Below are 121,896 nucleotides of genomic sequence, written 5' to 3' on the forward strand. Positions count from 1 at the left end.
TTATATTGTTATTAATGAATTATTATTTATTTAAAAAAAAATTACTATCAGAGATTAATAACTATTAATAAATCAATATTTTTAAATTAAAAAAAGTTAAAAAAAGAATGTATATGATGTCAGACTCACACTGGTGTCCAACCGCCATCAGCAGACTACCGACTAAAACCACCCCCCACCACCTTTCTACCAGATCACGATCCGGAACCGTTTAACACGTTACTTTAGTCCGAGTCCTCCTATACTAGTCTGAGAAGACCGCTACTTCATTTTCACGACCGTCCAAGTTACTCTTCTTGGTCCTGGGAATGCTGCCGACGAATAGGGCCACTCTCTGCCACATGCTCAGGTCACGGAGCATCATCGCAACCACGTTGTGGGGGCTGAGTGCTCCGCCTCTAGTGTTCTTCAATCTGCTGCCCGCTAAGCATATTTGAAAAAGGTGTGCTCGGCGTCGTCCCGTACACCGGAGAAATAGAGGCAATCGGGGGACGGCGCTTTCCCTATGACATGGAGATAACCGCGGAAGTACCTGTGACCCGTTAAAAACTGGGTCACGTAGTACTCTCCATGCCGCCTCTCTGCTCACGGTCTGACCAGAGGAAAAGCCTTGCGGTCCATCGTCCTCTGGTCTCATGGTCCCAGGTCTCTTGCAGTGCGGGAAACGTGCGTGTCCGTTCCTCCTTGGCGAGGGTCACCTGGTCTTTACCTGCCCGTCGCCTCCTGCAGGCCGCATTGCGCTCCCTTGCCAAAAGAGCAATGGATATGATGCCGATGACAACCAGTTCGGCAGGCTGGAAACCGTTCGCTACGCGGAAGCGACTTGCAGAGTCGCGGTGGATTGCAACTGCACGAGCCGCTGCCGGTTTCTTTCGAATATTAATGCCTTGATCCATACTTTCACTCAATACAATTGGACGGAATCCACTGTGAACATCAGCAGTCGTTGTTTGCTGATCTTCAGTCCTGCGATATTCGCCATGAGCCGGGTGAGAGTGGTTCTGTCTCTCGCAGCTTTGCCGACGGCTCTCCAAAGCTACTCAGCAAAGCTGAGTTAGCGGTCAGTCATCATACCGAGGTGTTTTACGGCAGGCTTGGTCTCGACGCGGCGTCCGCGTCACTCAGGCCATTCTGGAACTTAGAGGTCAAGGGGAAATTTGCCACTCACAAGCGGCGAGTTAATGTAGCGAGAGCCGCATTGTCGGACCGTGTGGGTGTTACTTGATGCGGTTGCTTTGTTCAACCGACATCAGTAGTTTACCTAAGGGAAAAGACTTCTACCGCACTGCTATAGGAAGCTAACCGAGAGATATGGCTGGCTACCAGAAAGATTAAGGCTCCAAGCGCTTTAATGGTGGACTGGTACTTGCTGGCATTCAGTTGACTATGCGTGGCAGCGATTTGCTGTCTTTGACGGGATAAATTTAATTATTGATAGTCACATATGTTTTAGTAGTTGATCGGGTGCGCTTACCCATTTTAGTAATATATAACAAGGACGGTGGACACGCAAGCGAGTGGTGTATGGTACCACGTTTATTCCGCTCACGTTTTTAGGTTAGCTTTAGGAGCTAGTTAGGACACTGGTCGCTAAACTGTTTCGAGGCTCAGTAGCCGTATGTGGCACAGATTCGGTCTTGTGCTTTAGGGCGATCAAATGGGCTGGTGGCTGGAGAAATACTAAGCAAACCAAAGGAGCCGAATCATATCGCTCCACCTTGCAGAGTTGAAAGCGTTTTTCACGTCCAACGTAACGAGAAGGACGACACGGCGCGAAAAATGATTGTAGTCCACTGCTCGCCGCACTGCCTGAACAACTTCTTGGACTGCATCTGGGGTCGACCGACCTCGCCAGTAACCGTAATGGTTGGGTGACAGGCCATCTGCCTAATTCAGTGCCGTAACCAATCTTTATAATTAGGATTGTTAGTTGGTAGCCCAAATATCTCTTTGTACATAGCCCAAGAACTTTTGAACGTATACAAATTCTTTTCCCCGCTTATATTCCGAGACTTTGGCCCTGTATAAAACTATCATCTTACAAATGGAATTGTGAAACATATATTATTTGTTTTTTTAACAATATTTTATATCTAAAAACATTGTTTAATAGCATTGTTTTACAGATTTTTTTTTGTAGTTAGGTTGCTTTTAAATACATTTGATTTATCTTTCTATACGACTATTGAATTATCACGAATTTGCGAAAAAATATTTTTTGGAACTGAAAATTACGGTTACAGATTCCGTTGTTATGGTCTAGGTGTATACGTACGAACCCAGCGGGTTGGTCTAGTGTTGAACGACTTCGTAAATCAGCTAATTTCGAAGTCGAGAGATCCAACCTTCAAATCCTAGTAAAGGCAATTGCTTTTATACGAATTTTAATACTAGATCGTGAATACCGGTGTTCTTTGGCGTTTGAGTTTCAAATACACATCACACATCTCAGAAATGGTCGACCTGAGACTGTACAAGACTACACTTCATTTACAATCATACATTTCATCCTCTGAAGTAATACCTAGTGGTGATTCCCGGACGCTAAACAGGAAAAAACGTGTTTACGTACGAGTAATATCTTGTGAAAAATATTATCCCACAGGTAATTACAAACCATAAAAAGACGGAAAAATTTTAGGGAATAATTTTAGAAAGTTTTTTACTTTGATTAAATTTTCCAAATTTTAGAGCATGTCTATTAAATTATTAAAATAAGTATAAGTTAGTAATACTGGAAGGAGAAATATATTAAAAAAATGTGTATGTGGTAGGGGGTATTATAAAAGTAAGCTGATAAGAACGAGGGTGCATGTGCAAGATTAGAACTGGACTAATGCAATGTAAGTGTGGATTATACATTCTCTATTCTCACTTTATAATACACTCTTCTTACTTCTTTCCGAACAATTTACAATTGCCTCCCCTCTATTCCTATTTGATCCTCCCATCAGCAGTTCTTACTCCATCACACTGTTCTATTGCTTTCCATAACCTTCTATATTTACCCTTCTTCTATCTTTCTCTTTATTTCTCTACCCTCACCCACGCGTGCATGCTCTTTATCAAAAACACTTGACGAACAAATTGAGCGTTTTAAGGGGACACAAAGGAACTGAAGGAATAAGGGACGGAACGATGCTTTATCATTACCATCATCATCGTTTCCATCGTTTGAAAAGGTTTCACTTTAGCAGCAGAACTTTATTAAATAATAAAGATACTAATTTGAAAATTACTTACCTTAATAATATTGTAAAAGAACAGAACAGGTTGTATCCGACATGGTCCTCTTTCCTTCTTCTACACCGTAGTCTGCCTTTTAACTGCCTTTGAATATTAAATTACATTCTGTAAAACTTTCAACCTTCTATGATTACAGGTTATTTAATTTTAACTGAATAAGTTAGTTACGATGAATTACAATAGAAATTCTTATAAATTATCAAATATATAATTTATTTACTTAGTTAAAATATTTCCTTTAAAAAAAACTTTTTCCCGTTTCATAATGGTAGAATTTATTGAAAAATATAATTTAAAGAAAATACAGTAAAAGTCTATATATTTTATTTTGAGAGTTCGCCCAACTATAATATATTAAATAAAAAAAGAAAATTCTAATTAAAGAAAACTTAATGAATTTTTTAACAGTAATACTTATTTGCCTTACCTTCAGTAGAAAGGTACACTGAGCGTCAGAAGTATGGAAACCCCTCAACAACTTTAAAAACGTTTCCGATAAAATCTGTAACTTTCAGGCGGTAAAGTATCGGTCAACTACTTTACCTTTTGAAGAAATAGAATTTCAACCCCTTCTTGATGGGTGGCCCGGGGGTTATAACTTAAATATTTTTAATGTAACACCCTTTGTCTGACACATAATTTTAAAGGTCTCTTTAAGACTAAAAAATGGTAAAATAAGACTTTGTTACAATGTTTGTACACAAAATTGTGGCGGTATAAAGTTTGGAGTTAGAAAATTACTAAATTTAAAAGAAATAAAATAAAATTTTAATCTAATTTGAATAAAATTGATTTTAAAAGTTAAATTTTAATTTAAAAAAATTAAAAAATTGTATTTTTTAATGCAAAAGATTATTTTTGTTCCAATTTAATGAATAAATAAATAAAAATATTGTCAACTAATAATGCCGAACAGCTGATCATTACTGGTCTCTTACCGTTGTTGCAAAAATGAAGCATACTTCATTGTTGTGTAATATTCCATTTACAGTGTTTATACATTATTACACTGTTAATTTCTTATGAAAATTTACTGTGATCGGATGGCTAATAGATTTTGTTTACCTTTTTACCGCATTTATAAGCCACTTTTGTTATTTCCATCTTTTTTACCTTATTTTGGTAATTGTTTCTTACTGAATTAATTTTGTTTGTGCTATCTGCTAACATTGCTATCAACATGTCACTTAGTGAACAAGAAAGGGTCACACTTTTAATGATGAGGAGCTATTGTGATAGGTCATGTAATGAAGTTTATGAATTGTTTAATGCAGCATTTAATAATCGTAACCTTATTTAAAAAGGTACAGTGCAAAAAAACCATCAAAACATTATGAAGAAACAGGGACCATTAATTTTAGGGAAAAACCAGGAAGGTCTGAATCTGCAACAATTAATAACAAATCGTTTGAGATTTTGCAATAATTTATTCAGAATCGTCTTTCCTCGCCTCAAACAGTAGCAAACGAACATAACACTAACCAAAGTTTAGTGATTCAAACGTTAAAATGTGAAAATTTTAAACCCTTCAAAATTCGTCTGGTGCAAGAAATTAACGAAGATGACTATGATCGAAGACTTTGAGTTCTACGAAATTATCATGAACAATATGTGCAGATCCTAATTTATTAAACAACATAGTTTATAGTGATGAGTCCACATTTCTTTAAACGGTAACGTAAACCACCATAGTTGTCGACACTGGATTGATATTAATCGATAGTGGTATCGTCAGGCATATACACAGAATCCAGTCAAAGTAAATGTTCGGGTGGGTATTGTTGGTGGACGATTGGTAGGGCCTATATTTGTTGATGGAAATTTAAACGCAGTGAAATATGAGACTTTGCTTCTCGACTATATCATTCAAAAACGTTGTTGGCCCCAACGTCCAAAACATTTGGTTTCAAAATTATGGTTCCCCGTCTTATTTTGGTCGTCAAATAGGTGAAATTTTAAATGGATTTATATCTGGAAGATGGATTGATCCAAGGGTAAAATAGAATGGCCAGCGAGATCACCCGACTTGTCACCATTGGATTACTTATGGGTTCACTTAAAAAATGTTGTTTATCATAATAAGCCCCGAAGTTATCAATGATTTACAAAGTAGAATTTGAGAATCAGCCCAAAATGTCACTAGGGAGTTATTGAATATTGCAGTATCATCCTTTTACAACCGACTGGCACACTGTCAAATAGCAGGAAGACATTTCGGACATTTATTAAAATGAAATGTAAGTAAATAAGCAAACGTTATGCTTAATAAATATATTTTTTTAAACAAATCTTTTCGATCCATTTAATTTAATCAATTTTTTTTTAATTTATTTATTTGCGATAACAGTTCCTTAAATTATTAATGTAATTTTTTTCAAAATCCATACTTTATCCCCCCCCCCACCCATTTTGGGTAGTTGACCGATACCTTATCCTGAAAGTTATTATAACATTCTATCTGGAACGGTTTCCATATACTATTGACTCGCTCTGCATTAGTTTTACATGTACTTAATTTGCCACTGTTGATAACCCTGTTAATACACAGAATGTATGCAACTTAAAAGTTATGTTTCCGATCAGGGACAAGATTTTTTTTTTAGGTTTTTTACAAATTAATTTTAATTTACACATGTAAAATTTTAATTAAATAAATAGAACTTATTTTTTTTTTAATCTTTACTCAAATTAAATATCATAATAATTATAAGATCTGCCTTAAAATGTATTAAATCTGCCAAAATCTTTGCTTTAAAACTATGTAGATTACAGTAGTTAAAAATAAAATATAACAGAGCAAAGAAAAGTGAATAACAATTACAATATAATACAGATTTAAAATTTGTTAACATTTTAAAGTTCTGCGCAGGAAGACCGATTTCTGGTTATTTATTTTGTATAATATTTTTGGTTAATTATTTTATATATATTTTTTTGTGCAAGTAATACACAAAAAATAAATGAGAAAACTAAAAGAGGTATAATTTTTATTTTTATTTAATGTTAAAGTTTATTTTCTGTTTATAAAAAAATTAAATTGTTATAACCGTAATTTGATAAAATAATTAAAAATCACGAGTAGACTTTACACACAAGCATCAACTTTAAACTCGCTCACCCCTGTGAATTACTGCATGATCACATATGAAAAATACACTAACACAAAGTCAATATAACCGCAAATTGAGATTATATTGTCTATTGATTATATTATATTGTCTGTTGTCGACCTTTTGAGCGTTGAAAAACTATTAAACTAATCTTCATCAAATTTTCATACGCACAACTTTAGATACACTAATACAATAATAAACACTAATAAAATTTAGATATACTATCTAAATTTTAATGAAATTGATCTAGTAGTAGTTTTTGAGATTTTCGAATTACAAAATTTTCAAATTTTTTGAACATTGAGCGTAACTCAAGAAAGACTCAACTAGCCTTCATAAAATTATTACATGCACAACTTCAGAGCCACTACTACAGTAAAACTAAATTTCAATGAAATTGATGTAATAGTTTTGAAAATTTCGAGCCACAGAATTTTTATACATGAATGGTACTTTCGTAATCCTCATAACTCAAAACGTAAAGAAAATTCATTTTCTCCTCCCAGTCTCTTCATGCGAACGAAATAAATACCTCAGACTGAAGTTATGTTGTTTGTTGTCGACCGTAAATTGAACGTAACTCGGAACGTCTAAACCAATTATCAAATTTTCAAATGCAAAACTTCAGATAAACTACTACTAATCTACTAATCTATCTAAATTTCAATGAAAATTTTCAAGTAGTTTTGGAGATTTTCGAGTCACAAATCTTATACATTGGCCACAACAATTTTATACATTAAAATTTTATTTTTTTATTTATAAAATTATTGGCCATCAAAATTGTATACATTGGTCAAAAATTTTATACATATATATATATATACACAAAACAAAGTACATTTTAAGTGAGTGGTAATTCGTAATCCTCATATCCAAAACGTAAAGAAAATTCACAAATCCCACGGTGCGACCGAAAGTAACTAATACCGTACTACTTCAAAAAGTTGGTAAAAAAATATTTCAAATTTGTATCAAAATATTGATTATATATTCCATCAATTACTTTATACAGTTAAGAGTTTTACTAAGAAATAAATTATTATTTATTCGATTCATAACGTTTTGCTAACCTATGTTGTTAATAGGTGTTTATCATACAAAATTGCCGCCTTATTCGTTCATATATCGCTAGTAAAATATAATAAATCGTGTACTTAATTCGAAAATACGGACACGATAAGTTGTGACTCAACTTGAATGTGTCAGAGACTGTACTTTATATTCTATTTCCAAATATAATTAAAGAAAATTAAAATAAAATGATATTTATTTTTTTAAATTCTTATTTATTCTACGTCTTACATAAATAAGACAAAAGTGAATAAAGAGAAGCAGATGTATGAGTAAAAAACTTATTTCATCAAACAGTGAATAAAATATAAATTTATTTTCTAAATTAATATTTACAAGTTTAAATATTCGTATCCTATTTCATTTAAGTTAGTTCGATATTGAAGTTAAAAGTTAGCAATGTTCATTTTATTTTAATATAAAAGTTATACGGCGATATGGTTATAAAAACGTTTCAAAGTACAAATTTAAAAACAATAAAAAATTAATAACGGTTTTAGTAATTCAGAAAAGAGATAAAATTAAATATATTACTATATAAACCATATTTCAATTAAAATATTTTATATGATAAACGAATATATTTACCTACAAATAACAGAATAATATTGAAAGAGAGAGAAAGATAGAAAGAATAAAAGAGATACTAATAGAAAAAAAGAAAATATGATCGGGGTTATTTTTATGAGAAAGCTTGATCTGCGGTCGGCGAAGAGGTGAGGAGAATGGTTGATTATTGTAGGTTTTCCTCATTCCCTATTCTAACCGCAGATGATTGCGTCCCATCCAATGTTTTTCAATACCACGGAACGGCGGTTTGATATAACCAATACGAAACAATTTTGTGGTTCGTTAAGGCCATTATAATAAGAGCTCATGCTGCGATATTTAAATGATACGTTTTACTTTGAACTTCAGTGTATACTAGAGCACGCAACATTTTATAGAAACATGAAAAAAAAATGAAATACATATTTTTTGTTATTGTTATATAAAAGGTAAATATCCATTCAATAGTAGTTCAATGACGTTTACTGGATAATAATTATTGGAAACCTTATAAAAATAATAATAGAGAAAGTAATAGGCTGTTTAAAATAACAAGAGACGTCAGTCATATCAAAGCTTACCTGTCAACGATATAAAATGGTATTGAAAGGCAAAAAAAAAAATACATCCGTTACTATTTGATTTTATGAACAAAATATATCTACAAAGTAGATATATAAATACAATAATAAAAAAAGTAAACCGTATGTTGGTTGTAAATAAAATTACGAATTATATTATTATTTATATAATATTATATAAATAATAACTATATTATTATATGCGCCAATTTGTTTTGTAAAATCTATTTTAAAGAAAATTGTACGCGAAAGTTTAGCAACTTTGTTTAGAAATAAAAAAGTAAAAAGATAGATGGAGTAAAAAAAACTTCAAAAGCATACTGTTACAAGCAAAAAGATGTTTTGTACAGAGGGATAGAGTAAATTAGTTTCAAAAATCAATTTCAGTATTAGAAGTCTATTTTTAAACTTATTTTTTATTGAGTTCAACTCTCTATTGCAGTGAAGAAGGATGGATAATAAAATAAGTCAAGAAATAGATTTTGATGAATGTAAAACGTGATGTTACAAGAAAATGATTAAAATAAAATTACATCTGTTGATAAAGTTTAAAATGATTTATTAAGATTTTTTTAACGGAAAAACACCCCCTCATAAGTGATTATCGCTTGAAAACATAAGAAACATTAAGGTTTTAGAAAATCAAATTTTACTTTTCCAAGATTTAGATTCAATAATATAATTTCTCAGTCGTATTAATACATTAAATTCAAAATCAGATGTCTAATAAACACAAAAAACATAAGGTAGATATTTAATAAAATTTGTCTAACAAGTCTTTAAAGAAATATTTTAGATATTTTTCTAACAAATCTTTAAAGAAATATTTTAGAAGAAATTCATGTCAAATAACTAGATAAAATCTAAGTAAAATTAACATTTGTAGACATATCAGTTGTAAACTACGAACATATCTAATCAAAGTACCCTGTGTTTCAAAAAAACCTTAAAAACGTGAAATAATTAAATATCTGAATTTTTACCTTATAATCCTTTGTGGCATTGTGATATTGGTTTGGAAGACAATAAAATTTAAGATTTTGATTAACCGTCGTGCGTGACTATAATGATAACTAAAGCTTATCTATATGAATGCAAATAAGCTTGACAGATCGGGACTCTGCCCTTTTGACACCCGGAAGTATCGGACCTCCGGCCTTTCATCCAGAGGTCTTGGGTTCGAATCCCGGTCAGGCATGGCATTTTTACACATGCTACAAATCATTCATATCTCATCCTCTGAAGCAATACCTAACGGTGGTCCCGGAGGTTAAACAAAACAAAAATAGCTTTTCTACGCAGTCTACGGGTCACGCACGACGGTTAATCAATTTCTTAAATTTCATTTTCTTAAAAATATCACAATGTCACAGAGGATTCTTCACGGTTTTTTTTAAGTTTTTTCGTCGTGGATTTAAAAAATTTTTAATTTAATTTTTAATTTATTACTTGATGAAGATTAGTAGGCCTGTGCCTAACAGTGGGGCGTTTAGACTGATGATGATGAAACACTTGCATACTTGACCAGCGCAAATTATTTAATAATCGACACAATAATGTAATCTTGCTGGAGTTGGAAAGACTTAGAAGCATTTAAAAGCCGTTTTTAAATCTACTATCCAGCGCTCCCTGGCGGCTTATAACTGTCAAACTAAACTAAGAACCTGCTCTGAAGTGATACCTATGTAATGAAAAAAACCGCATCGAAATCGGTCCAGTAGTTTTTGAGGAAAATGGTAACAGACACACACACACACACACACACACAACCACTTACATCAAACGCATATACAGTCTTCATTCTGTCGTGGGTAAAATACTTACTACTCAATCAACCGGAACCAAATGTTTACCCATGTTTCTTGGGATAATTGAGAAGTTTTTTTTAGATATATTTCATCTCGAAAAAACTGCATTAAAATCGGCCCAGCCGTTTTAGAGGACACATCTACTGCCTCGTACCCTGGTGGCCTAAAACTGTCAAACTTGTCTAAGAATCTACTCTTAAGTAATATCTATGCAATACAAAAAATCGTATCGAAATTGGTCCAGTAGTTTTTAAGAAAAATGGTACCAGATACATACACACACAACCTCTTACGTCAAACGCATATACCGTCTTCGTTCCATCGTGGGTAAAAATGAATATCGTCGTTTTAAAGTTACGTAATATTTATTATTTTACTTACATTGATAAATTATATATGAAATGAAAGAGCAACTTAAACAGTTATTCCTATAAGTGTTCAATGTGAGTACCATTTGTCATACAGCACACATCCAGACGATAGGAGAGTTCATCCCATACTTTAATCAGCAATTCTGGAGCAATTTATACGACATTTGCTTCAATCCTGTGGCTCAAGTCGGGTAGGTCAGTTAGTAATGGTGGTACATACACTTGATCTTTTTAAACCACAAAATAAAAGAATCGCACGGAATCAGATCGGGCGAACATGGAAGCAAACGGCAAACATGCCCTATCATCTGGTCCCTTACAACCGATCCAGCGGTCGGGGAGAATTTCATTCAGCCGATTGTCTTCAGTGTTATGCCACTGAGGAAGCGCACCATCTTGTTGCCAAATAAAATTCTGTCGTTTGTATTGCAGTTGAGGAAAGAGTCATAATCATAGCATATCAAGATAGTTCATTCCAGACACACTTTTCTTTCGCGAAAAATAACGGCCCTCGGGATACGGCACAAAAACATCCAGTTTTAGGGAGTCTCGTTCACACTGCAGTATTTCAAGTGAATTTTCTGATTTCCAGATACGCACATCATGAGTGTTTACTTTTCCATTAACATGAAATGTTGATTCGTTACTGAATACGACACCATAAAGAAAATCTTCATCTTCAAGGTGCATCATTTCATTTGCGAAGCTACCACGCAAACCGTAATCTGTAGGCTTTAGAGCTTGTAACAGCTGTAATAATTATGGAAGCAGTTGTAAGCGTTACCTTAAAACCCTCTACACAGACGTCATTGGAATCGCTAATTCGCGGCTAGCCTTCGTAACGGATTTTCTAGGACTACGCATAAAAGACTCTCTTGCACGTTCAACATTGTCTTCGAACACAATCGATCGTTCTGTATTCTTTCCTTTACAAATACAGCCAGTGGTTTCAAATTGTATATACCATCTACAAATGTTATTTTCACTTGAGGGATCACAACGAAACTTCAGGCGGAATACATTTGAACGGTAATTACACATTGACACTTTGCAAACTGCAAAATACGAACGTCTTCTGTTAGGGAGTCGGCATTAATGTATGATGATGTCGCCATCTTTGCTACTAGCGTTTTCAAGCGGAAGGTACAGGAAACAGTTTATGAGCTTGCTAGCAGCTAAAATCTGAGTTGCTAATTCATTTTATGTATAATTAATCAATGTGCGTGAAATTTGAGAAATATTAAATAACTTTAAAACCCCAATATTCTTTTTGAAACACTCATTACCATGAACTTACACCATTGAATGAGGCCATCACTACTTATCTATAAGAGATTAGAACATACTGCCCATACATCTAGATACCACTGGTCTGGTAGATCATGAAAATTCCTCTAAATGCATTATAATCGAAGAGCAACCTAGATGAATCGAAGAAAGAGAAGTTTAAAAGAATATCTCCTCTTTAAAGGAATAAAGAGACTTTATTGTTGGTAAAGAAGCTTGCTTACCTTCGAGAATCGAGTAATCATATCGTAGATGTAACAAAAACGCGTGAGTATGTGCCCAGAGGTCAGAATCAAGAATGGTTGCTGTAAGTGATTAACACTCTTTTCAAACTTTCCAGGAGTCAACAAATTAATAAATAGTGATGCGATTTCAACAAGAATTTAAAAGGGTTGGCACTTTTTTGAATACTTTAATGCTAAAATGACAAACTACAGTTGCAATCAAAGGAATCCTTCATTATTTTTCATTTTAATAAAATGATAATGGATCCATTTCAGGCAAATTCTTGAAGTAAAACAAAACCTAGAACTTGGGTAGGAATTACTCAGAAGTATCAGAATGTATAAAAATCATGATACCGTATTGAATCAGAACTTTAAATAAAACTTGTCAATTATACAACATAAAAAAGGAAACTGATTATTAACTTTAGAATAAAATGCAGGATTAGTGAGATAAGATGGAAAAAGAAGAATTTTTGGTCAGTGAATCGTATTAACGTAGGATTGGATAAAAAAAAAGTAGTAATAAATTGAATAATGAGTAATGCGATTGTAACTGTTATTATGACAGTAAATGATAAGTCATTACTGTCATTACTTATCAGTAATAAGTAAGTCACTACTTACTATACTGCAGTACTATGACTGTATAATAAGAGAATTATTTTGATCAGACTAGAATCAAACGTCGACTCGACCGAATTTAAGTTTAATAGATAAAAAAAAAAACAAATACCAAAATTAGAAACATTTAGATTGAAAAATTAGGAGATAAAGGACAAATCTGCGGAAAACAAACGAACAGGCTTATAATTAATCATACAAAAACAGTATTATAAAGATAAAATAATTAATTATAAAGAATAATTAAGCAAATTTTTAGAAAAAATAATTCAAAAGTAAGAAAATGGTAAGAAATATTGGATAAGAAAAATATATACCGGGTGATTCAAAAAGGACTTCACAACTTTAAAAGCATATAAAAATTTATTGAAGTAACAAAAAAATTCGATTGAGAATTCACTTCATAGAAAAACACATCAGGTTTGTCACCCAACATTTACTTTGGTTCAATATGGCTTCCATTTGCAAAGCAACATACATCCCACCTGAATTCTATTTCATTCCAGACTGTAGCTTGCAAGTCCGACGTTACCTCTGCAGCTGCAGGGTTAATTCAAAGTCTTAGTTCATCGAGATCAGCCGGCAAAGGTGGCACATAAACCCATCTTTAATGAAACCCCACAAGAAAAATCTGGCGGAGACAAATCTGGGGAGCGAGGTGGCCATGCAATTGGACTTTCACGATTGATCCACCGACCTGGGAATCGAGTATCAAAAAAATCATGGACTTCTAGGCAGTAGTGAAGTGGTGCCTCGACTTGCTGATGATAGTAAAGGCATTCATCTTGATCATCATCGTATAAGTGAGGAATTAAACATTTTTAATCATGTCTGTATAAACGGTAACATTTACGGTTGCCTCCTGGGAGAAGAATTGGCCGTACAGTCTTTGTTTGATTAGGGGGAAAAAACATTGACCTTGGGGTATCACGAATGTGCTACAAAGTTTCATGAGGTTTTCGCTACCCCATATTCGGCAGTTATATCTTTTCATCTTACCACAGATGTAAAACGTTGATTCTAAATATTGCATTTTCTAAAATTGTGTCATTGTAATTCTATCCATCATTTCCACACAAAACTACAGCCTTTATCGTCATCTGTAATGAGTTGAACCACAGTTAGTTTGTAGGGTTTCAAGTGCATTTATTTATCTAAATAAATTTTTATATTCTTTTAAGGTTGTGAAATCATTTTTAAATCTTCAGTATTATAATTAATATCTGAATGTAGAAGTTATAAAAGAAACAAAGAATGATAAAAGATTGTTTTTTTGAGAAATAATTTTTTTAAATTATAAAATAGAAAAATAAAATTGATTTGAAAAATTTATTTTTTATTGTATAAAATAAAACGAGTACTTGTATAGTGACAAGATTATATAGATGGATTCCATAAAGAGAAAATTAGATAAACAACAGAAAGAGAAAGAAGAAATTGATATATACCTCAGAAGATCAAAATATGATAGAGCTCAGAATGATTAAAACAAAGCAGTAAATATTTAACAATATATCAGTCAACCAGTAAATATATAAATACAAAATAATGATTTATGAATACAAAATTATGATTTATTTGACGAGTAAAAAGGAATTGCGTACTAAATGAACGCCCGAATACAGTTATCTACCGAAAGAAAAGCTCCACTCACTTTAAGTTTTGTGATCTATGGAAGTAATTAAAAGAAGTAGGACTTGATAATTAAAATTTTATCAAAATTTAAAAAAATTAAATCAAAATTTTTTTTATTTTTTTTTATCAAAATTTTTTAAAATTAATTTCTTTTTAATTTTAGTTGGGCTTTATAACTTCAAATTTTCTTAAGTTCAATGGTGCAATTTCTTGAGCTGAAGCTGCTGTAGAATCATCAAGTTGTAAGACACTGCAGTGTACTGTCATGCCAACTGTTGTACACGTTACATTACTGTTATCGATGTTATTTTATGATGATTAATATAATTATTTAATATACAACCAAGAACGTTTTTGAATTTGTATTTTTAGATAATATTGAATATTGTTTAATATTTATTTTTATTTATTCCAAAATTTCCATCTTTTGAATATATTGAATATATTTTGACTCCTAAATATACTAATATATTGCGTTAACTGTTCCTTAAATCCACTACCTAAATATCACTAACCTAATTAGATTTAAAATATAAGATTCTATATATATATAGAGAGAGAGAGAGAGAGAGAGAGCCGTAATAAGAAAGGGAGTTCGACAAGGATGTTCCCTATCCCATATACTTTTTAATCTTTACATAGAACTAGCAGTTAATGATGTTAAAGAACAATTTAGATTCGGAGTAATAGTACAAGGTGAAAAGATAAAGATGCTACGATTTGCGGATGATATAGTAATTCTAGCTGAGAGTAAAAAGGATTTAGAGGAAACAATGAATGGCATGGATGAAATCCTACGCAAGAACTACCGCATGAAAATAAACAAGAACAAAATGAAAGTAATGAAATGTAGTAGAAATAACGAAGATGGACCACTGAATGTGAAAATAGGAGGAGAAAAAATTATGGAGATAGAACAATTTTGTTATTTGGGAAGTAGAATTACTAAAGATGGACGAAACAGGAGCGACATAAAATTCCGAATAGCACCGGCAAAACGAGCCTTCAGTCAGAAATATAATTTGTTTATATCAAAAATTAATTTAAATGTCAGGAAAAGATTTTTGAAAGTATACGTTTGGAGTGTCGCTTTATATGGAAGTGAAACTTGGACGATCGGAGTATCTGAGAAGAAAAGATTAAAAGCTTTTGAAATGTGGTGCTATAGGAGAATGTTAAAATTCAGATGGGTGGATAAAATGACAAATGAAGTGTTGCGGGAAATAGATGAAGAAAGAAGCATTTGGAAAAATATAGCTAAAAGAAAAGACAGTCTTACAGGCCACATATTAAGGCATCTTGGAATTTTCGCTTTAATATTGAAGGGACAGGTAGAAGGAACAAATTGTGTAGGCAGGCAACGTTTGGAATATTTAAAACAAATTGTTAGGGATGTAGGATGTAGGGAGTAAACCGAAATGAAACGACTCGCACTAGATAGGGAATCTTGGAGAGCTGCATCAAACCAGTCAAATGACTGAAAATATATATATGTATATGTATATGTATATGTATATTATTATTATTATTATTATACATATAATTTATATATGTATAAATTATATTTATATTTTTTGAATTTCATTTATATATTCATAAGTCTTACTTATCCAAGCAGTGATTCTGAATTCGGTACATATCTACTTGAAATATAAACACGTTTAAGTGCTACACAATTTGTACGCTTTATACAAGTGTACTTGAATTAAACAAGTGCTACACTTCTTGTAGTATTCAAATAATTTGTTGATGCTAGTTTAAAGCTGAATATATCCTAAATTTATAGATTGCTTTCAAAATAATCACAATCATGCAAGTTCAGAGGCAGAACCCTTCCAATGTATCCATCACCATTTCCTGCTTTTCCAATTACTTTTGAGATCCTCCCAGCTTTCAGTTTCTTTTTACATTTTCTGTAGTTTCTATTATTGAATAAAAACTATACTTCTTTTCACCTTCTACTGATCCTTTTTCCATTATTTTAATCAAACCTCCTTTGTTATCCCAGCTAATTGGCTTTCCTATTATGAATTATTCTGTTTACAAGTCTTGTTATTTTTTTCTTATTACTTCATATTTTATCCTGTAAAATTTGTTATCAATAAATTTCCTTTAGATGAATTTTATATTGTAAAATCAATAAAAAAATGTTCAATTAAAAATATTCTATTTATAATAATAATAATAATAATAATAATAAAAAATAAAAATAAATAAAAAATAATGCACTGAGGTAGGTAATCCCCACGTCCGGAACACAACATCTACGTTCCACGTCCAGGGCGGCAACAGCTGTACTTACGTGCATTACATATAGCTGGCTAACGGGGTTCAGAGTATTGATCTCGGTAATTATCATTTTCGGCCGAATTACATCTACAGGCCGAGTTTAAGGACTGGGTTTCGTGGCCACCTGCAGGTACGAAATTTTTAACGATTATGGACATCGATTGATACCACCTTTAGAGCTGGCGATGTGGCGGCCACGGTCGAAGTTATTTGCAGGTATAACGGAAGCCTTTCGTTGTCCACATTCCCCCCGCGATGGCAAGCATGTAAATAAGGAGCCCATGTTTTTCGGGGCATGGGAGCCCTGAAAACCTCGGTGTGTAAGGGCCTGGAGTCAGTGCAGAGACTGCGCATCCGCTCTCTGCCAAGACATATGCCGGTTCCACCGGAGTACCGGAACGGACCTCCAGGGTTGGTAGCCCTGGAGTGGGATTGTACCCCGGCGGCTAGCCTTACTACAGAAGGGATCGTTCTTCAATGCAAGTTGAACAAACAAACGTGGCAGAGGGTTCACGTAAACACCCTCGTCTAGAACCGGCCGTTTCGCCTGAGGCAAAACCAAGAAAGAGCGCAGAATCAAGGAAAATTGAAGTTGAGGCTAGGAAAAGCTTGCAAAAAGCTTTCTTCAAAAGTAACGTTCCGAAGCCGAAATATTTAATAATTACAAAGGAAGACGATAATTTCTCGAGGGTGAGTCCCTTCCTCATCGCTCGAGAAATAAATAAATGTGCTAGAGGCTCTGTTAAGGAAATCAGAAAAACGTTCACGGGACTTCATGTAGAGAGTGTAAATGATACACAGTCTCAGAAGATCCTAGGGCTGAAAAAATAGGAAAATTGGCTGTACGTGTTGATCCCCATGGTACTCTCAACACCTCAAGGGGTGATGTGGTCTGTCGGGATCTCTTAAACTGTTCAGAGGAAGAAATTGTTGAAGAACTAGCAGCACAAGGAGTAATAGAGTGTCGCCGATTGAACATGAGAAGGAATGGCGAAGTCCTTCCTTCAGCATCTCATGTTCTCACATTTAACCGGCCTACTTTGCCGGAGAAAATTAGAGCGGGAATACACCGATTGGATGTGCGGGCATTTGTCCCACAGCCAATGAGATGCTTCAAGTGTCAACGTTTTGGCCATACCGCTGTAAGATGTGAGAGACCGCAAATATGCGTGTCCGGCGATGAGGTGCATGAGGGAGAGCCGTGTAAAGAGCCTCCTACATGTATCAATTGTAAAGGACAGCATTCCTGTAGATCCAGGAACTGTCCTATATATAAAGATGAAGTAGCTGTGCAGGAAGTAAAAACCCTGCAAAAGGTCAGCTACTTCGAAGCAAAGAAGATCATAAACACCCACAGACCTAGACCAACAACAACCTATTCTCAGGCTGCGGCTGCTACACCTGCTCCTGCTCCAGTGGCTATTGATGAGAATACAATCATCAACAAACTTGCACCTACCTTGGCTGGCTTAATTGAGAGGATCATTGAAAATAAAATGAAGCCTCTCATCACTAAAGAATCTGTTAACCCAAGAATAATTGCACAGCTTCCTGAAGACACATTTCCGAAACCGAAAGTTGCTCCAGTACAGAAGAAAACGGACGCTAAACCTGAAATCCAAGTCCGTCTTAGTGAGATTTTAGTTGATGAAAAGAAAGTAACAGCTACAGAGTCTGTTATGGAGGCTCCCAAGCCTCCTGTAACTGAAGTGGCCTCTAAGCCTCAGAGGCCACAAAAAATTTCACAGGGGGGACGAGTGTCCCCCTTCCACAGGCGGTGACCGGTGCGACCCCCGTGTCTGGGGTCGGCCAGGTTGCCGCCCCACAATCGGCACCTGTAACCGGTGCCGATCCATGCCCGTCGTCGTCGGCGGCTTCGGTGGTCTCCGATTAGGAGACCGGAAGCTTTACGGGCGACGACCTTCTCCACGATTACGATGCTGTTCGTTAGATGGAGAAAAAATGGAAAAAAGGGTGGCCGAAAGGCAAACCCAGACAATAATTTAATTAAAAATTAGCGAGTCGATTGTACAATGGTACATCAATGGATGTTTTTCAAACATCCATGAGCTCCAACGCTTGGTACATAATGTAGACCCGATTTGTATATGTCTGCAAGAAACGCATTTCCGCCGAAATGAAAATTTTAAATTAAAAGGATTCGATATATTTCGGCGAGATCAACCGCCAAATGTAAGAGTTAGAGGTGGAGTAGCCATAGTAACATCGACCAGAGCTACCACCGAAGCGGTTGTTCTAAACACATATCTACAAGCGGTCGCTGTTAGAATGAAGCGTCCGCTTCAGGTGCAGCATATAGGTGCTTCTGCAGCATATACTTGCCTAACTTTTATTGGAATAAGGATGATATAGCAAGACTAATTTCTCAGCTTCCCCCACCTGTTTTACTGGTGGGTGACTTTAATGCTCATAATTCTCTCTGGGGATCGGATCGAATAGATCCCCGAGGAAGAGAACTGGAAAGGTTCCTGATGAATTCTGAACTTATTCTTTTAAACGACGGGTCAGGAACCTTTTTCAGTGCCAGAGATGGATCGACGTCCTGTATTGATCTTGCACTTATAAGCGGATCGATAGCACCGAGGTACACCTTCCATGTTTTAGAAGATTTGCATGGATGCGATCATTTCCCGGGCAAATTGTTACTGATATTACAAGAAAAATATATCCCATCTCTAAAAGATGGTTGTTTGAAAAGGCAGATTGGACAAGCTTTACAGCTAGAACGATACTCCCTGAAACAACTGGAGTCATCGGAGACGATGTCGACGCTATAACAAATGCGATACTTAAGTCGGCATCGAGGTTTATTCCCAAAACATCTGGGAAACTTACAAAGAAACCCGTTCCATGGTGGAACGATGAAATTAATGAAACTATTAAAAGAAAGAAAAGAGCGTATAACGCCTTTAAGAAACGTCTGACCATAGAGAATCTTATTGCCTTTAAAAAATACAGGACGTATGCAAAACGTCTTATGATATATTCGAAGAAACGATCCTGGCAACAATACGTGTCATCCATTGATAGAGCTACTTCTGCATCAGATGTTTGGAGGAAAGTGAAGGCGATTTGTGGGCGTAAAAACTTTGCCCCCATAACTAGCCTTCAAGATGAAGATGATATTAAGGACGCGCCAAACGAAATCGCAGAGATATTATCCAATCAGAGAAGGCCAGCAAAACGGCCAACTACGAAGAAGATTTTCAAATGAAAAAGGAAGTACTTGAAGGTCTACTAAACTTCAGAACTGAGTATAATTACTCTTATAATGTACCATTTAAAATGTAAGAATTCGCGAAAGCGTTGTAGAAAGCAGGCAACACAGCTGCTGGTCCGGATGAAATCCATTATAATATGATCAGGCAGCTGAATACCACTGCAAAACGCAGATTATTAGAACTTTGTAATCAAATATGGTGGGATGGAATGTACCCGCAGCAGTGGAAAAAAGCTCACGTTGTTCCAGAACCAAAGAAAAATAAAAATTTAATAGATCCCAATAGCTACCGTCCTATTTCCTTGACGTGTGCTATGGGGAAAATACTCGAAAAAATGATTAATAATCGACTCGTCTGGGTTTTGGAAAAAGAAAACCTGATATCACCGTATCAAGCAGGTTTTCGGCAATACCATTCTACCACTGATCAAATGATCAACTTAGAGAACGTTATATATAACAGCTTTATCACAAGGAAGCATTGCGTCGGAGTCTTCTTTGATCTTCAGAAGGCTTTCGATATGACCTGGCGTCATGGTATAATGCTCCAGATACATGAATGGGGCATTCGTGGCAATCTGCCAGTCTTACTGAGCAACTATATGAATGACCGTACTTTCCAAGTACGAGTCAATAATGAATATTCACCTGTAAGAATTTTGGAAAATGGCATACCACAAGGTTTGCCGTTGAGCGGTACCTTGTTTACCATTGCCATTAATATATTGAATATATTGATATTAGCCATTCCAGTAGAAATCAGCAAAAGCGTATATGTTGATGATTTGGCAATTATGTATGCCAGCAACAAGACTGCTATGGTGAAGTACAAATTGCAACGAGCGATCAACGCTCTAAATGAAGTTGCAAGGAATAACAAATTCCAATTCTCACCAGAAAAAACGTGCTGTGTACACTTTTGTAGGAAGAGAATTCCTCATCAAAGTCCTGCGTTGACAATTGGTGATAATCCAATACAATATAAAGACAACGTAAGATATTTAGGACTAGTATTGGATAAATCCCTTACTTGGGGATTACATATACAGGACTTGAGTGAGAGATGCAAAAGAGCCCTAAACATTATAAAATGTTTATCGAACTTAAATTGGGGCTCAGACAAAGAGACATTATTGAGATTGTATAAGGCATTGGTTCAATCGAAACTCGACTATGGATGTATTGTATATTCATCCGCTAGGAAGTCGCATTTAAAAAAGTTAGACGTAATTCATAATAGCGGAATAAGATATGCAACAGGCGCTTTCCGAACAAGTCTGGCGGCTAGTCTCATGTCTGAAGCCGGAATAATGGCACTACATTATAGAAGAGAGATCCTTTTACTAAGATACGCAGCAAATATATGGGCTTATCCTGCCCATATAAATAATAAACTTTTCAACAACCATCCTATGGCTGCATTATACGAACGTCGTGCTACCTATTCCAGACCAGCCGGAATTAGGTACCACGAATTAAGAAGTAAATACGAAATTGCCATTCCAGATACATTAGCAATTTCTACTAGAGAAATACCGCCATGGCTCTTGCCAGCGGTAAATACAAGGTTGGATCTCTCTCAAGGAGATATAAAAAAGAAACCAGCAGTGATCATTCCAACAGGAATTTTTGGCAACCGTCAGTAGTTACGAAGAACATATTAGAATTTATACTGACGGTTCTAAAACCGAACATGGTGTTGGATGCTGCATATATGTAAATGGAGAAGCCCACTTTTGGAAACTGCCAGATGTGGCTACACGGCAGAGCTTACAGCAATTCAGCAAGCTCTTTGCTAAACTGAACACTATTGCGAAGAGAGAGTGCTAATATGTTCCGATTCTTTAAGTGCACTTGTCGCAATTCGGGACAAGAACATTAAGGATGTCCTAATTGCAAACACCCTGTCCATTTTATACGTTCTAAATCAACGAGGACAGCCATGTGTATTTGTATGGACTCCAGGGCATGCTGGTATTACAGGTAATGAGAGCGCAGACGAAGCTGCCAGAAAGGCAACAGTCTGCGATGATTTGTATGCATTTCCTGTAAGAGTGGCAGATGTTAAAAACTGTCTAACTAACGTAGTAAAAAACAAGTGGAATACTGAATGGAGGACTTTAAATACAAAATTAAACTCAGTAAAAACTTCTCCATATAAATGGAAAAGCGACTTTAAGTTGACTCGCCGTGAACAAGTAGCGGTGACCAGACTTAGAATCGGTCACACGCGATTGACAAATTCATATTTGTTAACCGGCGAAGAGAGACCAATGTGCGGTGTTTGTAATAAAACACTGACAATCTAGCATCTAATAGAAGAGTGTACTATATATGAGGACCTCAGAAAGAGGTTCCGTCTTAGAAATGATATTACTGCTGATCTGGATAATGGAAATGAAGAAAATATAGTTGCATTTTTACACGCCAGTGGACTTCTTAAAAGTCTATAAAATAAAAATTTAAAGTTGTGATAAAAGAATCTCTATGTGGTAGTTTTATATATATATATAAGAGAGTCTCGAAGCGTGGCACGTATAGTGATGGGAGGTAGCCCTCTTGCCTAGGCCATCCTGACTCTTCTGCACTCAAGAGCAGTGAGTCGGGGTGTGTCCAATGATGGCATGTGGGACCCTCAAGGGTAAAACTGAGGGCGCGAGGCTATGTGTAAGTGCAATGGATGCCTGTAGCCTATTAATAAGGAGTAGTCAAATCCCACGGCACCCTGGCGCGACTGATATAATGCTCAACGGCGGTTCTGGTCGCCCCGAGGGTGCTTAAACAAACCAATAAACGAGACAGATCGAAGCAAATAATGGTATTGACAACTTGTAATTTTTAATTCATGGTCTTTTGGGAACCTTATCTCAAATTTTAATATCGGGACCCTTTACACCCCGTAAGTGTTGTGTTCGTCTTTTTTATTTGTGTTTTAATGTTTTTGTGTGTGTAGTTTTGTGCTTTTAAATAAAATATAAGGGCTCTTTACACCCTTACATATGACGATCCTGATGGTGATACTAATTTCTTTTAAAGAATGTGACGAGGGCTAATGACCTTAGCAGTCGATGCCCGTAAAAATTAATAAAAATAAATAAATAAATAATTATAATCTTTATTCCACTAAATAAACAGATTACAAATGAAAATAAAATGATTTACAGTTATAAATTCTTAATACGTAAGCTTAGTAGACAACAACCAAACAATATAAAATAATAAAAATAAGCAATTATTATATAATCTAGTGGAACTAGGTACCCCCTATGGTAATAACTGTATTGGAGGTTACCATCCATTATTTTTCAATGATTAAAATAATAAACTAACCATTTATTTAATAATGGTCAAGTGTGGATTTCCAAGTGGATTTAAAAAGTAATTACACGATACAAGTCTTGCAGTACTAAAACTTCAGCTAGTGATAAGATTATATATACATACATACAGAATTAATAAATCAGAACCATAAATACAATACAAGAATACAGTGATAAAATTGAAAAATGAAATTAATCCTAGATAAAATTTTAAAAAAAGAAGTAAAAATATGAAACTTTTAGAGTCATAGATTCCACCCAGAATCACAGGCCAATCAAAAAAACTCTCTACATCTTCGATTGACAACAGCCAATCATAAATTTATAGTGAAAACCTTTAGAGTCTTCTATGGATTTAAATTCCAATATTTAAATTTAAATTTATATATTACTATCTATATAAAATAAATCAAGTCTAACAAAACTACACTGATTACCGATTATTATTATTCTTATTATTATTAGCGCCTTTTTTTATTTTTATTTTTATTTTTTCACCTTCATTTACCCCCACCTCTCCGGAGTCGGAACAGCATCTAAGCATAAATCAGCTCCAGGGGGGTGCCTTTGCCTCAAACTACCTCGGCAGAACACAAGGTCCCGCCCAGGTATCCGGAACTCGGTCTTGCATTACATGCCACGCCTCTAATGAGAGGACTCCAAAGGGGTCCCCTCACGGGGACTCCGATCTTAATGCCCTGCCTCTAATGGGGATCCCCCACCGGGACTGCGGTCTAACATTTCCTCCTCCAGATTAACGCCATTTACTCTATGGATAGAACAAGTTACAGAAAATGTATTCGTTGTTGACAAATTAAGCTAAAGTTTATAAAAAAATGAGTTAGTTTGACTGGTTACAGAAAATTATGTATATAATATGTTAATTTAAACATATGTTAAATTATGTTAGCAGCGATATGTATTCAGCTAAATCTGTCATCTAAACTGATTGTTCTTCAGCTTTATAGATTTTAAAAATTTAATAAAGAAGGATGGAAATTTGTTACAAATAGATTAATAGCAAATGTGTAACAATATTTGTCTCATGTTAATAATGTTTACATTGGTAAGTACGTAGAAGACCCAAGGATCTTCCGTTTGCAGAGATAAAAAGACTCCTACTAGAAATTAAATATTAAAGATTGTAATTTTATTAGTCCTGCACAATGTAAGAAAAAGGTATTAATGGTAAAATCGAAGTTCGGTTTTAATTGGAGAAATCGTTTTTGTATTGTAAACGTCTGTATCATTTTCGTATTAAATTACTCAAAATAAGCTCTTTTTTGTTAATAAATAGTTATCCTAAAATCGTTTTATTTCATTGACTGATCTCAAAAGTTAGTACTGACCAACTTAATTTTGTAAGTATATTTTTTAAAACACAGCCGAATGTTTACAATATATACATCCTTAAACTCGGGTCTATTAACAATTTCAATTGAAAGTATTCAATTGACTATTGAGTGACTATTATCACTCAATTAAAAATAGAGAGGCAGTATCGAGAAAAGAATTCCGGAGTTTCAAAAACGAATATAATTTTTACTTTGCAGCATTCAGTAGAATTTATGCGTAATCTTGAAGCGACAACAATTAAATTGTAGTTTATACATTCTCCGTCAGATAGTGGGTGCGTTAGATTGTTGCACAGGCCAAGCTGTCATGAGTCCGGGTTTAATACCATGGCGTCGCCGCAAGAGAAAGCGAATTGGTTTACTCGTTTGTAGAAACAAAATAAGCGACTGTCGTGATAAAAGAATATTTATAATATGGTCTAATATGCTATTCTCCGAGTGATAAAAGCATATAACTAGTGTGAAGAGTTTTTGGAAACCGGAACCTTTTTGAAAGGCGACTCACCAGATAAGCCTAAAGAAATTGCCGAAAAAACAAAATAATTCTGCTCTCTTTTCAACCAAGTTCCAAATATTCAGTTTGTAGTGTTAGTCGTCAATTAAATATTCCTAAAAGCACTGTTCGTGATGTTCTTTGCAAGCGATTGAAACTATATACTTATAAAATGCGGCTATTCCATGAAATTAAATCTAACGATAAGCCACAAAGAGTTCAACTTGTAACAGCCACATAAAACTTCATTTCTACAACACATTTTAGTTTCTGATAAAACAGCAATTCATGTTCATCGAGCCATTAATCTTCGTAATTATCGCCTACCGGGCTCAAAAAATCCACAGGAATCAATGGAATTTGTCCGCATTCTCTGAAAGTGAATGTCTAGTGTGATATCATGCATAATCAAATTTTTTGCCATTTTTTTTACTATTAGGAACAAGTTGTATTCAGATATGTTAATGATTTTGTGTTTCCACAGATTGAAAATATGGAGAACCTAATTTTACAACAGGATGGAGCCCTCCACATCGATGAGTACCTAGAAGGCTGGCTAGCTAAAGAAGTTCCCACCGTTTTGCCACCGGAAAGTTCCGAAGTGACAATGGATTTCTTTTTTTTTGGGAGGCTAAGTAAAAGACATTGTATACCAAGAAAAACTCTATTCGCTCGACCACATGCGCCAAAGGATTTGGTGCAGCTACTTTCACGGCAGCTGTGTAAGTGATCCCTGTAGACGTGCTCGCCAGAGTGTGCAATGAGGTGAATTAACGGTTTGCCGTCTGCTGGGCTGTTAACGATGCTTATATTGAGTTACATTAGAGGTAAAACAAACATTAGATTGTGTACTTTCATGTAACAAACTCATACATTTCTAATTCTAAATGTAATAAGGTAAATTTAAAACTCAGAATTCATTTTCAGGCACTTGGTATTGCCCTAAGTTGCCTGTAAGCTGTAAGTTACATGTGCAAAAAGTACAGTAATATTGCCATAATTTTACAGATAAACTGATAAAAATCCTTCACTGAAATAAGAAATGATATTATAAAAGCATAAAAAGTAAGCTTTCGTTTATAGATTTTACAAATGCCTGTACGCTTACTTTAGCAACAATCGTATTTATAAATATCAAGGAATAAATCACAATTGATTAATTAATAATTCATCCCATAATAATTATGCCTTTAATGTATACAATAAAGTCTTATCTGGTGTTATAGGTTATTTATTTTAAGGAAATTGTAAGAATGAATAATAAAAGTACTAATCAATCAAGTATTTTATAATATTTGTGATATTTTGAGGCAACAAGACAAATTTTTTCATAAAAATATGTATACAATTTTCTTTCCTGAATCATATTACAACTGGTTGGGAATTTCCTTTTATTAAACGATGAAAAAGCTAAGTGCAATCCATTATATAAAATTTATGCAATTTATAAATTATTCAAATAATTTATATTTTATACAACCATAATCTAATAACTTTATTTTAAAAGATGGAGCAATTTTGGAACCATGATATTCACTAATGTTAATTATTTCAGCTTTTTTATATTTTTAGCATTAATGAAAATATGGTAGTTCGACACCTATCCGACCAATTTAAAGGTAGCTTCCTCTTCCAGGGATAAACTTCTTTTTACTTCCTTATACAAAGTAAAGGAAGTATTATGATCGTGAAAATTACGGTTTTCAGATTTCAACGGAAATATCCATTTTGACTAGTTTCGGCGTGACATCTGTACGTACATACGTACGTATGTATCTCGCATAACTCAAAAATGATTAGTCATATGATGTTGAAATTTTGGATTTAGGACTGACTGTTGTAACATTTAGTTGTATACCTCGCCTTTTGTTTGCAATCGACTTGACCAAAAATGTCCCAAAAAGCCCAAAATTCAGTTTTTTTTTATTTTCCAAAAAAATTGGATTTTGGACTCAATCTCTGATTGTAAAAATAAATTAACAATAAGTAATAATTCAATAATTACAATTAAAAAAAAATATGAAAAAAAAAATTTGAAGTTATTAGTGAAATAAAATTTTATTTACTTTTAAAAATGTGTATGTGTGATTTAATAGGCGTACAAGGAAGGCATGTGGTGTCCACATCAGATTTTTTAATTATATTCTAAAATGAACTGTTTAAATACTGATCGTCTTTATGCACAGATTTCCAAACAGAATTTCTGTAGATTTCAGAAATTAGATAAGAAATCTTTTCAAATTTCAAACACCAAATATTTTGCTATGTTTACTAATTCAATGGTTATTTCAAAATGAAAGATGAATCACTTTGTTAGAAGTGACTTTTATTCTAGCTTCAATGATATATGTTTTCAATTAACATTAACAAGTGCAATTAAAAAAATATATATATATATTTTTTTTTTTAGAAAGAATTTTAGAGTAGAATTTTTATAGATAAAAAAATTATCAGATACTTAGCACTTTTTACTAAAGGTACTTCGCGACACTAGAGATTGTTTAAATTTGACAGTTACTCTTAGCCTAAACAGCTGCAGCAATGTAAAACCCCGGAAATTGAGGTTTCTTCTTATCTTCTCCCTATCCAGTATCCTGGGTACCCAGTACACGGTAGAAGATGAATCATAAACCTCCTTCTTATTCTATATCTCCACCACCCCTTCTCAATTACCCTTTTTACTTCAAAAACCCTCTTACAAGCTCAAATCATCTTCGTTTTTCTCTCTTTACAGTATCAAATACACTTTCTATATTAGTTAAAGACCTTACTTTTACATTCCTCACACATCTCTCTGTCTTGAAAGATAACAGTTTGATATCCTTAGCTTAAAGTTTACTTTAAACTCCTCCTTTTGTAACCCAGTCCTCTGCCTCGCATTTAAAAAAATAAATTTTGCTTGAATTATAGTTTTAACTAACAAAATCAAAAAATAATCCCTTAAAATCTATGAATAAATTTACCTAAACAGGTCAGTAACCATATAAAATAAATATATTATTCTTAAATTACCTCTTTAAAAATTAAAGCAAGCAGCATATTAATCTAACAAAAAATAATTCTGCCAAAAAAATAAACTTTTTAATTAATTTAAAAGCAAAACAGATTTCTGTGATTAAAAAAGAAGTCATAAAATTTTTAATAGATGGGTTGTCTTGAGTATATTAAAATTATTTATTGCAGCTTAACGAGTGCGAAGTAAACTGTTGCGATTAACATCAGGACACAATTATTATAGGTCACTATCAACCTTGTAAGGAACATAATAATTTTTTTTTTGTTCACAATCATTACTCTCAGTACTGCGATGACGTGGATAGGGTGAAGTGCGCCTTCTTTGTGTGCTCCAGAGAGAGGCAGGAGATACCGCGTGGCGATTGAACTCGCCGGGAGGGGGGGAATCATGCGGTAGATGCTCTCTCCCGGTGAGAGATGGACTGCGTGTGCCTGGTATTTTATAAGGGTGCTACGGTAGAAACTAATAGAGGAGAACTGTGAGGAAGACAAGGAGAGGTCGGCTGAGGGCGGTGATGGGCGCCAGCCTTTGGGAGCGGGTGGCAGGGGTGCCTCAGCATTGTCGTCACCAGTGGCTCTTGCGGGACGCGTTCCTGTTGTCTGAGGCCGGCATAGCTATAGTGTATAGTGAATGTGTTACATAAATATTGGTGTGAATGAGAAGCGTGCCTGTGTCGCGGGTGGTGCTGATGTTATGCCTTTACTTCAATTCCAGCACCACCTTGCGTAAGGGAGTGGGTTTTTAATGGGTCCCACCGCATAGGCGGTGAATAACACACACCCAGTATGTGCGGGCTGCTTAGCGTTTGGTTCAGGAAAATTTTCCCACTTCCTACGAAAAAAAAAGAAAAAGGTATGTAAAAACGAACTTCTAGGTGTTCAACATATACACAAAGACAGAAAATCATACCACGTACTGGGGGCTTAATGAATAATTATTTTTATGAGTTACACGCATAATTATTTACATGAAAATTTATGTTGCTCTCCCGGTATATGTATATGTATATATATATATATATATATATATATATATATATATATATATATATATATCCGAACTAGCCGCCTCGAACTACAGTTATTCCAGGGTCACCTTTAAAGCTAATACCGTCACTGCTACTATTGGTTATACTAGCGCCACTATTGGTTGTTTACTTTCATCTAATGTCGTCAGTTGTAAACTGTTCGTGCTTCTATACAGTACAGTTCCGTTGCCCACAGTATCGTTTTGTTTTTCTTAAATGCCGTATTCGATCAAGGAATACCACATGACATAAATATACACATTTAAACCCAATTTCACTTCACTAACACTGCCTGATTTTTTTCTTTAAAATTTATAATATTTTGCATTTGATACAATTACGTTCATAGACTTTAATCATCTGGCTAACTGTATTTATTTGATTTATTTGCTTTTGAAATGTAATTTTATTTGTCAATTTTCAGACATATAAAAAAGTTGTTTTAAAATAAAATTTATCAACTGTAGATGGTATCGGGGAAAATCTCAAAAAAAAATAAAACAAACAGAATGTAACTGAAGTTGACAGTTTGAATACTTATGTTAACAAATTTAAAAGATATATGTATAAAGAAAACTTTCCAACGTATCCGGATTTTTAAAAACAACATTTTTATGATTTTTATGTGTATACAATGAATGTGCATATATAGTTTTCTTTATATTTATTTTTTTTTAATTTTTTAACGTAAGTATTAAACTTTCAACTTCAGTTACATTCTGTTTGTCTTATTTTTTTGTTGAGATTTTAGGGGCATCGACTACTTAAATACTACTTATTATTATTAGTACTTATTATACTTATTGTTATAAATACCACTACTTATTAATTAGTTAATTATGAAATATTATTAAAAAGTACAAATCCACCTTACCAACAATTAATTTTGAACTTCTCAAAATCTTTCTGTCCTTAGACCATCGTCAGGAGATTAAAATAATATTATAAAATTAAAATATTAAACAGTTATGACTGATTTCTAGTTATCAGTATACTGATAATTAGCACCTAATTTATTTACTAGCACCTACCTATTTTAAACAAAGAAATAGTAATAATTAAAAATGTTGCTATTGCTAATGGTTATAATATTAATACTATAAATAAATTATATAATAAAATAAAAAGAAAAATGCAATTAAAAATATAAAATTTTACCATATGTAAAGGAAAAAAATTTATTTAAAAAATATATACACTCCATTTAGTCTAGGAATTAAAATTTGTATAAAAGAATTAACACAACACCTTCCAATTGTTTTTTTTTTTTTTTGTTTAGCCTTCGGGAATTACCGTCAGGAATTACTTCAGAGGATAATATGTATGAGTATAAGTGAAGTGTAGTCCTGTACGGTCTCAGGTCGACCATTTCTGAGATATGTGGTTAATTGAAACCCAACCACCAAAGAACACCGGTATACACGATCTAGTATTCAAATCCGTATAAAAGTAACTGCCTTTACTAGAACTTGAACGCTGGAACTCTCGACTTCCAAATCAGTTGATTTACGAAGACGCGTTCACCACAGTGGTAAACATAACATAACACCTTCATACACTACAAATAATAAATTAATCAAATATACTAAAATTAATTATAATAAGATGTCTTATAATATTGATTCTAATCCTGATAAACCAGGGGTATATAATTTGGGTTGTGAAGATTGTAACATGATATACATTGGTATGACAAATCGTAAATTCTCTATACGTGTAAAAGAACACATGGATAGTATAAAAAAACAATAAACCAAAAAATTCGCTAAACATATATTATTAGATAACCCAAATACTTTTATGAAAATGTTAGACATATCTTATAATTATATAATAATTACGAGTACATCTAATTTAATAATCACATCTAATTATTACGAGTTACGAGTGCATCTAATTTAGAAAAATATCACATTTACAGTAAACAAAAAATCTAATTATTGAGCAAAAGTTTTTTAATGATGATAAATTGTTTAAACACGCCCTAAATATAGATGTAAATATATAATAATAATTGAAATAAAATATCATTCGTACAACATGGCTCCCGTTGATTTTATTTTATTCCACCAGATTATTTCAATCAGTATACTGATAACTAGCAAACAGTCATGACTGTTTAATATTTTAACTTTATTTTATAATGTTATTTTAAACCTCCTGACGATGGTCTAAGGACAGAAAGATCTTGAGAAGTTCAAAATTAATTTCTGGTAGGGTGGATTTGTACTTTTAATAATCTATTAATATATCAGCGGTAACCAGGTTTGAGAAATTGATAGTTGTTAATTATTAATATTTAAGTATAATAATATTATTAATATTACAGTTATTATTATTATTATTATTATTATTATTATTATTATTATTATTATTATTATTATTATTATCATTCTCTTGGGCAAGCCCAGTAAAAAGCATCCTGGCCGGCCCATAGGCAAGGCGCAGGAGCTATAACTATTGTTCTGACGTGCATTGTATATGGTAGAATGAACTATTGAAAAAAAAAAAAAAAAAAAAAAAAAAAAAAAAAAAAAAAAAAAACTATGGGTAAAATGTAAGAATGAAGAAAGATAAAATACCAGACATAACAACTTATGAACTGCCAGATGTTAACGGCCATTGTCCCCCGTCTGCAGTTCCATCTGATGACGATCAGGTGGCCCCTCAAGAACAGGCGTTATCTTATCGCTCGAGCTTGTGATGTACCGACGGACCAAGCGGCATGTATCCAGCAACACAGCCTTCTGCATTGGTCGGAACAGATTTGCTGGTGCTCCAACGGATCTTAATGAACCATGCAGAGAACGTGGAATCTCTCCCATCGCGCCCAAAACCACCGGGACCACTGTTACGCTCTCCTGGTCCCAAATCTCCCTGACTTGTTCTGCAAGATCCCTATACTTCACTAGTTTTTCCGTGTACTTCTTCACTATGTTGGTGGACAATGGGATTGTGACATCAATCAGAAAGGTGATTTTTTCCTGCTTCTTGGTCAGAACGATGTCTGGCCTATTATGCTCCACTGTCCTGTCCGTCAGAACAGTACGATCGTAGTACAGTTTATACTGATCGTCCTCTAATACAGACTGAGGAGCATACTTAAAATACGGGACTGAAACGGAGAGAAGACCCAGGTCCAAAGCCAGTCTCTGATGAAGTATCTTCGCCACGTTGTTATGTCGGACTGTATATTCCCTTGAAGCTAAAAACTGACACCCGCTAACGACATGTTCGATGGACTCGTTGGTCGATCCACAGAGACGGCACAGGTCAATGGTTACAGCAGGATCCTTGACGACATGCTTTCTGTAGCTGAGTGTGCTGATGACCCTGTCCTGTATAGCAAATACAAGGCCCTCCGTCTCAGCAAACAACTCGGCATACTTCAGCCAGGCCACAGACGCATCTCGATCAACCGCTTCATCCATAAGCGCCGCATAGTACCTCCCATGCAACTCCTTCGAACGCCACCTATCCATCACACTAATCTCGGAGAAGTTATCCTCAAGGGGCTGAAATTTCTCATCCCCGAGGCGCAATGGGGTTAGATTACTGTCACTTTTTACTATAACCCCGTGGAGCAAGCTGGATTGGCTCTTCTCTAGGAAGTATTTCCGGAGATTCAGCAGTTGTTTTGCATGAACCTCCCGCAAATCCACAACGCCTCTTCCTCCTCTATTCCTGGACAGGTGAAACCGCTCGACAGAGCTGAGCGGGTGATGGGAGCGGTGTCGCGTGAACGATACACGAATCATTCTATTAAGCCCTTCAAGGTCTGTCCGCGTCCAATTTATCACGCCAAAGCTATAGGAAATCAACAGAACGGCAAACATGTTAATGGCCTTTACCTTATTAGAACCACTCAACTGGGAACTCATGACGGCTCTTACTCTACTCTTGAAGCCAGATGTAAGGTCCTCTTTCGCTCGACTATGGCTAATTCCAATATCCTGCAGGAAACCAAGGTACTTATATGTCTCACCACGCTGCATTGCATTCATGAGTGCAGGAGCATCCATCTGCGGCACTTCACACGCCTCAATCTGCGACCATTTTCCTCTCTTCATAGCATTGACCCTACACTTGTCAAGACCAAAACTCATGCGTATGTCGACACTGAACCTCTCGACTAATTTGACAAGTTGCCGGATCCCTTTTTCAGTGTCAGAAAAAAGCTTAATATCATCCATATACATGAGGTGGCTAAAACTGTACTGCCCAAGAGCAAAACCCTTCTTGGACTTCTGTAAGATGGCAGACAGAGGATTCAACGCTAAGCAAAATCATAGAGCGCTCAAGGAATCGCCCTGAAAAATGCCTCGGTTGATCTGTGTTACTCCGACCTTAACGGGGTTCTTATCTGGAATTTATTATTATTACTACTATTATTATTATTATTATTGTCTCAATACATTTTAAAACTTTTTTTACGATGATATAGCCAATTTTGTTCAAGTATTGATTCAATATTTTATTTGTGCAAATAATTCATTACATGTCATTAACAGTATTATTAACTTCATTTTATTATTATTATTATTATTATTATTATTATTATTATTATTATTATTATTATTATTATTATTATTCTTATTATTATTATTATTATTACTATCATTATTGTTATTTGATGTTATTATCGGATAACAGATTGTATGGTAGTTATTCTGTTGGTACTGCTATTGTAACGGCGATTGTTATTTGGTAAGCATAAACGGTAACATTGGGAGGAGAGGGATGTAAACGTCATCCACCGTGTCAAAAGCAAGCCCAGTAGAGTTGCAGGGTAATTAAAAAGCCCAGCAAGTAATTAAGCTGCAGGTCCTTTGTGTATACAGCTCTGGGCCTGGAAGTAAACTAGTTATTTGATAAAGGTTTATGATGGTTAGGGAGTAGGTAAATTGTAATAGTACGGGGGTGAGTCGGCAGCATTAATAATGCAGTCGGTGACATCGTCAATGGTGGCAATCACTGACAGATGGGGCCCCCTGAGTCGATCTGTAATTGCTCCCAAGAATGACCCCGCTTCTTACCACCGTCTCCTTAAACTCCCCATCACACCCCCATCTATCCGACCTCTAGTCAAACACTCTATCCGCAGTCAAACAGGCTTGTTAACGTCTTACCTCAACTATTACTATTATATTATTCTATTTACTTCTGCTAAAACCCACACCACAATGCAACAGAAAGTAACCCATCCTTTATCATAATGTAAACTAACTTAAATTACCATTAGTCCACCAATGACAATCCAATTACTCCTGAGAAATCTTACCTTGCTACAAACTGTAAAACATCTATTTATAGTATAATAAACAAATAATATAAAAATTTATTACAATACAAAATTTTATTTTTTATCGTTAACTAAATATTATATTTTTTAATCGCTGTTAAAATTTTCTTATCTGAATATTATTATTTATAAAAATTAAAGTTAAAACGTATGTTTTTATTATTTTTAATTTAATCTTTCGGTTACCATCATATAGGATATAATATAAAAAAATACATAAACACAAAAAAGATATATAGATAAATAGAGGCCGGATTATATGCAACATAAAAAACTTGGAATATGCATGAGAAATGCTTAAAATATGCATGTCAAATATGAAAAAGTGTCAAATTATGCAACTTTAAATAATAAAAAAAAATATTAATTTTTAGTTTTTTTTTTATTTCAAAATCAGCATAGAGTTAGTAAGTTGAATAACATATAGATAAATTCGATAATTAACAATTACTTAACATTTCTTTACTTTTGTAAACGTAAATCATCAGGTACTGTTCCAAATTTTCGGTAGTAAGAGTGTGTCTTCGATCACTCAAAATATTTTTATACGTGGAAAAGGATCGCTCACATGTGATCCACTGAGGTAACTGGGTAGTATTTGAATTTGGGAGCTATGTTAGCACTTGGGGTGTTTCTGACAAAAATTCACCGTCCCATTAATAAAACTATCAATTTGACATAAAGGTTCAAAGTTGGATTATTGTTCAAACTGTTTTCAAATTTTTCTTTAAGATTACACGGGAATACCTCTGGCAATACGGAGTTCATTTGGCGGATTTTATTCATCAACTGTATAGATTCAGTCAACGCCAAACCTTGAGTTTCGAGATTTTTAATACTCGCAGGTATGTGGGAAAAATAAGTTCTAATCACAGCAACGTTTTTTTTTATACTAGAATCGTTAAATGCTTCCTTGGACTGACAAACTGCCATAGCCTCTGCACTATCAAAGTCGTTTACTACACCTTTGATGGCTTCGAAATATTCATTGTAAAACAGCACAGCCTCAATCCACGTTCCCCATCGAGTTACCACTGGTTCGGGAGGTAAAGGCGCATTTGGCAATTTTTCTTTATAGGCCTTATTGCGAGCAGGTGCCTTAAGAAACACTTTCTTTGTTGATGAAACCACTTTATTTACATTCCCAAACATGGATCGTACATCTTCAGCGAGTCGATGTACTCCGTGAGCAAAGCACATCATATGAATCAAATTCGGATAAAATACTTGGAGAGCTTTGGTTGCCTTGATCATATAGGGAGCAGCATCTGAGAGATATATAAACAGTCTTTTATCCGCAGAAGATTTAGGAAATATTTTTTTAATACCCATTCACGAATCTGACGATCGTAGAATGATTTGTCTTTTCAAGGTGTTTGCAGGCCACCAAATAGGAAAAAGAGGGCTCTAGTATTAATGCACTGACAACTAAATTAGCAATGTAACGGCCACAAGTATCGGTAGTTTCGTCAGCTTAATTCCAAATAATGCTATCATTGAGTTCATTGCGTGTTTCTTTCAGAACATGCAGGTAAATTGTTGGTATGAAATTTTTACGCAATGTTGATTCATCTGGTATATTTTGATTCAAGCAATAGTTTTGCAAAAAATCATTGAAGGTAGAATTTGTAAATTTGTGAAGAGGAGTATTACTTGTAAACAATGCTTCACATAAATCCATGCTAATTTTGTTTACCTTTGGAAATGAAATCACTGCTTCTTGCCGCTGTTCAATTTGTTGTCGTGGGCCTTCCTTTTGCAATCCTGCGATATGAAGACTTGTCTTGACATATCTTCATGTCATGCTGGTCTGTTTGAAACTTTTTTGTGCATGAAATATTTTTTCTCGCAAACTCGACAATATAAAACAATTCCGTTGTATGCAAATATTCCAGGATAGTAGGCTATCCATGAAGAGACACTTTTTTTTGGGAGGCATAATACACATTAAACTTTACACAAACAAATATAAATTAAACTGATGCAATGAACGCGTCAATAATAAAATGCGTAATTTAATTGCCTAGTGGGAGGAGTGGGAGGAGTAAGCATGTGGAACGCAAACTGTATCGCATGAGTTTGTGTTTTACTTGGCCTCATAATAATATTATCCTACTAGTAGTATCTTAGACGCGCGGCTGCTAAGTGCGCTGTAAGAACCGTGCGGCTAATAGGTTTGGCCAGCTACAACGTAGACTTCAATTTTTTCGGTAGGTACCCTACCGAAAAATATTGTAAATATCGCGAAATCATCACTAAATTTTAAGGAAAATATGCAATAACCAGTGAGAATGGGCTTGATATGCAAATATGCAAATGCATATAATCCGGTCTCTATAAATAAAATAATAAGTCGTGATTCATTCATAATCAACGCCCACCAGAAACTACTGAAAATAAATTGAAGATTTATTTGCACCTTCTTACGGTGCAAGTGCATCAACAAAAATTTTTGAAATCCCAAGTTTAAAGGATTAAAATCGAGTAACAATGAAATTTACTTTTCTTAGAATTTCTCAATAAAAATTGCAGGTATCAATTTTATTTTTGGTAAGTACAATCGATACTTTCTGATTAAACGGAGGCTATTCTTATACAGCATGCTGCGACTGTTAAGTTGAGGATATATATAAAGGCCTATACTGTGTATTCATGTTTGAGTTTTTTATACAATAAATAAATATAATTTATTAATATAATCTAACCAAACTTAGCGAGCGAAGCGAGCATAGCTAAGTTTGGTTTAGATTAATCTAATCTAACCAAATTGAGTTTTTTTTTAAAACATCATCTTCCTTCTGAAACCAGGTGACCTCCGTTTAATCAGAAAGTACCGTATAATCTTCAATCAATATCTAAAAATAAATTTCTACATTTTTTTAAATTCCGAGTTTAAACGGTTAAAATGGATTTTTGAATGTTTTTTAAACCCGACTATTTTTCGAATTTCTTGGTGACAAATGAAGACATCAACTTCATTTTTGGTGTGAGTGACCTTCGTGTGAATATCTAAAAACCAATTTATAGATTTTCTGAAATTTAACCTTGAAATTTGTGAAGAAAGATAAAACAATTTTGTACAATGAATGCAGATTGTTCCCTTTTCGTACTATACTAAAAGCATATTTACTAAATTTGAGCTTGCAAATACTCTTCACAAAAATATCTAAAAACCATTTTCGGATTTTCTTAATTCGATTTACAGTTACAGTATGTACGACGCGACTGGATGCACCTGCCTCTGGTTACTTGATTAAAAAACATAAAATAAAAAACATTTACCGCGATGCAAGTAACCATATAGAGCGGGCGAAGCCGTGACGGGAATGCTATATATGCATACTTACATATTCCCTCGCTGTCAACTTTTTTTTTATTCTCTTTTATGTTTAAAAATCAGATTTTTATATGAACCAATTTTTTGTGACCATGGGTGATTACAATTTACATGTACTGTATTGCCATTCTTGGGTTTTCTATAAACTGATGTTTCTGTAAAATTACTTTCATTTATTTCAATCTCAATATTTAAAAAATGTATTTTTCTGTTATTTTCTATTTCGCAGGTAAATTTTAAATTATCATTATAATTATTAAGTTTATTCAAAATGATTAAGTGTTCATTATTTATAACTGGATTATATATAACCAACGTATCATCTACATATCTCATCCGTAATAGCACTTGATCCACACCCAATATCCGAGAAGTGGCTATTAAATAACGAGACTAATGCTGATACAGAATTACTGCGCATGTGCCAAATTCGTTCTACCGACAGCTGTTTAGCGTAAAGCCTTCTCTTTCGATTGTTGCCACTCCAGTTTCTGTAGATATATTAGTTTGCCCGTGGCCTTCGTTTGGATAACATCTGTTTTTTTTGGTTTTGCCAAAAAAATGGTAAGTGTTTTATTAGAGCAAAGAATTGTGGTGAAATATCATATGAAACTTGGAAAAACCGCTACTGAAACTTATCTTTCATTAAAAAACGTATATGGTAATGAATTTTTATCACATGTGCGGGTTTTTGAATGATTTAAGGGTTTTCAAGATGGCCGAAAAGAAGTTGGAGATGATGTTCGCCCGGGTCGTCCTTCCACGTCAAAAAAAATTGATAATATTTGTAATCTGATCCGATTTGACCGTCGGTTAACTATTTTTGACAAAGAATTGTTAACCGACGAGTAGTTGACGGTAATTCAAGATCCTTGCTCAACCTCGTGAAAAAATAAGAAAAAAATGACCCGAATTGTGGAAGAACAAATCATGGATTCTTCATCAGGAGAACTCACCGGCTCACACTGCATTGTCTGTCAAGACGTTTCTAGCCAATTATAACATCCCAGTGTTAGACCATCCCTGATATGGAACCATGTTTATCTGTTCTCCAAGGTCAGTTCGTCATTAAAAGAAACAAGATTTCAGACCGTTGAAACTGTGAAAGGAAAAAGCGGCTCGTGTCATGAAAGAGCTCACAGAACTTCCATTACTGTTTCGAACAAAGGAAAATTCGCATGGAGCGTTGTAGCGATAGAGGAAGGGTATAATAACTAAATATGTATAAATTTAAAATAAAATATTTTATAAAATTAGTATCGTTATTTAATAGCCACACCTCGTACTTTCGAAATATTGTAAAAATTTTTTACATAATCACAGAAATAGGTGAACCCATATGTAAACCCTTTGTCTGTGAATAACACTTGTCCTCATATTGGAAATAATTTTGGAAACAAATATTCCTCAGAATGGTGATCAAGCATTTGTATACTCCTGTGTTTCCTTCAAATTTTTATTATTATCTCCATTGTCTTATCAACCGGTATACTAGGTTATTTGGCACAGTGGTCAGTAAGTTGATGAAATATTCGAGTTTTCAGAAAGTTGTATATACTCTTACAAATATAATGTTTATAATAATCTAACTTCTCACTCCTAAATTTCTTTATCTGATTAACTCAAAGTTTAAGATTAAGAATTAATGAATCTTTACTACACTTGAACTAAAGAATTTCTCATATTTGATTATCTGACTGTCCATTCTTGTTTAAACTTCTGGTATTCTACTCTCCTACATCAAGAAAATCATAAATGTAGAATATTCACCCAATATCAAATGAACCAATGAAGCAGATACAATTTCATGTATATTGATACTGAATAAAATTGCATTAAAATAATTTTTTTATGCTTATTTTATAAAAAATAACATTATTATTAATTTTTATTCATTACTACAGTTTTTTGGTAGGAGGAGGAAAAAGTCTGTGACCAGACACCCAGTTACATTACTGGGTGTGTGGGGTTCCCGCATAATGCAGGAACCCGTTAAGAAGCACCTTCCCCTTATGTTCAACAGCCCAGATATCTGCCTTACAGCATAACTCGTGAGCTGCTATTTCTATTGCAAGCCTTCTCTAGATGGGTTAGGGAATCCCAGGCATCTCAAAATCAGTGGCAACCCCATTGGGGTACCAACTGCCACCTTGCCCAAGCTGTTCCCTCCCCATACACCCTTATTGTGACTATCCTATATGTTGTTCCTCCACCATCTTTTGTTTAAGTATGTTCTCTGCCAAGGTGGCAACTGCTATCCATGATGTCTCGTTAGCCAGCATCTTCTCCAGTAGACTATCTGCATCCAACGGCTGTGTAACATTGCCCTCTTTCTGCTGCCCACCTTTTTTACTCACAGAAGGTGTGACCTACTGTGTCTTCACCCTCACAATAGGAACACATCACTGCATTTCTTCACTTCATTTTAAACAGATAACTGTTAAACACACCGTGGCCTGTCAGGAGCTGAGTTAACCAAAAGTTAATCTCCCCATACTCCTGACTAACCTAGCTTCTGATGTTAAGTAGAATGCGAAAGGTCCACCTGCTTGCAGTTGATACCTCCCACCTCTCTTGCCACTTATACAGTAATCTTGCGTGGGCATCGTCTTTGCTGTCTCCATTTGCCCTTTCAACCTTCTCAGAGACCCTGAGCTCTGTAGGCGACACTCCTGAAATAATGAAGGTTGCCTTGGAGGAAACCGTCCTGTAGGCAGATGTAACCCTGAGGGCCAATTTTCATAGCACTTCATTGAGTTACACCCTGCATCTTTCACATTTTAGTGCTCCCTGCCAGATCAGTGCTGCATATAAGACTATGGACTACACTGTCTTGGCAAGAAGCCTCCTCTTGCTGGACATTGGACCTCCTACATTGCTCATCAGCCTGATCAATGCCCTGGTCACCTTCTCTGCCTTGGTAACCAGTTCATCCATGTGTCTGGTGAACTTTCATTCATAGTCCATTCAGACATCCAGATACTTCGCTTGTCTGACTGGCTCCACCAATGTATTGCCTACAGTGACTCTTATAGACGGGAGTCTCATCCTCCCTACCAGGACCAACACTTCGGTTTTCTCCAGTGCGAGTGTCAATCCCTTATCCTCCAACCAGCCTTTCGCCATGCTAATGGCCCCCCAGTTCACCTTATTGACTAGTTGCTGTGCATCCTTGTCCACAGCAACTACTGCTACATCATCAGTGAATCCCACTGCCTCCACTCCATCAGGCCAATTCAGATCAAGGATCCCATTATAACGAGATTCCACAACAGTGGCCCTAGCAAGGACCCTTGAGACACCATGTAATATTCCATGGTACTTTTATTGCCGAAGCTGTGATTTTCCACTTCAACAGGTAGCTCAGAACTAAACCACTGGGTTGGTCTAGTGATGAACACGTCTTCCCAAATCAGCTGATTTGGAAGTCAAGAGTTCCAGCATTCAAGTCCTAGTAATGGCAATTACTTTTATTTGGATTTGAATACTAGATCATGGATACCAGTGTTCTTTGGTGGTTGGGTTTCAATTTACCACACACTCAGGAACAGTTGAACTAAGGCTGTACAAGACTACATTTCATTTATACCCATACATGTCATTCTCATTCATCATCTAAAGTAATACCTGAACGGTAATTCCCAGAGGCTAAACAGAAAAGAAAGAAGAAGGTAGCTCAGAACTAATCTCAATATATAAGGAGAGATGTTCCTCTTCTTTAACTCATCTAAAATAGAAAGCCACTTAATTCTGTAAAAAGCATTCTTGATGTCCAGGAAGACCACTATTGGTATCCTCCTGTTATGTCTAAAGCCTTTCACTGCAGAGTTAGTTAGCAGGCTGACCCTCTGCAATGCTTGTATTGTGGATCTACACTCATGGAAACCGTATTGCTGATCCAAGAGGCCACCTGTTGCCTCTACTTCTTGATTAAGGCATCTCCGGAGGAGTATCTAAAACAACTTGTCGATTGTATTAAGCAGGCACAATGGCCTGTATCCTGCTGGATCCATGTCTGCTCTGCCAGGTTTCTTCAATAAGACAACATAGCACATTTCCATTCAGCTTGGATAATCCCACTGGTGGCGACTAGTGGCTCCCCGGGCTATTTCCAGCTCTCAACTTTCACTGACATCTGTGAGTTCTCCAGCTATAAAGAGAGTGATCTGTGTTGCTACTATTTCAGTTCTATTTTCTTGTTCACCCTTTGGAAACAACTCTTCTAATGAGATCCTCAATGAGAACAGGTAGAACTCTTCCAATGCTCACCATCACTATCTTACACCTATTCCCCCAGGGATCATTTTTTATGTCCTCGCAGAGCTCTGCCCATTTGTGTCTCCTGGATTTTCCTGTACCAGTTTCATCTTTTGTCTGTGGAGAGCCAGCTCCTAGCTGCTGCGGTGTTGATGCCAGCCCATCTGCTTCTCTGAAGGCTTTACTACAGACTTGTGTGAATTAATGTAAACAAGAGTATATTTTCAAAAATATTCAAATTTATTACATATAAAGATTGTCATTGTTCATTACAGAATGTGGAGTATTTTTTAGTATTTAATATGTCCCCCTCACTCTTTAATAACCATTTAAATTCTTTTAGGCATTGAATCTATATGTTTTTTACATTTTTTTTATTCTCTTGATCATGAAACCACAGCTTTATCACAGTATAAATCATCTTCTCTTTGGTAGTGCAGTCCATTTTTCTCAGCCTTTTCTTCACAATTGCCCACAAATTTTCAATTGGATTCAATCCTGGTAAATTTCAACCAAGTCCAAATACTGAATCCCTTTTTGAGACATGAAAAGCTAAACTTTCTTTGATGAGTGGCAGGGAGCTAAATCTTTTTGAAAAACAGCATTTGTTGACTTCAAGCAAATCTGCTAGTTTTTGAAGTTCTATAGAGCCCTATTTTCCAATAATAGAATATACTTTTCACTGTTCGTCATCCCAGAGATGGTTATTAAATTTTTAAGTGCAATTAGCTAAAGCATCCCCAAAACATCTTCTTTAAAGGATGCTTTACAACTTGTTTGATGTGTTTTGGCGAAACCTGCTCATCATCACTTCTTCACACATGTGACACACTTACACTCTGAACTAGAAAATGACTCTTGTCAGAAAAAAGAATTTTTTCCAAGTCTCAGCATTCCAATTTTTGTATTTTTATCCTAGATAAGCCTTTTCTTCTTCATGGTGTTCATAAGCAATTGCAAGGCCTTCATACCTTGCGACCACTTTCCCGAAGTCTTCTGTGTATAGTAGAATCGTGATTTTTAACACCAGCTGATTCTTTTTGTAACTTAACACTATTTTTCTGGGGTTAATTTTACTTATACTTCATAAAATAGCATCATCTTTAAATGGTTTTACGTTTTCTTCTGCAGCAACCTTTTTTTTGGGGTGAAATTGTACTCATCTCAAGATTTTGTTTAATTATCTTATTAACTATACCCAGACTAACTTACACTCTGCTACTATCTATCTTTGAGTCATACACATATGTTCAATGAGTGTTATTATCTTGCTTCTTTTCTTAGGAGTTAAATCTGTAATGCTACTTTTATAAATTTATTAACAAAATCACAGGAAAATCACTTACAGAAGAAGAAAATAAAATAATATAGGTAAGCAATACACATAACCCCTCAAAACAAACAAGATATTTTCAGGCAATACTTGAAATGCAAGGAATCAGCTGCATATCTGGAATCAGTGTGATGAATATAACTAACTAAAAATTATCTCTTGTTCACATAAATTTGCACAAGATTGTAATTTATTGATTGATATTCTACATAGCATTGAAAAAATATATCAGATGCTGAGAAAATCTTTTTATTTATGTTTGTGTGATTAAAAATTATATGTATTGTAAAACTGTACAAAATCATTCCTGTATATGAAAAAACTAAATTAAACAATTTAATGTTCTTATATTTATTCAAATTTTATGTTTCTTTTAAAAAAAGAGAAAAAAGTTATCACTTAAGTACTGTTATGTATTTTATTAAAAAAAATAATAATACTAAATAAACTGATTAGAACAAACCAATGAGTACTCAATGTTTCTTAGATTTTCATATTGATTATCATCTATTTTAAAAATGTTATTTTCAACCCTTAAACAAACATTAACATTAAATTTCATAAAAAGATAATAACTGAAAAAGGAAGTGAAAAACACTTAGCATTAAAAAATATTATAGATGGATTGTAAAAGCTTTAAAATCATAACAAACTCACCATAACAAAAAAAAAAAAACAATGTGTAATTTAAAATTATTTAAATTTATCAAAAATTACAACCATTCTTAAGCAATTTAAGATTTACATTTTCTTTTTGAATTGATAATATTTTTATTGACTCCAAGAGAAGGTGTTAAGTCAACCTGATATGCTTTTTTAACTCAGTCATTATTCTTGTCAAATGGATTAATTAAATTATTATTTTTTTCTTATTCTGTTGAGGAAGTTCATTTGATGGTCCCATTATAAGTACTTATCAAGAGTTATTATATTAAGTGAAAGATTTTTTTTTTAATTAAAAATAATATTGCCTGCATTCAAAATTTGAAGATCTTTTTTATCACAATTGCTTAGCATCAAATTGTTCTAACATAATGACCTAAATTTTACAAGTAGTGTGATTTTGACATGTAAATTATCTTTGGTCAAAAATAAAAAATTCCACATTCAAAATAGCCTTACCCAAAGTTACATAGCACTTTTTTATTTCTCTGTACTTCTTTTACTATTTTGCAGGTTTAATTTACTTTCATATAGCTTTCTTCATGCGTGACTTATAGACCAAGCCTGAATGTTCACTGTGGAAGCTAGTAAAGTATCTCTTATGTGCTAATAAGAATGCAAATATCATTTGTGCCAACAAGTATATAAATATATTACATTTAAATTTTATTTAATGAACCACCTAGTACAGAATATTGAGATAAGACATATCTTCTAGTGGCGGCTCGTAGCTAAAATTAGTGGGAAAGAATTAAAGAAAAAGGACTCATTATATTAAATTTTATCAATAATATCAAGTAGAAATAGGAAGGACTGCAGTTCCACAGTGCCTTTATGCGAGCCACTACTGCATATCTTATCTTAATTTAAAAAAAAAATAACACTTTTGTGGGATCCTGCATCTCCAATCATGATTGAAATAATTTCATTATTACAGATTCAAATTTAAAAACATAATGTAAAAGTAACCGAATTATTTCAATCATGACTTACAATCTCATGAAAGTACTTTCATGAAAAATTAAATCATTATCTTAAGTAAGATATGTCTTATCTCAATATTCTATATTAGGTGGTTTATTCAATAGAATTTAAAAATAATTTAATAGTACAGAGGAATATGAATTTTTTTAAAAAGATTAATTTCTGTAAAATTATTAATAATAAATAAATAAATAAATATATATATATATTTATTTATTTATTTATTATATATATATACACGTATATAATTTAAAAAATAATAATAGTAACACTCCTTTCCATTGTTCTTTGAATTTGTGTTTTTTGACATTATTGCTAAATTAATGGTTAGTAAGTTGTTGGAAGTTATTTTTAATTTTATAATTCTAAAACTTAAAATTTAAAGAAGAATTAAAAAACTTATCTTTACAGTTAAGAATAGTTTTTGTAAGTTGGTTGTTTATTTATTTTTTTTAAAAGTGTATTTTATTATAATATATATTCTGAAACTATACTATATGTTAATTTACTGCATGCTTTGTGCATGTTATTCTAATTTGCGACTGTTTGATGAGCTAATGAGAAATCATTTCAGGATGTCATCTGTTTACATCAGATAAAACTAAGATACAGTTTAGTTTCCATGGTTTAGTTTAGTTAAAGGTTTAGTTTCCATGTGAACTATATATGAAAAAATTAAATTGTTTAAAGTTGCCTCTTGAAATTACAGCTTAATACCTGAAGCACACTTTAACTTACAAGTTTTTTGCAAAATAAACAGTTTATGAAATTGATACACTTTGTTTTTTATAAGATTTAGTAATAACTTTCTTAATAATCAATAAATTATTTAGTGCATTTTAGGTGTTAACAAAAGAAACAACAAAGCAATGTACATGCATATTTTATTGTTAAATAGGTCATTTCAAACAATTTTGTTTACAACTTTTGTGGTGTGTAAAAAGTCTAGATGATATTCAGTTTCACATCACACATTATGAAGAAAATTTGGAGTTCTTCCATTAATTCCTTCGATCCTTCTTTTCAGTTCACTGATGTTGACATACTTTGTTGCAAGCACCCTGTCCTTGACAAACCCTCAAAGAAAGAGATTGAGTGGCATAACATCAGGAGATTGAGATGGCCAGAGAATTGGTCCATCATACCCAATCTAATGTTAAGTTAATTGTTTACATATGTAGTCTCTAACATGTAAATCCCAGTATGGTGGTTTGCCATCTTGTTGGAAGTAAATATTGGATGACATATCTAGATAACTAGCGATAGTAACTGTGGCTCAGCGAAGAAGAATGGTCCGATCACTTCATAAGCAGTTAACACACACCAAACAGTAATTTTCAGGCTACCACATTTTGTTTGTCAAATATCATGAAAGTTCTTACTACCCCAAATCTGACAATTATGACAGGTAACTTTGTCAGAGAAGGTTATTTTTTTATAAAAAAGCATTACCTTTGTTCAGTTTATAAAAAATTACAATGAAAAAATTAACAGTGTGATTTATCGACATCATCACATGAAGCAACTGAATTTTGTATAAAGTTTTAGGCGCTTGTGTAGAACCTTCATAATTGCCGATTGTGGTATTCCTAGTTCTAAACTTGTATAGCGAGTCGATTTACCCAAGCTTCTCTGAAAAGTTTCTCTTACTCGATCCACAACTTCCTCAGAGAGAGGAGGTCTGCCAGCACTTATTTGTTCACAAAACTTCTGCATCCTTAAACTGCTGATACCAATGTTTATTAAAGTTATTATTAGGAGGATCACAGTCTCTAAACAAAAACATCTACAGTTATAACAGATCTGCTTTCATGAAACCATAGTACGCAAACTGTGTGCGAGGTGGGTTCCCAAGATGCTGTCCGACCATCGCAAAACAATGAGAATGGACGCCTCCCTAACGTTTCTCCAGTGCTTCCAAAATGAAGGAGAAGATTTTTGAACAAAATTATGACAGGAGACGAGACATGGCTCCATTTCGAAACAATCCCTACAGTGGGTGCATTCTCATTCTCCCAATAAACCAAAGAAGTTCAAGCAAACCTTCTCCAACTTTATGTTGGAGAAGGCTACTGTGTTCTGGGACCGGAATGGAGTCCTCTCGGTGGAATTCATGGAACGTGGCACGACCATCACTGCAGCCGTGACTCTTCAACGTCTACGAAGGGCAATTCAGAATAAGCGGAGAGGAATGTTGTCATCAGGCATTGTCTTTCTCCATGACAATGCTCGGCCGCACACTGTAGCTGAAACAAAGAAGCTCCTGCAGCGTTTTCGTTGGGAAGTGTTTGATCACCCACCATACAGCCCGGAGGGCAATATTTTGGCACAGACATCGGGCTGCAGAACAGCGTAGAAACATGGCTGTAAACACAGCCGGCTCTGTTCTATAACAAGGATATTGGAAAGTTGGTACCACGCTACGACAAATGTCTAAATCGGAGTGGCGACTATGTAGAAAAATAGCGTTACTAGATAAGTACTTGTTACAAATAAAAAATGTTTTATTTTCGCTGTGGTTTTAATTTCGTGACCGATCGGATCTTGAAAAAAAAATAACCCTCGTATATGGCTCTATTACACTATAGGACTGCACGGCTTAAAAGTTTTAATGGAAGTCAAATATTAAAATAATTTGAATAGGGGAAGAAATTACGGAATTTATAGTCCCAGAATTATTAAAAAAATTAAATAATTTTTCAACAATAAAAAAAACAAATAAAAATACACATTAATTTTGTTTCTAAAGAAACGTTGTTAATAAATTCTCATTTCTCTAAAAGAAGTTATAGATTATACACGTACAACTGTCTTTGTCACTGGAATGGATTTTAAGTTGATTTTACAGAGGGCACCTCCGCTCCGATCCTGTTATTATGCCAAAAACACAACACAAACAAGTTAGGCAAAGTTGAGGGGAAGCGCATGCATCCCCTCAACTTAAACGTACGTTAGGACCGGGAAGGGTATCTCCCCAGGGGAGGGTCACTTGGGCTACAGAAGAAAAATTCGGCCTGTTCTCAAGGTCCAGGGGGGTTCCCGATGGGAGCCTCGGCCCCCATCGTGGAGAACCACCCCATCAGATTAGGTAAGAATAGGTCAATGACACATGCCATTTTCATTCACATTTCCATAGTGTACACCAACACAGGGTCGCGAGACGGGCGAGTATCGAATAAAAGTTACACTTACGTGGTAGGATACACTAACTCACAAGTAGGAATTCACACGTAGGGGCTTGCCTGTCAAATGACGTAGATATCAAGTGTGTATTAGCAGGAAGGAGTGGACGTTCCCTCACAATAATATTAATTTATGTTTTGTTTCGAGAAACGAAAACCAAAAAAACAACATTTTTAAAGAAAATAATAAATTTGCACTGATGTATTAATAGCATTTTCAACGATAATTTTTAGAATAACTAATTATTAAAAAAACTTTCATTGCTATTATTAAAAAAAAAAATATGTGAAAATATATAAATGAAATAAATCTATAGTAAAATTACTAAGTAAATTATATCTTATTGACTAGATACAAAAAAAACTGAACATAAAAAATTATCTCCATTTATTCAATTAGTTCGTTTTATTACTATAAACAATTACTCATGAAAAATACCTAGTTGATGTAGAATACATTTACGAATAGAGTAGTATAATGTGTATTACAAGCACCTTCCTCTCACAGCTAAGCTTATATTTTCGACTAGCGCACTCTACAAATAACTATAGTACTAGGAATTTTTTTAAATTTACAGAACTGATCAAATTTGACGCAACTGAATAGCTTAAAAACTATTACTGAAGATACCTATGCTTGTAATATTGCACTAGGCTTTATGTAAATAACAAATATCATTTTAAACAGTATGTACGAGAGTCAAATATAAGCCAAATATATCCCCCTCAAATAGAACATGAAGTTTGTCTTCAAGGCTCGTATATGAGCATGAGGGAACTGGCGCAAAGGGAGATGTAAGAAGAGACTGAAGATTCCAGCAGCCTCAGCTTCCGTATTTCTGATCAGCAGCATCTTGTCAGAGCAAATTGTTACCGAGAATTATCTCAAGAATGAGGGCTCAAATATATGAAATTTTTACTAACCTACTTGCGTAGTTTGGGGATATGACGTCATGTACCGAATTCTACAACTGAATAAGCAAATTTAAAGGTCTAGAAAATGAAACGCAATAGGCGTTCAAGGTCAAGTGTGATAAATGACAATATCGATCGAACTGTGTAACATTATTGAAGGTGATGGAATTCTACGATTGATGAAATTACTTCGGAAATAAAAGTGCCCATTCCATTAACACAAAGCACCTAGATTTCCACAAAGTCTGTGACAGCTAGGTTTTAAGATTTGAAATGGCGAGATATGGGTAATTATTACACTCCCGAGTCGAAATCGGCTCGTATAGTTTCATAGGAACGGAGAGCCTTGCATCGTAAAGGCGAAAACGCATTCGTTAACTGAAATTCCTCATGATTATATTTATGGACCAGAAGGCCTATTACACGTCGTGTGTTCCACAACCGTTGCACTATAAATGGTACGTACTAGCTATGGCTCTCGGGTTTCTGTAATCCACCTACAGAAACAAAAGCACCGTCAGCCGATCGATCAGAAATGTGATTCTTCATCACGACAACGCCGAATTCATATAGCCGTTAGCAGTCAGGATAAGCTGGACGAATTTTTTGAGGAACCTTAAAACATCGCCCGTAAGATCCAAATCCTTCTAAGATTAGTGTTTGTTTGGGTTATTGAAAGAAACAGTGAGAGGACATCGATTCTGGAACAACGAAATAGAAGAGTTCGTGTGCAATTGTATGGTGTATAATGTTTTTCACTATTCTGAGAGAAAAATACAGTTTTCTTATTATTTATATATCTCATAATATTCCCTAAAAACCTAAGTACTCTTTTTTTTGGAAAATTTTACATTTTTGCAAAACATGAATAGGATTATAATACAAGTTATTTAACCAGAAGTTTCCTTTTATCAAAATTTATGAGAATTTTTTTTGGAAACCTCTAACATTCCACAATCACTTCAGAAGTAATTAATTTCATGAATATAAGAACTAAAAGTACAATCAGATGTAAAACTTTAACATTTTGTTCATGTGATGTAATTTCTTTTAAAAAAATGTAATTTTATTTGAAGAATAATGAGAAATATACATTCTTCAGGTTTACAGGCTTTTATAATTTTATTAAATTATAACAAATAATTATACTATAATCAATCATTACTTTTATTTATTTAGTAATTTTATTATTTTTTTTTTTTAGAGGTGATTGATTAATGAAGTTATTAACTACACTGCACTACTTTTACAACTGGATAATGAAAGCAAGAAATATATATAATTTACAATGAAGTTACACTTGTTGTTAACCATACAGATTATATTTTATATATATTTTTTTTAAATGTCATTTATAAAAAATGTTTGTACAGTTCATAATTAAAAATTAGTGTTTTGTATAATCTTTAATACCAACTGGCATAACAGTATAAACATTTAATAGATGTATTAAAAAAAGAAGAAATTTCTGTTTATTTGTACATTTTTCAATTCATTTGAAGTATCATAACACTAGAGCAGTGGTTCCCAAACGTTTCTGAGTCATGGCACCCTTTCCAAATCATGGTGCCCTGTTTTAATTAGAATTTTTCCATGGCACCCTACCCTAAGTAAAAGTATGACTACTCATAAGTAAGAGATAAAATTAAATAAAATTCATGTATCTTCATTATTTTTTTACTTTATTAACATTAAATTAATAATTATAAAGGTCTCGGTTCAATTAATTATGAAGCTTTTATAATATTTTTTTGGCACTCCCGTGAAGAGGTTGTGGCTCCCCCAGGGTGCCACAGCACACAGTTTGCAAATCACTGCACTAGAGGGCAAAAGTATGCTAACCTGGTGCTACTAAGAAAAAGAAACCAACAAAAAAACAGCATATTCAAATTTTATATATATATTCTGAAGTTCAAATCCTACTAAAAATTAGTTGCTATATTAATTTGAATTCTAGACAGTGGATATCAGGGTATTTTGGTAGTTGGGGTTCAATTAATTTCAGGAATGGTTGACCTGAGTCTGTACAAGGCTACACCTCATTTACATGCCATACATATCATTCTCATCTCATTGGACAGTGGAGGGTTGCTTATTGTTCACTAGTTGAACAGATTGTCATGTACATTAGGAAAAAAATATATATATATGCGTATATATTTAATCATAAAAGAAACTTCTCACTTGCTTATGTAATAGACAACAAATATTTTACTTTATAAGTCATTAGGTAATGCAACCATTTTATAATATTATTATGCAAAAAAATAATAATAATAAAACAATGTTTCACTCCAAATTCAAAGCTTTCTCACAATAACTTGTAATGATGATCTAAAAGTAATAAAAGCTGATAAAAGCAGCAAATCAGTAATTATGAATGTCAATAACTATTCAGTAAAAATGTTTGATTTATTAAATGATAGTAAAACTTATAAATTAATTCTCTGGGACAACACTAACAAAATACAAGAAAATAATAAGTTATGTCAAAAGTGGAAAGAGTAGGATTACATTAACAAGGAAGAAGAAATTCTGCTACGTATTAATAATGTAAAACCACAAGAATATATGGTTTAATAAAATTACATAAAGAAGAATATTCAATGAGACCAATAGTCAGTTGTATTCAAGGTCCCACACATATAACTTATCCAAATTTTTAGTCAAAATAATTCAAAAATTAGTAGGAAAAAATGAGTTTATTAGAAAGGACTCATGAAAATTCCATAGTTTTAATGTAAGCAAACAGTATTGCAAAAATACAAACTTGTGTCCTTTGATGCGGTTTCGCTATACACTAGCATACCTATTGAATTAGCCATATGGGCAATCAAACATAAATGGGAAGAAATTTAAGAGATTGCCATGGAATCACCTATTTCTTGTTTAGTAGATTTGATTATGAAATTTTGTGAAACCCAAACAATGTCCAAATTGAGTGGTAAGGTGGCTTTCTATAAAAGATATGTAGGGGATAATTTATTATGTTTGGTGTATTGATGAAATATTAAATGAATTTAACAAATATCATAAAGACATTAAATTTTCAAGTGAAGTTGAATGTAATAAAAGTTTAGAGTTTCTTGATATGACCATATTTCATCGAAATGGGAAAATATACACTATTTTGTTCACTAAAATGACTTCTTTGGGTAGATATTTAAACTGTCTGTTAGCTCAGCTCATGAAATATAAAAAAGTTGAAATAAAAATTTAGCAAAGGGAGTTCTAACAATTACTCACCCAGTCAATAGAAGAAAATAATTAGTGAAACAAAAACTCTTTTATTAAAAAACAATTATCCTACAAAATTAATTTACAATACTTGTATTTACCATGATAGTTTGTATGAAATATGCAATTTTAAAGATAACATCATGGGAGTTACTGTGTGTGATGAAAACAAATATCAGTCCATATACTTATTCATTATATCCAAAATTTCTCTAAAAAACTAAAAAATGTTTTGAAACAAGAATATTCAAAGTTGTATTTTAAAACTTCAATAATTTTAACCTCCTTTTCTCCAAATTGAAATCACCAATTGACAAACTTAAACAGTCAAATTTAGTACATAGCATTCAATATAATGATTGCCAGGAACAATATATAGAACAAACTGACCAATATTAAAAAAGCATTTGCAAGCCCATAAATATCAAAAACATGAAGTTACTGTCTTATTCAAACATGAAAAAGAAAATAAACAGTTTTAATTCTGAACAACTAGAAATTTTAGATTATGATGTAAACAATACTAGGAGGTTGATGCTTGAAATGATTCATATTTTCAAATTTAAAGAGTCTATGAACAACAGAATGGATATTAATGGTTTAAGTGGTGTATATGCTAGTATAATTTAATATATTTTATCTGATTTAAATAGAATGATATATAGGATTACATTTTATTGTGTAAAAGAACTGCTATCTAAGTATATGTATATGAACTCACCGGGTTGGTTTAGTTTAATATTATTAAAACTAGAAAATAAAAATAAACAATGTTTTGAAGTTTTATTATGTTTGTTGCCAGGAAAATTGTAAAGTTCCAAAACACTGAAATTTTATTGGTAGTTTACACATTATAAAGTTGAGGGCGTATCCTCAATCTTACCTTTAAAAAATATTTCACTAATTTTTTTAGAAATATGAGCATATGATTGTGAAAAAAAAAATTATTTTGCCTACAGATACAAAATATGTCCTATCCCCTTCCGCAATTTATTTCTGAATGATTTTATACTGCAAGAGCAAACGATTATGACGGTTGAAAGTGGGGGTTTAGAGATATGCACCTAGATTTAAAGATGCAGAATAAGACTGTCAAATGTTGGTTTAATACCAGTAAATCTGAATCGTGTAATATTTAGTAAGTTTAGAAGAATATTTACTAAATTAAAATTTAGAACATTTCCAAAAGTTAATATTTACATTTGCTAAAAGAAAAAAAAAAAAATCAACAAATGTGATCATATGACAGTTAACTAAAAAATAACATTCACCTCAATCAAATTAAACAACGGTACTATAAGATAATTTGCATTACACTTCGGGGCCTTTAGAGAAAGAACATTCTTACTGTCATAATGTCTTTCTCAATAAAATACCCAATATGAAAAAGTCTAAGATTAGAAAAATTTATTAATTCATTTTCCTTCTAGATAAACATCATTACTCTGTTGAGTTTTATATTAATACTTAATTATATAAACCTTTTTACGCACTGGTACTAATTAAACGTGTATTTAAATTCGTCACATACACGTCCAGAACTGTTGTAACTATAGGGATTTCATCTATTTAATACCTTCTCCAGTACTATATTACTAATGTTATACTTTAATAAATATTACAACTTTTTTCTTGTATTTTTCTTATACGTGATGCTACTTTGTTGAAGGTTTTCCCTCGTTTTTTCCTTAACTCTTCCAACGAAATAATGGAGGATTTCCTTTTTGTATTGTAACAAACGTACCATTTCTGATGTGATGTACCTATTTATTTTAATAAACATGATTTGATCTTATTTAATCTGTTATTTAACAAAAATTCATTCCGTAAAACGAACGCGTCTGTATTTTAGTTAATGCTATCTGTCTTTGACGAATAGAACTAACTGCATTTCTTCCTAAACAGCTGCCATTAGTCTCGGTATTTAGCGCTTCAATTGTGAGAAATGGCGGAAGCTTGTGTTTTGTTGCTGTGTTTGTAGTAATGATTTGAGTGTGTTGAAGTTTTGTGGAGCCACTTATAAAAGTTAAACACCAACTGAAGAGAATACTTTTCTATGCGCTTATGAATGTTGTAGTGTGTTAATAATATTTGCCTGTTTCTCCTACATCTTTCTCAGTTGCATTGTAACCTGTACAAATAATTAACGACAAAATTTCTGTACATATTTAATAATTTTAAGGTCAGTAGTAGGTATTGTAAGGTTATGTTACGTTTTTTAAGTTTCAGGGTACTGTGAAACTCATTGGAGAGTTATATATTTTTGCTATAGTTCATTCTTGTTTCAATTTTTAATTACCCTATCGATGTATCGACGTTACGTAAAGCTCGAATATTTTAGGTTTTGCAGGTTAATATTTCGAGCCATATGATAATTTTAAATAGTGTATTTATGCTTTCTTCACTTTATACAGTTTAATTCCACACAGTCTTTTGGTGACTTATTGCGTAGCTTTTCCGTTTGTTTATTTTTCGTAAATAGGATGTAAATACAGTGGAGTCCGCTTTGCGTGATCATTATGGGACCTGTAACTTTTGATAGCAATAACCGATTGATAACATTAAGCTAAGGATGAAAAAAAATTATTACACAATAATGCAAACCTTTATTTTTACACGAAAGTTTTAAGTTCACAGCTGCATTCCTTTAACTCATTTAAGGTAACTTTATCAGTGCCCTAAAATTTTCCCCATAGTGAATTAAATCCATACGTTTTTTCTTTATTCTGCCATGAAATGTAGGGTTATTTATGATGAACTTTATATAGTCTTATAACACAACAGTTCACGTCAACAGAAATAAATTTAAATTAGATAAATTGTGACAGAATACATTTTAAAAAATAGTTATTTATGATGTACTTTATGTAGTCTTATAGCTCAACACTTCATGTCCAACAGATCACAAAATAAATTTGATAAATCGTAATAGTATCTTACACTGTGGATGTCTTTCATCTTCAATGGTAAAATGACAATTATGCACTGAACCTATTGACACTACATCATGTTTAAACATGTACACACTGTCCATTTGAACTGCCTGTATAATGGCTGTACTTCAGGTAAAAAACCCATTTATGCACCTCTTTATTGTCTAAGAATTACATTGTTGGAACCTTATGTTTAGAAAGTTTTGAACAATGGATCATTTTGTAAAAATTCCTAAGAATTACCATCTTTTGTATCCATGTATATTTATTATAATTGATAACATTAGCTGAAGGGTATTAATATGGAGGTAATCTACCACTGTAGTTAGTTAGTTAGTTCTTATATGGCTTCACAGAAACACTATTTTGAAATAAGAAAATAAAGTTAAAATTGTAAATGTAATCTAACCAAACTTAACCTATGCTCGCTAACCTTGAGCAGCAAGCATAGGTTAATTGGTTAGATTATATTTATAATTTTATTTATTTATTTTCTTATTTCAATGGTGCCATCTAAGAACTAACTACAGAGGTAGATCATCTACTACATTAATGCTGGCCAAATTTTGATCACAATATGTGGATTATTTTTAATACTTTTTCCATAGATGATTTTGGGACTGACCGATTATGATAACAATAACCTATTGATAACATTAACTCCGATTCTCATAACCAGATTCTACTGTATAACTTAATTTTTTTATTCAAATTTTGGCTAAAGCCACAAATCCAGGTGTTTTTCGGATTGCTTCATGTAAACAGCATTGAACTTGTATGTAATACTCCTTATTGATCATTTAACCTTATGGCAAGAACTCGTGATGCACTATGCTGTTAAAATCTAAGAACACGATGTGCATAACCTTCATATTCGATCGTACTTGTCGAACTTTTTTCATTCTTGGTGATCCAGAATGCCTCCACTGGACGATTGAGCCTTAGTATCGACATCATATCGTAAATCCATGTTTCATCATCTGTTTCAGTAGTTCTGCATCGTTGTTTACTTCATTTAGTGACTCCTGAGCAACTTCCATTTGCTGCTGTTTTTGTTTGAAATTCAACAGTTTTGGAACAAATTTTGCTGTCACGTTTCATACCTAAAATATCTGAAAAAATTTCATGGCACAAGCCAATTGATATCCCAACAACATCAGCGACTTCTCTGATTGTGTTTCGGCAATCATTCATAATCATTTCTTTCACTTTTTCCGTGTTTTCATCGATTGTTGATGTGTTGGGGCGTCCAGGGCCCTCTTCATCTTCAATGTCTTCCCAACCTTCTTGGAAGCGCTTATATCACTTGTAAGCCCTTGCGTTACATATAGCAGACTCGTCAAAAGCAAATTAAACATTTTTAAAACATTGCTATACTTTATTCCATTCTTATAGCAAAATTTAATACAAATTCTCTGATCCATTATTTATACAAATAAAAAATCACCAGACGTACCAAAACACATGTTATCATTTTGACAACAGACTAAACATCCAATATGGCTAAAAATGTAAAAAAATAAATAAATAAATAAAAATTTAATAAACATGTAAATGAGGATGAAGCAATTCCCTACCTTCCTGTATTTTATCAATTATATTCTAGCAAAAAAATCTGTATCAGCTGGAACACACTGTGTTTACAGTGTTTACTTTTCGAAAATTATTTCTCAAGAGACTGATGCATTATTGGGATTTATTTGTCATAGGAAAAAAATTTTATGTTTTTGAGTGTGTTTTTTTTTCATTTTGATTTATCCACATCCAACAATTTTGACTTATTATTACTTATAGGATTTGAAGACAGTATTAATACTAATTACTCAGTTTAAAGTTTCCACCTCAGGTACACATACCTAGTCTTCTGTAACTCAAGTTTTAGTTGGTAACTCATGCAGTTCAAACTTGTCATGCCAGCACTATAACTTTCTGAATATAAGCTTATTTCCATAATTTGTTTCCTAGGATAACAATAAACTCTGTGAGTCAATATTTATCTGCAGGCAATTATTTAAACTCATTTGAAGGAAGTTTATCATAAATTCTTCGTAATTCCCAGCCAACTATCACTGGATTGAAAATCTTGCTTTTTGATTTCTTCGTAAAAAAAATAAATCGTTTTTCCTTTAAGATGTTGCAAAAACTAGAAACATCCCATCCTCATTGCTGATGAAACTAGATGTCCAATTTGTAGAAGTTATTCTGTTTTCATGGTTGTTTTTGTAATACCAGGTTCATTTCCATTGGATTTCATATAATTCTCAATTTTGTATTTGTTCACTAAAATGTAAGTGCAATTCACAGAAGTTTGGGAAAGTGAAAAATTACATTCGTTAATTTTGCACTTTCAAATGGTGTTCAAAATTTCAAATGTTTTGTACTACAAAAGTTATAAATTTCACATTATAAAGTTATGATGTTTTCATAACCTAACACCAGCATAATAGTTTAATTTCTACCATATAATTATTTTTTTTTGTATTTTATGAATTTAGAGAAATTTCTAGTAGATCCTAAAAGCTTAAAGTCCATTTCCTTTATTTCAGATTCATTCAAACTTATTCAGAAATTGCCTTCAATAAAGCTATGAAGTTTGGTTCATTTTGTTCCAGAATATAATAGAATTTTAATGAGTTAATGAAATAGGTAGGATAGTGCCTGGCTATTTGAGGAACCGCCGTGATTTTATAGCAGTGTTAAGATTTAAATTACACCTTTGGATAAAAATTACATTAACTGACCTATCTATACATCATATCAATGCTTGTAATAGATGTATGATTTGAAAATATTATTCTTATTATAAGATATTGAAATTTAATTTTTAATTAATAATTTTTTTTTTAGTTTTGTAATTTATTTTTGTAACACCTGAGATGTTAGTAGTTTACTCTTCAGCTCTGATGGTAGTGGACTCTCGACTTAAATCAGCCAAAGTATTTTGATTCAGTTTGAACATCCATACTATCTATGTACTGTAGTCATTCAGTCTTAATTATTAACATTTTCAGGACTTGTTGACTTGAATTGACTTGACCAAGTGAGTGAATTGCAGTACATTAGCCTGTTGTAAAGCAGTAAAATCTAATGTTTTCTGGTCAGTGAGAGGAGATTGTATACCTAGTATAGAAGAGGAGCAAGAGATTTATACTAACAATAATTTTTTCTAATTTAAATGCAGACCCTTATAAATGATAAAAAACTTCAATAAAAGTCATTTATTTATTATAGTCATTATTTATGTTGAATTATAAGATCAATCAATCTTCAATTGATTCTTGATGTTATTATGTGTTAATTCTGTCATCTTTATTATATGAATTGCATTAATTTTTATTATGGTTATTTTTTATAGATTTAAAAGGAAAGGTAATGAACCTTCTACAATGTCAGTTAATAGAGAGAATAATTTTTCATCAGAAGCCCCATATTATGATTTTTACACTCAGTGGTTACCTTTTTCGGACAATAATGAACAAGACAGTTGCAATCTCAGTACCTCATCATTATCATCATCACCTTCATCATCATCATCTGTAACTGGACTATTTGAACAGGAACATAAACATAAGAATCAGTTCTCAAGCAAAATGAAAACTGATAGTAAAGACATTATGTTCAATTCTTTATGGTATGTATAGTACTTTTTTTAATGTTATTGGTAATATTGTTGATAAAAATAATATTTTAGAAACATTAACTAAGCTTTAAACAACTTGGATTGAAGACTTGGTCAGTACTCTGCAGCTACGATGGTAGGTGGACTCTTGACTCAAATCAGCTAAAGATATTGTTATTTTGATTCAGTTTGAACGTCCATGTTATCAGTATACTGTGGTGATTCAGTGTTAATTATTAACAACATTCTCAGAACGTGTTGGCTGAAATTAACTTGACCAAGTGAATTAATTGCAGTACATTAGGCTATTGCGAAGCAGTATAATCAGTGTTTATAATTTCTTAATTTAGTTTTACTGATTTTTTTACATAATCAGTTCATAGATTTTTGTATATTATATATCCTTGAAAAGTAGCTTACTTGACACGTGACTCTAGCAAAATAGCCCAAATTTTGCTTGTGACACAATCAAAATCCTTGAATTTAGCAAAAAATAGCATCATTGACTGTGACACCTCGATGTGGATGGTATTTACATTTCCTTTCAAATATTAGTAAAATTGTATTTTTGTGTATAATATGTGAAATTGTTGCATTTCAAAATGTTTATTTTTGAACAACGTACAACTATCATACTGTGTGTTTTACTGTAATAATCATTATCAGTGACATTAACACTGCTTGAAGAAACATACAGTGAAACTGCACTGAAAAACTACCTAATGACAGGAACAACTCTTTCCATGAAATTTGTGTTAGCCATGATGATATTCACATTGAATGCTCATCTATTGTGACAGTCATAAAATCATTAATCTTATTTGTATTAAAACAAAGCTTATTTATTAAACAGGAAACAGCATTAGAAGTTGGGAAACATCAGTGGGAAGTTTCCATAATACTCACAATTACATCGATATGTATTGTGCCTATGAACACAAACACACATTGAAGCAGATTTTCCTAAAATGTTAGAATTACATGAACCCATCCATGCTTGGCAAAATGCAACATTATGTTTGGAGTATCTCCTTAGTCCCTTAACTCATGTCAGCTGACGTTTACCTGTCTTAATTAAGATTAACTCTGGAAAAAGATCCTCTTGGTTGTCAGTGATGTCGTCAACTAATGTATTTTTTAGAATGGGTTTCAGGAATATTCAGAAAACTTTATTAAAGTTGGCTAAAGAGAATAGAATAAAAGAAATTATTTTTAAGAAAAGTTAATACTAAATGTTTTGATTTATTTTTGAAAAATTAACATATTCCTGAAATATTTGTTTTTGGAGCTGCTTGTTACTCTTATTATAAGGTGTGTAGAGTATCAGAAGTAAAAGGGATTGATTAAGAATGAGGCTTATATTTATGTATTGTTTAAATGGATTATTGTAAATTCAGTGTAGTTGTAGTAGTGTTGTCTGTAGGTTGGAAAGACACAAAATTTGAGCATTACAAAATTCAGTCCTGTGTTTCAGAAAAACTTTATTGAAGTATTCATTATAAGTGTACATTCAACTGTTTTAGAAGCATCAATGACATTGCTTGAAATTAAAGACTGACAAAACCTTAAATTCCTTCAAACCCTTTATTATCTATTTAAGCACTTGTTCACAGAGCTGAAGTCATTTTCATTACTGGATCATCGTCCTTATTTGAGCATTAATGAATTCATTGAGTGGAAATCAGTAGTTCTTAAAATACTCCAACTGCATTACCATTCCTTAAAAAAAATTTGCTAGAGCCGAGGAAATCCTGCCTGATTATCATACATAAAAATTAACTGTTTAATCCTTCACTTAGCTCAAGTAAGAATTTTATTGTCATTTTCAATTATCTTTAATGTTACCTCTGGTGAATAAAGATCTCAAACTTTTAATATCGTTTCTGATGAATAATACCTTTCTTTACAAATATTTATAAAATTTATCCAAAGGACAACAATAGCTTATATAAATTTTCAAAAAGAAAAAAGAATAGATTTTGTATTTATTGCATTTTACATGCCAGTATTGGTTGTTATTAGATGAAGATGGTTTTGTTTCATTATTCAAATTCCATTACTGTTGTATGATGCAACATTAATTATTAAACTCTCTCTATTAGTTACAGATTAGAGTGCTCTCTTTGTAATACATTTGTTTACAACAGAAAACGCTTAATTAATTTATTTTTTATACTATCAGTTGGTGTATTACTGTCAATTAGTGTTTAGATTGTTAGTGCTATCCTTGCCATGTAGGAAATTGGTCCATCCAAATCGATTATTTGATGCTGAAAGTTTTAAGACTCTTCCTAACCCCTAATCTGTTATTTGGTTCCTATTAACAACACATCCTGGCCTGGCAATCCATGGATACATCAAACTGCAGAAAGAAGGTGTGCTATACAGATAAGGTATTCAGCTGTTGGTATGTTCTGAATCAAGAAAGCTTCATTAGATGTCAAGATTTCTAGGTCATTATACAAACTTGTTAGTCTTTGATGAACAGTAGGAATCATTTGCAGAGGAGAGTGTCACTATATTTGATGTAGAGTATCACTGCATCAGATCAGCATGGCCCTAGCCATGATCTGATTCTGATACTAGGGCCTTGCTGATCACACACACTCACACACAGAGAGAGAGAGAGAAGAAAGAGAGGAATGTACCTAAAATGGTCAGCTGATTATACATGTTTGGATTCTTTGTGTCAATATGAACAAAAAATATTGATTTCTCCATTGTTTTCTTTTTGGCCATCATTTTGTGTTTATTATGAAAAAATTTATATCTAAAGATGAGATTGAGAAATCAATTTTATCATTCATGAACACTAAAAATGCTCATGAATGATGCCTCTTAATTTACTGGCTTGTATTTTCATTAGTTCAATGACAGAAACATATCTCTTACAATTCAGAAAAAGGTTTTCCCATTGCCCTCTTTCTTATCTTCTTCAGATGGTATCCAAAGAATCGTACAGCATAAATTGTTCTTGCCCTAAAGATATTCTTTGACAACGTTGTGGAGGAAAGCCCTTGAAATCTGTGGAAAGAGCTACTTATATTTATTTTATATTAATATTGATGTTACATGTGTCATATTGAATATATTATGTGTCGTATTGATTTTCATCAATAGTAGTCTTATATTCTTAAAAAGTTTCTTTTTAATTTTTTGCTTCAGTTCTTCAGTCATAAAAAATATTTATCAGGTATGATCTTCCACCATGAACCACAAAATAAATTTGTAATTTGTCTTCCTTCGTTGAACATGATGCACCATTTGACCATTATGATGTTGCCTAATTCATTCATAATCTTGTCAGTACACACTTCCCTTATTCATTTATGGGTCTCTACAGGGAATACTTTTCTTGGAATTAAAAACTGGATCACATTTCAAATTTTTATATTTGGCAGAACCTTTTTAATTTGAACATATGAACTTTATTGGTTATCAGTGCTAAATTTTTAATTTTGTATTGGCAGCTTCATCTGTAGCTGGATAATGTTTCTAATTACGGAATTTTGGTATTTCAAAATTCAACTTTGTAAGTATTGTTTGGACAAAATATAGCTTCCCTCAGCAAATGACTTTGTGTCAATTTTTCTATGAAAAAAAAAAGTTCAAAAGTGATGCATTATTTATATGATTTCAGTTTCTTGTGTCGCTGTACTTCTGTTGTTATTTGTTGAATGTAACTGCAACACAAAAGCCAATTTTCAGAAGGGCAGATGATTGTTTCAGCCATTGTCATTGCTCTTTTAAACAGATTAAACGTGAATAAATGCAAGGGCTATCATGAAAATAAAAAGTATTTGATAATAAAAAATTTGTTGTAAAAATATAAAAATACGAGTAGAACATTTCTTTTTTTCTGGGTGCCGTAATCCATTTCTTTACATAATTGCAGCATTTACATTATTGAGCCACCATGTTTGTCTTACCAATTCACAAGGTTCAAAATAACAGTCATGTAAACTATTGATTGTATTGTGAAGCAATAAATGTACGATTATTCTTTATTTAGCGTTTAATTCACTGCAGAAAGCTTATGTTCAGTGATATGATAAATGAAAGTTTTTGGATGAAAAATACCATTCTTGTCTGAACCTTGGACCCTGAACCTTCTAGATAAGATTCAGAGATGCTATCTTTCTCTTACGGAGATTGACAATATGGTAGGGTTTATGTATTTAAATTTTTTGTTCCTGAAATCTCTAAAGGAGGAGTATGATTGTCTTTCATTCTGAACCCTAATGGTTGAAATAATGCATATAAATTAAATAATTTATTAAATTTGTTTTCAGTAAAGAAAATCAAGAGCAACACGATAGTCTTGAAGATGGTGAATTAGCCAGTATGTCTGAGGATATTGATAGGCAGTTAGATCATAAAGCTGAAAAATCAAAACTTACAGTTTTTAATGTTAAAAATATCTTAAAGGCAAGTTAAGTAGTATATTTATAGTATTTGCTTTGTAATTATATTTATATACTTATGCATTTGTTTCTGAAAGTTGTATGAAAAATGGATTTCTCACAGTAATTAGCTTACATTGCTGTACTCATGGTTTACTATTAAGATATATACTATAGAGCTTTCATATATGTTGTAGTTGTGTTCTGTTATGTTCTAGACAGTTTTACACAGTTTTCTGTGTGTTTGAAATATTGTAGATTATTGTAACAATATCCATATTAAAATTTACTACTATATAGCATATTCTTAGATTTATAACTAGTATTTTGTCATAGAATAGATTCTTTCCTTTTTACATAAATTCACTATAAACATTGAAATGCTCTGTAAAGTATGTTTGTACTCATTAGTTCACAAATGAGTCATCTAATTGTCATGAAATTCACTCTTCGCTTATTGTTTTACTGTAAAATATTTGCATATAGATTTCCCTCCCTCTTCTCTTTCATTAATATAATATAGAACATTTCTCATCAGTTCGATTGCCTATTGGGTCTTCATAAAAAAAATGTTTTACTTCTACAATCTGGGATAAAGTTTGATATCATGGATGGCTCTTGTTTTTTATGTTAAATATTGTATATTAATTTTTTCCACTGATCTTAACAAATTATTTTGTCTTTTATTTATTATTTACCTGTCAATTACTTAAAAATGGATGCCTTTTTTTTAAGTACTCTTACCTTATTGACATAAATTTGAGCTTAACATTTTTTTTATCTATAAGTGGAATGAGTTGCCATATTCATTATTTAATGTTTTCATAGTTAATTACAGTTTATTTATATTAATTCATGTACTTGTTAAACTGCAGAAGTTTCAGTTTTTAGTGACTGCTTTTTTAATGTATTCTATGTTTATTTTTTAACTGTTAGTGGTTATAATTGATGAATTTAAAAGTAGACATTGTATTGTTGATATTTTCCTCAAATTTTACAAAATGTACACCTGTCTTTAGTTTGTTTTTTGACTATATCAAATTCCTAACTAAATTTAAAGCAACAATTTTCAATATTTTCCACTGTTAACAGAGAACTAAACTATCTACTACCTTTCAAGTTTTCATTATTTTATTAATTTATAAAAAACAGATTAGTAAAGGAATTAATAAAATGTCAGAACCATAAATGTGGGAGAAGGGTAAGAAACATGTTGCTTTAAATTTTATATCCTTAAGGTTGAAATAGTTTTTTTTTGTCCTCATTCATTTGATGGTTTGATGCGGTTCTCCAAGGTCTAGTGGTAGTCGTTTCATTTTGATGTACCCTCTACATCCAACATTTGTAACAATTTTTTTTACATATTCCAAACATTGCCCACCTGCACAATTTTTCCCATGTACATGTCCCTCTGCTAATATTAAAGCAACTATTCTAGGATGCCTTAATACGTGGCCTATAAGTCTGTCTCTTTTTTTAACTATATTTTTCAAGTGCTTCTTTCTTCATCAGTTTGCTGCAACACCTCTTTATTTGTCACTTTATCCATCCATCTGATTTTTAACATTTAAAAAAATAGTAAATATCGTTTTTTTTATTTTCTTGTGTTGCTATATACTTGACAACACTTGTCCACATATTACAATACGCACTCAGTGCCAAATCAACAGTTTCAATTGGGAGTAGTTTAACCTTCCTCTATACAGCCATGATTTGACTACCAGTGATTATCACCTTTTACAAAAATGAAGAAATGCTAAGCAACACAGCATTTTGAAAATGATAAGGAGTTGAAAAACAGTGTTACTATGTCTTAATCACAGACAGCTGAGTTTTATGATGAGGATATTCAAAAACTTGTTTACAGATATGACAAAGTCCTTAATTGGGACGGCAGTTTTGTAGAAATTGTTACGAAATGTAGTAAGATGTATATAATAAATTGTTACGAAATTTAGTAAGATGTATATAATAAATTGTTATTTATCAATTGGTGTTTTTTTTTTAACAAATTGAAAGAAAGTTACTTTTTGAATAGCCTCCATATCTCTTTATTTTTTCAGATATTATTTGAAGTTTGACTGATTTTGAAATCTCAAATGATATCATGAAAGAATAAATAAATTTTTTTTTCTATAACAAATTACAATATTGTAATGAGCAACGATTTATGAATTTGAATTTTGATACCCATGTTATTCCATATTTAAAAAAAAAAAACAGTTTTTAAGATGTATTATGGTTTATGTTTTATTATTACAGAGTGTTATTATGAATGAAGACGTCGTAGAGATGGTGTGTAACTCTCTTAAAGGCAAACATAGTGATCTTCCATATGAGCCAAAGTTAACAAGATCCAGAACAAGGTTACTGAAATATTTTCTGTACATTTTATAAATTATAAAACTTAATAATTATTAATATATAAAGTAAATTAACCAAAAGCAAAAATTGGAGTTTTACCTTTTACCTCTAAACTTCTTTGAAGGACATTGAACAAGAAGTTAGAGAATTTTTGCCCAAATGTACAATTTATTAGGTGTTAGTTGACTTCTTCCCACATACAGTAGTAAGTCATTTTCTACTTACATGTGTTGTATCTGCAGCTCTACAGAATACCATTTTGTAAATTGATGATCCATTGACTATGCTGTTGATGCTATTAACTGTAGCTTAACTATGCTATTAATTGACTGTCCATTAACTATGCTGTTTCAAACTGGATATTGCTATGGTAGTACAGTACATGGCTTCGCAAATTATGAAAATTAGTATTTTATAGAAAATATTTATTTTCTAAAATCATGAATTTCATAAACTTAATAACTCTTACTAGACATTACGTGCTGATTGACAATTGCTTAATTGTTTTAATAATATTTATTTATTGTTTCAAAATAAATTTAGAAATTTTCCTGAATGGTGAAATTAAAAAAAAAAAAATATTTAAATAATTATCAGCTCATGTGGTCTCCTTTTTATATATTTTTGCAGCTAGCTCTAGCTCTACCTCAATTTATACATGACTGAAAGATTTCTGTCACTTGACTGGTATATTTAGTAGTTTTAATTTTCCTCTAAATTATTACATACATAAATATTTATTCTAAGCCTATTCATGTTGCCAGATATTAATTCTCTATATTTTTACTTTAATTAGTATAAATATTATCTAGTGTAGAAATGCTGTCTCAGTTATTGTTTATAAACAGGAAAAACTTTAGTGAAAACCTTGCATTGATAGCTTCATCCATGTTTTAGATATTGGTTAAAGTTAAAGTTAAATATATTGTTAAAACGGCAGTCCCCCTATCTCGATTCAAGATAAATATTTTTACAAAATTTCTGACAAAACTAGAAACAGCTGATTCATCATTATTGAATATTGTAATGATAAATTTTGAATAAGTAACAAGAAGAAATTTTATAAAATGGTTTGCAGAATAATTTCCAGCATGAAATTGCAATGTTACATGATGTGTAATAACCCTTCTTTCTACCAGAAGTATTTATCTTGAATGGTGGTTGGGAATGGCCATTTTACCCTATCTGGATACTTTTAACGGTCAATATCTAAAACACAGATTAAGCTATCGATGCAGGGTTTTTACTGAAGTTTTTCCTGTTCAAATCTACATTGAAATCATTTGTAACATGACCATCATGCTGTTTAAAAAAATAAAGTTGAATTCAGTTTGGTAGATAGGTTTGAAATATGATAAAGTGTTTGAAGTTGGCTAACAATTTCAAACACGACTCAGAATAGTTTCTTTTATACAGTAATCAACTACATTTAGTTTGGTAGTGTAGTCACATTCAGTTTTCTATAATTAACCCTTTGAACCCTGAACCTTCTTTGAAAATAATGTAGGAATTTAAAACCATCCCTGCAAATAAGTTGAAAACCACTTTTTTCAGAATTTGACTGTCCTATGTTCATCAAGATAAGAATAGAGCATCATGTCATAACTATCATCAATTCCACCCATATATTTGTTGTAGTCAATAATTTCTGCTGGCTTTGTTTATGTAGTTGTTCTGTTGCCTTTTAGAATTCTCAACATCTTTCACTTCTGGTATTGATGTTAACAACATAACTGGTTTTCTTTGTGATTTCTTTTCCCTATGTGCTATAACAACACTACATACTGTTTTTTCCAATATTTTACTTGTCCTACCTGCAGCTGATATGATATATCAGTTGGAAAGTGTTTGCTGTTTTTCCTAACAGTTTTAGTGAAGAATATACACACAATTATACAGATATTTAACCACACTAACACTAGTGAAAAAATGAATGGTAAAAGTGTATCCTTTCCTTAGTTGCAAGCAATGAGAAGTTTTCTTACAACTGTATATCGAAGACCATATTTAGTTATTTCTTCTTTGTTATGTATATTACTTTTCCCTTTGAAGCAACCTAAACTCAGGCAGTAATTTGAAATTTAATCGCACAGTACCCACAGTTTTATGCCCCAGTGGTGGTGGACATGTTTTGCATAAGTTTTGTTTGACTTTTAATCCCTATAAGAGATTCCTCTACAGAAAGCTGCTGATGGCCAGTGTAATAATGTCCAAATAATCTATTACAATGATGAGTCATTTGAAACTTTTGGTCTGGATCATAGCCTGGTTCACCAGTTTTTGGAAGAGCCTCATTATTTAAAATAAACAATGAATAAACTTGAGCAAAGACTCAAACTGATTCCTAGTAAACATTTTTCCAAACCAAGAGTTGATTGTGAATTCCTTGTCAACCAGTACAGTTTTGTAGATGGCTTCCAGATAAGACCCACGTTTAAAACAACAGCTATGAATGCTGTTATTTCATTTAGAGAATCTGGTAGCCAGATGTGCAGAATGTCATTCGTGGCATTTACATCAGTGGCATCGTGACGGAGACCAAGCTGTTAGCCTGACAGTAATTCCCAGAGACTAAACAGGAAAAAAAAGTTGTAACTGAGAGATGCATCAGGGCTAGGTATGGAGGGGGTGGCATGGCAACTGGAATTGTCACATGCGGGATCTTCCTCTTCGGGGTCAGGATGTTCAGAGAAGAATTAGTACCTCTTCAAGTCTGGTTAGCATATCTGTTGATTTCTGTTACAAACCTTTCAGCAATATTTCAATAAAAAATCAATCAGATGTTGGTGGGCAATATGTAGGCCCAGGTAATTAGTAAAAATCAAAAAGAATGAGTAATATTTTGGAATTCTACTTCGTTTAGTCCTTCCTAAATTTCATTATTATCTTCATTTACTTCAGATGAACAAGAAATGCCACTAATTACCTGCCTTAGTCTATCCTGAAGATGAGGCCTTTTGTTGAAAAAAGGTCTAAACATAAATGTTTAAATGTTAAAGTAAGAGACTGGTCACATATGATCTGCATCAGTAAACAAAGTATCTCTAATATCAGACTTTGAATCATTTTCAGGAATAATTGTAGGGGGGGGCTGCAGCTGTATCATCAAAAAAATTTGAAATTTTTTGAGGCCAGTGATCTATCATCATTGTCTAAATGTAGCATCAAGCTGTCAGTCAATTTTAACTCAATCTGTTGGTTATATTTTCAGCTATAGTTCATTTAAATTATAAACATAAAATACTAAAACTATACATAAAAAGATTTAAATAAAAATCACTATACACATTGAAATAACACAGGAGTACTGGAGTTAAATGATAATAGAACACATGTATCGGCAACATTAGTAACCAAAGATGGCAACACACGAATGGGCTACTGGCAAACTACATAGTAAACAAAACAGCAGCTGATACCAGATGTCGGCTCCATACAGTATACATATTTGTTTTGTTTCAACACTTTTTAAGAGTAATAAAATATTTTGTAACAATTATGAATATATTAAGAATAATGTGGAATACAAAGAACATGTACTATTTTCACAAAAATATAAAAATAATCAGTTTTAAAACAGAAATACCTCAGCGATGATATATCATTGCCTGGTATTTTAGAAGCAGTTAATGACGACAATATATCATTGCCATGAAGTTTTTAGCAAAATACTTTGCCGATGGTATATCTACGCCTGGGGTTTAAAGGGTTAAGTTGTTTCCAGACCTTTTGAACAGTCTGTATAATATTATAAATTGTGAATTTTTGTAATACTATAAATATGTTTTTTTTCTGCTATTTACATTTATAGATGTACAATTGAATGATTTATTAAAAGTATATTCATTATGTTTTTTGTTTATAATTTTTTTTTTTAATTAATCACAAACAAGATAATAATTAACAATCTTTTTTTTAATTTTAGAGAATTACGTGACAAAAAACAGCCATTATCAACGGTGTGTGCTTTGCCTTTGACAGATTTAACACGTAAACCATTTCAGTCTGAATGTCATGTGCTCATTGAAAAAGAACTTCCTGAGGATTCTTCTGATGAAGAATATAAGCCAAGTGATGATATTTTAAGTCAGGTAAATATGTTTGTTTTAATTAAGGTAGTCCAAAATATAGTTGATTGAAATTATTAATAAAAAAGCCGTATTTAATATGTTTTACAGGTAGTTATTTCTTATAACCAGCCTGTGATTGTCACATTAAAAAGGTTTGTCCAAAGTTCGCAGTTGTTGATAGCTCTCACCAGTGAAACACTTTTTGGTTTGCCATGTTTAGCGCCTTAGCCCCAAAAAAAGCTCAGAATATTTTCCAAAAGAGAAAATTCTTTGTAACCCTTTGCTGTTTTATAAAACATAAGTTAAGCTAAAAAGTTCATTATGAAAGTGCCACTGAAGTAGTGTGAGTACAGAGTTGGCTACTTGAAATTGAAAAAAAAAATCAAACTGTTTAACAAGAAACTACCAAAGATAATAGGAATCCTGTGCCAAACAAAAATGAGATTATACTATATCCTACTTTTCCCGTTGATGTTATAATGGAACTCATAATTGGAGCCTTTGAACATATCCATTGCACTTACTCCCAAATCTATAGGCTTCTAAATGATAATCTTTTCATAGACATGTGAATTGTTGAAAGATTATTTTAGTTTTAATGTGTGATTTATCTACTATCTGTGCAGTACCTAACATAAAAAAAAATTATGAATGTTCATCATTTTACCAAAATCAGTGATAATCCTTTGCATTTATAGATCTTTATAAAGCTTGAAATGTATACGTAGATCTCAAAAATCGTATTTTGTTTGTGTTCTAGATTTGTATTAACATTAACTGAACGCTTTGCATAGACAACTCTTTGTTTATGGCAAATATCAGTTAAAGTGCAGTATTTTTTATTACTTATGTATTGAGAGTTTATCAACTTGCTTTTCATTTTTTTATAAACACAGCCCTTAACAAAAACAAGATTAACACCTCAAGAATTTCAAAAATAGTTTTCTTTTTTTTAAATCCATTACTTAAGAAAATCTGACACAAGGTTGATTAAAAGGTTCTAAGACTATTCATAAAACAAAAACAGAGTATAACACATAGGTATGCATGAACAGCAGTTGTAGACATTAACCTGGATGAATTACTATGCAATTAGCATACTTTTCTTATACATCAACATCTGTTATAAGTATTTTTGTAACAATGTGTTGACACGTCTATAACTTCACTGTAGATTGAAGATAGAGCAAAAAGTTAACACTGGTCTCGCGAATTCCACCTGAGATGTTTGCAGAGATTCAGTAGGCCTGCAATACTGTAGCAATGAGTCTGCCAAGATGTTTTTTGTGGTATCATACTTAAAATAGGACAGAATATCACTTGGATGGAGAGAGTTAGAGGGATGGGTTATCACACATGAGCCCAACTACCAATTATTAGAACAAAATTAAGCAGCTCATAGATGAGAATTGCTATTATTATTGAAAAATAAAACTGAAAACTTCTGACATCATTATAATATCACTTGGAACACTGCTGGCAATGCTGCAGTCTTTAAATTGCAATATTTATTTTAAACATATATCACTTTTCTGTCAAGCTCTTCACTTCTGAGCAGAAATAGCATGATGTTGAAATCTGTCAGGATTCCTGACCCTTAGAGACAGATTCAAACTAATGACCTGAACTGCAATTGGAATACAATGGTTATTCATTATGACAGTTTTCTTACACATTTAACAAATGCTTGAGTTTCTTGGTTACAACAACATTATCATAATTTGACCCTTCCTGTACTTACTGGATTTGATAACCTGAAACTCTTCTGGTTTCCAACTGAAGGATCACAATTTTGATACTTGTACAAGTAATCTAATGGGAGTCACTGAAGGTGCATGATGTGCTTAAAGAACAGGCCTTTCTTGCATCATTCCACCAGTGAGTGAAGGGTAACTTTGAAGAGGACACAAATTTATAGATAGGTACATTTTTCAATTTTATTGGCGTCATAAAATGATGGAGAAAAATGGGCAGAAATGCAAAATATGTTGTTAAAAACACATAAATAGAAAATTTAACATATGAAAAAACAATCTATATTAGAATTTCATGTGGCAAAAAAACTTTAGTGGAACTTTTTGATTTTCCAGTATTTTAAATAAAAAGTATAAAGAAGTGAAACAAAAACTTATAATTTTTCTCTAAATCAATACTTTTACGACACTATTTCTTCAAATGTTGAATCAGTTATTGTGAAAGAGAAGAAAAACTAAAAAACTATTTAATTTGCTAGCTTTAGATATTTTTTGCAATAAAAAATGAAAAAAAGTGGTGGAAAATTTTTTTTAAAAAGTGGTTATGTTTTTTTTTAAGTTGTCCAACATGATATATTTTATCACCTGATAAAACTAATGAGATTTAACTTGTCAGTTACATTTTGTTGAAATATATTCATAGTTGTAATGAAAAATTTGTAAATAAATAAATACTTTATTCATTTAGAACATTATTTAGATCTGATTAGAAATTGTAGGTACGCTTTCTAGTTATAGAAAAACGATCAGTTCCATCTTTTGCCTGGAAGGGCAGCCATGGAAAAACCTTGAGCAACATTACAAAGCACAAAATTCATTCTCAAAAAAGGTAGTGATACTTTATTAAAATTTACTTCACTTATTTATATGTAAGAATAATAAATATTCAGAATAGTAGTAATTCTTCTATATCAAGATAAATAAATAGATCAATACAAAATAAAACATTAATTTTAAAGACATTGGTTTATGAATATTTCTGTATTTTTTAAAATTATTCATCAAGTATGCAGTCGATTTGGATTTATTTAATTATTCTTTTAAAACTTATCATTTTCTTGATTTTTAAAACTTGGAATAAATTGATAAGATCTTTATTAAAAATAGTAACTGAAATATAATAGGGTCGTATGTAACAGGTGAAAGCATTTTGCTGTAAAACATGAAAATAGTTACATTGTCTTATTTGTTGTCAATGAATAGTTAGTTACTTTTTAAGAACAAATAATTTTATATCATTTATTATTATGAATTATATTTATTGTCATCATGAAAAGTTCCCCTGATGAAAAAACCCATTTTTCTATCTTGAAAACATGATCTTACTTTTTGAAGTAGCAACAAAATGTAATCTTGTACAGAGTGATTTTTTAAACCTGTTACCCAGTTTTAAATGTAATTTAAGAAAGGGAAATTTAGGTGGAATAAAAAATGTATTTTTTACTTACAAAAGAGATTTAATAAAAAGCTATTGCTTACATAATTGTTAGAGAATATGCTCAAAATGCCCATCCCTTGTGGTTATACATGCACGGAATCTTTTCAGCATATTAGCAGAAACCTTTTTAAGAGTTGCATTGGAAATATTCCTGATTAAGTCTGTAATATTGACTTTTAAGTTCATCAATAGTGTGAGGATTGTTTTTGAAGGCCTCAGACTTAATATAGCCCCACAAAAAGTAGTCAGGAGATGTGAGGTCTGGGGACCTTGGAGGCCATAAGCCCTTGCTTATTATTCGATCATCAAAGAACTCTTGCAGAAAATCCATGGTTTCTTGAGACGTGTGGCATGTACCTCTGTCTTGCTGAAACCAGCAATACCGTTCTTGAGGTTCCAGGAGGGACACAAATTGGCGCTCAATATTCCTGTATATTTCACCATTTACTGTTTGTTCGAAGAATATGGGTCCGACTATACGATGACGAGATATCGCACTCCACACCAATTTTTTCAGGATGCAAAGATTTGTCTTGTAAAGCGTTAGGATTTTCAACCGCCCAAATTCGACAGTTTTGACTGTTCACATAACCATAGAGATGAATCCAAGCTTCATCACTAAAGAACACTGTTTAAAAATTCGATTCCGTTATCATTTACGAGAGACCTAAACCAACAGCAATATTGCAATCGCTTGTTTAAATCTGGAGGCTGAAGCTCTTGGACTAATCGTACGCAATACAAATACAATTTCAATTTTTCAGCAGCTTTCTAAACACTCAAATATGATAAACCAACTTGTGTGGAAAGTTTCCATAAACTTTTCCGTGGAGAATTGAGCAATCTTGTTTTCACATTCTCTAAAACGTCATCTGTCAAGCGAGTTGTTTGACCACTACGTTTTCTGTCGCAAACACTACCTGTGTCTTGAAATCGGTTTGCTAGCCTAGAAATTGACATTTTTTCTGGCAACACCATAAGGAACACCAACAAATTTAATTTGAAATGATTCTTTTACACTTGCATACGATTTCGTAGCAAAATATTGTTCAAGAATGAAAACTCGTTCTATGGTAAAAGATATTCTGTTCGTAACACGACCGGAAACGGCACAAAAGTTTACACAGCTCAAGGAGAATCAATTCACACTGCCGTATCTATACCGGTTGAGTAGCGCTACCAACTTCGTGTCACAAAACAAAATTTTCCTTTCTTAGAAAAGAATTATCAGACATTAACAATTGGGTAACAGGAGTAAAAAATCACCTGTATCTCAGGCAGAATTATACGTAGCACAATAAGTCCTGTATTTAATAATGATGACTGTTCTCTAATTAATTATTTAACGTTGTTAGAGCAAATACAGTATGAGCTGGTTGCAAATGAAATCAGTTTGATCATTCAATGAAAATATACCACTTTGCAAGATCTAAAAAAAAAGTTTTTCTTTGTTTATTATTATTAGTATTATTAGTTATACATCATCTACTCTATATTTTTGATTTAAGGAAAAATTTCTCTTCACCGGAAAAAATTATTTTTATAGAATTTTATTACAAAAATATTTTTATAAAATTTTATTACAGAGTGAAGATGATTTTGAAGACACCAAGTGTAATACCACTCCTTCTACATCTAAAAGTTTTAAGCGCCGCAGAATAATGAAAAAGAAGAAAAGAAGATTGCATAATGATAAACTACATGTTAACGAAGAAGTAAAATCAAATATTGGAGCGAATAAGAGTAGTGGTATTGCAGCAAGTACAACCAAATCTGATATTACGAATGACACTGATAAAAATAACATTGTTGGATATAATGACCAGTCTGTTGATGAAAATGGTTTTAAAGTAAGTGAACATACAGATATTTCAATACCGTAAGTATGATACTGTAGCAAACTATCGCAAACAAGTAATTCATTAAAAGAATCTCATTCCACTGTTTTTCTTTTCAACCTCTTTTTTAATAATTTTTATTTCATATTGTTATGTGTCTTTTATGTAAGAATCCTTTATTGCATTTAGCCTGTCTGATCCTGTAATATGAGTTTTGTTCTAGCCATTTAAAAATAGCTCATTGTACTAGTATCCTCCCATTTTCAATATTTGTATGTGTGTGAAATGAAATTTTCAGCTGTTTGATGTTCAGAAAGTTTGAAATCATTAAATTATAGTTGAAAGAAATGAATAAAAATCAGTCATTGATGTTTTCCTGTTAGTATGCTTTTTTTTTCATTGATCGAGCAAAGCAGTGTAGTGTTTTATCTTAAACTTGTGGCATTTTGTCTCTTTGTCTTAGTGATTTAGTTATGGCCAAATATGAGATCAGTCTACACAATTCTCAGAACAATAGTAATGTCCATTTAGTTGCAATAGCTCACTATTACACTGCTACTACTACTACTACTACTATTACTACTACTGCTACTTTGATGGCTACTGATACCCAAGATGGTAATTAGCAGTATCAATTATTTCCCACCATCTTCCACTGTCCTTCACTTCCTCAACTATTGCCCCCAATTTAGTCAGGTCCTTACTGTTATGCTATAATAGTTGTAATACCATTGTACCATTTCATTGTAAAAAAATGTATACTGAAAACTCTATAAATATTTTTTATTTCTCTTAAATTACATACTTCATACTACTTCTCTACGTAGAGAAGTACTTCTCTACGTAACTTACGTAGAGTTTTGCAGAAGTCTACTGCGAAACTCGGTATTTATTCCATGTGGCATAAAATCAATTAGCAGTATGCCAAACTGATCCAAAAAGACTGTGGCCATCAGTTTGCATCCAAATGTCTGTAGTTTGACCTTTGTCGGTCTGGTAGGTGATTGAGGATGATGCCATTCACTTGACTGCCGTTCTCTCTCTGGCATGTAATATTAAATCCATGTTTCATTGCCAGTAACAGTTGAATTAAGAAATATCACCTGTTTCTGTGTAGCGCATCAAAAATTCCAGATCCCATTTAGATTTTTTTGTGACGTTCTGTTAAGACGTGCACAAATCTTTCTGAAGCCTAAATGGTCATAAACAGTGTGACCAATAACAGCTCTTAATAATAGCTCTTGAAACATCAGGAAAAAGAAAGGCCAGGTTGGAAATTGTTGAGTGATGATGTTTTCTGATTTAATCGACGCATTTCAACAAGTCCTCGGTAATTATTGAGGGCCTCCCCGAACGTTCTTCATTATGCACATAAATTTTGTTATTTCCAGACCTTTCACACCATTTTCGGACATTTCTTTCATTTTTAGATTATCAATTTTATACAGCAATCAACTGCCTATGAATTTCAGCCGGCTTAACGTTTTGATCATTTAAAAACATATGAGTCCACGTATTTCACAGTCGCCAGTAGCATCAATTGTCCCATTCATTTTATAATGTAATAACTCACTCTTAATCAAAGATACTACAACGCGACAACTTACATACAACAGTGCATTGTATACATTACTACCAAAGCTGCGAACAGCACAGGTTCACCAAATTTAAGAAGAGAAATTTCCCAGTAGTCTTTACTTTAGAGATATCCCTTGTACATTAGATTATTTGCATATATTTAATTTAATATAATTATAATTAATAATTAATTTTATAATTATAATTAATTTCCAATTATTTGCATATAGGTTTTTCTTTTTTTTTCAATATGTGTAATTATTATAAATACAACAAAAATCAATTAAATTTAAATATAGAGTGTAATTTAAAATTACTGTAGGATTCTTTAATTTTTGTAATAAAATGAATAACAGATGATTATTTGTTGTTTAATTACATATAACATTTTTTTAAACAAAAATAAAACATGAAAAATAATGCAAAAATAATTTATATAAATTTATTTCTTTGATGATTAATAAGCAGTCTTCTTATTTCAATTGTGATGTCACTATTTTCATTGGATTCTTTCATCAACTGTCTATAGTGGATAACCAGCTGCTGAATTTCCTTATCCATTAAACATGTATTCTCACAAATTTTTCTCTCCAGTTTTGTCTTGTATTTCATAGTTGATTACCATTGTTAAGCCATTATTTATTTAAGAGCTGTATATAATTTTACTATATCTTTCAATTTTTATCTAATATCTGTGTTAGATGGCTAGAAGTTCACATTTTTTCCATCTGTGATGCTAAGTTGAACAGGTTTTGTTCATATGTAAAATTGTTGAGAAAAGCACCGAGTGGTATCTCTCTCACTAAAAATGATCTAATGAGACTTTTTGTTCTTATTAACTTTACTCTGTTTAAAAAAATTGTTAAAGATAATAAAAAAACGTGGGATGTAATTAAATTATCTATATGATGTTCATTAGTTAGTGATGTCCATGCGCTTAACAATACTGCTAACACAATACGATTATTTTTCTGTTTAACCATATCAGTTTTAATTTGACAATCCTGTTTGTACTTTATCAATTTAATTTCCCTGTTAGAACTCCAGTTGTTAAATTCAGTTTAAAATGAGCCAGCCTTTTTGTTCATTAAACTACTACTATTTATGATTTTTAATAAAGCCTTACCATTTTCTTTTAATTTTCTCATACATCTCTTCCATCATTTTCTTTTAAGAGACATCTCATCTCCGTCTCCTTCCTGTTCTGCATTCTCAGTCTGCAATTTTTCTGGGATCTTCAATCTTCTGACAGTTAATGTTTTTTTAGTATTCAACTTTTTCAAGGTTAAACATACTTTTTTAAAGAGAACATATTAGCATTTGAAAGATTGTAATATCTTAAGTCTTGCTTTATTATTTGCATACTTACATTAGTTATAACCCACTTGTATAATTTGTTCAATCATTACATTTATATTTAATTCTTTAGGAAACCATAGGACATAGAACAAGATCAAAGTTATCACTCAGTGAGACACCTTTAGAGACCATTGAACAACAGTTTATTCCGCCTGATATTACCTGTGATATGTATGACTGGAACTGTGATAATGAAGACTGGAAAAATTTCCTTAAAGAATTCACACAACCTCTCGGTAATTAATTTTGTTGGTATTATGTGTTGTTACTTTATTATAAAATGAAATTTTATAATATGTAACATATTTTATAATATGAAATTTTATGATATGTATGACTGGAACTGTGATAATGAAGACTGGAAAAATTTCCTTAAAGAATTCACACAACCTCTCGGTAATTAATTTTGTTGGTATTATGTGTTGTTACTTTATTATAAAATGAAATTTATAGATGTTATCATAATGTGGAAGCATCAATTATTTCCCACCATTTTCCACTGTTATGTTATAACAGTTGTAATACCGTTGTACTGTTTCACTGTAAAAAAATTTATTCTGAAAACTCTATAAATATTTTTCATTTCTCTTAAATTACATACCTTATACTACTTCTCTATTCACACTTCTTCTATTCTTTATTCTTCCTCTATTCACATACTTTTTCCAGGAATGTTTCCACTTTGTGAAGCAGTCCTGAATAGTTTCATTTGATTGCAGAAATAATACTGTACACGAAATAATATCATACGTAATCCAGGTTGTGCAGTGCATGTTTTACATATATATTTGGTGCATTTCCTTACCCCACTAGCTCTTCTTTCACTGCATACAAAACAATCCTTCATTTACTAGGTCCAAGCGACCAAAGGATGTGAATAACGACCAATGTAAAACAATATTTATATTGAAGTAGCATACAAATGTCAAGGCCACTCACATTGGCCATGCAAGTGTTCATGGGTTTTTGTATGGGCCACTCCCAGTGCCATATGAGCTGGGAGGTATGTGACTATGAAAAATATCCAAGGCCGTAGTGACTCGTAAATAAAATATTTAATTAAAAATATCCAAGCCAGTGGCCATACAACTCTTGAGACACTTTGTTAAAGGGTCTAAATGAGTGCAAAAGGTTAAGTTATTTTTACCAAGACAGAGAAAATAAAAACTAAAACACCTCTGTTTTGAATAATTTTTTGACTAATCTATGTATACATTAGATATGAAATTATTAAATAATGTAAGATTTAATTATATTATTCAAATTATTAAAAAATAATAATAAATTCAAAAAGTTGATCACTTAATACTTTGATGGCTGCCATCATCATCAGAGCTAGTTGAAGTAAATGGTTTTTTTTAAGATGTAAAATTAGAAATGTTCAAATAATTTTTGTTTAATTAATTTATATAACTGATTTAAAACTGAATAATATTGAATAATAATCTTTGTGTATTATTAGATTTTACCTATTTTTGTTCTTTTACAAGTTTAATCTTTTTAGTAATATCGATGTATAAATAAGCAGTCATACAGATTTATTCTTGACCTTTAATTAAGTCTTTAATAACTCTTCATGGAAGTTCTTTTTTTCATTTTGCAATACTGAAGTTTGATTTTAAAGAGGTAATGTTTATAGCTATTATGTAAAGAAAATTATAGTAGATAAGAAAAAAATTTCTTAGAAGTAACCAATATTTCAAATATACCAATAAAAGAAACTACAGAAAAATTACTAACATTTTTTTTTTTTTTTTTGTCTTCAGTCATTTGACTGGTTTGATGCAGCTCTCCAAGATTCCCTATCTAGTGCTAGTCGTTTCATTTCAGTATACCCTCTACATCCTACATCCCTAACAATTTGTTTTACATATTCCAAACGTGGCCTGCCTACACAATTTTTCCCTTCTACCTGTCCTTCCAAAATTAAAGCGACTATTCCAGGATGCCTTAGTATGTGGCCTATAAGTCTGTCTCTTCTTTTAACTATATTTTTCCAAATGCTTCTTTCTTCATCTATTTGCCGCAATACCTCCTCATTTGTCACTTTATCCACCCATCTGATTTTTAACATTCTCCTATAGCACCACATTTCAAAAGCTTCTAACCTTTTCTTCTCAGATACTCCGATTGTCCAAGTTTCACTTCCATATAAAGCGACACTCCAAACATACACTTTCAAAAATCTTTTCCTGACATTTAAATTAATTTTTGATGTAAACAACTTATATTTCTTACTGAAGGCTCGTTTAGCTTGTGCTATTCGGCATTTTATATCGCTCCTGCTTCGTCCATCTTTAGTAATTCTACTTCCCAAATAACAAAATTCTTCTACCTCCATAATCTTTTCTCCTCCTATTTTCACATTCAGTGGTCCATCTTTGTTATTTCTCCTACATTTCATTACTTTTGTTTTGTTCTTGTTTATTTTCATGCGATAGTTCTTGCGTAGGACTTCATCTATGCCGTTCATTGTTTCTTCTAAATCCTTTTTATTCTCGGCTAGAATTACTATATCATCAGCAAATCGTAGCATCTTTATCTTTTCACCTTGTACTGTTACTCCGAATCTAAATTGTTCTTTAACATCATTAACTGCTAGTTCCATGTAAAGATTAAAAAGTAACGGAGATAGAGAACATCCTTGTCGGACTCCCTTTCTTATTATGGCTTCTTTCTTATGTTCTTCAATTGCTACTGTTGCTGTTTGGTTCCTGTACATGTTAGCAATTGTTCTTCTATCTCTGTATTTGAACCCTAATTTTTTTAAAATGCTGAACATTTTATTCCAGTCTACGTTATCGAATGCCTTTTCTAGGTCTATAAACGCCAAGTATGTTGGTTTGTTTTTCTTTAATTTTCCTTCTACTATTAATCTGAGGCATAAGATTGCTTCCCTTGTCCCTATACTTTTCCTGAAACCAAATTGGTCTTCTCCTAACACTTCCTCCACTCTCCTCTCAATTCTTCTGTATAGAATTCTAGTTAAGATTTTTGATGCATGACTAGTTAAACTAATTGTTCTGTATTCTTCACATTTATCTGCCCCTGATTTCTTTGGTATCATTACTATAACACTTTTTTTGAAGTCTGACGGAAATTCCCCTTTTTCATAAATATTACATACCAGTTTGTATAATCTATCAATCGCCTCCTCCCCTGCACTGCGCAGTAATTCTACAGGTATTCCGTCTATTCCAGGAGCCTTTCTGCCATTTAAATCTTTTAATGCTCTCTTAAATTCAGATCTCAGTATTGTTTCTCCCATTTCATCCTCCTCAACTTCCTCTTCTTCCTCTATAAAACCATTTTCTAATTCATTTCCTCCGTATAACTCTTCAATATATTCCACCCATCTATCGACTTTACCTTTCGTATTATATATAGGTGTACCATCTTTGTTTAACACATTATTACATTTTAATTTATGTACCCCAAAATTTTCCTTAACTTTCCTGTATGCTCCGTCTATTTTACCAATGTTCATTTCTCTTTCCACTTCTGAACACTTTTCTTTAATCCACTCTTCTTTCGCCAGTTTACACTTCCTGTTTATAGCATTTCTTAATTGCCGATAGTTCCTTTTACTTTCTTCATCACTAGCATTCTTATATTTTCTACGTTCATCCATCAGCTGCAATATATCGTCTGAAACCCAAGGTTTTCTACCAGTTCTCTTTATTCCGCCTAAGTTTGCTTCTGCTGATTTAAGAATTTCCTTTTTAATATTCTCCCATTCTTCTTCTACATTTTCTATCTTATCTTTTTTACTCAGACCTCTTGCGATGTCCTCCTCAAAAATCTTCTTTACCTCCTCTTCCTCAAGCTTCTCTAAATTCCACCGATTCATCTGACACCTTTTCTTCAGGTTTTTAAACCCCAATCTACATTTCATTATCACCAAATTATGGTCGCTATCAATGTCTGCTCCAGGGTAAGTTTTGCAGTCCACGAGTTGATTTCTAAATCTTTGCTTAACCATGATATAATCTATCTGATACCTTGCAGTATCGCCTGGCTTTTTCCAAGTGTATATTCTTCTATTATGATTTTTAAATTGGGTGTTGGCAATTACTAAATTATACTTCGCGCAAAACTCTATAAGTCGGTCCCCTCTTTCATTCCTTTTGCCCAGCCCGTATTCACCCACTATATTTCCTTCCTTGCCTTTTCCAATGCTTGCATTCCAATCTCCAACTATTATTAAATTTTCATCTCCATTTACGTGTTTAATTGCTTCATCAATCTCTTCGTATACACATTCTACCTCATCATCATCATGGGCGCTTGTAGGCATATAGACGTTAACAATCGTTGTCGGTTTAGGTTTTGAATTTATCCTTATTACAATGACTCTATCGCTATGCGTCTTGAAATACTCCACTCTCCTCCCTATTTTCTTGTTCATCACGAAACCTACTCCTGCCTGCCCATTATTTGACGCTGAGTTAATTACTCTAAAGTCACCCGACCAAAAGTCGCCTTCCTCTTCCCACCGAACCTCACTAATTCCTACTATATCCACGTTTACCCTATCCATTTCCCTTTTTAAATTCTCTAGCCTACCAACCTTTTTTAAGCTTCTAACATTCCACGCTCCGACTCGTAGAATGTTATTTTTTACTTTTCTGGTGACCCCTTCCTTAGTAGTCCCCACCTGGAGATCCGAACGGGGGACTATTTTACCTCCGGAATATTTTACCAAGGAAGGCGCCTCCATTATTACTTTTGAAAATGCAGAGCCACATTTTCTTGGAAAAAAAAAACAGCTGTAGTTTTCCATTGCTTTCAGCTGCGCAGTACTCAGAGGACTGAGTGATGTTGATATGGCCGTTTAAGTCATTGTGACTTACGCCCCTAACAACTACTGAAAGAGCTGCTGCCCTCTTTCAGGAATCATTCCTTAGTCTGGCTCTCAACAGATACCTCTCCGATATGGTTGCACCTTCGGTCCAGCTACTCTGTATCCCTGAGCACTCAAGCCCCCTCACCAACGGCAAGGTCTCATGATTCATAGAGGAGGATTACTAACATATTAAATTTAAAACAGATACAAGGTCTGTTCAGAAAATAACCAAACATTTTTAATTACACATCAAAAAAGATATTTAGTGACGTGCAGTTGGCATCATTGTGCTCTGCATAACCTCTCTGTAACCACATGATCTTGGATTGTTGATTTTGTTCTTGTTTAGTTATCAGTTGTTATTGATATTTAAGTGTTAGTAGTAATTTTGGGGAGCAATGATGCAACGTAAGATTTTGCATGAAATTGGGGAAAACTTTCACAGAAATGTTTCAACTTTTGAAACAAGCTTATGAAGATGATGCTCTGGGTCGTATGCAATGGTACAAATGGTTTTTACAATTTAAAGTGGTTGTCAGTCAATTAAAGATGACACTTAACCAGGAAGGCCTTAGGCTTCAACTTAACACCCATGTTCAGAAATCACTGATCTGGTGTGTGCAAATCGTTAGAATGTTAGAGAACTTGCAGAAGAGGTTAGCATCTCAATTGGATCATGACATTTTGACTAAAAAATTGAATATGTATCAAGTTGCAGCAAAGTTTCTTCCTTGTTTGATTTCCGAACAGCAGAAAGAACATCAAGTGGACATTTGTCGGTAACATCTTGAACAAACTGATGACAAAGAAACATTCATGCAAAGGATCATAACAGGAGACAAAAGATGGGTTTACAGCTATGACATTGAGACAAAATTTCAGTCATCAGAATGGATTGACAAAGAATCTCCATGCCCCAAGAAAGCACATCAGTCTCGATCCAATGTCAAATTGATGCTCTCTGTTTTTTTTTTTTTTTAATGGAATTGTGAATTTTGAATTCTTGCCTTAAGGTGAATCAGTAAACCGTGCGTATTATCAAGGCATTTTACAATGGTTACATGAAAAAATCCGCCAAAAGAGACCAGAGTTGTGGTGAGACAATCTTGCAGTTCCTTCATCACAACAATGCGCTTGCACACTCAGCTTTGTCAGTTGTCAGTTTTGTGTCAAAAATCAGATGTCTGCCCCCCGCAGTCTCCCTACTTGCCAGACCTGGCTCCTTGTGATTTTTTTATTATTTCTGCAATCAAGTGAAACTATCCAGGATTGCTTTGCAAAGTGGAAATACTGCTGGAAAAGTGTGTGTATATAGAGGAGGGGAGTACTTTTAAGGGTACAGGGACCAATAATCTGTAAAATTAATAATAAAGATTAAAAAAATAAAGTTTGATTATTTTCTGAACAGACCTCGTATGTTGATGAATTAATTTTAAAAATATATTTTAATTATATATCAAATAAAAGAATATGGTAAGTTTTTTGTATGGGAAAATGGTCTTATAATGGATTCCTTATTATCTATTTACTTTTCTGAAGTATTTTTACAAAATCTAGATGATTAAATAGTTAAAATATTTAATAAATATGATTAACTATTTCATCAGGTATGTGTAATTTTTTTTTAATAACTAATGAAAATTAACAAATCAATGACATTCTTAATAATATTAATTGAAGACCAACATAGAATTCACATATGAAAAACAAAAGAATAATGAAATTATTTTTCTTGATTATATTATAGTAAAAAGAATAATAAATTACAATTCAAGAGTTTATAGAAAAAAACAATGACAAAATAACTACTGGTAATAACTGCTAGATTAAACAATTGCATTAGACATTATATATGGCCTTTTTATTAGTTTTTCTATATAAAATATCAGTTAATAAGTAATAATGAATAAACTGATCATACAAATAGGGATAAAAAACTATGAAAATTAAAGAAAAGATTGTCTTTTTAAAACCCAATGTTGATCATTTTAATATCACTTTACGTTGTATTAATAAAAAAAAACCATAAAGTTCCTAAAAAGAAGAAGTAAAGTATAAAAGATTTATATAATATGCTCAAAAAGGAATTATTATGAAAATCTAATTTATATATAAAATAATCAAACTATCTTAATATTCAAATTGTTTAAAATTATTAAGTTTTCAAAACCAACAGGTGGTGCTCAAACATTGAACAAATTTTTATAATTATTTTTAATTCATTAATATATTTATATAATAATGAAAAAAATAAATATGATTCTTGTGGTATTTATAAATTTTAATGCAAAAATTGCAAAAAGATATATATTGGTAAAACAAATAGATCATTTAAAGATAGATTTAATGAAAATTTTAGATCATTTAAAAATAGAAAGATGGGTATCTCAAATGTTGCTGACCATTTGATAATTAATAATCATAATATAACTAGTTTAGAAGATAATTTGGAAATAGTCAAAAAAGTAAATATTGAAGATGAAAATAGTAATAAAATTGGAAATTTTAGAAAAATAGTATATATATAAATGTGAATTCAGGCTTATATACTTTCCAACAGAATTTGATGAGGACATTCTTATTAAAGTTATTTAAATTGATATACAAAGGTAAGATATGATAAATTAATAATTATTGTAATCCTTTTTCATTCTTGACTGAACAAATATTTGTTCTAAATTTATTTTAAATGCTTTTAAAAAAAATCTTTTAAATTTTTTATTTTAAACAAACAATTTTTACAAATTGTAAAAAGTTGAGAATTTTATTGTGTAAATGTAAACAGTTTAAAAATTATAAAAAAAAATTTCACTGAGGATGGGCTTAGGCTCGAAAGCACTTTGATGGAATGAAAGATTAAAGGTAAGAGTGTTTCTCTAATTCTGTGCTTTGTGGAGGCTTAAAGAATATTATATTGTATATTTATATATGTATATATACAATGTGTGTATAGGGTGAGGGGAAAGTTACACTATGGAAAACATACAAGGAAATCAGTATATGAAAAAACTTATTTAATTTTTAAGAAAGAAGTAATTATTTATTTAATTTTATTACTTAACAGTAATTTTGTTAAATAAACGTCTAAAAAATGTCCTCCATTCGCAGCTATACAGGCCTCAACATGTTTCTTCATATTAGCATCACTGAAATGGAGATATTTCAACTTCAGTGTTCTAATTGAATTGATTGTTTGTACAAGTATTATTTCTGAACATTATTTCTTTTAGATTTCCCGTAGGAAAAAAATCTGTGGAAGATAAATTTGGCGACCTAGGTGGCTGTAGACTATTGGAAATTACATTCTCCACAAGGAAAAGAACTTACATAGCAGCAACATTGTGTTATTCAGCTGTTGTGAATAACAATTGCTAAGCAAGACGATACATTGTATTGCTCTGCAGGATGGTGCACAACAATGTGGGCTATCTTCTTCCATCCAGCAATTGTGTTCATATTTTTCAAGCAGTACTATGAAATCAGTTATAACCTGCTGGTAGCATTCAGATTTTACTATTTCTGTGAAAAATATTGGCTCCACTATTCTCTTCCAAGAAATCGCGCACCTGAGTATGTAAACTCCAATCTTTTCTGATTGTAATGGAGTCTCATGGAACTGAGGGTTCTCTGCACTTCAGTATTGGTTGTTTTGGCCAATACACACAGATACATAGATATTGAAGTATCCATGTCTCATCGTTAAAGAAAATATCCAAGATTTGAATACTGCCATGAACAAAACGCATAAACCTTTGCAAATAATTGGGTCTGTTTCTGTAATTGGAATTTGTACGTACATTATAAATATAATTTTACTTTCTCTATGGCTTTATTAGTACTCCCATATGACATTCCAATCTGTTGAGATAGCCCTCTTATTGACTTTTGTGGTAATTGTTCAAAGAATGCAAAACAGACACATCTTAAAGATTCGTCATTTAAAACTTACCTGTCAGATTTTTCATACATCTACACTACCGGTTTCTCAAAAACAAGTTACTATGTATGAAATTGTTGATTTATTGGTATGTTTGATAGAGCAAAGGCTACAGCAGTCCTTCCTGATATGTTTAAAACAAATTGTGATGTAAAATAACTCTCAAAACTAAATCCACTTGGAACTGTGTAAAACACATGATTACACAAATTAGGAAGAGATTACTTTATTGTTATGTATAAGTTATTGCTACATAGTTGTGCATTACCAGTCCACTCATTAGTGCCAACCTAAAAGGAAATTTCCCAGTTCAGTGGATTAATAAATTTAAGGATTGTTTAACTTTACTCTGTATATAACTATTGATTATAGATATATTTCAAAGGTTCTGTGTGAGGAATTTTCCAGATTTTTTAAAAATGTTTGTCAATATGTAAAGTTGATGTTTTTAGTTGATTTAGCGATGCTGCCTTCAGATAAAAACTCTGGAGGGATGAGATTTTATCCTCAACTCCCTTGAAGAAGAAATCATGCTTTGCTTTGTTTAATTAATAAGAAGCCAATAATTTGAAAGTCCAATAGATTTTTAGACAAAAAGAAACTGTAGAAGGAAAAAGTGATAGAATCTAATTAGAAGAAAAGACCCATATTTACATTCAGCCATAAAATACGTAAAATCGAAAACGTAGTAAAACTTTTTAAGTGCATAGTAATGATTACTGAAAACGTTAAGTAGTAAGATGTTATTAGATTTCTTAATAACTATTTGCTTTGCTAATCTTAAATTTATATATATATATATTATATAACTAATATATTATATTACTAATTTATTATTATTTTTGTGTCATTAATAGAAAAAGCCTGTTTTATTGTTATGCATATCCTCATTTATAGCAAGAGTGATAATAATTTTTTAAACTTTGTTTGTCAGATGCACTACCTCATTTAAATGAGACCATTGATGATGTAGATGCTGATCCAGAGTATAATGTATTAGCTGATGAAGATGAAATAGCTGGTAAGCATTGTTTTATTATGTAAAACTTTTGAATTTTTTTTTTGTTATTGATCCAAGTATTATCAAGGAATATATTATTGCTATATTCCTTAACTACATTATTAGTAATATCAAGGATGTATTATTTAAATATAGTTTTCTTAATTATTTTTTTCGTATGTTAAAATAATATTTGTATAGAATATTATTTTATTGTCCATACTATTATTTTCTTTAAAATAATTAATAATATGTTTGACAAACAAATCTCAAATAATACTATCAAATTGTGGATTTATTTACTACTCTTAGTTCTGTGAGCTTTGTTTAGACTAATTAGAAAAATTCTCTACTATAACCCCATTCATTCCAGTTCTTATTTAAAAGTATTATAGATACTTAACTACTAAAAGTTAACAGAAAGAAAACTATTTTTGAAAAAGAGTTGAAATTTTTGCTGTTTAGTTAGAATGTCAATACATTGGAATTGAATTTTACATAAATAGTGATGTTAGCAAGCTAAGAGATAGCCCTCTTATTGACTTATGAGGTAATTGAGTTTATAATTTCTATAAGCATTTCATAGCTACTACCAACCAGCACATAAAGGGTGTTCGTAAAATAAAAAAAATAGATATCAGCAAATGAGATTTTTTTGGGGTAGGCCAAAACATAATCTCTTCAGTGGGATTATCTTCTTATCAGGAGTAAATATCTTGTATTTTATAGATACTTTAGTACCGTCTGAAATCCTAGCTTGCCTTAATACCACCACTGCCTATCCCCAACTACTTGTTTTGGTATTCTCATTATTTATAACTACCAATCATACTGATGATGATTTCCCTATCTGCAATAATTCCTAGAGGAAGAAAGAGGTGGTTAGATTGTAATGGAAGTCATGGAAAAAACAGTAATACAGAAATTTTTTGAAGGATTACAGCGTTAAAGAAAATTTATGTGGAACTCTTATCATCTGCAGCCTGACGCATTAATAATTGGATGAAAGAAATTATGATGATGATGATTATCATAGGAGAACAAGAATCCTGGCTCTATATAATTAGCAGATTAATTTTATTGAGAATCAAAAACAGAAATCAGAGTTTTCTCTGACAACCTTAGCCAGGTCCTATCATAGCCTGCCCTGTGATATAGTTTGCATGCTACAGGATTGTGGATCAGAACCACAAAACTGAAAGTGGGGGAAAAGATAAAGAAAAAAGGATGAGCTATTCGAAAGAAAAATGCAATGCAAAATTAACAACTCTCCTTAGATGTTAGTTTTGAAGCAGTTTTCAGGTCATGATCTCTATCTTATCTGCAGAAAATTGTGTAGAGAAGCATTGAAGGAGTGAAGCATACTAAGATGGTAGTATGAAAGTTAATGATTAATAATTTTATTAAGTGTAGCCTAACTGGGATTCTCTGTAAAATTTTCATGGTTAAGTTTTAAGCCTCTAAGATGAGTTTATCATTAATGAGATCAACAAAAAAATCCCAGAATGAGATTTTTCTTAAAAAAAGCTCATCTGAAATTTGAATTGTACAGAATACAGTATTATTCAATTTCTTTTTTTTTTCTGTTATAGTGATGAGTATAATTTACTCTACATATTGAAAACAAACTACAAAAAGTGTTCATCTTTTGGAATGGTATATTAGTATATTTTTACGTAATATACTTGTATGTTATTTAATAAAATGTGAAAGCAGTGATGAAATACAAAATTTATATTTGTTTATTGTTGACAAAATTCATTAGTGTGTATAATTTATTGGCCTGAAAATTGGTTTACCCCTTATTAGCATTACTATATTTGTTCTCTTTCCCATGTCTATGGAACTATGGCAAGGCTAGCAATTAGCAAAAAATTGTAGGATTGATAGTTGTTAATATATTTTTTCTTCAAAAGCATACAGAACTATAAAAATTTATATATAAACTGGAAAGTAGTATAATAAAGAACTTATATATATAAAAACTCTATAACTCCCTAATGTTATGTTACATTATTTACCTAAGGTGATCAGTCAGTGGCAAGGCTTAAAAAATATATATTATATTAAAAATTAAAATTATTATATTATATATATAAATACATATTATATTATACATTTAAAAAATATATTAATACTGATAGTTAAGAAATAGATGTCAATCTTTAACAGTATTACCCGCGTTAAAACAGTATTGGATAAAGGAGGTTTATGGTTTATAGTACTTCAAAGAAATGTTTTATAATATATTTATTTTATAAATCTAAATAGGGATAAATCAAATATTTTTATTTTACTCTGTAGAAGAAGATAAAGAAGAATTAAGAGTGGATCGTGCAGTTAAAGTTTCTCGTAAAGAACTTAATGGTTTAATGAAGGAATTGTTTGAGTACAATGAAATGATCTCAGACATTGAAAAAGAGAAAAAAGATAGGGAGAGAGCAAAACGAAGAAGTAAAAAACTGCAAGCACAGGTGAGTGCAGTCAGAAATAGATTGTTCTATAAGTACCTACTTAAAGTATTCAAATTTTATAAAATTTGAAAAATTAAAAAAGAACTACTTAATTTTTTGTGTTAAAAATAAATTAATTCACAGAATGACTATATACACAGTATTTCTGAAAAGTTCCCGAACTAAATTTCTGTAATCAATAGAAGTATTGATTACACCTCTTGGTGTAATGTGATCTCTTGGACAACCAAGGAACTATGTAGTAATGTCTGAGGAGTGTATGTATAAAATTTCATCACTTCAGTCTCGAATTATATTCGACCGTGTACAATACATTCATGTGACCTTGTGCGAGCTTGCGACAGAACAGAGAAGTGTGATAAAATTTTGTATTCAACTTCAAAAATCTTTCATTGAAACTTATTCTATGATAAAGAAAGCATTCAGTAACGAAGCCGCATCTCATACTGCAACATACATGTGGTGTAAGCAATTTAAAGACGATAGAATCGTTGGATGACAACAAACAAAGCAGGAGGCCGTCAACAGCTGTTCACGACGAAAACATTGCGAAAGTGCTCGCACAACTTATCAAACTGTCCCAACTGGTTAAACTGTGAATTCTAAATCACAGTTTAACCAGTTATCATAATTCTCATCATATTTGGAAGTAATAAAACGCCTTATGCATCGCATTCATCGAATCCGGCCCAAGTACTGGGATCTGGGCAGTTGGACTCTCTTGCACGACAATGCTTCGGCACACATGGCAATAGATTTAACACATTATTACGCCACAAATCAAATCACAGTCTTATCCCACCCGACTTGGCTCTAGCAGACTATTTTTTGTTCCCGAAAGTCAAGATGAAGATGAAAGGTCGCTTTTCAAAACATTCCAGCCATCCAAAGGGCTTGCACCAAGTAATTAAAGGATATTCCTTAAAGTGATTTCTCCAGAACGTTTGACAGGCTCTACCGGCACTGCAACAATTGTATAACTAGAGAAGGGTTCTATTTAAAGGGCTGATGTGAATAAATTTTCTTATCTTTAAATCTGTATTTATATTTAATTTAGTTCAGGAACTTTTCAGACATACTCTGTATGTATAAAAAATCATATTTCTTCAGTATTTATCAAATAAGAAACTTTCAGCATATTTCCTATTTGTAATAATACATTTAAGGGTTAATCATAACAGTAAATAAAAAATAACTTTGTCAATGATGTTTAATTAAATGTAATAGAACAACATGACAGTTTTCATACTACTAAGAAAAATGTTTATTTTTTATTTTTCCATACAGTCAAACTTTGTTAAGTCAAAAACTTAGATTATTTTTTTTTTATTTCCCTTCACTTTTATCTTTCTTATGGTTGTGAAATATAAAGTATTAAGTTATAAGAAGAAGCAGTAGTCACAGTTGCTTTTTCTGATATTCATAATGTTCACTGTCAGACCCTGTGATTAACAAAGGGAAGACGTCACTTGTAGAGTTAAACATCTATTTATTCATTTATTTCTAAATAAACTAAAGAAAATGAGTGTCTGAATAAAACTAAAAATAAACAGTTAAGCAAAATCAAGAAACTACATTACAATGTATTGTTTTTGTAAAGGAAAAGAAGAGAAAAACAGATGAAACCACGTACAAGTAACTTCACATGAAAAAATGATTAAATTACTAATAATATTATGCATTTCAGTAATATGGCTTTTGGAATGCTACCGGTTGAACAAGGAACATTATCAATATCACAGAATCAATTACTAGTTGTAGGGTTAAGATAAAGAAGTCATATATATTACTTTACCCCTGATGGTCAATTGTGAAAATTGTACAAACTTATTAATTCTTAACAGCATATTGAATAAAATTTATTTGAATGAAATATCAATATATACATCAAAACAATTTCAGTTGTGCTTTTACAATCATTCATAGTAAATGATGGTGCATTTGGACATCAGCTATGTTACTGCTGGCAGTTTTATTTTTTTCATTTTTGTTATTAGCCTATGTTTTGCAAACCACATTTTAATACACTTGAACATTATGAAACTTATAAATACACAATAGTGATAAAAATAATTGAACTGACACAATTTAAATTTTATACACTTTTTAATAAGCCAAATTTAAGTGTTCTTAAAAAAAAAATATTTGCAGTATCAGCAGATTTTTAGTGTTGAGAATTACAGTACAATTCCACTTAATTGTGAATTGCACCACAAATACTTCTGAAAGCGTTTCAAATATGCTACATTAGCTTATTATTAAAATTTTATTAGTTTTGTGCATAATGTGAATGATTGGTCATTATTACTATCACATACTTCTGAGAAACGTAAATAAAAATGGAAATGAAAAGAATAAATAATTTAATAATGAATAATATATATATATATATATATAAAACATATAATGAATGAAAATGAAATAATAAAAATTCACAACCTTTTCAGCTCCACAATCCCCAAAAAGTAAAAAATATATTTAATGAATATTTTGTTACCCCCAACCCAGTGAAACCTAGTTAAACTATTTAGTTACAATGGTTGTAATGGGTGAACATGCATGTATAAAGGTACCAAGATGTATTTACAGGTTCCAACTTGATGTGTATGTGCTCCTTGTAATTTTGTCTGCTTATATAATATTCACTATGAGAGTGTCATGTTCAAACAAGCATATAATGCAAAATAAAAGTGGCATAGGGATTGTAGAACATCAGTTTAGTTTCAAATGCAAAGTGTGCATCTGGTGCCTTTATTTAAGTTTTTAAAAACATATTTTCATTGAAAATAATAATAATAATTGAGGTTGCAGTTTTTTAGTGCGTGGGTCAAACAGTATAACTGTTTTTTTTTTTTAATTAGATTCTTATGCAAAATGAATATATTTGTAAAAAAATAAAGTGAACCATGTACATCCAGTGAAACTAAACACCTGTATGATAAAGCGAAACCCTTGGAATTCTTCAAAAGAAAATTACATACTTTAAGAACTCAACAACCTGCTATTTATAAATCGAGCCATACTGATAAAAGTACTTTAAACATCTTGTCTTGTACCATTAAGAGTAGCTAAGATGTCCAAACCCCATATAATCGCAGAAACTCATATTGCCTGCTGCAATTATGGTTGGTGTTGAAGCAAAAAAGACTGAAAAAAATTCCGCTTTCTAATAACACAATATCAAGGTAAATTGATGACATGGCTGCCAACGTTCACAATCAGATAATTCACCAAGTGAGTTCAAGTGTGTTTTTTTAGTGTTCAGTTTGATCAGTCAGCAGATGTGGCAAAAATTTCTCAGTTATTATGTTTTGTGAGATACGAATGTAATAGGGATAGATCAATCAAAGAAAATATGTTGTTTTGCAAATCAGTGCCTGGTCATGCAACAGGACAATGTCTTTTTGATATTTTTTTTATGAATCTACTATAATATAGATTGGACAAAATGTATTGCAGTATGTAGTGGTGGTGCAAAGGTGGTAACAGGAAAGAACAAGTGGATTTCTGAAGAAATTAAAGATTGTCTTATACCAAGGGCAAATGTACACAATATGCTTTCTTCACAGACATGCACTTGCCACATAAAATATGCTGGAAAATCTCAAATAAATTCTTTTTAAAGCTGTAAATATGATTAATTTTATTAAAAGTCTGCCATTACAGAATAGGCTATTTGCTAAACTATTGGTTATTGCAGGGGTTAACCCAGTTATTGGAAGTGCAAGATGTATTATAATATTTTTCCTGCATAAACAAATTTCATTCTCAATGTTTTTACAGAATAATGAGTATATGTTACTACTATTAGCGTACTTTGCTGATGTATTTTCGCATTTAAACGACATGAATGTAAATTTACAAGGACGTGATAAAAACATTTTATTAATGACAAAGTTTATGCTTTAAGAAGTTTGATATCTGGATTGTTCACCTTCAAAGCAAAAATTTTGATATGTTTCCACTCACATCTGATTAATTGAGAAAAATTTGGAAGAAGAAGACATTATTCACCAAAGTTTGGGTAACATGAAGATCCATTTGCATGAGCTAAAACTTCTGTTCGCAGAGTATTTCTCAGACGATAAAAATGATTTCTCAGAGATGGGTACTGAATCCATTTAATGAAACTATCATTACAGCTGCTAAGTTACCAGTTGAGATTCATGACCTGCTCATCAAAATGTCTGCTAATAAAATGTTACAACTACATTTAACATCTGAAGATTTTTTAGATATGTTTTTGGCTTGCTCATCAAAGTGAATGTGAAAATTTAGTCACAGAAGCATTGAAAATAATATCCCTTTAACTACATCTTACCTCAAAAGGGTTTTATGTCATGATTATGCTAAAAACTAAATATAGGAATCATGTTTTATCATGAAAACAATTTGCTTGTGAATGAATGTTAATAAGATAGTTTCATATACGGACAAACTTTTAAACCTAAAACAAATTCAACCATCTCATTAATTTATTTTCTTTACATGTGTATATATTAATGTAAATAAATAATAAATGATTTTTTTCTCATAAAATGATTTCATTATTGTTTACATGTAAAGTTGTAGGCAAGTTTCATGACCCCCTCCTTTCATATCACTTCGACTTCCAGGTTGAGAAGCGCTGATATGTGTTTGCAAAGTTTGGTGTTTTGTTTGTTTTAGAAAAAATAAAAATGTTCAATTAACAAGTATTGTTTATGGAAACTAGTTTAAATTACTGAGAAATTGACCTATCACCATTTTAGTAATTTAAAAATTAATTTTTGTATATTGTAGTATTTTAAGTTTGTTATTAGTGACGCGTTTGTGAAATTGTATCAGTGAATTAAAATATTGTCATATTCTTTCATTTTAGCTCTGGTTATTGTACTTACTTATTTTATTTTTGTTAATGTACTTCAGCGAATGGAAGAAACGAAAAAAGAAGAGTCAAAGAAGAAAACAGAATTATTATCTTTGGTAACATTAGACATGAATCAAACATTATTGTTAAAACAACAATTGCGACAGCATGTTCAGCTTCTTACACAGCATTATTTACAAACATATGGTCATCCTGTTTTGCATTACTTATCATTAGAACTTAAACGGCACTTGGTAAATATCTTTAAGAGTATTTTTAATACATTAGCATGCATTAGAAATTTCATTTGTATTATTACAGTTTTAGATTGTAAATTAATAGTTGATTTTAAATAAATTAATCTTTTGATAAAAAGTTCTTTTGAAACTTTCATTACACCATTTATGCACAGTACTCATACCCTTTTCTTTCAGTCACTACTTTGACTAATACTTACATTTATGAGAGGTTGTTTCCAAAGTAAAGACTGTTTAATTGTAAAAAGATTTATTCTGAAAATTTTATAAATATTTCTTATTTCTCTTAAACTACATGCCTTTCTCTACATAATTGCTACATGAATTAAGTTTACCGTAGCGATAAATCAGCATCAATATACCCTTGTTGTATTCTTCTGCCGCTAGTCCATTTAGCTACTGATTAACAGCATTTTTAAGTTTACCTTCACCTGCAAATTGCTTACTACCCAAAAATTCTTTCAATTTCCCAAACAAATGGTAATCAGAAGGAGCTAAGTCCAAACTGTACGGTGGGTGATTGTAAATTTCCCATCCATCAGTTTGCATCCATTTGGATGCAAAGTGTTGGCTATGGCTTGACCTTTGTCGGTCTGGTTGGTGATTGAGGATGATGCAGTTTACTTGACTGCCATTTTCTCTCTGGCATGTAATACAAAATCTATGTTTCATTGCCAGTAACAATTGAATTAAGGAACTCATCACCTTTTTCTGTATAGCGCATCAAAAATTCCAAAGCAGATACCATTTGAATTATTTTGTGATGTTCCGTTAAGTTGAGTGGCACCCAACATGCCCAAACCTTTCTGAAACCTAAATGATCATGAACAATGCCAACCAGTAACAGCTCTTCAAATATCAGGAAAAAGAAGGGCCTGGTCAGAAATCATTGAGCGACGATTTTCTGATATCATCGATGCATTTCAACAAGTTCTCGGTGATTATTGAGGGCCTCCTGAAATGTTCTTCATCACGGACATTAATTCTATTTTTTCTAAACCTTGACCTTTGTCGGTCTGGTTGGTGATTGAGGATGATGCAGTTTACTTGACTGCCATTTTCTCTCTGGCATGTAATACAAAATCTATGTTTCATTGCCAGTAACAATTGAATTAAGGAACTCATCACCTTTTTCTGTATAGCGCATCAAAAATTCCAAAGCAGATACCATTTGAATTATTTTGTGATGTTCCGTTAAGTTGAGTGGCACCCAACATGCCCAAACCTTTCTGAAACCTAAATGATCATGAACAATGCCAACCAGTAACAGCTCTTCAAATATCAGGAAAAAGAAGGGCCTGGTCAGAAATCATTGAGCGACGATTTTCTGATATCATCGATGCATTTCAACAAGTTCTCGGTGATTGTCGAGGGCCTCCTGAAATGTTCTTCATCACGCACATTAATTCTATTTTTTCTAAACCTTTCAAACCATTTTCGGATGTTTCTTTCATGCGTTACATTATCACTGTATACAGCAACCAACTACCTATGAATTTCAACTGGCTTAACATTTTGATGGTTTAATAAAGATATGACTCCATGTATTTCACAGTTGATGGTCGATTTTCCTATTCATTTTATAATGTAATAACTCACACGTAATCAAAGATACTACAATGCAACAACTTCAGACAACAATGCACTGTGACATTACTAGCGTGGCCATGAACAACACAGGTTCTCCAACCTTAAGGAGAGAAATTTCCCAGCTGTGTTTACTTTAGAGATATCTCTCGTATGTATTCTTATTTTCATATGTTGTATCTATAACATTTCTCCTTTTGATATTATTTTTAATTGTGATTAGATTCTTGTCACGTGAATGTAATTATTAGTCTATGAACAGAAAGAAATTTATATTACATAAAATGACTGTTTACATTATATTTTTTTCCTTTATACAATCCTTTAAAATCAAATAGTTTGTAAAATCACGATTTGAATTTGTTCACATTAAATGAGCCAGTTCTTGATTAAATATGAAGCACTGATTCGGCTGTTAATATTGCAGGTAGATGGTAGTATTAATTACTATTCAGCTATGATTTTTTTTCATGAACAATTCTGTTTTCTGGTATTGATTTTCAGTTAGAATTGCCGTTGTAGAACCAATTGTGTACTTGTTACACTAGAAGCTTAAAATTATAAATACATATATTTTTAATTTTGATATTTCTAATTGTGTAACGTGAAATTACCAAATTAAAAATTTGTTCAGCCATAATCCTATCTAAAACGTTTTATGTATATAAAACATTGACAAATACAAACAATATGGATTTCTGTACTACATATCTGCAGGTCATATGTTTCAAATTACTTACAGTGAAATGTTACAGACTCAAATATATCTACTACAATAATACAAATATAATCATGCATACAAATTTACCTGCAGATATAATCTACTATAAACCATATATACAAATCCCTAGTCCACGTATTACATAGATAATGTTTTTTTATTTAAGTAAGTTTAAAATATAAGATACATTTTTTAAAGTTTTCATAACAAAGTGCCCAACAGATTATTATTTGTATTATTAAAACTGCATTTTAACTTTTTTCTTTTTTTTTAGGAAAGAATGCTGTACATGCTCAAATATCCCAAAATTTCTTTCTTAAGAAAGTGGGTATAAAAATAATAATGTGGTGTTACTTTAATAATAAGTTATGATTGGGTTAGATAACCGATTAATTGGCTTGTGAATTTGTTTGTAAAACAAGAATATTTCAAATACTTTTGCAGCTTATTAAAATAAAATAATGAATCCCAAAAATTAATTGTTTTTTATAGTTTTTGAAAAACTAATAGGTGTCCACTTTCACAAATAGGAAGTATAATCAGTATATTTATGAATTACATTTGACTGACCATCAGTAACCAAGACCTTTTTTTGTAGACAAATAAATTAAATTATACATTAAGTTATTGTAAATTACTTATCAGGTTGAATGTAAAATGCACCTATAATTACATGAAAATTAATTTCCAAAGTGAATGATTCCAGCCTAACTGTGGCACATTTGGTTAACATTATCGTGGATATGTTTATCTTATCCTATTTATGATCCATAAACCAAATTACACGCCAAACATTTATCAGGAGTTGATGCTTTGAAACTTACAAGTTTCATTTCAGTTGGTTAATAATTCAAACTTAAAAGTTTCAATTAAAATTGGTTAAATCAGTTAAAAGTTAAATTTTGGAATTTTCACATAATATTTTCAGATCATATATGTTTCTTTCAGTGTGAAGCATGTATCTACCATTTTGCTCATCTGCTATAAAATTTTCTGTTAGCTGATAACCATGGTATAATAAAGATAATTCATGAATTTACAACATTTTTCACATGTGACCATGTTTAAACTTACACCCTATAAGTTAAAAAACTATCATGTGCTTTACCAGTGAATTATCTTGAGTTATTTTAAACGTAATGTTGAAGTTTAAAAATAAAATATGTCTTTTATTTTTCTTAATATGTTCTTTAATATAAACAAATAGTCTTTATTTTGATCAGGACAGGAGGTTTTTAAAAGAACAGTTACTTGCTGTTTAGACACCATTATAAATTATCAATGAAATAACTTGATTTTATTGATGCTGTTATAAAGGCCTTGGTCCTGAAAATTTACCCATGAATGTCTTAGCACCATGACCTATAAGAATACATTATTTATGAAAGTGGGTTGAAAAAATAAAAAAACTGCATTGTAAAAAAAATAAAAATCAGATAATTTATGTTATTTGCATAAAAAAACTGCTCAAGCTTATGAGAAGCGTTGTTTTAGGACATATCACAATAATTAATGCAAAAATATAAATTATTCTATAAATAATTATTGATTTTTTTCATTAACAATAAAGTATTTCTTTTCATTAGTTTGATATTAATTTTTTTTTTTTAATAATAAATTTGGATGTCACTAGAAACATTTTAATTGTTGAAAAGAATAAATTTTAAGTAATGTTTCAGTAATTATTTATAATTAAAAAAATTTTAGCTATTTTTTTATTCAGGGAAAATTTATAAAATTAAAAATATTACTCCAGTAGATTCATAAATGTTATGATTATTTTTGCAGTTTTATTTATTAGTTTTGAATTTTGATTCTCTTTATTAATAAAAATAATAAATCTTGATTCATTAGTTAGCAGGCCTATATTCATGATATATAAGCTTATAAATTTTAATTATTTTAAAGTAAAGGTATTTTTTTTAAATACTCTCTTTTGTATTATAAATTGTTCTTTTACTGCTTTTTATATAAAACAGTTGTACTTTTTTTTTGTTTTTAAAATACTGTAAGTTTTATAACATAAAAACTATTTTGTTCATAAAAGTATGTTAAAATATGAAATAATAGGAATAAATAGTGAAATAATTTTAGTTTTACCCGGTTTTGTTGTAAAAAGACATTTTTGTAATAGTTCACCATACTATTTTTACTGAAAAATTGCATAAATATTTAAATATTATTAATAAATACTTAGTGAGTAAATTTGTAACTTATTAATATTCTACCTACTTCATATGAATTTTTTTTAAATCCACCTCAGGATTGACTTTTCCATCACGGCCATGCACTGTTAAAGTAAATATATTGATAGAAGGATAAAAATAATTATTTTAAAAATCTTACAAAGTCGGTGTTACTTATATAATGACCTGTGAGAAAAGTTTTAATTTATTATTTTATTTGGATGTGTAGAAGATAAACTGATTAACAGTGAATCATTATTTGGTCTTCATTAATGTGTTAATAATAAATAAATGATTTTCCAGATTGAATTACATAGTTTGGGATCTGAAAATCCAAAATCCTATTTTTGTGTTGATAATTTGAATAGTTCCATCACTATCATAGAAAAGTGGGAAAAAATGATTGATGCAGATAATGAAAGAAGTATTATAACGTAAGTAGTTTCAAATATGTTTATTTATTTATTTTATTACTTCTTTTAGAATATAAATTTTATATTTACTGCAAACAGTAATGCTTAGAAAATGTTATTTATTCAAATATTTTCATTGGTTTATAACATTATAATTTTGTTTTATTAAACACAAATTTACGTAATTATTTTATAATTACGAACTTAATTAAAAACTGTTAAAAACCAGTTTTAGATTATTTATTATCTTTCAGAATGTAAAAATGTAATTTATACTTTGTCAGTGTAATAACATGTCAGTGTCAGATGTATGGAGAAAATTAAATGTTTTTGAATTGTAATAACTATATAATTTTTGTAAAAATAATTTTATTTTTTTTACAGTAAGCGTTATTAACATAGGTTTGTTATTACCCTTTATGTATTTTAATTTCTCTCTAAATCTGATGGAAGATTAAACCTGGTTGTCTCTCTTGTGGGGTTAATTAAATATGTTGTAGAAGTGCTGTAAAATGTTACAGAAAATTTTCATTTGATATTGGCTATGTGCGTTATACATTTTAGTGATGAGATTTTTAATGCTTGATCATTATTACAGGCTATTTAGGATTATGACAAAATTGTCAATGTGATCACAATTGTGTTATGTTGATGTATTATGCTTTATATTTTCATTTTTGTTTTATATGTAAAATTTGGTTATCTAATTTAAGAACTGCCGCAATTACCTAACAACCAACCCCCAACCATCATCTGTGAGGAAAGAATATAGTCAGTCATTTCATAGGCTTCAAGAAAAGTCAGATAGTTAGCCAAGTATTAGGTATGGTACTGCATTGTAAAGCGATTGTACTCAAATCAGTTTTAACTTACTGTCAAGATTTCAATCCGTTTCAACAAAATTTATTTTCTGTACAGCCCTTCATATCATTGTCAATTAAAATTATGAATAAATAAATTTGTATATCATCACAGTCATATTATTATTAAACATTTTGTTCAGTACAAACAATAAAGTTCTTTCTTCATCAAGAACCAAAATAGCAATATTAAATGTTTAACCTATTGAAGCCAGCCATCAGGAAAACTTATAAAAATACTTTAACTGTCTAAAACTAAACTATGCCCTAATACACTTAAAAATTAATTTTTTATGAATGTTTTAATGAAGTTATAAAATGTTGAAATTTTTGTACCATGAATGCAGCCAAATAGCAAGGTAATTTTTATAGATAATTCCTACAGATCAAATTACAATAGCAGTGCAGAAAAGAAGGAACTAATTTTGTGTGAACTCAATTTTTTTTTGTTATGGTGTATAAATCTTTAAAAATAAACTATTTATTGCTGTTATGTTTCACTTTTAGTCGCAAAAGATATTCGTCGCAAATAGAGTTAGCGAAATTCAAGAGTTAACTAAGGAATGCTTATGGAAGCACGTTCCTTCAAGGGACAACCCCGCAGACATCTTGTCACGTGGTTGTATGCCGGATGTATTAACTTGGTTACAACTTTGGTGGAATGATCCATCTTTTCTAAAAGAAGATGAGAATGCTTGGCCATCCAATCACCCTATCATTTCTATAATTCCACCAGATTCTCTCAGGGAAGAGTAGACGTCTAACAAAACTAATGTGTTTTCAGCTGCTTTCAAACAACAGAAACTGTAGAACTTTCTAAACCATTTTCTTTGCTCATGCGAATATTAAACTATTTTCATATTGTCGTTGCTTTATTTATAATTTAAGAAATAAAAACAATCGCATTTTGTCAGATCTTTCTCTGGAAGAAATCAATTCCACGTTAGAAATTCTTGTTCGTCAAACACAAGAATTATATTTTACTAAAGAATTAAGTGATTTAAGGAAAAATTCAACTGTATCAAGGAAAAGTAAATTAGTTTCACTTAGCCCATTTTTGGATCGAAATGGTATTATTCGCGTTGGAGGTCGTTTGAGTTTTTTACATTTGACTTTAAATGCTAAACATCCTAATTTTAAGTCCTCATAGTCATCTTACTGTCATGAACATTTAAGACTTTCCCTTGGAGGATTAAAGTTAATTCATTCTTCACTTAGGCAGAAAAATTGGATCGTCAATTCCAAAATCATAATTCGCTCTAACATACATAAATGTTTAACTTGTTTTCTTTTTAGAGCTCAGCCTCAGAGTCAGTTACTTGGTCAACTGCCAAAAGAAAGAGTTACAATTTCCAGACCATTCCAGTCAACTGGTGTTGATTATGCTGGCCCAATAATTTAACCATCATGTTGGGCGGCGTACTCGATCTACTAATCCTTTGACTATTAAGGCTTACATCGCATTGTTCGTATGCCTCAGCACCAAGGCAGTACACCTTGAATTTGTAACTGATTTATCTACAGAAAGTTTTATAGCTGCCGTACGAAGATTTGTAGGACGTCGAGCGTTACCTTTTCATATTTTTTTCCTATAATGGAAAATACTTCTGCAGTGCAAATCATTACCTTTAAGAAATGTATGATTTTCTTAAAACCAACAATGCCAGATCAAAAATAAATCTTTCTGCACCTCGAACAACATAAAGTGGTCTTTCATTCCTCCATACTCGCCTAGTTGGGGTGGTTTATGGGAAGCTGCTGGGAAGAGCATGAAATTTCACCTTCGAAGGGTCATGGAAAATTCTGTTCTAAATTACGAAGAGTTATCCACTCCATTAATCCAGATAGAAGCATGTTTAAATTCCAGACCATTGTATTTACCTTCATCTGATCCAGCTCCACTTACTACTGGACATTTTCTAACCTTTGCTCCATTAACTTCCTTACCTGAACCTGATTTCTCACATTAATGTAAATAAAAATACTAGGTGGCAGCTTATACAAAAAATATTAAAAGATTTTTGGAAAACATGGTCTAATGATTACTTACATTCCTTGCAGCAGAGGAACAAGTGTAAAATTTCAAATAATAATGTTTGTGTTGGCAATGTAGGTATAATTAAGGAAAGTAACTTTCCTCCACTGATATGGAAATTAGGAATAATTGTTCAAGTGCATCCAGATAAGGATGGACTTGTTAGATTAGTGGACGTGAAAACCAATAATACAATAATAAAAAGAACCATTAATAAATTGATTGTTCTTCCAAATTTAAATGATTGTGATGACATGAGTCATTCTGAATGCAATCAGTAATATTTATTTAATGTCATCCTGATGTATTTGTTTATTTCTATTTATTTGTTTATAGTCTTTGCTCTCATCAACATTGTATTGTTGAATTAACTTTAGTTTAAACCTTGAAAGTGTATAGTTAATTTTACATATCATTTCTTATTTTCTATATTAAGTTCATTTTGTGTAATGTAATAAAATTATAATTAGGATAATTATAATTGGTGGGCAGTGTGTTATGTTCCACTTTAGTCATCTGGTGCTGCTACCTTGTGAGAGCTAGAGCTTCCCGGCGAGTTCTGATCATACGATGTTCTAAGTCATGATGCCGCAAGGAGCGGTCATGATCGTATAAGTAACCTGTATTCATTCGGCGCCCAAATCCTGCAAAGAGCAGTCGTATTTTTCATTTCGTCCAGGTGGACAATTAGTGCTACTAATAGTATACTTGATAATGTTCAAGTCTATTCGTGTTAGCATTTATTATTGTCAATGTAGTTTGTCATGTTAGTTATTAAGTCAAGAGTAATGGCATATTAAACATAACAATTCAAAGGCAACAAGGAGTTGTTTTATTTCATCATCAACATAATCTACAGTCCATACTCTCTCTAAAATCTACCAGTTTCATTTGTGATAAATATTGTGGTACAGGTTGGTCAAAATTAATGTGTACAAGATTTTTTGAAAAAATTTGCAATTTGATTTCCGGTATAGAAATAAGTAGTTAAGATAAATATCTTTGTCTATAAAAAAATGAAAAATCAAATGAAGAATTGGAAGAACCTGCATCAACAAAAAGTACGAGAAAGATGGGCAAAAGTGGAGTGTGCCCAACAAAGTCGTGTACAAAACGTTAGAACCCATCTCTGATAACATGCGTAAGAGGAGATTAGGATTCTTTGAATACATCATGAGGGTGCAAGATTTGAAACTTCCAAAACAGCTGGTACAGTACAATCTCAACTCGAAAAACACCAAGACAGGATGCAGATATATCAGAGAAATAAGAGGAGCTGAAGGAATTAGCCTTATCCCAGAAGACACCACAGACAAGATAAAATTAACTGAAAAAATTAAGGACAAAAACACTTGCTTCACACTCACATGAAAGAAACTCATAACAAACCTTTTCAACATCCGAAAGGGCACGGAGATCATAAATATGAAAAATTACTGGGAGGATTGCAATGCCTGACCAGTCCCTTTGAAGAGACTTAGATAATGGACTGATTAAAGTGGTCCTATGTGGTTTATAAAAGATGAAAAAAAAAAAACATTTTATGGAATATTTCTGTCATAATAAAACTACTTCACAAAATAAATTTAATTGTAATAATTATTAAATAAATAAGTTGATTTCATAATCAATTTTGAATCTATGGATTTAAAAAGTTTTACATAGTTTGATAGATGTATATTAAAACTACTGCTTTGGTTCATTCATAGTTTCTGTTTATAATTATATATATAATTTTTTGAATATCCAAATAATTCATTAACATATTCACCACTGTGTTAATAAAATTTAATATAAAATGAAATATAAACCACCAAAACAGTAATTAAATAAGTTTAAATTATCATATTAATTTCCAATAACTAGTTTTCACGGTATCCCACATCTTGAGTTTGATGTCATTTTATAAATGTTGTTTATTCTTCGTGAATAAAAGCAATTTGAAAGTTGATTTGATTACCAGGTCCCATTTCTTTCAAAATTAATAATAAAATCCATTGTTTTCTTTAATTGGTTCATTTGCTTTCTTAATGGCTTTAGTAGCTTATTACTTTCACATGTATATAGTGCTATAGCTCTAGAAGGAAAAGTGTTGTAATCGGTCCAATTTGGGCATATGTTGTTTTTACCATATCTTGGCGTTTTAACACCTAAGGAACCCAAAAAATCGAATGGAAATTTTCCGGATGTTAAAGTTTGTATGTACATCTGTGTTTGTGTGTTGTAAATCACCTTATATCTCCAGAACTATTGGGCAGATTTTGACCAAAGGTGGGTCAGATTACTTCTATGTATGGTACATTGATGCCATTAAATTGTCAACTTAAAAGTTGAAGGGGGTGAGGCTGTAGAGCAAAGTCACCTTAATTAACATCATATTTTTCCTAGGTACATTTGTTAACAGTTAAAAATAACAGTGTTTGCAAAAAAGGTTGCACACTTATCTCAAAAAAAGCTGTTGTAGCTGTCTGCTGTATTGTGACATCACAAGTAAGCAATAGAATTGAATAATATTTAAAGTGTAAAAAAGTAACCGGGTCTCGAACTTGATCGCCCGGTTGACTTGGTACCTGGTGTGTTAAACCTTGCAGTTACATCAGTCTGCCAACTGTACAAGCGAAATTTGTTATATGTAAGTTGTGAAATTACATTAGTTTAGTTAGTGTTTACCATCGCTGCTAGTATCGCCACTCCCACACGAATTAAATATGGTTTGCGCGCATGCTTTAGTTAGAATCATTGAATTAAATTAAATGTTAACTATTTTAAATTAATTTGTGTGTGTAAGCCATGCATCAGAAACAACCCAGAATTGTAGGACTTTCCTGGAACATGGCTTTAGCTGCGTGGCAGGAAAGTCCTACAAATGTGTTGTCAGCATTTTTTTTTTTTATGTAGTATCAGTCTGTTAAACAAACTGGCCGGCTCATATTGGTATTATTAAATATCTAACAACAGTGTGCCAAAAGAATGAGAAATATAGAAATAACTTGCTTGTGAATCCTGTACATCAAATTAGTTATTGATAACCCATGTTTTGTTGCAGTGAATTTTTATCTAATTAAAACTATATTTTAGGTTATTTTTATTATTCATATTGTATTCTTATTATTTAATCTTTTTTTTCAGGTTTTTGGAAAAAGAAATTGAGAAATCGTAAGTGTTTTTTTTACTCAATTTGTATGCCAATGAAATATAATTATAGCAATAGCTATAATATTACTGTGAAAATCGCATAATATTAGGTTAAAGAATATTTTAACTGAAGTGTACATGTTTTAAAATTTTTTAACAACCAGCTTTGTAAAAGAAAAATCAGGTTTTTAATTTCACTTTGTTGTGTGCACGTGCATGTGTTTTAAGTTGTACAACTGAATGCACTAGATATATTTTTTTTGCAGCGGTTTCTCTTCTGATCTTAGAGTAAGTTTTTAACAAAAAATGTACAACATAGATAAAAGATTTTTTTTAACAAAAAATTGCGTGATTGCATAGATGATTCAGACATATTTTGTATATTTGTCATCATTATTTGTAAACATACTCTATATTTTAATTGATGTTTCCAGTTACAGTATTACAAAGTTTCTTTCATTAATTGTTGTACTTTTATTGATAAGCAAATATATGCTCAATCATTATTCATAATAAAATGCACCAATTTCAATAATGTTTATTAAATATAATAAATGGCATGATAATGATGTAGATATTTTTGTTTGTTATCATTAGTACTTTATATTGGATTGTTGTAGCATACAGATGTACAGTCAGAAATCATTTTAAAAATGTTTTCTTTTTTAATGTAAAGAAAATTCATTAGAAAACTTGAAGTAAAGAAATAATATGTATTCCTATATTCCAGGCTATTTAGCTAATGTGGCTTGTGTTAACATATGTTAGCAACTTTGAGTTTATGAAACATATATTATTTCATAAAATAATTCTAATTTCATCAAATAATATATTTATAGCATCTTTTTAAGTCTTGGATGTCATAAGATTTTCAGTGTTTCAACACTAAAGTAAAATAAGTTTTGAAGTAATAAAAAAATAATAAAATAACAGCAATAATTTGTAGTTATGCTGATAATACTACGAGGGTTATTTTTTATTCAAGGTCCAATCGGTCACGAAATTAAAACCACACAGAAAATAAAAATCAGTTTTAATAGCAGTTTTAATAGTTTTAATAATTATTCTACAATAAAATACAGATTAAGATAGATCTTCACTATTCGGGAAAAAAAAATAAATTTAAAAAATTAATTAAAAAACCTTAACACTGAAAATAAAAATTAACCATTAAGGATATTTAACCTAACAAAAATTTACATGCATTATAAATTTAAAGCCAAATTTTAAAACAAAAATCAAATTTTTTTTAAAACCATATTTAAAGGGGACCTTAAACCCAAAATTTTAAACAACGAATAAAACAAATTACACTCAAAAAAAGATCTCCTCCCTTGAGCAAATACTGCTATTAAAACTAATAAAATAATATTTTATTTTATTTATTATCAACTTTTAAGTTTATTTTTATATATTTTGAACCATTGCTTTTTTTTTTATATAAAATTATGATAATGTTAGGGGTAGCTTTGTCTTATATTTGTGTGGCTTTAAATTATCAACTTTTAAGTTTATTTTCTCTACATAGTCGCCACTCCGATTTAGACATTTGTCATAGTGTGGTACCAACTTTCCAATACCCTCATCATAGAACGGAGCCGCCTGTGTTTTCAGCCATGTTTCTATGCTGGTCTGCAGCTCGATGTCTGTGCCAAAATGTTGTCCTCCTAGCCAGCGTTTCATGTGAGCAAAGAGGTGAAAATCGGATGGAGCCAAGTCCGGGCTGCTGTATGGTGGGTGATCAAACACTTCCCAACGAAAACGCTGCAGGAGCTTCTTTGTTACAGCTGCAGTGTGCGGCCGAGCATTGTCATGGAGAAATACAATGTCTGATGACAACATTCCACTCCGCTTATTCTGAATTGCTCTTCGTAGACGTTGAAGAGTCATGCAGTATGAGGCTGCAGTGATGGTCCTGCCACGTTCCATGAATCCCACCAAGAGAACTCCATTCCGGTCCTAGATTACAGTAGCCATACAATTTCTGTTGGAGAAGGTTCGCTTGAACTTCTTTGATTTACTGGGAGAATGAGAATGCATCCACTGTTTGGATTGTTCTTTTGTTTCTTCAGTTTCGAAATGGACCCATGTCTCGTTCCCCGCGACAATTTTGTTCAAAAAATCTTCTCCTTCATTGTGGAAGCACTGGAGAAACGTTACGGAGGCATCCATTCTCATTGTTTTGTGATGGTCAGACAGCATCTTGGGAACCCATCTTGCGCACAGTTTGCGGTACTGAAGTCGTCTCTCACTCACAATGATGTAGAGAACTGTCCTTGAAATTTCAGGAAACGAATCATTCAATACAGAAATTGTGAACCGATGATTTTCCCGAATTGCCTCATCCACTCGCTCAACGAGATCATCGGTTGACACTCGCTTCCTTCCCTGACTCCCTGCATCATGAACATCTGTACGTCCTGCTTTAAAGTTCCTGCACCGTTGTCACACTTTGCTGTCACTCATTGAAGTTTCACTGTATACATTACTTATTCGTCAATGAATTTCAGTTGCATTACACCCCTCACCCTGAAGAAATTGAATTACCGCACGCACTTCACACTTGGCGGGAGATGCTATTGTTGTAGACGTGTTTACATGCTAGCTGCGTGTTGAGATCTAATCGAAGTGACGTGGCGTGATTGAAGGCCATACTAGAGACGCTGCACAACACATATGCGCAAAGGTTCATCTGATTTTTGCGCAGGCTTTTATTTCGCAACCGATCGGACCTTGAAAAATAATAACCCTTGTATATATAATGTATAGATTGTAAACAAATAGTTATATAGATTGAAAAATTTTTAGGTTAAATCCAAGTTGTTATAAGGCACAGTTTAGGGCTTTTCCCTGCAAGCCTAAGAAAATATACTGTATTGTACAATTTAAACAGCTCATGTTGGAAATTCAGTAGATAATTTGGACCCCACTGACAGCTCAAACTAGTAACAGGATTGTTTACATTGAGATCATTGGATCTGTGCATCTCCACTAGCATTTATTAGAGAAACATTTTAGACTATTTACATACAATTTATACTAAAGTTAAAAAAAAAAAAAACTGTTTAATGTATGGACCAAGAAGTTAAATAGGAAAGTTTGGAATACAGAAGTTTTTTTATTACCAGTAATTAATTTTCTGTTTTAAAATAGATATTGAATGAAATATAACTAATTAAAATGTTTATTTCTTTTTATACGTTCATGTAGATGAAATTTGTATATAAAATACCTTTGATTTAGCTGGAACCTCTATTCTGTGAACAGATTTAATTTTTTCTATCAGAATTAATAATAGAACCATATTCAAAAAATTTAGATACGTAAAGCTTTGATATGTATTGTAAAAATATAAAAATTGAACGATTTGATAATTTTTTCAGTATTTTTTTTTTCTTAAAAAATACTATGTTAATTGTAATGCTTAGAAATATGTTAAATTTTTGCTAACCTGTAAATATTTTAAATTTCATATGATGGAAAAATACTGTTTAAATGGTTTAACGTATACATTAAAACTTTTTATGCAATAAACATTTTTAGTACGACTAACATTTATAATGCAAAATTACCAACACCATGATTCACTACTCTTATTGAAACACTACATTAATTGCATTTTAATTAACTTTTTAGAAAGTAGATTTTTATATTTTATTGCTTATTTAACAGATAAAATGCTTTATATAGCTCTATTTATTTTAATGGACAATTAAAAATAAAACTAAATTCTCATAATAAAGTAACTAGAGATGTAAGAGTAGTGCAAGTACTCTTGCAATTTGAGATAAAATGGTTGTGCTTATGCTGTATTAAATGTAATTGTTTATTAATGAATATTTTAAAATTAAGTTATTAATTAAATAATTAATTAATTAGTAATTAGTCATTATTAAGTATTAATAAATAAACTTAAGTATACCTCGCTTATGCCTAATAATAGACCTGCTCCGATACACTCATAGGGGAGAAAAAGTATGGGTCTGGGTGGCTCTTGAGCAATGTTTTTTTTTACAGTCATGTTTTTTTAATTTTGAGAGGTTAAACAAAAATATATATATATATATATATATTTATCTCTTATTTAAATATTGTTTTGTGTTTTTTTTTTTACAGAGATAAATCACTAGAGCAGCAAGTATTACGTGTTTGTAAGTTCCCACCACTTTTAATGCAGTTGGTGTGTGAAAGTGATGCATTTCCTTATCCATTACTTTTACCTCCTTTGCCATTCTATTCTTACAATCTTCCTGAAGAATTTGTTCCTAGTGAAGAGCAGTAAGTGTTATAATTTGATGAATTTTTTATATGCAGTGCTAATTTAATTCAAAATAAGTTTTATCAGTTCCTCTTTCCTAGTTGCAACTACAGTATAACATTTAAAAAAAAAAATTATGTTTAAAATTGTAATGGATGCTGTTATTGTGATTTCATAAAGAAAATCATGAAAATTTTGTAAACGATATGAACATAATTTTATAAACATATATGAGGTCTGTAAATAAAGTAATGAGACTGGTTCAGAAAGACATTTTATTTACAATCAATTATATCGGGACTCTTATCGCTTTCGAAATAGTTCCCTTGAGAAGCCACGCAATGTTTCAAACAGTTTTCCCACTCTTCATTACAGTGTTGGAACTCAGAAACCAGATTATCCTTCAGATGGTCGATTTTTTCTGTCTTCTATTGTTCCAAAATGGTGTCCTGTGAGGTGTTATTTTAAAGTTGGGAACAGGAAAAAGTCACAGGGTCTCAAGCCAGGTGAATAAGGTGGTGGAAGAACTACAGGAATGTTTTTCTTTGCCAAAAACTCATTAATAGAGAGTGCATTGTCGTAATGCAGCATCCAGTTGTCTTTGATGGCTGGTCTCATGTGGGCAACATTTTTCCATAGCCTTTCAAGAACATTTTGATTTACAGTCTATCCTATAGACAAAAACTCCTTATGGACAACACCATTTTACTATTGAAGAAACAAAATTAGCATGGTTTTGATTTTTGATTTGCTCATTTTTGCTTTTTTGGGACGTGGTGAGTTAGAAGTGTTCCACTTCTTGCTCTGGCATTTTTTTCTGGGTCATATTTAAATATCCAAGATTCATCACCAGTAATAACTTTTTTTTAGAAATCAGGTCAATTTCAATTCACCCTAGAAGATCACAGCACACTTCCACCTTCTTGTTTTTCTGTTCAACAGTTGACGTTTTTTGGGACCAATTTTGCACAAACTTTTTTCAAGTCCAATTCGTTTGCCAAAATTTGATGGACTGTGGTATGGTTCAATTTCAGTTATTCTGTAGTCTTAGAAACTACCATATCAAGTCTCTGATTCGCTCAACATTGTCTTCACTTTTTGACATGGATCGTCCACAACTGATTCCCGGCAATCTGAAAATGCTTTAAACGACCTAAAAACTTGAGCTCATGACAGAGCGTCATCTCCATTCATCCTTTTCAACTTTGAAAAAGTTGATTGTACCTCATTGCTCATAATTAGTATCACTCATTTTTGTAATCCACAACAAAAATTCATTTCACAGAAAGTTTGGTTACATCTCACGTGGCAACAATAGACTAAAAATATTAATACCTAATATAAATCAGCTGCTCACATAACCATATGTTTACTAGTAACTTATCAGTGTTGCCACTTTGGCTGCCAAAAAACTAGTCTCATTACTTTATTTACAGACCTCATAAGCATGTTTACTTGGTGTAGTTACAGCTAGCTGATTTTTAAATCACTTTATTTCAAATCCTGACTGGAAATTAAGCTAAAGATCAGTTCTTTATTCATATAATTTTGACTGTCATTATATCAAAAGATATTTTTATGGATAATTTCATATTTCTGATGATATTAGGTATAACTTATGTAAAAGTAGATTATTGGAAGTAATATAGAAACATTCTAAAGATTATTCAGGGTTTTTTTTAAAAAAAGAACCATAACATTGAACAGGATAAGTTTTCACTCATTTGATCTAAGAGAATAATTTCTTGTTAACGGTGATGATAAATTATAAGGTTTATATTTACAATATTAAATATTACCCAAGTAGCACTTTCACTAACATTAGGCTAGTGTGAGGGCAACATGTCTGTGCAAGAAAAATGTTAATATATTTTAGTTTGCAAGATTTAGATTTATTGATGCAGTTTTATCATGTTAATGAAATTGGATTAGCTCTTGCATATCAATCAATAACTGTTTAAAAGGAATTAACAAATTGGTTAATAACTTGGGTTTTGAAATTTAAAAAACAGTTAGAAGAAGTGGATAAATTTCCTGTAAGACCTGGAATTAGCAAAAAAGATATTTACCCTATTTGGCAGTCTTGAATTAAAAGCCTGATGATATTGTTCAGCAGATATAATTTGATACTTTGTATTTCTAAATACAAAGACTCTGGACGAGGAGTCTTATTCTGTAAGACTTTGGGGGTTGGGGCCCCACAGGCCTAGCCTCTGCAGCTTTTCTTCCCACTACACACCGAGCTGCAGAATACTTTACAATGTACACATATACTATACCAAGAACACTACACAAATTACAACATATACATTTACTCAACTACACAACTTCCATTTCAGTTTTCTTTTCACTTACAATTGGTGGTGTTGTGACATGTTACGAAATGCAACCGTAACCTAAGGTGGGAACAATCGTGCTGATGGGTGAATGGCTCTACATAGTGAGTCTCGAACGATGTCCTCTGGGCACCAGAGCAGACCCAGTTGTATTTAGCTCTAGCTCCAATACGCGTGCGCTCTGCTGGAGTGGTCTATTATATTGCCGGTACTTGTGGAACCAAAATTTTTAGTTCCATCAGTAAATTTTATGATGGTTGGTGGTCCATCTGAAAAGACCACCAATTTTAGTCTAGTGAAAAGGCCTCGGTCAGCTTTGTCTGACGTGGATATTGTTACTACAGAAGACGAAGGTAATGTCAAGTATAAGAAAAGATTTTTGAGAGTGTATGTTTGGAGTGTCGCTTTATATGGAAGTGAAACTTGGACAATTGGAGTATCTGAGAAGAAAAGATTAGAAGCTTTTGAAATGTGGTGCTATAGGAGAATGTTAAAAATCAGATGGGTGGATAAAGTGACAAATGAAAAGGTATTGCGGCAAATAGATGAAGAAAGAAGCATTTGGAAAAATATAGTTAAAAGAAGAGACAGACTTATAGGCCACATACTAAGGCATCCTGGAATAGTCGCTTTAATATTGGAAGGACAGGTAGAAGGAAAAAATTGTGTAGGCATTCCACGTTTGGAATATGTAAAACAAATTGTTAGGGATGTAGGATGTAGAGGGTATACTGAAATGAAACGACTAGCACTAGATAGGGAATCTTGGAGAGCTGCATCAAACCAGTCAAATGACTGAAGACAAAAAAAAAAGAAGATACTTGAGACTGCCAGCAGATATATCCCACAAACATCGGGTAATCCTAAACGTCCTTCTGTTCCATGGTGGAATGATGATTGCAAATGTGCTATTAGGAATTGGTGGTGGGCACTACGCAAATTTAATAATAGACCTACAACTGAACATCTAAATTTGTTCCGCAGGGCTAGAGCAGTATGCCATCGAGTCTTCTTGAATGCTAAGAGGAGTTCATGGACGAAATATGTGAACACTATCTCACACTCTACTCCCACGTCTACTGTGTGGAAAAAATCCATGTAATTTTTGGATCACTGAGACAATCTATTCTCGGTCTTATTGATGAAGGAGAATTCCTTTCATCATCTTCAGCTGTAGCAAATACTTTAGCAAAATCTTTCCGCTGTGTAAAATAATGGAGAGAATGGTAAACTGCAGGCTTACATGGTACTTGGAGAAACATGGCTTTCTATCTTCGGAACAGTGTGGTTTCTGACAAGGATGATCTTGCATTGACCATTTAGTGTCAATGGAAACAGCCATACAAAATGCTTTCCTAAACCGCCAGCACCTCGTTGCTATCTTCTTCGATATAAAAAAGGCGTACAACACGGCCTGGTGACACAGTATTCTTAACACCCTCAAGGGATGGGGAATCAAGGGCAATATGCTTGCTTTTATCCGGGGATTCTTAAGTCGCTGAACGTTTCATGTTCGTGTAGATGATTCACCCTCAGATAGTGTCATCTTGGAGAATGGAGTACCTCAAGGTAGTGTATTAAGTGCCACCTTATTTTCTGTGGCCATAAACAGTATTACCAGTTGTGTACAGGCTCCTGTCTCATGTTCTCTATTTGTTGATGATTTTGTTATTTACATTGCAAGCCGTTCAACATCTACAGCAGAGCGACTACTACTGGTTTCACATTTTCATCCAGCAAAACGAAATGTGTAGTCTTTTCTCGGCTACGAAACCCTTCTATTCCACAAGTTTTTCTGAACAGAGAGCTTATTGCTATCTCTCCTTACGTCAGTCAAGTTTCTAGGTTTGATTTTTGATAGCCGTCTTACTTGGGTCAAACATATAAAGGAATTAAGGACAAAATGTTCCAAAATTTTAGATATGATGTGGGTTCTTAGTAACATCAATTGGGGAGCCGATCGGTCATGTATGTTATGTTTTTACTATTCCCTTGTTCGTTCTAGTTTAGATTATGGTTGTGTCACCTACTCTTCAGCTCATCAAACCGTGCTTAAAATGCTAGATGGTGTACATCACACTTTTCTTCAGCTTGCCACAGGTGCATTTAGATCAAGCCCTGTCGCAACCTTACTTGACTGCGGTGAACCATCACTTTGGGATAGACGAGACCAGCTTTTGTTATCTTATTTTGCTTGTCTACAGCCAAATCACCCGGCTTTTGACTCAGTTCTTAGAAATCCTATTTAGGAAAGTATGAGAACCGTCCACACTGTACTGCACCTGTAGGCTTCCGTACCCGATGTCTGCTGCAGCATATAAATGTTGACACTTCTTCATTCTTTCCATCATATCCGTGCTCATATCCTCCGTAGAGAATAAACCTTATAAATTTTACTTTTGACCTTATGACATACAATAAACAATCAACACTACCTACTGTCTTCCGACAAATGTTTCAGTGTGTTTTCGCCAAGATGAACCCACATGCGGTGATATACACTGATGGATCAAAACAAAACGGTACCGTTAGTTGTGCTTTTGTCGTCAATGAAAGAACTTATATGTTTGGCCTACCAGGTATTACGAGTGTTTCACCGCTGAACTGCTCGCTATAAATAAGGCTCTAAATATCATTAGCCCTAAATATAGAAACATTCTTATTTGCAGTGACTCAAGTAGTGCTGTCCAGGCAATAGAAAACTTTTATTCCAACCATCCTATCGTCATCGAAATTTACAATGCAATCGCTGAGTTGAATAAATCGCAACACAGAAGTAAGTTTTTGCTGGGTCCCTAGCTACGTAGGGATTCCAGGTAATGAACAAACAGATTATGCTGCCAAAGAAGCATGTATTCAGCCTCCTTTCACCACCCGTGTTACTACCTCTGATTTTATTAATCGTGTAAAGCAATCACTGAGAGCAAGGTGGCAAGGTGACTGGATGACTACCGTCGATAATAAACTTCAGCACATTAAAGATTCTGTATTGGCATGGGACTCCTCATGCAGATAAACTCGACGTGAAGAAGTAATCCTCTGCCGATTGTGGATATGATGTACGAGGGTCACACACGAGTACCTAATGTCAGGAGGACACGCACCCCTATGCACACAATGTAACTGCCGCATGACTGGGCACCACATACTCATAGACTGCATATGTTATGCGGCATTGTGTCGTAAATCTACCCAGAAACATCCATGGTATCTTGTGCAATGATAATGAAATTTTGGACCAGATGTTTCTGTATTTGCGTAGTATTAGGATACTGCAAAAAATTTAATATTGTCATATATATTTTTATGCTAGAAGAGTCTTTGATAATTTTTTTCCCTTACTTTCAATTTTGTTTTTTTTTTGTTCTATGTCTTTAATTTTATTATCCGAGTAGGGAGTCTTTTGCACTCCCTATCAGAATTAGTTAAATTTTATATAGTTTCCTTTTCTATTATTTTAGCTTTTATATTTTAAAGACTCCATCTGTGGTATTGGTTTTCAGTTTTATTTCACATTTTAACTTTTGTTTTAACTTAGTTTTAAATTTTTTATTATATAATTTGTGTTAGTTTTAAGCCTTATTTAGTTTTATTATTTTAGTGTTATTTTACCTTTTTATTAAAAAAAAAAATTCCAGGTGATGATAATGAACAGGCGTGCCCCCCCTCCAAAAAAAATTCTAAATTCATTGTACATGATATACAGAAGAGATTTCGCTTGCATGCATGCTATTCTAGGCTGGATAAACCTCAAAAATTTATTAAAACTGTTAAAACAGATGAGACACTTATGTTTGTATGAACCAACATAGCTGATGAATTTGGGGATAGAGCAACAACATGAAATAGTTGAACTATTCTAATAGTTTTTGGTACACCAAACGTTTTATGAATTAAACAATATTTTAAATGTTTTACGAACAAAAACAATATTGTTTTTATTTTTGCAGTGATAATTATGGTGCCCATCTAGAAATCTTTTTTCATAATAATAAAGCTTATTCATTTTCTTAGTATTTTTGAAAAAATATAAATAAATAAACCTCTTAATTATGTAAAGTAAAAAATTAACAAAGTGCCAAACCTTACGATTCTTTTTTTTTGGAAACCCTTCATAAAGTTCTATTCACATCTGTTATAATATAGACAGAAAATATGTAACAAAAACTGTTACCTCATAAATATTGTGTTTAGAAAAGAAAGCTTTTTCTAAAGTGAAATTAATTGAAAAAAATTTAATAAAAGCAATAAAAAATAATTTTTATAACATCAGTTCCCTTTCAAATAGATATTGTTACTTTAGGTTTCTGGTAATGTAGATGTACTCATTTGATTACCCATGAAAGAAATTAACACTGCTTCCTCAATCATAAACAATGGTCTAATAATTAAATAATGCAGAAAGTATAAGATTTAATTTGATGTGTATTGTAGTTTGTTATTACTGTGTTAAATTATAAAGCTCTTACTTAAGTGAATTTTGTAGCCACTACAAGTTTTAAGATTCTCTTGCCAGAATATTCTGATAAATACTAGAAAATATACTTCAGAAATAGAGGTTTCTGTAGACTGAATTTTTCATTTAGCCTTATGTTTTGCCATAATGGTTCATGTTTTAATGCTGTTAGTATTCATATTTGGTATTGTTATTAAGCATTTTATTATTCTGGCTTAAATATTTTTAATTTTTACTATATTTTACAGGCTATTGGTATTAGGTTTCAGTCAGTTCTTGCCTTATGTTAAAGAGAAGAGGAAAATTTTCAAAATATCTTCAACTATGAATTATGCTGCTGAACTTATATCTAAACTTTTAATGCCTGTTCATTCACCAATGAAAATCTTGAAACATACAAAATCACAAAGAAATAAAAAATTACTTAATCCGTTACAGGTATATTATGATTTTTTGTATAACTTCATATATGTATGAATGTGCACATTATGGAACATTAATCATCTAAAAACCTAGGGTTCCAAATTTTGTCTATTTATAGTAATAATAGTTTTATCAACTATATTATAATTGTACGAGGGTGACTCAAATATAAACAGTAATTTTTTTTAAACATTCATTGATTAAATATACACAATTCATACCTTCGTCATTTCTCTGTACAGTCTCCTACTTGATCTACACACTTTTGCCAATGTTTTGGAAACTTCAATATTCCTTGTTCATAAAATGTTTGAGGATTAGTCATTCACTAATTGCACAAGCAGTCCTTGACATCTTTATTGTTTTCAAATCGTTCCACTCCAAGCAATTCTTTCAAAGGCGCAGACAAAGAATAGTCACAGGGGGACAAATCTACACTGTAGAGAGGGTGGTTGAGGATTCCCAGTACATTTTTACCAGTTTATCCCTTGTCAAAATCATGGTGTGCAGCATAGCGTCATGGAGAAGGATGACAGCTCTGATGGGCATATCCCGTCTTTTGTTTTGGTAGCTGGCTTTTATTGACTGTAGCTGATGACAATAGTAAGCCACATTCACCATTCATTGATTGTGGGGAAAATCAATGAGTAAAACTACCCTTAAATTAAAGAAATTATTGAAAGAACTTTTCCGGCTGACAGACAGGTTTTGGCCGTCACTGGGCAGCACTCATCCTTCCTTTGCCACTCTTTACTCACCATTTTTGACTCCAGAGAGTAATGATAGACCCATGTCTCATCTCGTGTGACGATGTGCCTCAAAAAATCGTCCCCTTCTTGCCAAAATCAATTCAGAAGTCTCTCACAGATCTTCAGCCTAACCTGTTTTTTATTTTCAGTCAACAACCTTGGAACACATCAAGCACTAATTTTTCTAAAGCCAAGATGATCAGTGATAATGGATTGACCACTCCCATAGCTGATACCCACTTCTGATGCAATGCAATTTCTTCAACAGTAAACCAGTGATCACCTTTGATAAGCTCTTGAATGGCATGGATGCTGTCAGTTGTAAGACTTGACCTTGGGTGTCAATCATTACTTTCGTTTTTTACACTTTCTCGCCCAGCCTTAAATTGTCTGGCCCATGTATACTTTTTTCTGGGACAGTTAAAAGAGAAGAACCAAACTGTACCTTTAACAAGTTAAAATTTCCGCAGGTTTAACACCTTTATTAAAAATTTAATGATTATACATTGTACAACAGACGATGAAACCTCTTGCTCACTCATAACTGTGCTGATGACAGAACAGTGTGGAGGAGCTAACGAAGCTGGTTCCCCTTCTCTTACACACCAAGCGTTAACCCCCCCACTCTGCCATCCAGCTCAGAACTGGTTGCTATGTAGAATAGCAAAATTACCATTTAAATTTGATTCACCCTTGTATATAGCAATTACACATGTTGTATTCTGTAATAAACAGGAGTTTAGTCATTAAAATTTTAATAAGGGTTTAACTTTTTATGAAATTCAGTCTCTGATGAACATGCTCAGATTTTTTAGTATAGTGGAAGTAACAGGATGAATCTACTGTGATAATGACAATGATCATGAAGTTTACAGTGTAAGTTTGGGAATCATTCAACAGCAAAAACAGAAGCATGCATCTAATGATCGCTGTGAAGGAAATTAAAAGGGGATCAGGAATTACTAAATTGAATAAAATTTTTATTTATTACTTGTCATCATTTCATTTAATTAATGTTCATCATTATTTAATTAATGTATAATTATAAATCTTTTCAAACATATTATATTTACCTCTGTATCAAATAAAATAATTTAAACAATTGTAACATTATAACCACTAGATACAGTCAGAAAAAATGTAAAAATGTAACACTTACCAAACTGCAGTGCTTTCAGAGTGTCACTCCTTTTCAGTAATTAAAAATATAAATTATACATTAATTAAAATAGATTTCATCAGTTTGTATATACTATGTTAATAAATTAAAACCTCTGTTATCTATGTTATGATAATAAGTGCTTGAATTCATAAAACAAAGTAAGCTTGAAGCTTGTGCTTGGGATATGAAAATGGAATTTTGTGGCGTATGATAAATGCCATGCCTGACCGGGATTTGAACCCGGGACCTCCAGATGAAAGGCCAAGATGCTACCATCCACCATGGATTTTAAATCATTAAGTAGCTTTTCAAATCAGACTTATTTATTAGACATTAATCTTTATTTATTTACTATTTATTCTTGTTATAGTAATTCTTTATCTACTTTTTTTCAGGAATATTTTTCAGCAAATAAAATTCCATCTCTAATTCATTACATAATTCCAATCTCAAAAAATGTATTAGTTAAGAATCATCCCAGAGAACTTTTACCATATGTCTGGAATGATTATTTGAAACAGAAAAAAGTATTTAATCGACTGGTTGATTAAGGTATAAAATACCTTTAATGCACCTCAAATAAAAACTAAGTTACGTTAAATTTAAATTAAATAGTAATAAATTATGTTTTGATACAAGAGAAGGCTAAAGTAATTTGTTTGGTACTAGATTACTGGATTATTTATGTGTTTTTATAAAGAATTTGTTTTATACATATTTTTAATATATTAAATGTTTTAATTACAATGTCATGTATTTTTTTGTGTTAAGCATTTATTAAGGGATAAAAATGTGCCATAAGTGTAAACCAGGCACTTTTTCTCTTTTAGTATCACGGTACAAGGTAGTACCGTGGAAATACGAATGCTAGAATAATCCTGGGCAAAATACTAAACTTCCCCAAACAAAGGTAGTCAAAAATCATTTCCTTTTCTTATCCTATCTTCCTTCTTTCAGACGTGTGCGTTGAGAGTTGGTAATCTGCCCTGGTCTCATCTGTGACATCATGCTGTAGCCTGCAGAGCAGTCATTTGAATATTGGAACTTAGTGGTAGTGACCTTGTACACCTGGGGAACTGTCTAAAGACACTTTCCATACCAGAGGTTGCACAAAAAGACACTCTAGTGGTTTAGTGGTTGAGGTTCCTGTGTGATAATCAGAATTTCTCATCTTATTCATTATTTAATCTGTCTACGGTTACCGATGAGATGTGAAATGTGTAAAATGAATGTGTTAAAGATTGATGAGGAGATTATGAAGAACAGAAAAGACTAAGCAAAGCAGTTAAGGGAATAACTAATAACACTGTAAAATAAGATTTTATTATCATGTAGATTAATGCAGTTGAAAAATTTTCAGCTACAGTGTAATATTTAAAATAAAAAAGCTATTACTTTTTGGTAGTGTTCTGAACATTAAAAACTGGTTCTTTAAATTTTTTTTTACAAAAAGGAAATTTCAATGAGGTAATATAACAAATAAGGGAGAAAAAGTCTTGCAAAGAAAGTATAACATATCACTCTTAAAAAAATTTATTTGAATTTAAAAAGATAAAATATTTTTAAAAGGAAAAAGATTGAATTTTCCTACTGGCTTGACACATATACCCGTATGTGGAAAACAAATAAAGAAAAAAAGAATTTATGAACATAACACAACCAATGCATTGTATCAATTAACATGTTGAGGATAGTTTCTTGTATTCCCAAATACAACAGTTATTAATTTCATTGTTTTTAAAAATTATTATACTCTAAACCAGATTTTACCTCCTTTGTTTTTTTTGTATTTTGAATATTGTGTAAAAAAATTTTTTTATAATAAAGAAACCATTTGAAGAGCCACCAGTTTTTCATTGTTTTCACAATACTTTCTCAGCATTAATTACGTTTTGTTTTTACTTAGTTGTGCTATGATCAAAAAGTATCTACCTTAGAAAAAAAAAAATGCTTAACCTATTTAGTTCATTGACTTATCAACTTCAAAGTTCAAACTAGACCCCTTTTGATGTAACACACTTTTCCCAGCTATGTTTCCATTTGTTGGAAGCATTTTTAATGAGCATCTTAAGTCTTCTTGTATCTCTTCTCTGTCTTCAAATTTTTTTCCTTTAAGCAGAATTTTATACAAGTATCATAAAAAAAGTAATAAGATTTGTCTTTAATGTCTGGAAAGCAAATTACTGTCATTGGTATTTACTATACACAATAATTTCAGATTTAATATCAATAATAATAAAAGTATGGAGTGTCCCTAATAAAAATAATAATAGTAAGCTTCTTAACATTGTAATTCATTCACAAATATGTCAGTTTGAGACTATAAGACATCTTAGATCTCTAAAACACAGATCTGGAAAACACATTGTACTTTTCCATAACGGTTAAAGTAT

The 121,896-nt window shown here is 32.0% G+C and overlaps 1 protein-coding gene across 3 annotated transcripts; it reads left to right on the forward strand.

Annotated features, from left to right (window-relative positions):
* Positions 1–54,387: 54,387 nt before the first annotated feature.
* Positions 54,388–121,336, forward strand: LOC142322311 (GON-4-like protein). Of its 3 annotated transcripts, XM_075361247.1 has the most exons (16): positions 54,388–54,645; positions 58,752–59,027; positions 63,308–63,443; positions 65,681–65,784; positions 69,708–69,873; positions 74,631–74,894; positions 77,890–78,055; positions 87,537–87,623; positions 89,907–90,076; positions 94,985–95,179; positions 99,980–100,110; positions 106,114–106,140; positions 110,236–110,397; positions 117,418–117,607; positions 119,899–120,055; positions 120,461–121,336. In XM_075361247.1, the coding sequence occupies exons 2-15, from the start codon at positions 58,783–58,785 to the stop codon at positions 120,052–120,054; spliced, it is 2,199 nt and encodes a 732-aa protein (XP_075217362.1). In that variant the 5' UTR covers positions 54,388–54,645; positions 58,752–58,782; the 3' UTR covers position 120,055; positions 120,461–121,336. The 3 variants fall into 3 exon arrangements, with proteins under 3 accessions (XP_075217362.1, XP_075217363.1, XP_075217361.1); XM_075361248.1 differs by lacking the exon at positions 119,899–120,055; XM_075361246.1 differs by lacking the exon at positions 120,461–121,336 and having other exon boundaries at positions 119,899–120,250.
* Positions 121,337–121,896: the final 560 nt, after the last annotated feature.

This window comes from Lycorma delicatula, chromosome 3 (genome assembly GCF_047948215.1).
Source record: "Lycorma delicatula isolate Av1 chromosome 3, ASM4794821v1, whole genome shotgun sequence".
In the NCBI taxonomy this organism is placed as follows: domain Eukaryota; kingdom Metazoa; phylum Arthropoda; class Insecta; order Hemiptera; family Fulgoridae; genus Lycorma; species Lycorma delicatula.

Excerpts from the sequence above, each read along its gene's own strand:
- LOC142322311 (XM_075361247.1), top strand. The coding sequence starts at position 58,783 with ATGTCAGTTAATAGAGAGAATAATTTTTCATCAGAAGCCCCATATTAT. Across the intron at positions 63,444-65,680 it reads ATGTTAAAAATATCTTAAAG|AGTGTTATTATGAATGAAGA; the intron begins GCAAGTTAAGTA and ends TTATTATTACAG. Across the intron at positions 90,077-94,984 it reads GTAAAAAACTGCAAGCACAG|CGAATGGAAGAAACGAAAAA; the intron begins GTGAGTGCAGTC and ends AATGTACTTCAG.